The 128,133-nt window shown below is 34.7% G+C and overlaps 12 protein-coding genes across 13 annotated transcripts; 7 read left to right on the forward strand and 5 right to left on the reverse strand.

Annotated features, from left to right (window-relative positions):
- Window positions 1-5,309: 5,309 nt before the first annotated feature.
- Window positions 5,310-7,184, reverse strand: LOC131626782 (uncharacterized). Its single transcript, XM_058897621.1, has one exon. The coding sequence runs from the start codon at window positions 7,062-7,064 to the stop codon at window positions 5,433-5,435; it is 1,632 nt and encodes a 543-aa protein (XP_058753604.1). The 5' UTR covers window positions 7,065-7,184; the 3' UTR covers window positions 5,310-5,432.
- A 5,663-nt stretch (window positions 7,185-12,847) lies between these two features.
- Window positions 12,848-15,163, reverse strand: LOC131599698 (DNA-directed RNA polymerases II and V subunit 8A-like). The gene is made up of 5 exons (XM_058871975.1): window positions 15,067-15,163; window positions 14,415-14,512; window positions 13,963-14,096; window positions 13,538-13,635; window positions 12,848-13,103 (listed from the first exon to the last, which is right to left on the reverse strand). Exons 2-5 carry the CDS (start codon window positions 14,485-14,487, stop codon window positions 12,986-12,988), a joined length of 423 nt encoding a protein of 140 aa, XP_058727958.1. The 5' UTR covers window positions 14,488-14,512; window positions 15,067-15,163; the 3' UTR covers window positions 12,848-12,985.
- A 1,616-nt stretch (window positions 15,164-16,779) lies between these two features.
- LOC131626791 (uncharacterized) lies at window positions 16,780-19,302 on the forward strand. Its single transcript, XM_058897626.1, has 3 exons — window positions 16,780-17,005; window positions 18,550-18,783; window positions 18,891-19,302. Exons 1-3 carry the CDS (start codon window positions 16,829-16,831, stop codon window positions 19,110-19,112), a joined length of 633 nt encoding a protein of 210 aa, XP_058753609.1. The 5' UTR covers window positions 16,780-16,828; the 3' UTR covers window positions 19,113-19,302.
- Window positions 19,303-21,325: 2,023 nt separating this feature from the next.
- Window positions 21,326-26,762, forward strand: LOC131599710 (rho GDP-dissociation inhibitor 1-like). The gene is made up of 5 exons (XM_058871984.1): window positions 21,326-21,821; window positions 21,900-21,966; window positions 22,244-22,462; window positions 22,543-22,667; window positions 26,468-26,762. The coding sequence occupies exons 1-5, from the start codon at window positions 21,600-21,602 to the stop codon at window positions 26,537-26,539; spliced, it is 705 nt and encodes a 234-aa protein (XP_058727967.1). The 5' UTR covers window positions 21,326-21,599; the 3' UTR covers window positions 26,540-26,762.
- Window positions 26,763-37,887: 11,125 nt separating this feature from the next.
- LOC131626794 (alkaline ceramidase-like) lies at window positions 37,888-43,624 on the reverse strand. The gene is made up of 3 exons (XM_058897629.1): window positions 43,468-43,624; window positions 42,032-42,342; window positions 37,888-38,501 (listed from the first exon to the last, which is right to left on the reverse strand). Exons 2-3 carry the CDS (start codon window positions 42,283-42,285, stop codon window positions 37,988-37,990), a joined length of 768 nt encoding a protein of 255 aa, XP_058753612.1. The 5' UTR covers window positions 42,286-42,342; window positions 43,468-43,624; the 3' UTR covers window positions 37,888-37,987.
- A 4,607-nt stretch (window positions 43,625-48,231) lies between these two features.
- LOC131645264 (uncharacterized) lies at window positions 48,232-50,410 on the forward strand. Its single transcript, XM_058915937.1, has 10 exons — window positions 48,232-48,369; window positions 48,453-48,720; window positions 48,800-48,890; window positions 48,969-49,096; window positions 49,184-49,274; window positions 49,351-49,507; window positions 49,598-49,656; window positions 49,855-49,975; window positions 50,057-50,227; window positions 50,324-50,410. The coding sequence occupies exons 1-10, from the start codon at window positions 48,232-48,234 to the stop codon at window positions 50,408-50,410; spliced, it is 1,311 nt and encodes a 436-aa protein (XP_058771920.1).
- Window positions 50,411-53,206: 2,796 nt separating this feature from the next.
- LOC131645265 (uncharacterized) lies at window positions 53,207-58,465 on the forward strand. Its single transcript, XM_058915938.1, has 8 exons — window positions 53,207-53,540; window positions 53,792-54,233; window positions 54,319-55,235; window positions 55,325-56,527; window positions 56,675-56,848; window positions 56,948-57,805; window positions 57,877-58,074; window positions 58,281-58,465. Exons 1-8 carry the CDS (start codon window positions 53,207-53,209, stop codon window positions 58,463-58,465), a joined length of 4,311 nt encoding a protein of 1,436 aa, XP_058771921.1.
- A 7,163-nt stretch (window positions 58,466-65,628) lies between these two features.
- LOC131599720 (uncharacterized) lies at window positions 65,629-66,784 on the reverse strand. The gene is made up of 2 exons (XM_058871994.1): window positions 66,365-66,784; window positions 65,629-66,253 (listed from the first exon to the last, which is right to left on the reverse strand). The coding sequence occupies exons 1-2, from the start codon at window positions 66,759-66,761 to the stop codon at window positions 65,790-65,792; spliced, it is 861 nt and encodes a 286-aa protein (XP_058727977.1). The 5' UTR covers window positions 66,762-66,784; the 3' UTR covers window positions 65,629-65,789.
- A 6,630-nt stretch (window positions 66,785-73,414) lies between these two features.
- Window positions 73,415-74,774, forward strand: LOC131599729 (uncharacterized). Its single transcript, XM_058872005.1, has 2 exons — window positions 73,415-73,939; window positions 74,045-74,774. Exons 1-2 carry the CDS (start codon window positions 73,528-73,530, stop codon window positions 74,509-74,511), a joined length of 879 nt encoding a protein of 292 aa, XP_058727988.1. The 5' UTR covers window positions 73,415-73,527; the 3' UTR covers window positions 74,512-74,774.
- An 11,256-nt stretch (window positions 74,775-86,030) lies between these two features.
- LOC131626812 (uncharacterized) lies at window positions 86,031-87,282 on the forward strand. The gene is made up of 2 exons (XM_058897654.1): window positions 86,031-86,576; window positions 86,681-87,282. Exons 1-2 carry the CDS (start codon window positions 86,147-86,149, stop codon window positions 87,139-87,141), a joined length of 891 nt encoding a protein of 296 aa, XP_058753637.1. The 5' UTR covers window positions 86,031-86,146; the 3' UTR covers window positions 87,142-87,282.
- Window positions 87,283-88,064: 782 nt separating this feature from the next.
- Window positions 88,065-92,556, reverse strand: LOC131626798 (uncharacterized). Of its 2 annotated transcripts, none has more exons than XM_058897642.1 (3): window positions 92,213-92,556; window positions 88,939-90,661; window positions 88,065-88,571 (listed from the first exon to the last, which is right to left on the reverse strand). In XM_058897642.1, exon 2 carries the CDS (start codon window positions 90,402-90,404, stop codon window positions 88,983-88,985), a length of 1,422 nt encoding a protein of 473 aa, XP_058753625.1. In that variant the 5' UTR covers window positions 90,405-90,661; window positions 92,213-92,556; the 3' UTR covers window positions 88,065-88,571; window positions 88,939-88,982. The 2 variants fall into 2 exon arrangements, with proteins under 2 accessions (XP_058753625.1, XP_058753619.1); XM_058897636.1 differs by having other exon boundaries at window positions 88,991-90,661; window positions 92,213-92,554.
- A 9,020-nt stretch (window positions 92,557-101,576) lies between these two features.
- LOC131599740 (uncharacterized) lies at window positions 101,577-103,535 on the forward strand. Its single transcript, XM_058872014.1, has 2 exons — window positions 101,577-102,118; window positions 102,221-103,535. The coding sequence occupies exons 1-2, from the start codon at window positions 101,689-101,691 to the stop codon at window positions 102,673-102,675; spliced, it is 885 nt and encodes a 294-aa protein (XP_058727997.1). The 5' UTR covers window positions 101,577-101,688; the 3' UTR covers window positions 102,676-103,535.
- The last annotated feature ends 24,598 nt before the right edge of the window (window positions 103,536-128,133 follow it).

The following is a 128,133-nucleotide window of genomic DNA, read 5'->3' on the forward strand; positions in this document are numbered from 1 at the left end:
GAACCGATTTTATCGAGTATGCTTTTAATTCTTTGAAGTTTTAGATAATTATTTATAGTTTACAATTTTTAGCTTTCATTTATGTTAATTTGTGTTTTTAGTCTTGATTGTGTAGGTTTTGGCCAATTTTGGGATGTTTGGAGCTTGTTTTGAGCTTGACAAGAGAGTGCCTGGCAGAAGTATGCGCGCGTCGCGCGGGCATGTGGGCGCGTCGCGCCCTGGGCAAGAGATTTTGAAGCTTCATCCAGAGATCTGCGCGCGTCACGCGCATGGGCGGTTTATATTTTATTAGTGTAATGGCGCGTAGCGCGCTGGAGGGCGCGACGCGCCCTGGACAGATTTCAGAAAAACTATATAAAGAGGTTTTCAGATATTTTGAGGGTTGTTGGTTGATTTTGAGAGCTTAAGAACACTTGTCTACTGTAGCAAACATAGAGTTGAAGATTGGAAGCCTTGATCGTCGATTAATCGCCTTTGATGCTTGTTGATCTTCATCCTTTCCTTCTTGTGCAAGCTATCATTCTCATGGATAGCTAAATCCCTTTTGTATCAAGATAAGATGTAATCTTCCTAGCCTTTTGTATGTTTTTCTTGTGAATATATGTGTATGAACAAGTGATGATCAATATAGATGGTTTAGTTTGTTTATTAAAGCTTTTCTTTGGTATAAATGTTTGAGACATCAATGTTTGTATCTAGACCTAACTCATCATCTTTCAAACTATAATTTGCAGACATGGATTTAGAGTTTGATGTTTACTAAGTATCGGTTTTAAAACGTTATGTGTATTGTTTAAACGGTGGAGAAATCGTCGGTTAAACAATACGGTAAATCTAGCTATATCGTTGCGGACACGGACGATATAGGTGTCGATACGTAATTATATTGATCGTTAGCAAGTTCATAAGCGTATATTTATAAGGAAACATACAAACTTAGGTCGATGAAATCGAATCTTGATGCATTTTCTTTAACTTAGAACTTTCATTAATTTACTCTTTGCTACTAAAATTGAATGATCTTTTGCAAACCTAAAACTAAAGTAACATTAACTCAAGACAAAATAGGCTATAGAACGGCGGTGATATCGCAATAATCCCTGTGGATACGATATAAACGAAAAGTACACCACAATACTCTTTCAACAAAATCATGGACAGTTCATCTTCTTCTTCAGATTCTGATTCTTCAGGATCTTCTTCTCTAGCCTGAAAAGCGTTAGTGCATTTTTTAATATTAGATTTTAATGCAACAGACTTACCTTTCTTCTGAGGCTCGTTTGCGTCCAGCTCAATTTCATGGCTTCTCAAGGCACTGATAAACTCTTCCAAAGAAACTTCATTCAGATTCTTGGCAATCTTGAATGCTGTTACCATTGGACCCCATCTTCTGGGTAAGCTTCTGATAATCTTCTTTACATGATCAGCCTTGGTGTAGCCTTTGTCGAGAACTCTCAATCCAGCAGTCAGAGTTTGAAATCTTGAAAACATCTTTTCAATGTCTTCATCATCCTCCATCTTGAAGGCTTCATACTTCTGGATTAGTGCGAGAGCTTTGGTCTCCTTGACTTGAGCATTTCCTTCATGAGTCATCTTCAAGGACTCATATATGTCATGGGCCGTTTCCCTGTTAGATATCTTCTCATACTCAGCATGAGAGATAGCATTCAGCAAAACAGTCCTGCATTTGTGATGATTCTTGAAATCTTTCTTTTGATCATCATTCATTTCGCTTCTCGTGAGCCTTACACCAGTAGCTTTAACAGGATGTTTGTAACCATCCAACAGAAGATCCCATAGATCAGCATCTAGACCAAGAAAGTAACTTTCCAGTTTATCTTTCCAGTATTCAAAGTTTTCACCATCAAATACTGGTGGTCTAGTATAACCATTGTTACCATTGTATTGCTCAGCAGAGCCAGATGTAGATGCAGCTGGATTTGTTGGAATTTCACCAGCCATCTTTTACTGAAGCGTTTTTCTCTTCCGGAATCTTTTCTAAACACGGTTAAGTGCTTGCACCTTAGAACCGACGCTCTGATGCCAATTGAAGGATAGAAAAACACTTAGAAAGGGGGGGTTTGAATAAGTGTAGTCTTAAAAACTTGAACGATAAAAATAAATTGCACAGTTATTTTTATCTTGGTTCGTTGTTAACTAAACTACTCCAGTCCACCCCCACGGAGTGATTTACCTCACCTGAGGATTTAATCCACTAATCGCAACAGATTACAATGGTTTTCCACTTAGTCCGTGACTAAGTCTTCCAGAGTATCCTGATCACAACCTGATCACTCCAGGAACAAATGCTTAGACACAAGCTAAGACTTTCTTAGAGTATCCTGACCACCACGTGATCACTCTAATTACAACTGCTTAGACACAAGCTAAGACTTCCTAGAGTATCCTGATCAACACTTGATCACTCTAGTTACTTACAAATTAATGTAATCAATTCTAAGAGTATTACAAATGCTTCTGAAAAGCTATAATCACAACAGTGATATTTCTCTTAACGTTTAAGCTTAATCTCACTAATATATTACAACAGCAATGTAGTGAGCTTTGATGAAGATGAAGTTTCTGAGCTTTGAATTGAACAGCGTTTCAGCAAGTTAATATTCACAGAATTTTGTTCAGAGTTGTTCAAAGTTGTTAACCTTGCTTCTCATCAGAACTTCATATTTATAGGCGTTTGAGAAGATGACCGTTTAGCGCATTTAATGCTTTGCGTGTTCCGTACAGCTTTGCATTTAATGTTTCACGCTTTTGTCAACTACCTCGAGCCTTGTTCACGCTGTGTCTACTGACGTTGCCTTTAATAGCTTCCAACGTTCCTTTTGTCAGTCAGCGTAGCCTGCCACCTGTACTTTCTTCTGATCTGATGTTTGTGAATATAATATTTGAATATCATCAGAGTCAAACAGCTTGGTGCATAGCATCTTCTTGTCTTCTGACCTTGAAGTGCTTCTGAGCGTGATACCATGAGAACTTCAGTGCTTCTGCTTCTGACCTCAAGTTCTTCTGATGCTTTCATAGACCCATGTTCTGATTCTGCCTTGACCATCTTCTGATGTCTTGCCAGACCATGTTCTGATGTTGCATGCTGAACCTTCTGAGACAAAGCTTCTGAGCGCTGATTTGTGCATACTCTTTATATATTTCCTGAAAGGGAAATTGCAATGTATTAGAGTACCACATTATCTCACACAAAATTCATATCCTTGTTATCATCAAAACTAAGAATATTGATCAGAACAAATCTTGTTCTAACAAAAGTTTCCTCTTGAACCCTTCACCACGAGTCATATGGCAAATCCATTTACGTTCATTATTCCAATTCTCTTGGAATATGAGAAATATCCATCCATCCAAACTAGAGTTTGGCTCCAAACCTTATCCCAAACCGATATAATCTATCTTGGTTAAGTCTAGCAAGGTTCCCCACAAGCAGTTTTCTCCACATAACTTTTAGACTTGTTTCCTCTCAATACACCAACTTTCTAAAGTGTTTATGTTAAATATTTGTTTAATGGATTCATAATACATTAGACATTATAATCTAAACACTTTAAACATGTTTGAGATTCTAGAATTAGAAAGATATTTTAAATTTTTAAAAAATACGGAGAAAAAGAATTTCACCTATTTTATTATCACCCCTCCCAATTTGTGGCAGCACTCTCCTTCACATAAAATGTAAAAAGGAAGAGTGTGAATACGTGAGACAAATTTGCGAATTTAGAATAAGTCGCAAGATTGCTCGTTCCAAATTCTGGAGATTTACACATATGGCCTCCGAAATTATACATCTCATTCTCCCAATTTTTCTTATTCCAATTTTATTCCTGAAGAGATACAAAGAATTTTCAAATCAAATTTCCGGTACACCCTATCAAATTTTCAGTACGACCAAAAATTTCCACTTGCTCCTAAATTTCCACTTTATTAGATGGTATGATAATACGCACCGGAAATTTCAAAATTTCCATTATGATAATATGCACTGAAAATTTTAAAATTTCCAATAATATTGATAAATGATAATACCGGAAATTTTGAAATTTTCGGTAGCAAATACAAGAAATTTTGAAATTTCCAGTACAATATACCAAAAAATTTTCAAGAAATACCGTAAATCTTACTAGTTTTTGCCAAATTTCCCATAGGCCTTCGAAATTTCCGATATCGTCAAAGAATTTGAAAAATCCAATTTTTCTCGTAAATTGTGAAAACGTGGTAATGAAAATTAATCGGACAATTTGGTCTTTTCTTAAGTTGGGGGTCTCATGTATAATTTGGAGGTGGCAAAGACAAATTCTCCAAATTCTTATATCTATTCACACCATTTTATCTTATTTTCTCCGGATACACAACAACTCCCTAATACAGATAACCCATTTGCATTTTCAAAATTTTTGGTCTAAAAATTTAATAAATGGATAAACTTTTCCTCTTTGGAATGTTGTTAAACTAACAGAAAAACTTGAATCGTCAAGACAAAGAAAGCCCTTCCCAAATGTGAGGAAGTGACTCAGAACATTTAGTTGTTAGGTTTTAGTTTCTTCAGCAACTACAAAAACAATCAAGTTTTATACCACTAAATAGCATCCGCAATTCCCTTGGCTAATATTTGGGGAAAATATATAATGACTTAACTTTGAAATTGACTCATTCCAAAAACAAAGATTAAGAAGAAACTGACTCATTCTAGTGAAAACGAACTTTTGATCAAGAAGTAAATCATCACACCCTGATATGGTCCTCTACAGTTATAAATGCACAAAGACAATCCTTTTCAGAAACTACTACAAAATAAACATACAAAATGTGTCAACTTTCACCAGGAGGCGGAGTACCGCAGATTCAAATGCCCTATAACATGTCACACCAAAATTTGACAGGTTGATCACCATTGCGCCAGTGGTTTCCAGAGACCCTATGGACTTCCTTGTTAATCATAAAAAAACATGGATCATTCAAATAACACAAACCCAATACAAAGCAATGACCCATCATTTTCAACTTCTCATCCGCCTCAAACATAAAAACATCAGAGCAGGTACAACCTCTGCTGATCACAGACTCATTCAATCACAAGTTCATAACCCTCCACTCATTTCTAAAGAAAAGCAATTCCTCAACAAGTTATTAATATCTTACAAATACATGCCAACCGAGGTCAGGTTTGAAGAAAAAAAAACAGTATGCTCAATACTAGAAAATTCAAGGCCACCGTCATCAGGTCTTTTGGTTAAAACATCAATAATAGTAATAATAAAAAGATAGCAGCAATAATGAACCACACATTAGTCAACAAAACAAACTTGAATCAACCAACCTAATGAAGTTTCAAAATTTCATAACCGTTACAAATAAAAAGTCAATAAAATAAATCATGGAAAAATCACCCCATAACAACATCAGGAAAATCACACAGAAAGAGTTCTCAATTTCCTCAAGCGCTTGACAGATGGTGTACCAACTATTGTCCTCCGGACCTTCTTCAGTTTCGCCTTTTTGGTCTGGGAAGACATCTCCCTGACCGGACCTGGAGGAACACCCTTTTTGAGTGCACTTCCTCTTGGTGTAACAGAGGGAGGAATTCTCAAACTCTGAGGAGGTAAAGGACTGTTTGGCTTCCATACCAAGTTATTTTTCATGGAAAATCTTACCATCTTCGAACTTTTCTCCCCACTCTTAGCTACTGCAGAGTCTTCAGCGTCTCCACCATTCGATTCAAGATCCTTAGATATCTTCCCCGTAGAATTCTTGGTTCTTTTTCTCTTCTTAGATACAGTCTCGGTAGCAGCTCTGGGTGTAACACATAAACTTGTATCACCATCATCCAAACCTGCTTCCGCTGCAACCTTCTCAAACTGTTTTTGGAGATTTGAAATCACAGTCTCCGTCAAAACCAACTCGTCGTCAACTTCTTCATCAACCAAATCCCCACCATTTTCAGTAGCAACATTCTTATCGCCATTCTCAGCAGAATCCTTATCTTTCTTCTTCTTCTTCTTACTCTTCTTTTCCTTCTTCACTTTATCAACAGAATCCTCCTTATCCTTCTTGCATTTCTTCAGCAACTTCCCATTAACAACATCAGCATCAACCTCAACATCAGGAACCAAATCCGACACTTCTTCATCACCCCTTCCAACAGAATCCGGAATCGAAAACTCAAACCCCGAAATACCAGCATCCTTCTCCAGCTTCAAAAACTCGCGATGCAGCTCAAACAAAACCTTCCTATTCCCCTGAACACAATCCGGAGCAGAAGCCAGCTCAAACAACTTCGAACCAAAACCCATCGCCAACGCAATCGTCCCCAAATTCACAACATCAACATTCCCCTCACCACCTTCCTCCCCACTCTTCTTAACCTCCAACAACCTCCTCCCATTCCTCAACAACACATCAAACAAACCACTCTTAATCTTCCCTAACAAAACCTTATCCCCCAATTTCCCCATCACAGTAAAAAACGGCTTAAACATCACTTCCAAAACCTCTTCCTTAATCGGAAGAAACGGCGTAAACTCCTCGAGAAAAACCGAAGCAACATGATAATTAACCCCACTCCCCTGCAACAACTTATCTGTCGAACCAAAAGTAGCATCATCCAAACAATTCACAATAACCTTCACAAATTCCAAATCCCATGAATTCTTATTAATCAGCGAAAAACCCTTGGAAACAAATCTACGAATCAGAAGATAGAATTTATCTAACCTCAACGCATCGATACCGGACCATTCACGACGCATCGTGACGAAGAACGTTTCAAAATACTGAACGGCGAACGAAGGATGGAGTATCAAGAGAAGCGAAGAGAGCCGATCGATGAGCTCGGCTTGAACGAGCGGCTTATCGGAGTGCCAGACGCAGTAGAAGAGACCTTTCCAGAGCTTTCTGGCGTCGTCGTCGGGGAGTGGTTGGGATTGAGATGGGAGCCATGATTTTAGGAGGAGGCGGAGAGATTTTTCGCGGGGGGATTTCTGAGAAATGGCGAGCTGTTTTATGATGGAACGGCCGAGTTCTGATGAAGCGGTGTTCGCCATTGATGCGGCGGAGAAGAGAGAAGAAAGTGAAAAACGTAAACCCTAGAAATAAGGTTGATAGTGTATTAGTAGAGTTAGTTGGGGTGGAAATATAAAAACGGAAAGAGTTCAAGTTGACGTAGCTATATGCGCATATGAATTGTGATATACTACTAGGCAAGTGATTGATTTTTTTTTTTTTCATGAGTATAATGTTATTTTATAAATATAATAATAAATACAAGATCAATTAAATATACTTAATTTTATCTTTCTGAAATTTATCAACCAATCAGCTAAATAGGTTAAATTTTTTTTTTTTTAATTTCAAGTATAATATAATTACATAACAAGAGAAAAAGACCATTGAATTACAAAGAGTAGTTATATCGAATAAAACAAGAAGTATTGACCTGAAGCACAGATAAAAATAGCATTCAAGCATAACAAAGGGATCAAACGAGTAAAATGAAATCCAAACATAACAAAGGGTTAACAACAGTAGTAGATTGGATAATGTTCAGGCCCATAAGATGGCTCAGTTAACCATTAAGGATAGAAACAAAATGTGGGTCCTATTAGGGTTCGGGTTTTTTTTTTTTTTATAAAAAGATCAAACTAGCAAAAAGAAGAGCGGCAAAAGAATTTATCGCCTACAAGGAGGCAAAGATTATTAAGTGGGACCACTAATGACCCCAACGACTTAAAAATCATATACCACACAATCGAAACCACCTTATGAGTAAAAAATAGTAAGAAATCAATTCTACGAATCCCTTACAGACAAGACAAGAAACCTTATGAGGATCAACTATAACCTTATGATTAAACATATTCTCTCTAGTATAGAGATATTATCTAATAGAAGTTGCCAAGAAAAAACCATCACTTTAGAAGTGGGCCTAGTTAATCATATGGTGGGAAGGATTAACTCTGATAGTGCGATGGGGTCAATTTGGATAGTAAGCTCTAATAGGATAAAAAAGATTAAGAACTTCAAAACGTGAAATTCCTAGCATGACGCCACCACCACATATCTTTAACCAAAGAAAGAGTCGTTCATTGAATAACAAAAAGAAGGCCACAACCCATTATATCTCATAAACAAAAATATCTCTTCCATCCGAAATCCCAAATTAAAATATCATCCTCCCATAGACCAAACTCACTCATTAATTGAGCTTGTTGCTCAAAGATATTAAAGAGCCTAGGAAACCTAACTTTGAGAGTTATGGACCTAACCAGCATGCCAGACCAAAAATAAGTGTGGAGGCCGGATCCCATTTTCTCACTAGTGTTATGTGAAAACTAATAGAATGAGTCAAGTTCTTTGTAATCAAGGACAGACATTTCTTTCCACCACATGGAAACATAACAGAAACCAAAAGTGTACCCCCAAGAAGGATGAAACATCAAAAGCATCTAACCAAAAGGATCTCATACCAAAGACCAATGGCACTTGAGATCAACTTCCACCTCCAATTTGGCCAAAAGGGCCAAGTTGACCCCCCAGAGATCTCATGCCCTTAGTCCACCTTTACTTTGAGCTTTCATACTTCAAACCACTTAATTTGATAAAGATTATCTTTATCCTTCACACTACCCTAGACAAATCTTCTTTAGCTGGTTAAACATGGAATTAATTAAAACCACTCGCCCTCCTAGACTAGCATACTTATGCTTCCACGAGAGTAGCTGCTTAGTTAACAGATTAACCAAGGGACCCCACGTGGCCTCAAGGCATGATTTTGCCCCCCACAAGGAAACCATTGTACCTAAAGGGGGGGGGGGACTCAAGCGTACAATGGATAAAATCTCCAACTCTGGCAAAAAATTAATGGGTCCATATTAACCCATATAAGACCGCTCTTTGAAAAATTAACTTGGAGGTCCGAAATAAGCTCAAACCCCTAAGAATAGCCTTGATAAGCTAAATATTCTCAATATAGGACTTGACTAAGATTAAGGTGCCATCTGCATATTGAAGATGAGAGACTTCCATATTCGAGGAGTCCATCTTAAAGCCATAGAAAAGATTCAACTCTACAACCCTGATAGAGAACTGACTAAAACTTTATACAACAAGCAGGAAAAGAAAATGAGAAAGAGGAATACTTGCTTAAAACCCCTATGAATTTTAATATATTGAGTGGATTAACCAATGTCACAAGATTCCTAGAAAACACACAAGCATAGATATCTGATAAGCTTATAATCTAGAAAAATCAAAGTAATCGATCATAAGCTTTTTCAAAATCCATCTTATAAATGAGACAATTTTATTTTCTTTTCTTTGCAAAATCAATTGACTCATTCACAGCCACCACACCGTCCACCAATAACCTTCCTTTGAGGAAACCTGACTGACTAAGGGAAATAAGCATGTCTAATACCTTTCTAAGTTCGGCCGCCAACACCTTAACAACCAACTTGCAAAGAGATTCTACTAGAGAGATTGGCCTTAAATCATTCAAATGAGTCAAGAATTCAACATTAGGGATCAGTGCACAAAGTAAGAAGAAACGTTAAAAGGGATAAATGAAAAGTAATGGAACTGATCAAACATACTCTCCAAATCATCCTTAAGTAGATACAAAAGTATTTTCATGAAGTAAAAATTAAATCGAATAAGACAAAGATTTTTATTCCCATCATATTAAGTCACAACGTATCTAATTCTAGGAGAAGAAAACATGCAGAAAGGGCATCATCATCCTTATTAGAAAACGAGAAGAAAGAAGCTTCATCTAGATGAGGCCTATTAGTAAGAGATTTTATAAAATGATTGTAAATTTAATTAACAACCCCATGACAAACCTCAGACACCCTTTAATCCAATCATCACCAACCTTAAGATTTAAAAAACATTCCTTTGTGTTTGACATAAGCATGAAAAAAAAACTAGTACTAGCATCTCCTTATATAATTAATCCTTGCAAATATATTACTGTTGGCTTAGTTCATGTAAACTCTTTATGGTTTTGATTATTGCAAAGATTTTTTATTTTACTTTTGGTCCTTATTCTTTTATTAGTCTTTGCAAAATTTACTTATGTTGAAATTGATTATTGTAATATGTAGAATATTTGACTTTAGTAACATAATGACTAAAATAAAATAAATAAAAATAAAACATTTGATTATAGTAACATAAAGATTGAAATCAAATAGATAAAATTAGAATTTTTTATTTTAGTGATATAAGGACTAAAGTTGATTTATATTAGAATTGATCATCAAATAGGGAAAATATTTTAGTTTATTGACATAAGGACTAAAACCAAATAAATAAAATTAGAATATTTGATTTTAGTGACACTAAATCAAGGATCTAAAAGCAACCATTCAAGTTTTCATCTTTAAAGAAATTCAAAACTCACGTGTTAGTATGAAAAATAAGATGGAATTAAACATTGGAAGGAGACTTTGGGGTTGTAAAGAATGAGTGGTAAGTTCTAACTTTTTTCCCCTTTTCTTTATGGTCAAAGGTTTGAGATTAAAGGTGATAAAAACATGATGTCATAAAAAAAAGCAAAACCACGTGTTCTAGAGAGAAGTTAGACTCTCTCTCTCTCTCTCTAACTTATCGTGTTTCACCCCTTTCCTTGTTCTAGGGTTTGGGCGGCGAGTTTATTTCGTCTTTATCCAACTTTTTCTGGTTTTGTTCTCCCGATCTTTCTTGGTTTTTTTAGTTTTTCTTGAAGTTTGTTCGCGTGTTCCTTTTCCTAGTATCGACTTGCTTTCATGGAGAAATGGAAATGTATCCCTTTATCAAAGGAGGAGGAGGAGGAGGAGGAGGAGGAGGAAGGGGTTACGGCGGAGGTGGAAGAAGGTAGTGAGGAGGAGGTGTTTCAAAGGACTTTAGCTGGTAAACTCTGGACTGATAATAGTTTCAATACCCGTGCTTTTACAAGTAAGATGATCAACGCTTGGAAGCTGAAGGGGCCAGTGGAAACCCAAGAACTTAGTAAGACTCTATTTTTGTTTCGTTTTTCTTCAAGACGGGATCTAGAGAATGTCCTGAGGAATTGACCTTGGAGCTTCGATAGAAACTTGTTGGTGTTGTCTAGGGTTTCGGGTGAAGAACAGACGTCTGAACTTAACATGCATTTTGGGGTGTTTTGGGTTAGGGTTTATGAACTTCCCCTTATTCTGAGATCTGAGGTGATGGCAAAGAAGCTAGGAGGCATTCTGGGGAAATTCGAGGAGATGGATCTTAAGGAAGGCCATCGCAACGAAAGGTTCTTGAGGATTAAGGCTACAATGGATCTTAAATTTCCTTTGAAGCGGGGGGCAGTGGTGCGTTTTAAGGAGAAGAACTTGAGGGTTCACTTCAAGTACGAACGATCGCCTACCTTCTGTTTTGCTTGTGGAAGATTGGGACACCAACTTAAAGATTGTGATGTGCTAGGAGATCTTAGTGACAAAGATTATGAAGATCTGGAAGAACAAGACTTGTCCTATGGACTGTGGCTTAGAGCGTCCCCTTTGCCCAGAATCCCTGAAGACCAAAAGCGTAAAGATTCTAGTTCTAGCACGTGCAGCAAAAGCTTATTCAATATATCCTCAAGTCATAGTAGGTGTGGAGAGAAAGGAAAGGAGAAGGAGGATGATGTGAAGGTTGAACAAAACCTTAACAGTAAAGGGAACCCTATAGAAAATAAGACTGGCGAGGAGGGACCAAAACAAAATAACACTTTGGCGATTGAACTGATGGCTGAGTCGCCCGGGGCTATTGATATCTCAAACATTGGGAACGGAAATGGCAAGTACCCCAAAGGAGAACCCATCAAAAGGAGGAAATGGACGAGAAGGAAAGTGACCAAGAAGAGCTCTGAACATCCAGTTGTTCATGCAAAAGGGGAGCATGGCAAGCGACAACTTGTTGATGTGATCATAACTAAAGACTACTCTAAGGTTGGTGCAGGGGGTGAGAAGAAGAGGAAGCAGGAAATTGTGGCTGGAGGTAAAGCTACTATGGGACCAGAGGTGGTGTTGGAATCCTAACACCGCCTACAACAGTGATATCAAGTTTTTTTTTCATGGAATCATAAATATCAAGAATGCAACTAAGTTAATCTTATTTTTGAGATAAAATGGAAATATGGTAACTGGTCCTGAGGAGATAGCTAAACACTTTGTTGATAATTTCATTTCCTTATTCAATGGGGTAAAGGAACATCTATATATGGTCTCATAGAGGAAGTAGTTCCTAATTTGGTCAGCAACAATACAAACATCATTCTCTCTTTGACCCCTATTGTTTAGGAGAGTTAGGTCTCAAATCTCTAATCCTTAAAAGATGCACATCTTTTTCATTCTTCTAGAAGTCAAAATATTAATTTAGCTAAGATCATCTAGCACAAATACATTCCTCCCTCTAAATCTCTTTTAGTCTAGAGGATTTTCACAAAAAGATGTCAACTGATAAAAACCTCAAGCTAGATGATGGAGCATTCCTGTCATCTGCAACCTCTGACTTTCTCAAATAGGAGCAAATAGTATTATTCTAATCTTGACTTTGAAGTAAAGCTAAAATATTATTGATTATAATCAAGAGATTGTAATTTATATGACATTCGCTAATAGTATTGTAGAGTGGATTTGTTTCAAAAATAGTGTTTTGACACCAATATGATAAATGGATAACACTCATCCCATCTCCTTTTGTTATTTTAAAAATCTAACTCTTCACCCTGTAAAACAAATTTTGTATAATTAAATCCATCATGTGAAAATATTTGAATTTAAGAAATAGGTATAAACAATTAAAATTAACTTATAAATTTGCGAGCATTTCCATATCTAAAAAATTAATATACTCAAACGCTTCAGAGAACCATTCAAAACGAAAATTTAATCTCCCAAATCATCTTATACAAATTACCAATACTTGTTTGCTAGTGTATTTGTCTTTTCAGCAAGAGGTAACAATCAGCAGTTCAAGTTTCAAGCTTCCTTATTAGTAAAAACAAATTCTGATCAACTGCAAACTTGACACAGTGGGAAGGATCACCTCTCAGCATCAGCTGAAGTCCACCAAATGATGCATATACCTCTCTGGAGAAAAACACAAGAATACAGTGAGATACTAGCCAGACTCATAAAACAAAAATAAGTAGTGGATTCATGAATATTCCTGCAAACCCGATGATTCTTTGAAAAGCACTTCGTTGTGTTGAATACAATCCAAGTATAGTAACAAAGGGTCGATTCATTTATCGCAAAGCAAATAGTAATATAGTCAAACTCGTCTAAATAAGCAGACCGATAAACTCCTACTTCTCTGAGTTTCACTTTGTCATGTGAAGTTGGGTTTATCATGTCACTAGTTAAGGTCGATAACATTACATGGATCAATCAAAGAATTTTCTGATGAACCGTGTATAATGACAACATTACAACATCCTACAATCTTAATTCTCAAGTGATATTTCGGATTAAAATAAAATGGAGTAATACAAATAAATATTACGTGGGAAACATTTACATACACTTCAGGTGGAGAACGTGAAAGTCCATCAGCTGTAATGTCATATAACCTTCCATACATGATGTATTCAAACTTTTCTTGAATTGAAACTGGGCCATCCTGGAGGGGAAACCAATTCAATGAAAAGGCAATATCCATTACTCGTAAGAAAATAAAATCATTTATACTGCTTTAACTTTAACAAATATCTATTGTAGATAACACGAAACAAACATATCCCAACTGAAAAGCTCAATAACATAATATTGTGAATACAATTTGTGTATGAGATCAAAAGAACGGTTTTATTGGATAAGTCCGCAAACGATCAAACAGATAATAAAGCATATATTAGAGTTGGATTATGTCGATAAATAACTGCTTTTTTATATTGGATAAAAATACAATATAGCATGGATCCACAAATGAAATGAGTATTAAATTTACCTTGGTATTTAAAACAAGAGACGGAGACAAAGCCAACAAGAATCTTTCCTTTCTGTTGATAGGATAAATTTCTGTATTTACATCTAGAAGCATGTACATGCCATACTTCTCGCTTCGCGCAACGATCCGGGAAACTACAAAAAGATATTCATGAAACTATAAAGTTTATGCCAACTTAAGCTTGATCAATTCAAGTATCAAAAGAACGTAGACAGTAGAAAAGCACACATACAAATAGAGGGGATTATAAAACTATGTCACTATATGTAGCAAGTAGAAATGAAACGAGTGTAAATACACGGAGATTTAATATAAAAAATGGCATCTGAGGAGTATTATAATTAACTCTATATAACAATTTTGCAAATCTAAAACACCCATAACACAAATGCAATTTGAACCTTTTTTGCTTTATCCTTCAAAAATAAAAACAAAATGAGAGATGCACATACCCTTGTCATACTTTTTACCATCTGGGTCTATATCCTCAACCTTAAAAAAGTCATCAAAGAGAAGCTCACTCATCCTTCAAAGTCAGTTGGGAGCCTCACTAAACACACAGATAAAATAAACATTAGAACTGGAGTTTAGAGAGCATCATATTATTTATACCTAATTGAAAATTAAAAATTATGCACACTAAAATGAAATCACTGCAAAACCCAACCTTCTAGAATCTCAATCAAAACATTTTCATAAATAATGCCTAACATAACATGATTAGAACATACACAAAAAACAGTAAATTTGTTGAGAAACATTTTTCACTCAGGTCAACCATTTTTTTAATAAATAGGCTATCAACTTTGTTGAGACAATTTTTCAAACAGATGGTATGCATAAAAAAGAAGAACAATATTTATAGAATCACTCATAATCACATGCATATCAACAAAGGACATTAGTATTCACATCAGAAAAGCTTGATAAATCGAGCGCAACAACTACTAACAGCAATTTAAATGAAAAAAATGCTTACAAACTCTAAAAGCAGTGAATAACAGTGGAAAAAGCTAAAAAAACAAAAGATGAAGCAAGTTTGAATTAAAATAGGTTAGTGTGGCAGATAGAATAGAGATTAGGGAGAAAGAGAAAGAAAGGCACCGTGCGACGGAGAAGAAGCTGAGGCGCGAGGGAAAGTGAAGGAGCGGGTTTTGTTTTTGGGTTTGTATTAAGAAGCCGGTTTTATTTATGTTTTTGTATTAAATAATTTTATATATTAGTATACAACAAACAAAAATTTACATAGTAAATATTCTAAATGAAATTATTGTTTTTTCTTAAGATAGATAACAATAAAAGTATATTTTGAAATAAAGATAGTCCTTTGTTATAAAAATTATTTCTTTATATTTTTAAAATGAATAATTATCAAGTAAAAAATGAATAATAAAAAAGTTATAAATATATTTTTATAATTTTTTCAAAATTGTTTGAAACATAATATTTCTCTCACAAAAATGAGCAATTACAAGGAGAAGTACAAATTGAGAAGGTTTGGAAGGATTGAAGGATGCAGTAAAGTGGAATTATAAATTAATAAGGAAGTGTATAAAACAATTAAAAAAGAGAACTAAAAATTGGGAGTAGGTGTGAGACTAATTCGTAGAATAAGGAGTTTAATTAATGAAGATTGGGGATTCAATAATCTAATATCTATAATATCTACCGGAAAGGAAGTAAGTATGTAGATGTACTTGCGAGATTAGGAATGAATAGAGGTGAAAATAGGTTAGACTTTAGAAGATTTGAGTATATCTATGATAAATTTTTATCGAGAAAATTTTCGATAAAAATCTCTTAGGAAAAATATCTCAATGATATGTTCTTCTCCACAACAATGGATAAGTCTATCACAAACTTATTCACTCTTATGATCATCTCAAATCATTAATCTCAAAATGTTTTGTTTTGATCACAACGGTTAACATTCGCCTTTATCGTTTTATCTTCACGATCAAAGACTTAAATCATGTGTACTTATACTTTTGCTTTGTACAACTTCTTCAAATAAGAGGAGGCGCAAGTACCATTGGCGCCATAATGTATTGATTTTTCATTTTTTTTTATAAGTCTTCATTCTCATTCATTTTCCACACATTTTATCATTTCATCTTCTCATTTATTTTCTCATGTTTGTTATTCGATTCCCAAATCTCTGATGAAGATTCGATTTTAGAACACTAAGGCCTTGAGCACCTTGGTGGAGAATCCAATAACAAACATGATCATCTATTTTAATAATCATTTAGAAGAAGATAAAATGAGAAGATGTGTGGAAAATAGTGGAAAACGGATACCTATTTATAAGAGAATCCAATGCACTATGGCGCTAGAGTTACTGACGTCTCCTTTTAGCCTCAAATCATAGTGCATGCGCCATAGGGTCTGATGTCAATATATTAATTTGAGTGTAAGCGCCAATAACATTGACACATCCTCTTAGATATAATTTTTTTATTTGAAACATGATTATTTTAGTGAATAATGTGGAATGTTGATTATTTTTGTATTTAAATTGAAAAAATTGGTTATTTAAAAAAACATTCTAGTTTTTTTAAAATAATTAATATCAAATTATTTTTTTATTCTGTTTATACCATATTAATTTTGATTTGAAATATCACTGTTGTGTTAACTTTTAATCCTATTCAAATCTAGGATAAATTTTTTAACTAGATAAACAGAATAAAATGAAATACCTATCAAATAAATTTATTATATTATATTGTCTTATTAAATAACAATAGATATTAAAACTAGTAATAAAAATTTGAAAATATTGTAGGAATAAAGACATTAAAACCATTGAGTTGACATGAATTAGGGGTTATGGTGTATTGAAAAAGGTGAAGGAAAAGAAAGCATGGCAGGACTTGTAAACCTAAGAATAGGAGGAGGTCCGTCGTCAGTCCTAAGCACGTCACGCCGTTCCCAATTCCCCAAACAGTTGGACTCTGTTGACCAAAAATGGAGTCGTTTGCACCACAAACTCAACATCAACGCCAGATTCACTTGCCTCTTCTCAGACAACAAAAGAGAGGTAACTATTTCTTTTCAATTGAAATTCATTCCTTTCGATTTAATAATCGAAATTTGAACTACTTCAGTGTTTTTATCTGTTGCTAATTTTCTAGAATTATCATTTGCCTTATCCGTAGCCAATACCGACATGTTTTAGAGATGATGATAGGCAATTATTTTTTTCGCTTTGCGTTTGAGTATTGGAATATGTAGCATTTCACGATTTGTATACATTAGAATGACATTTCAAATGGATTAGTTTGATTTTTTTTTGAAAAAGTGAACAAAATGGATTAAATTAAGTTAAGTGGTTTATTATTCCCACTAGAAGAGAAGCATTAAATGAAGCACATTGAATGCACACGACCAAACGAGAAAAATTGTATCATACAGCATCAATACGAGAATAAAGTAAGGATAGTAGAGATAAAGATGTTGTGTTGGATGTGTGGTAAAACTAGATAGAATTAGACCCCATTGTTGTTGTTATGGAAATTGTGTCTAGGTCTCTAGGACAGGCGACCTTGGAAAATTTTCTTGCAGGTCGCCACCGGAAGTGGCTATGACTAATCCTTCTCTTCACATGATTTGGACTTGTAATATGTTGAATTTGTGATTTTTGTGTATTTATATTAGATCACATTCATCTCTATTTATAATGGCATATATAGAATGAATAGAGAATAACTACAATAAATGACAATTGATATAATTTGCTAATTTAAATCCTAATCTATGATTCAATTCCTAATACAATATATTTGAATTTAATTATTACGGTTTCTTTATCCAATTTTTTGTCACGCGACTCTTAGATGTGAAGGTAATCCGGTACACATAGAGTACACTAACTTGATAACTCTACCGATGCTAAGTGGTAAGAGTCATAAAGTTTATCTGAGTGTGAAGGGTATGAAAAGTGTGTCCTCTCAATGTGCAACGATTGCGAGCTTATATAAGGTCTCCTAAACTCTGAGTCCTTTATGACCAATTTATTTGTCATTACGATATTATCTGTCTCCCTTTCTAGCTAGGGACAATAAATGGACATCAAGTCCCTTGTTCCTCTGTCTGAGATCGGCCATTTATGACAGTTAATATTTTCATAAAGCTATGTCCTTGTATTGATGTGTACCAGGCTACCAGCTATCAGTTGGATGTACCTGCTTTGGGCCGGTCTAGAGGGAGATCGGAATGTAAAATTCCATAATGCAATGCTGATCATCATTTTCTTTTCCTTCACCAATAATCTTTCAAAACTGCCTTTCTTGACTGAACTTGTCTGGTTTGTTATTTACCTTAGTTTATTCTGTTGGCTTGTTCATGTAGCACAACTTTAGTTTTAATGATAGCTGGCAAAATTGTATTATGTACTTTAGTTTGAGAAAGAGGAAAAGAATTCTCATTATCGGTTTATACTGATCTAATTTTGGCGTCACGATTAGTTGTCCATAGAAACTAGTTTATCACTAAAATCAATTTCATATCTTGTGATGTTGGGCAGTGTATATATTGTCGCTGATACCTGGCAAAACTGAAACTATAATTGATTTTGGATTGCAGGATCAAGCTAGAAAGGCATTAGAAGGTGCACTAAGTGGGAAGAAAGTTGAATTTGAGAAGTGGGACAAAGAAATCAAAAGACGAGAAGAGGTAGGAGGAGGAGGAGGAGGTGGCACCAGCGGTGGTGGAGGAGGTTGGTTTGGGTGGGGGAGATGGTTTGGATGGTCTAATGATGATAATTTTTGGCATGAAGCAAAACAAGCAAGTCTTACTATACTCGGCATCGTTCTTATAGTAAGAAATTTCCTCATACTACTTTCGATTCGTTTGCTAAAAGTCATAACTCATAAGTTCACATTTAATATTAAAAACTATTTTACCTTTTCTCTCTTCATTTGCAGTATCTCCTAGTTGCAAAAGGTGACTTGATCCTCGCCTCCATCATCAATCCATTGCTGTATGGACTTCGTGGAGTGAGAAATGGATTTGGTCTGACAACATCAGGAGTTTTGAAAAATACTTCTAACGGTAATCAGCCTGATTTTGACGGCTCTTTGAAGAAGGAAGATTACAAAAGTGCTTCTGCTAAAGAGAGTGTTGTAAGAAAATGGGGTAGTGATTAATGGTTCACTTGTTTATCACAGGTTAGGCACCATCCTTTTAGAGCAGAATGTTGTTTATATTACCTCTGATTGTGGTTCTACATCACCTTAATTGGCTCCATGCTGTATATTAGTGTGGCGATTTTTGTTGTAAACCGAAATGTTTTTTCTTCCCTTGGCATCTGAATGATTAATTTAGGTTTTCTGGTTATGCTGAGAATGTAGTTCATGTGAAAAGTATCCTTTACAAGCTTGCAATTGGTACGGGAATTTAGTTTCTCTAAACATTTTAATTCAGGTAGTTTGATCCATGTAGCCCGATCTCACTTAATAGTCTGTGATTGAATTATTTGTGCATTTTTTCCGTCTGAAAATGTGTTACACAGTTAACATCTTTAGATAAAATTGAGCTGGCCTGAAAGCTGGAATTTGCTTGTTTTGAATCATAAGAACGATTCTATAGTAATAATTTTAATAGTAATGAACTGTTGAAATTGGTATTTTACACCAAATTAAGAGTAACCATGATCATCTATCTGTAGAACGATTCTATAATAACGACGTGCTTTCCTCCATCCTCATTATATTCCAACTAAAATGATGGACCTGACAATATAATCGAGCTACATTCATGCTATCCAATAATTTATAAAATGATTAATGATAACTAATCCTTCCAAAAAGAATTATTCAACTTTTTTATTTGCTTTCATTAGCTGGCAATTCACTCATTCTTTAATAATTCTTCAGCAAAATGCCAGAATGTAAGATTGTAATCAATCTCCTACAGTAATCATAGATTCTTATCTCTAAATTATTTTTTTAAGAATTATTGATCATCTAAAGAGTTTCCTTGTCTTAATTACATTTCAAGATAAAATATGAATGACAAATATTCAATATGTGTATACAACCTATTTATACAGTTTTTAAGTTTTAAATTGCTTTTTTTTCTTCTCTCTAAATCATTTTTTTCACTTTTCTTTCAAGGATTTTGGTCAGTCTCTCTTTATAAGTCAACCACAACTTTGTAAATAAATTTAATTCTTTTTGTTTATTAGTGCATCTGATCTAATATCTCAGAATTTGGATTAAACATAACTCATCTCTATAAAATCAATTTGTAAAGTGAGTATTGTTTCTACTTATAAACACAACACATGTCATATCTTTAAGGTTATGTTTGGATACAATAAAAAGAACGGAGCAGAATGGAACAGAGCGGGATAGAATGGAGCGGAACGGAGCGGAATGGAATAAATACGTCTTTCCATTGTTTGGGAACTTCACGATGGAATAGAGTAATTTTTTCATTCCGCCCAGATCGGAGGGTACAAAAAATGGTGGAATGGGATGGAATACATTCCATCCTATACCACTCCATTCCATCCGTTTTTAATCAATCCAAACGATGGAACATAAACGTATTCCATTCCATTCCGCTCCATTCAATCCTATTCCATCAATCCAAACATACCCTAAAGATGGCAATTTGGCCGGTAGGGTTTAAACCCGCAAAATGGGTACGAGTACGAGTAATTACCTATTAAAATAAACGGGTATGGGTGTTGGCACGAGTATCTTACTATCCACCTCATCCCATACTCGCATTACATATTTATTATATTATTATATAAAAATGTATGTTTATTAAATTTTAAAAAATATATCGCTATTAAACTATTACACATTTTAATAAAAGTGTTTTTTTTTAACTCAACAATAACATTCATAATTTTTTTAATACTGTTAAAAAACTTAAAATTATATGATATTTTGTAATTAATCGATTTAATTTTACTACTTAAACAGGTACGAGTATTGAGGTACCCATGAGACACGGGTACATGTATAAACATTGATGTTCATGCTGATATGGGCTCGGATACAAAATTTTTTCAAACTGCGGGTATGGAGACGAGTATCATAGTACTTTGCCCAAACCCTATCCATTGTCATTCCTACATATCTAAGCAATGTGAGACTAAATTCACCCCTTTAAAACCAACATAATTAATGAAGGTGTTGGGAGCTGCAATGAGACAAGTCAAACTGCCGCAATTAAGGTGACTAAGGACAAACCGCAATTAAGGTGGAAAGTTCAACAAAATATATTCGACTTCATCATGAGAATTTGAAATCTAATACTTAAGATATAATTTTTGAATGATTATTACAAATTTGTCAATATAAAAAATAAAATAATAATTTTAGAATTAATATTTCTTATTCCTACAAGATGTGTTACAGGAGTGACCTTCACGATGACTAGGTGACATCTCCCCCATATTTGTCGTTCAATATTTCTGTATTACGGATCACCACACGACCATTTCTTTCTGCAACTTTTTCTTTTCCATACATTTCTCTCTAGTCATAATCTCAACACAACCCCTTCATTTGTATATTTTTTTCTTCTATCTATTGGGTTTTGTTTCTTTGTTGCTAACTAACCAGAAGGTGGTGGTTTGCCACCTTTGATGTCTTTGACTATTGGAGTGATCTCCAATGGATTCTGATCGTGACATATCCAGTGATCATGAAGATGGCAATGAAAGAAAGACAAACATTAGTGATCATGAAGATGCAGGCAATGAAAGAAAGACTAACATTAGTAGACACATGAGTGAAAGTTCTATTGCTGCCACCGAAGACGAAGACGATGACGCTGAGAGGAAGATTGATTTGGGTCCTCAGTTCACTTTGAAAGAACAACTTGAAAAGGATAAGGTTCACTTTTCTTTTCAACAACATTCTTTCTTTCAGTTATCACATTTTTGTTAATTCTATTCATTATTGAATCCTCAGGATGATGAGAGCTTGAGGAAATGGAAGGAGCAGCTCCTTGGAAGTATCGACATGAGTTCCGTTGGAGGTACAATTAATTATACTCTTTCTAGCACCGACACCTCTGAACAAATATGTGTCTGGTGCGCGTGACAAACACTACATCGACACCTTTAAACAATGACATGGTGTCTAACACATATCAATGTGTGATACTATATTGTTACATTGTCGATGTGTCATGTTGTGTCTGGTGTCTTTGTCATGCCTTTATAGGTTATACTCTTCAATTGCTTCGGTTTTATGGCTAAAGAATTCTACCTAACTTTTTCATATTTTTTTTGTTATGAATTACTATGTAAAAGAAACTTTGGAGCCAGAAGTGAAGTTTCTCAGTCTGGCGATAAAATCGGAAGGTAGAGAGGATATGATTCTACCTGTACCAGAGACAGGAAATCCAAACGGTTTATGGTTTACATTGAAAGAGGGTTGTCGTTATAGGTTGATGTTCACATTCCAAGTAAACCATAATATTGTTTCTGGTCTTAAATACACCAACACTGTTTGGAAAACTGGCCTCAAAGGTAAGTAAGTACATTTTAGATGATTGATAAGATTAAATTAATAGTAGTAATGTTGTAGTAATTTGTGAGGTTTGTTACAGTTGACAGCACTAAGGAGATGATTGGAACATTCAGCCCTCAAGCGGAACCTTACACGCATGAAATGCCAGAAGATACAACACCATCTGGGTTATTTGCCAGAGGGACATATTCTGCTAGAACTAAGGTACTATTTTCATATGTCTAGAACTATTATGTTTGCTTCTTGATTCTTATGTTCTAGTTATCATTATATGAAACGAATATGCTTTCCATTGATGGTATTTTCATATGTTTGAATCAAAGATGAGGAGATGAAAGAACAAATTTGAGATTTACGTTGGAAAATGTTTGCATAATTTCCCTACCATGTGAACTCAAAATTGAGACTAAAGGAAAGGGAAAATAGAGAGCATAGTAGTAAAATCACACCAACAAATTTTAGTGGAAAAACTTTCAATGTTAAAGGAAAAAACCACGGGACTTAGAATACCACATTTCACCTTCAAACAATCTTCTTCTTTGAAAGATCCTTTAGTTAGAACCTAAGTACATCTCTGGGTGAACTAAGATATATGCATCCTTTTGCTTAGCATCAATCTTTTCTATTTCATATTTTGGAATATAAACAAGGCCTTTCACCCAAAGACTCTTAAGTGACCATTAGAGGATTTCTTTTCAGACCAAACTTCTTTTGGTATATCTCCATTTAAAGGCCTTGAAGGATACAAGTCGATTAAATCAACTATAGTCCTTACTTCCCCGTGCCAAAATGACTTATAAAGTTAACTTTCTCTGCAGTAGTTTTGTTCATCCTTTCATCTAAACCATTCATATGAGGAGTCTTGGTAGGTACTTTCTCACGTATAATTTTATAGGTCTTGCAATAATCGTCAAATGGATCCATGTACTCTCCACCATTATTAGTTCTCAAACATTCTGGCTTTCTTCTAGATGCCCATTCAACAGAAGCATAAAACTCTCTAAAAACGTTAAAAACTTGATCTTTCTTCGTCTTTAATGGACACACCCACACCTTTTATTGAGTGATATCCAAGAGGGTAACAAAGTTTTTAACGCCACCAAAGGACCTTTCAGATACTGAGCACACATATGAGTGAACAAGGTCTAGAATGTGCTTTCTTCTTCTTTCACTATCCGATCTTTGAAAAAAAACTATGTTCCTTTCGTGCTAAACAATCTTCATAAGATTAAAGGGTTTTCGTCTGTATGCTTGGAAGATGATCTTTATCAAGAATATCCAAACCTTTCTCACTCACGTGGCCTAGCCATTTGTGTCATAAATCTTTGCTCACGCCTTGTGAAACATTAATCCCTCTATTGTTTATCGTTCCTTGAATAATATACAAGGTATATGGCTTTTCCCCATGAGCAATAGTTATGTTTCCTTTAATGAGCTTCCATTTGCCACCTTCAAATTGATTTATCTTGCCAAAGTCATTTAACTTTCTTACTAAGATAAGGTATACACATGTTTGGAACATGTCTTACTTCCTTCAAAACAAGCTTATTGCCATTTTCTATAATGAAGCTCACTTCACTAGTGCCAACAATCTTACTTTTGACATAGCTTTCCATCTTCATAGTATCAAAATATCCATTCTGATACAACAAGAAAAATCCTTCATGAGATGTACGATGGAAGAATGCTTCTGAGTCAATTTTCCAAATGTAGTAATTAGATGCAACATTTAAATGATTGTCTTCTCCGATAAGAAATACATTTTCGTCATTTGAGGTCACTAAAACAATGGTTTTGTCTTCCTTCTTTTTCAAAAATATTGGCTTAAAACTGATTGTTCAAGTCTTTTTCACTTCCTCTTCCCTCTTGATTTACCAATCAATCAGTAACATAATTTATGTTAATCTTTCTATCTAGAGTAAAATTGTTGATAGTTACAATTGGAGTGCCCCAATTCTCAGACAATAAACTAAAGAGAAAAAGTCTTTGCAACTTGTCATCTATCTTCATTTTAGTTTTCCTCACCTGATTTATGCCTTTTGAAGGTATTTAGATGTTTGTCTAACAAGGTGAGATTTACTTACGGGCGTTTTGTTCATTACTCATGCACATTAGTATTATTTGATACATGCTCGAACAAGCTTCAATCAATGTATTTTCAAATAACATCATCTGCTTTGTGATTCTATGTCTACTAGATTTTGTCGGTATTCCCATTGGGTTTATCCTTTTGCGTGATTGGCTCATGTAATTCCAATATGTTTAATGGTCATCCATTCGATCGAACACATATCCATCATTTGTGATAGAACTCTCCTTCTTGAATTACACAGGATACTATTTCTATTTTTCAACCAATAGAACTAACGTCGTATACTTAAATAAAAACGAGTTCTTGAATATCGTGCAATAGGTATGTTCTCAGGAAAGAGATGTGAGTCAATAGACTTGCTTAAAGGCCAAATATTTCCTTAACTAAAACTTTCCTAGACATGCACAAAAATACTAACGCGCTTTACTTCTAGCAACAATAATGTTTCTTTTCTCACATGAAAGATCAAACGTTAATGCAACCAAAAAGTATACTAAGCAATATTTTCTTGTGAATACAACACCTCAGTATTGGAGAGATCTAACAGCTTTCATACCACTTGATGACAATTCTAACAAGTGTACTAGTCTCGTCGAAGTAATAAATTAAATTCATCTCTACAGGATTACAAATTTTAACAAGGTAACGATAGTGCGAATGTAAATAACAAAGGCGAGTTTTCAAGGTTGATTTGGTTCGAGAATAAAATAAGAAAATAGTTGGAATACAAGTCAATAGTTAAAGGCGATTAGATCTTTGTTTCGATTCCCCTACTTATACATGTTGATGAACTGTGCATTAACTGAATTTCTAATATATTAAAGTCTTACAGAGAATTAACAAGACCACTGCACCCAATTCCTTGGTGTGCAACTCATTTATATACACAATAAGACTCTAATTCCTTAGGCCAATTCAGAGTTAAATTAGGTGTTCTACGTTTGTTAATTCAAAAGCCACAACTTATAATTACTTGTTCCTAATTAATTACTAAGTTGAATAATTGTCCTATATCAGATCGGTAGACTTACAGTCAATAATCCACGCTCATCTGATATCAATTCATGCATTCGTCAATACATAAAAAGCATTAAAATCAATGACAATTAAATAATAACAATAACACAAAAGAATTCAATTAACATCAAACAGCCATATAATCCAATAAGGTACAAGCTTGTTTGTCTCAAAAAGACCTAATTTAATGAATCTAGCTACTCATAGTGCATGTAACAATTACCATGAGTTTATATGAAGAAAACATGAAATACAATGAAGATGAATGTTTTCAATGGCTTTCAAAACCCTCAAAATCCTTGTTGTAGAACTCCAAGTCGTCATTTTCTCTATCAAATTTGAAACTCCTCAAAAAGTAGCCAAAATACCTATTTATAGCAATTACCGCGTGTCAGTTTTGCGCAGTATCGCGCCCGTGTTGTAACTCATCGCTCATGTGATGCTACTTTGTCGCGCTCACGATAGGAGCATCGCGTGCGCGTGAAATCCAGAGGCAAATGCTTCTATTTCCTTCTTTTTTCTTCAATATTTTCACTAAGTCCACATTTCTTCCTCTTGATATATTTTTGCTCATTTCTTCATACTTTGACATGATTTTTGTTCATTATTCCACCGATTTCATTCAATATTGCTCATAAATATTACATAATGAAAGTACTCAATTCAACTAAAAACAAAATAAAACTAATTACCTACATTCAAATTAAATACTAGTTAAGTTGACTTCATCAATAAGTTTCATTTAGTTTTCTTGAATTTTTAAATTTTGTCATTTTTAATATTCAAAGTGACATTTATCATACTTTATCAAAGTACTTTTAAATATTCATTGGTTTAGAATTGGATTATATATGCATTTGTTGACTTTCCGTTTTGTTTGTGGATGAATTTTCAGTTTGTTGACGATGACAAAAAGTCTTACTTGGATATCAACTACACTTTTGATATTAGGAAGGATTGGCTTTAGTTTGTGGATGGATTTTGCTAAATTGCTTTTCAGTTGTTTATTTATTTCTAATTATGTATGAGACCAGAAATCTTAACAATCATCACAGAGTTTAGGAAGAAATCAAATTGATATTGATTTGGCATATAATTGTCAATAAAATTGAATTTGACTCTGTGCTCTAAGTTACTTCTCAGTCTTGCTCATTGTAATTATTCTAGTAATAATAAGTAGTTTTTCTTAATTTTGCTTTATGTCACTAAGCTTTTATGTTTTGAGTTTGTTCTATTTTATTGTTTTTTTAAAGGCGAAATTAATATATATATATATATATATATATATATATATATATATATATATATATATATATATTTAAGGATAAACTCTACAAAAAGGCATAAGCAGTGCCAATAAAAAGAACACAAAACAATCGAGAGATAAATGTAGGAGAAAATACAACAACAACAACAAAACCGAAGCTAATGAGCAGCCACTCAAAAAGAAAGTTTCAAAAAAAGCACCCGCTCATCATAGCACGACCCATCAGGAAACCCGACTAGAGCTTAGACAACCAAATCCATCAAATGAGACTAGGGAACCTATAGCAAAAACCAAAGCTACATCACACCTCTTGGAGAAGATATGAATTCTTGATGCGCTATCAGTTTAGACACCGGCCATATATGGCTCTAAAGCCCATCAGAGAAGGATTTTGAGTTCAACGAAGATCTTAGAAATTGTATTAGCATATTCGTGAGGGCCCACAAAGGGCGACACGGGAGGCAAATAATCTAACACCTCAACGCCTTCTTGATCGTCCGTTGCCTAGCTCGATCACCCATTTACTAGATGTGGTGCCCTTCCCATAAATGCCTCGACCACTTTTTGGACAACTCGCTTGAGGCGTCAAAATGTGGAAAGTGGCGTGTCCTAGTCCACAACGGTACAAAGGAGTCAGAGAAGTTAACCATGCACTCCTGGATAGTGGGGGATTAAGTTAACTACCCCAATCCCCTACTCCTAGAAACAGTTGTTACTTCTTGGGGGTCTGAAATCCAGGTTCAGGAACTCCTATAAATACCCCAACCCTAAGGGTGAGAGAGGATCCCGAGATGATAACACACATATACCACAAATACAAAGCTTCTCACTCTATATGTGAGCTAGCTCTAAACTCTACAGCAAACACTAAAAATCTCTGATAATCCTTAATCACGATGGGTTGTTATACATTGTACTTTTAGCAAGCATAATTCGTGCCTACCGTGAGGCCCGATAAAATTGACCTGGGCCACAATTATCGTTATCTACCATTTGCTTTCACCATTTTCCCGCAAGGATATTTAAGTAAAGCTCGAAGACCATCTTCAACACCATCGTTATGGGTTACGTAGATGGAGAATCTAATTCCTCCCAAAAAGTATGTCATACAAGTTTTGACAATGAACATCATATCCTCTAACATCACCGAATTACTGGAGAAATAACGATAATTTGTAATCACCTTCTGAAATAAAGACGCCACTGGAGTTCTCCCCCACAACAATGATCCCATGCTCATCACGGTGCAATGTGGTGACTGGGATGTAAAACAAGTGTTAATTTACCCTGGAAGCTCAACTGACATTTTATTCTGGAGTGTCTTCCAAAAGCTTGAGCTTGACGTGAACATCATGAGAGCGTTCCAAAGTTCTCTGGTTGGTCTCTCAAGCAAATAGATACAAGTAAAGGGTCACATAACACTTGAAACAGTGTAACAGTGTATGGCTTAAAATTTAGCGCAAAAACAATTTAGGTGAATTATTTTGTTGTGGACGCTTTGTCTCCCTAAAATGCCATAATAGGGAAGCCCACCCTCAACTTATTAGGGATGGTCCTGTCCACCCATTATTTACTCATAAAATACTCATTACCTGAGGGGAGAGTCAAATTATTTTGAGGCGATCAGGAGGTCACCCAAGAATGTTATCAAATCATCTTGGAAATGAGAATGGAACATGTCGCCCAAGACGTTACTCCAATCTAGAAGCACGAGATTCAGATGTGGCAACCTGGGACCCAAGATTGGGGACTAAAAATGAAAGGCTCGCTCCAACATAAGACCCGAAAGAAGTGCAGATTGGGCCCTAAGACAACCAAGTCACCAAGCTAGGCACTTTTTTTATTTGAATCTGAGGAGGAAGGGCTAGTCGCCCTGCTCAGAAGGAACATCGATTTGTTCTCTTAGGCACTCGAATATGCTATCCATAAATACTAGAGTGGTAAGCCATCGCTTCGTCATTGACCCGTCGTAAAACCCATATTTTAGAGGAAACACAAGGTTGGAGAGGAGAAAAGAGAAACCAAAGATGAAGAAGTACAGAAGCTCACAAGCATTGGTTTCATAATGGAGATCAAATACCCATCTTGGGTGGCAAACATAGTGTTGGTAAGCAAGTCATCGAACAAATGGTGTATGTGTGCCGACTTCATTGACCTTAACACCACATGCCTCAAATATTAGTATCTCTTACCCAACTGATCGGTAAAATAGCAAGTGTACTATTTTGCCTCTGTAGTAATAACGGAGAAATTCCCCGAATGTCGATCTCAAGGACTGCGTAGTAATATCGAGTTCAAATTGTAGTTCAATTAAACAAAAATTAATGTTGGGGTTTTGTTTGCAAATTGTCACTAAACAATAATTAAAATAAGCAGAAAAGTAAATTGGCTTTTTGACAAATATGAGTATTATGCTAGGGTTAAGTGTGTGACTGTCCCTATAATAACCTTGGATTTTAGATCTCCTCAACAAGTTCATACTATTCAATTACCAGCCCTTTAGGATATTTTCCCCTAATTCCTTAGCGGGAAAATCTTTGAACATTCAACCTAAATCCTAATTCCTTAGAGATTTATTATGAAATCAAGCAATTGTTTTATCAAGAGTTAACCGGTAACTATAGGGTATCCCTATTCCTAGGTGATATCTACTATAATCTAATCGTACAAAAACCTTAACAACCGCGGTCCAGCAAATCGTTAACCGTAAATCAATCCTTGTTTGTCCGACAAAGAAAGCATAAAAACATTGTACAATCAAATTGAAAAATAAAACATGCAATTGAGGAAATTGGGAATTCAATGTCATTACATGACCCAATCAGGGACACCCCCTGGCATTAGGGTTTAGTTACTCATATTGTTCAAAGAAAACAAAATATAAAATAGAGACATTACAAGAATTAAGATGAAAGCTGATCTTCAATCGCTTTCGTTCATGAAAACTTTCTTCTCTCCCAAACCCTCGTGTTCTCCAATCTTCAATCGTGTATTCTTCTCCGGCCAAAAAGTCCCATTTTTCCTTCGTAAAAATTCTTCCTTATAGTGAAAATCCATTGGTCTTTGTCTGAACTGCTCAAAATGCCCCTTTGGGTCAACACTTAATAAAAAATCACAAAAATCAGCAAAATCAGCGTTTTAGCCAACACTGCCCGTGTCAGGCAACACGGGTGGCCGTGTTGGCCCTCTGAACTTAAATTTTCGAAATCACTCCCAGCACTGCTGACACGGGTGCCCGTGTTAGGTAACACGGGCCATGTCAGCCCTTAACTTCAGAATTTGGCTTTGAGTTCTTCAGCAAAGTTGTAGCCCTTTTCGTTAGCGAAATTTTGCCACCGGAACCGCGTCATTCCGAGTTACGAAGCTCTAGTTATGATCAAAATACTACATGCCTGTCACGATGCAAAAACATGCTGAAAATTTCCATATCTCACATTTGCTAACACGGACTGTGTCAGCCCTCTGACTTTCATCTCTGTTGCATTTTCTTGGCCACGCTTTATTCTAACACGGCCAGTTTCAGGTGACACAGGTGGTCGTGTCAGACCTCATATAGCTTGATTTTCCACTTCCTTCGAAACTCCCCTTTTTGTACTTTTTCGCATTGATTTGTCTCGATTTATTCCTTTGAGCCTGCAAACAGTAAAATACATAACCAAAGCATAAAATGTAGAAGAATAAAGTAAAACACTTGACAATATAAAGCAAAGACGACTAAAATCAACGGTAAATAAACGTGTAAAAAACCACTGATCACCAACATAGATCGTTTGATTGACAAATCTTCAAGATATAATATGTCGAGCGTCACAAACAAATATTTCAGCAACAACGAGATCAAGATAGATCTCATTGGCGCACCCAAGATGACATTCATGTCTAATCATGAAAACTATTATTACAACCTCATGCTTTTTTAGCAAAAGAATGCAGGCTCCACTTATCAGACACTCACGGACATAGTGCTCTCAAAATAGATAGAGCACAACCTGGATGTCTGCATTGATGACATGATAGTGAAGACCTCAGGGTGGGAGAGTCGCACGGAAGATTTAGGGTTATCTTAGGGCCATTCAGGGATTACAACATGCACATAAATCCTTGCCAAATACTCATTTAGCATGCGGGCATGCAATTTTTTTGGGTTATGCTAACCTAGAGATATAGAGGTGAACTCGGACAAGTTCCCGACTATTATTGATATTGATGATTCCTTGCAATGTTAAAGAAAATTCAAAGTACCCTTTACCCAAAGGAGTTAAACCCCATATTCCTATAGATTTCCATATTGTGGCTAGCTTGGTTCTAAGACTAACTACAGTCAGGGGAAAGTAACTTTAGTCTAGATAATCCTCCCATGGAGATTGTGCTTGAAAGTTTCTACTCCCTTTTAGTATTCATCCTCGGGTATCACAATCACAATCATATCTCCCTTGACGCAAGGTACATACATTGCATCAACAAAGGATTTTAGTTGTTTTAGATTATTCTCTTTAGAAGATGATGGATTGAGAAAAGGTTTAATGATTGGTTATGGATTGTCATCCAAGAAAGAATTTAATTTTGCCTCTTAATTTTTTTATATCGTAGAGTTCATTTCTCTTAATTGCATTTTGTATTCTTTTAATAATAAAATGAGTAATAAATTATTTTAAAAGATGGTTCCATTCATGACTTTAAATTGCAGACCACATCATGTGATACGACGGAATATTGCGATTGCGGCGGTGTTTGCATCTGCATCATCGCTATGTGATCATAACTTACACTAAAAATCGCATCATAACGACACAACAGCCGCATCATACCTCATCAATCGGCAATAAATTATGTATTTCTTGCAAAAGATACTTCGTCCACCTTCCTTTCTATTTATATCATAGATTTAAAGTATGTTTTAAAAGATTTTTTTTTGAAGTGATAACTAATTGTTAATACGATATATATGAAAAATTAAAAAGAAAATAGAAAATATGTAAATTATAAAATAAATAATTAAGTATACTAGTAAGATTTTATTAAAAATAAATTCATGTTGCAATGACTTCGACCTGCGTCGCGTCGTAACAAGTAGCCACAATTGCAATGGCTACAACCACATCCGTAGTTGGAACCGCAATTAAAAACGATAGGTCCATCACTACATACTACAATTAGGTTGGTAAATTATATTGCTCCAACATAAAATAAAATCAAAACATAAATATAATCAAAGACATAACAAACCAATATTCATGCAAGACAAGACAAGACATGTTCATCATTGATGATCAATTTGAAACTTTGGAAGAAACAAAGACATGAGGAAGAACATCCACTGCTAGTTTCAAAACAGGTTCATCTGTGCTTTCAAATGAATACAATTCTCTCCAGTTAGGTGATGAAAACGAGTCTTCTTCACTATCATAATAAGCTTTCAACAACCCTTCTCTTCTTTCTCCTTCTTCCTCTTCTTCTTCATAATAAGACTCTTCTGGTTCGTAATATATAACAGTATGAGGAAGTTTAAACCTCACTCTATTAATCTTCCGTGAACAATCTGAGGCTAACCCTTCATCAACTTCTTCAAGACGGTTCTTAGTTTTTTCCACTAAGCTTAAACATAAACTGTCTTTAGGTAATTGATCACCGCGAAACCGAGTCGAACAAGGGTGCACTTTTTTCTTGGACTGCTTCATTTCTTGAGAATCTAATACCCAATCTTCTACAAACCCTAATTCCTTACTAATCTTCTTCACTTTCTTCATTTTGAAAGTTCTGTTTTGTTTAGGTTTGATACAATCCTTGAAGGATAACCCTGATAAAGTACAAAGCTTAGCACCCATAATTATGATTATTATGATAATTATTACAAGAATTAATGTTAAGTCATGCATGCGTGAAAGTAAGTTAGCATAATGAGTTTAATGAACTCATTATTCAGTATATAACTTTAGGGTTTGTATCTATCTATATATATATATATATAAATAAAATGGGATGATGATGATGATTATGATTATGAGACGGAGATGCCTAAAGCAATGATTAAAACATGGTTAATATCGTTTAAAAATGTTTGTATTTTTCTAAGTACTTGTATAATTATGGTTATTGACAAAATACTTGTTTTTTTGATAGTTTTTTTTTGCTTTGTTTTCTTTATGGTTTAAAGTTTTATATTTTGGAGATTTGGTGTTTGGAGTTTTCATGTGAAGACAGTAGAAACGTTAGTTACAATTATGGCATAGTTTCTACTTAGGTTCATATCATCCTATATCCTAGGTTGGATGGAATCTTATTTTTGACAAATATTTGATGGTAATAATGATGGTGGCAACTGGCAAGTCAATAAGTAATATACTACTAGTAATTACTAACAAGAAAAAGTAGTTGATTCAAGTCTTTTCTAATGTGTTTTTGTTTGTAAAAATTGTTTTGTAAAATAATTTTTTAAACTGTTTTTAATAAGATAGAAAAACTTTAATTTCTAGACCAAAAAAAAATGTATTTTAGAATAACTAAATAAAATGATAATATTCATTTCCAAATAGTTTAGGATATGATAAAAGAGATTGTAATTTTTTAAAAAAAAAAAAAACCAAACAATTGGTAATATTAAACAAATAAGTAAATTGTGTCAAAAAGAAAAACAAATAAGTAAATTCACCTATTACAAAGCAGATATAATAGAGAGGTTCAACAAGTTTGAATACAAACAAAATTTAGAAGAACTCATATCCTCTTTATGCGGTGGAATACTCAATGTTAACCGTATGAGTGGTCCAAAATAAAAAGTTTAATAAAAAACCACTTCCAACCAGATAAAAAATCACCTCTGACGTTCTCACCTTCAGCCAGCTTCAAGAGAGGATTTTGATGTTGTTGACTAAATACAATAGGGTTGTTTCTTTGTTGCATAAGATCCACAACTTTTTTTTTTCCGCATAACCCAAATACTCTCGATGACATATGAAAACACTAGTGGTTTCTTTTAGGGAATTTCTTATTCCATCTCATATTTTTTTATCATATTTTTTTATGCGAAATTTCTTAAATGCTTTTTAAAATTGGAAATATATTTTTGATGCGCACTAAAATTTGATAAATTATACATTGGAATTACAATTTAATTTCCAGTTTTGACCTGGAGAAATAATTCTGGTTTTGTGATACACAGAAACTAGAAAAACATTATTGAATAACACAATTATCACAAGCTCAAAGTACAATTCATAACATAAACATAAGAAATATGTACATTAAGAATTTTAACATAAATCAAACATTACAAATCAACGTCGTGGACAATACAACATCATGATAATATCATCGACCGATCTTGAAATAGTCGCATCTAGCTCGATCGAAACTTTCTCCTCAAAACTGGTAAAAGAATTCCACATAGTCCATATATCTGCGCTTTTCTTCAACTCACGGTTGATGAACACAAGCTTCCCATCTTTGCCCATAGATGGCGAGCGGTACTCTATCTTTACAACTTTACGATTGTCGCTATAAGGTACAAGTTCCTGCAATATTTCACGCACATCTTCAATTGGAGTGTACTTCAACATGCCATTCGATGTTCATTTTGATGTTCATTTGTGGTTTTTAGTGTTGTGGTATGAAACAATATGACAAGTGAGGTTATTTATAGTAGTTGGAGGCAAACATGAACCATATAAACCCTACCCCTGTGTCAGAGTTGAAATCGGAATTTCACTTTCGATTTTATATTAATTGGAACCGGAAATTTATTTCCGGCTAGTCCCCTAGGAGTGAAAAACCAGAAACATAACAGAAACAACAACTCATTCAAAAAATCTCATGTATTCAAATATTGTATTTTAGTCAAACTACAAAAATGGATATATTTCTCCAACATAATACATGAACAAAATGACATTTTCAATAAAATGATACCTAACTACTTAAATGAGCCGGAAAAAATTGTCGTCAGCCAAATCCACCGGTGGCACCCCTTTTGACCTCTCTCTATTTTTTTTTCTATTTAAATTTTGTTCAACTTGTTGTATTCTTGCATCCTTTCAATGAATTGGTCCGACCAAGTCTCTGATGGGATTGTGAAATGAGTCGCCACTCTAGTGATGTAAGTAGTATATGGCATCCCGGTTTCAAATACACTTGAACAAAATGCAGCAGATTTGAAACCCACCTAACACATATGATACGATCGTTGGGATTTGGGGTTGTAGCAATGCACAGAGGGAAAAAGGTCTCTAAGAAACCGTATCTTGTAAGATTAATACACCCTCTCATACATCCTTGTTATTAGATGATCCATATCAAAGAAGCGCATCCATTTATCTTCCGGTGCAAATCCATTCACGCAAGGTACAAGAGAGTTATATATATATATATATATATATATATATATATATATATATATATATATATATATATATATATATATATATATACACACACACACACACACACATATATATATATATATATATATATATATATATATCTTTAACTTTCTCTTTACTCCTGAACACACGTGTGTATAAATCTCTATTGCCCCTCAACTTTTTGATCAGGATATGTCGAACAATATGATAATCCTTAAGTCTGTGGTCTCCGTGAATGCAATCTTCCTCAATTTCTCTTTGATGGGGAGTTTGGTGGCGTTATCGGCTTTCAAAAATATTTCTTGTATCGTTTCTCATTCAGTCAAGATAGAAATACTTGATTTATTGACATTCACTTTATCGTCATCTTCAAAATTGAGTCTCTTCCAATGACTAGAGACCTCGTCCATATGTATCGGGAAATCAACTTTCATCTTCTTAGATATGACACAAGCACAATGGAGACCATATATTTTCACAATTGTACAACCACACTTTGAGTTATCGGAATCGACATTAGAATATAATTCAAAGCTGCTCGAGAGATATTACCGACCAACTGAGAATATAGGATGGGGTCTTTGAACCTGTGTTCCAACACCGTGATACTACGACCAAATGTTATTTGTATCTCGTTATGCTGGTTTAGTATCATCTAGTTCACAAAATCTCAACCCGTAATCAAATCATCCTTTCTATTTCTCATCCAATTCTTCAGACAACCATGAGCAGACTCAACTCGATTTGTTGTTGTATTTCCGAGATGCATAACCCCATCGGTCTAGGCACAAAAAATCTTCTCCTTTACCTAATCAAGTATTGTGCTTTCTACATATTTCAATAGATCGGGATATTTCACGCAAACATTCCTGAATTGAAAAATAGCATTAGCGTATAGCTCTTTTGTTTATGCACTTATTATAACATTCCATGCATCCATAATTTTCTCCACAATGATGTCCGCCTTGACCAGCTTTCCATCTTCACATGCAATCTTTTTTGTCCCCACCGCCGGTTTAACCCAACTTCTCACGTTTTTAGTAATATGGTATCTACAAAGTAAGGCGTAAGAAGTAGGAAATACAGTTGCAACCGAATTCATTAATGTTGTATCTCGGTCAGTAACAATGACTTTCGACATATCTTCTTGATCCTTCAATAGTGACCTACAAACCTCTAAACCCCATGCAAATTTGTCCTCTTTTTCACATTCTAGAAATGCAAATTTGTCCCATATATATATATATATATATATATTATGAGAATGGGTAAGTTATATAAGAATGTGAGAATGAATCTGAACTAATAGATTTTAAAATAAATGGTGGAGATTATGTGTCATTATTTTTTTAAAATCTAAACCATTTATTTTAAAATCTAATAGTTCATATTCATTCTCATATAAAAATGTCATTCTCATATATTTCATATATATATATATATATATATATATATATATATATATATATATATATATATATATATATATATATATATATATATATATATATATATATATATATGCCAACTAACAAGTTGACTAATTTAATTAAATTGTCAAGATATTTTTTTAAGTTATATTTCTTCATTGTAAAATATGCATGTGTTAATATTTAATTGCTTTTGTCTTTAATTAGATTAGTTAGTTAATTGTATACTATTATGTATTGAAGTTTGAATATACTAATTACAATAACGCTGACTGAGGTACGGTATTATACGCTGCCGACCTCAAAATGATTTTGTCAACCTCCAAAAGATTAAATAATTATTTTCTGAAAAACTTCTTTAGTTATCATAAAAAATTAGATAGTGTATCTTCAACTAATCACAATATCTTATTTAATTTTATCATATTTAATTATTTTTAAAATAATATAATTGTTTGTTGTTTTCAATATATTTTACACCAAATATAACTTTATCTAATTTTTTGAATTGGATAGATAGAAATAGAATTGGATAAATATTTCAATATAAAATTGCAAGAATTACCTCTATAAATTTTTTCACGTTGACCTTTTTTCCTCAATCTACCAAACCTCAAATCAAGAAAACCACATCAAACCGTGCCGTTCCATCACATATGGGTGACTCGGTTTAAACATCCGCAATAATTGAAATGAATTTGGCACAACACCGCGTCAGAGCGGCCGCTCCAACCGTTTACCCTTACATTTGTAAAGATAACAAGGTTATTTTATTGAATTTTATTGGCATTTGCAAACGTGTTCATTAATATTAACAATATTAGGATCCGCGTCACTAAAATATCGACCATTCTGCTTCGTGCTCCCGTTTCCGTTCCATCTTTAAAACATCGACCCTTCCGCTTCGTGCTCCCATTCCATTCCATTTTTTAAGATGGTCGCGCCGTGCCACGATCCAAGATTGATATCATAGTACCAAATCACACACAACCCTGCATAGAAAATCAAACAATTTGTTCCCATTCCTACAGGTATTAAAAGCTCTTCCTGCTACTCAGCTTAGAGCTTTCACCACTGTCCAAATCAAAAATATGTTTTCCTGTCATGGATGGTTTTGACTTTATAGGCAAAATTATGTTCACTTTTGCCATATTGAGTTAAGGTCCAAGATAAATATGGTACATATCCTACTTCTACAATAAAATATGCAAATATTCATCATCATTTTTAAGCCAATCAAAACCACAAGGTGAAAAAGAAGTAAAGAAAAGAAAGACATCCATTGAATAATTTTTTCAACAACTTATCTATAGCTAGAATGTATCATATGAGAAAGAAGCTTCCTTCTTTTGCCAAATCTGTCACTGGCTTTTTGGTTTCTCAATCTTCACATAAGGTAAAACACCCATTAAATAAACAACTTTTGGAGACCACTCACGCTGTTGAGCACGGCAAAACATCAAGAATGTGTTTGCAAAGTAGGAATTGAAACCCATGAAGAGATGCCACAAAGCATGACCCTGAGGGTTAATAGGCCAGCCCAATATCTCGTTGCAAAAAACACGATCACAAAACCCAAACAAACTTCCTAATATAAGAGAGCCTAGAAATAGCTTAGCTAGCCGCTTGGCTGAGACATCTTGAGTGTGAATGTAATACTTGTACATTCTTGGAGTACAGAGCAGACATAGAACTATATAATGCACTTTGAAGCCGACGCCAAAACGGAGCACTGAATGGGCAATTGCAAAACCAGCACCATACAAAAATAGGAAAATGGGCATTGTACTGCGATAGTGCCAATCTGGAGAGTAGAGGATGTACATGTACAGAAGCACCTCCCATACCATAGGAGTTTCATCCCCTTGTTGTTGCCTAAAAGTTAAAAGCAGTATCTTATTAGCGAATAGTCGTCCAAAATAAAAATAAAAAACTAAATAATCAATGAACAGACTAAACGATTCAAAGTACCCAATTTTATTAGCAAGATAAACCTAGCACTATAGTAGTACTTATTCAACATAAGAAAAGGTAACACTATGATTGCTCTTGGTGATTATATAGGCAAATCAGTGTTTTTTGGTTTTCTGTTCTAAAAGCCTAAGCGGCTAAGCCTCAAATCAGAGTAAAATCTTGGAGCTTTGGCCAAAATCATGGTTTGGGGATTTCAAACACAAAACCAAACACACCGGTAGTCCCTGTAATTGTTATCCATCTAGTTAGTAGTTACATAGTTTACATAGTTTATTCAAGCATATAAGTTATCACCTAACTTAAAAATTCATACCATGTTAATCCTTCTTGTTTACTTCTCACTCTAGTCCCTAATAACAACTTACATGATTGGGTTTTGTAAATTTATGAACCAACTTGAATACTCAAAGACTACGCTGCACTTGAAGAATAACCTCAGGAGTCGGTAAATGACAATGTAAAATAATATAGTATATGTACACTCCTTTGATTTATCACTAAGAGGGGGCTAAAAAAACCAATTTAGATCGCGTTGTAATGATAAGACTCCAAGCAATTGGAGAACCCTCCCTTAAAAGCTAGCTATCAAGAGGGAAGAACCAATAAACTTAAACACTCCGCCAACCATCACATAATACTGGATGTGAGACTTGGACACCACATAATACCCAAGCACTATCATAGCACCGCCAATGAAAGCCAATGTCTCAGTGGCAGTAACCAGGTTAACCCCTCAGTAGACAGCCCTATATTATCTGAGCCAGCGTAAACCAACTCTGATACCAATTGATAAGTATCCAAGCAATTTGGGAATCCTCCCTTAAAAGCTAGCTATTAAGGGGAAGAACCAAGCCGCTTAAATACACCACCAAGCATCTTATACTACCCGCTGAAGGACTTGGACAGCCAATAATACCTCAAATATAAATTTCAAACCCATTATGTATCTGAAATAAATTAAGAAATTATATATTCATCCTTTAAAGCAAGCTTACAATCTTAGCAAAGGCAAATAGCTCAACAGTACCAAACTGGTTCAAAACTCAAACATAATTATAAGTTGGGAGTAGCCACAACTTCATAGTCGGTGTTGGAAATGCAAAACCACATTAAAAAGAATATATTTCTCCAAGCGGAAAAGGTTAAAAGAAAGGTAAAAAAATCATCCACATAAGGAAACATGCAAATATGAGAGAAAAACTAGACTCAAATACAAATTCCACTAATGTCTCAATACCCTACTTTCTCTTTTACCCCACTACAAGTTAAAAGGGATGTTTACAAACAACCAACAATGGACACTTGAAAATATAATATAATAAATGTCCAGTTCTCAGACACTTAACAAACACTTAGAAACTCCAAACTCCATTTTACATATCGCTTTAATCTTTGAACTTTTATACTAATAAAGATAAGTTATAACATTTTATAATGTCGTCATGCTCACCTTTCTTTCTTTTTTTATTTAAGATGGGTTTTATAGTAGTTGGATACAATGTATTATAATCTATTTTATGCCCTGTAAAATTAGGAAATTTACCACATCCTTGTGTCAATGTTGTACCATATATGCATCATTTACCTTATCAATCATTGAAGGTGTGATTTGTATTCTAACGGTTTTAATAAACCGAGGTACATTTCTTCAAAATCGACAATAAATAAAAAGGAGAGACAGAAAGATGTATTAGGTGCTCCTGATATTGGTGTGCTGGAATTTGATCAAGCCACCAACATTGTGATTTGTCTCTCCTGATATTGGTCCATGGCAGAAATAGCAACTTGCAATTCTTTATTTGGAAGGAAAAAAAAACATTTTTTGTTATATTCTAAAAAGAATATATGAAATCTCTAGAGCAGTGTTGTAGATGGTGGTCCATGGTGGAAAGCCAAAATCCCGCCATAACGGCTGCTATGCAGCGCCGTTGTAGCGGATTATGGCGGAAAACCCACAATATCAGCCAATATTTACCATTGCGGCGAGTCCAAAAACCACATGTATATCCGCCATAGCACTGCCAAGACAGATATTTGATAATGCTGCTCTAGAGCTTGCAAGTTGCAACAACTATTACACTTGAACAATCTTCGCAAACTGAATGAACTCCATATGGATGATGACCAATGGCCCGCACCCATCACCCAATACAAACTACTCTACCCATAGCACACATTCATGATACATGTATCATTTGTTTTGCCTCTATTGTATTTTAACCTCTTTTGCATTTTAAATTTCAGAAGCACCCACAATAACAAATTTAAAGAAGGTAAATGGCTAATGCTAATTTTTATATATTCTAAGGATATTGTTTAGTAAATCATAAAAGAAGTAAGATTTTATGCAAACTGTGTTTTATTTGTATAAAAAAGAGATATATTTAAACTTTTTAATGATTAAGCATTTTGTTTTAATTATTAATAATGCTCTTAGGGTACTTATTAACAAGATACGGTAGCAACACACACAACAACAGCAAAAATGATTAAATGATTTGGTAGTTAACATATAAAAATAGATATTTTTATTAATATTGAAAATGAGGAATGATAGAAAATAATTATGATGTAAACAAACATTTTAAAAAGTAAATGGTATAATTAATACTACAGATTTATATATGGTGCCCCCACTATTCAAAATTTAAAGATCCGTCCATACCCACCATCTTCAGGGTTTGAGAGACATTTCCCAACCACCATCTCTATCAAATGATCCATCTCTAAACCTGAACTTCTAAACCAGAACAGACTCGAATCTGCATCTGCACCTCCTCCCCTCCTTTGAAGCAAGAACTTTGGTTCTCTTAAATAATATCGGTCTATTGGTCCCTTCTCTTTCTCTGTTCTCGCTAATTATTTGTTTTTGTTATGTATTCCATTTTTTCTCTCCAATATCATTCCTATTGTTCTTTGCTCCTCTCTCATTTTGTAGAGTTTATGTTTCTCCCCATGTATTTAACTACTTCGTTCTTCAAGCTGTGGAATCAGCATCTTGCAAATGCAAGGTGATGCTGCCTACAACAAAACCACAATGGGTCCAACCACTTCCTGGACTCTTACATCACAATTACATGATCTTTATTGCACCATGTTGCCCACAAAAATGTGATCTTTGTGAGGTTAGAGCAAGCGATTCTAATAGTTCATCAATATGAATATCAACTGAACCCTATGAACATGAAAAGATGTTTGTATGGCCGAATAAATTATTAATGATGATAAAAAACCATTCATACATATGTAGAGTACAGAGATATATATACCTCTTGCAAACACCTTAAGTCTGAACTTTTCAGTTATGAAATAAACATTTTATAAAGTGCCAACCTAAGTCGGTATAATACAAACTAACAGTATATAAATTGCAATCAATCAAAAAAGAAAATGAATATTTCCACAAAAAAAAGATGGAGATTGATACTTACACACGTTGTAGTGTAGCATGGTACAACATGCTCCCAATGGCAAGTGTCATGTTTGATAAATGAAGGATACTGAACCTTTTCTCAAATCGCTGTCTTAGAGCATTTATAAGACCAATCAGAGCCAAAATAATTGTCGGAATATTGGATATTGTATTATAAAGTTCTGCAATGTAAGACGAATGTATATAATTTTCTTCACAACACTCTTTGGTGGATGTAACTGGACCCCAGAAGCTAGACATAGTTTCTGCCATTCTCTACAGCCCGATGATCTTTACTCAGAGCTGCAGAATTCAAAGGAGGGAAAAAGCCTGCATGCCATATCAAAATCCAATCAATTATAAAATATAGAGATTAAACCCGACTAATAAAGCACTACCACAATATTATATCACAGAGATGAACATGCTTCATCACAAAGAAAGCATGATAGAACAGCAACCAAGTCTTATCCCACTAACCGGAGTCATGTTACATGGATCAGTCAACACCATAATATTCTATCAAGCAAATACCATACTTTTGTTCAGCTCATTAATCTTCAGATCTTTCTCTAATAGTTTTTCCAGGTATTTCGCTACCTCTAGGTTTGACTACCCTTCATCTAATTTACTCTCCTTATTACAAAATCCACATATTTTCTCTCTACATGCTCAAACCACCTAATCTAGATTCCATTATTTAGTCTTCTCCGGGTGTTATTCCAACTTTCTTTCTAACGCTAGATTTCTAATCCTATCTCATCTTAGAAGGAAGGCATGATAAATGTATTAAATCAAATGACATGAAAAACAAGTTCCAAAAGTATGCATAGATGCTATAACAATATACAACTCAAAAAAACAGTATAAAAAACCTAGAAGGACACCGACACTGACACACCTTTTCTCACGCTTTATTTGAATCACTATTCACTATTCACAAGTGTCGATGTTGATTTCGGACACCAACACAGACACACTTTTTCTTAGAGGTGCCGGTGCTACAGAGCTATTCACTACCTTATAACAGCAGTAACTACCGGATATCAAAGCAAGAGAGAAATCTCAAAACCCCTCCCTCAACATGGAAACCAAAGAGTTCAAAATATCTAGAGTTTAATTTTTATCAACTTGTTAATATCACAACCTGTATTAGGTTCTAAATTTGCACACGTGACTATAAATATAGATCATAGATTAATTCCAAAAGGGGAAAATCAAAGAAAATACGAAATTTGATGAAAATTCAAATATTTTAAATAAATCCATATGCAAATAAAGCTATGAAACACATTGATTCAAACCTAATGAAGCTTTCCACTATCTCAAGAAAGGAACAAAAAAAATCATCAGAATCAATAAAGCAGAACCTAATCGAGTAATTGGGTGTAGGGTTAGGAAAATTGAGGCACGTGATAGTTAGGTTATGGAGAAATCGAATAAATAGAAAGGAACCTCAACGTGGTGAAGGAAGGCGAAGCATGAGGCAGAGCAGAGCAGAGGCAATGGCCGTGAAGCAAAGGCGGAAATTATTTTGATTTTAATTTAACGGCGGAACTTGTTCCTTCGATACTTGTACTATACACTATGATTCGTTAAATTTATTTATTTATGGTTTATATTTTATTTAAATTTAAAGTCTTTTGTTACCTATCAATATATATCTTCTATGTTGTATATTACTCTCACAATAACTTTAAATAACTTTGTTTTATTTATTAAAAAATTAGGTGACACTTTGGATATCATACCTTCGTTTAATAAAAAATGATATTCCATGTTACTTTATATTATTATTTTATTTTAAAATAAATTAAAATTTTAAATTTACTTACACTAAAATTATGTTTTAGAATAAGATAGATGTTAGAGGATTTTAGAAAGAAAGATTTTGTGCAAAAGAATATTTGATATTTTTTAATTTTAAAAATAATATAATATATTTTTATATAAAATTATAGGAAAATGCTTATTAGTAAGAAAGTGGAAAAACAAGAAATGCAAGAATAGATCTCAACCATCCATTATCACCACAACCCCATGATTTCTATTAAAAAAAAGTTAAATTTAAAATTAATTTAAAATTTACCACTAAAATAGTGACACATACTCATTCTTGCATTTCTGCTTCAAATTGTTTCGTACTAAATAGCACTACTCAAAATTATATTATTTTTAAAAATTTTAAAATATTAATATGTAGACACAACCGTCTTAAATCTTCTTCTCCAAAACTCTTAAACAACTAACTCTCAAACAAATTATAAAAGTATTTTTTGATATTGTCAATTAAAAAAAAAAAGTAAACTGCATATCTATTTTGTTTCTGTCAATTAAAAATATTATTTTCTCTTTATTTATTTTAATATTATTTATTATTTGCTATTGTTTTTATTATTATTATTTACTAAAAGTGTTTTAATAAATGGCACATCCCTACTTTAAATTTTTAATTAGTTTTTAATTTATTCTAAGATGATTTGTTTCAAAACAATTGTTTATTATTTATTGTAAAACATAAATTTATTCAAGTAATTACAATTACAATGTGAGGAGAATTTATGTTTAGAAATTTTGAGTTTTTTAAATGCTCAATGTTTTAAATAGTATGGACGTGAGAAATTTAATTACTAGCTTAAAAGATTCATAAAATAAAATAAAAATAAAAATGTTTAAGGGGAAATATTTGATTGATTGAATGTTGTTTGAAATTTTCGGAGAGTGGTATTTATTAGAGGTGTTCAAACCCAAATCAAGCTAATAGAAAACCACAAACCAAACCAAATCAAATCGAAATCGTAGGTTCGGTTTGTAGTTTGTATTTTGTAAACCGAACCAAACTGAATCAAACTGCATTATGTTACAACCTAACTCACATCCAACCCAAACTTAAATCTATTACACGTTAGCCTTATGATTACGAACAATTTTCTCATCGTTACACATATGATTTTAGTCCCGATCTTCTCAAATCTCTAATAGCATTATCGCGTTTTTTTTGCCACATTCATCTTCCCTCTTTTTCTATAATCTCTACTCTCTTATGTTCTTTCTTTTCCACCTTCTCACTTTTATGCAAATTTTCCTTATTTTAATTTCGTTTTTATCGCACATCCTCTTCTCTAATCTCTCAACTCTTTTGTGTTTTCTTTTTCACCTTCACTAATCTCTCGTCTCTTCTATTTTTTTGTTTTATTCTAGTAATTTTTATATTGTTTTATACTATTATTTTATGTTTATTATTTCACTTTTGTCTAATTTAATTTTTACAAATTAAATAAAAAGTTGTAGTCAAAATATGACGAGTTTTGTTGTTATTTGATAGTGTGTGAATGTCTAAATACAAAGTTGTGTTATCATGTATACGTATGGTTCAATAAAATATTTGTAAACAACTGAATCGAACCAAACCAAACCGCATTAATTTGGTTTGGTTTGGTTCGGATTTTTTTAAAATCCAACCGAACCAAATCAAACCACACGATTTTTTCTCTTGCAGTTCGGATAATTTTTTCGTCAAAACCGCACCCCGAACACCCCCTAATATTTATAGAGAAATTATTCTACTTAGTTAAGTATTGTGACCTATAGAAAATATTGTCTCATTTGGCAATTTAAGCTGGTAGTATGTGATTGTTTCCTCCATTTTGGGATATGTTGTGCAATATATGTTGGTTGTTATCTTTTATTTCTCAGCATGTTTCGTGACTTTGTCCATAGCTGTGCAACTCCCTCAACTTTGGTTCTACCATTTGCGCTTTCTTCTATTAATAGTGATATACACATGTAATGTGGTATAAAGCCTAATTATCATGTCCTATTATGATTTTGACCAAGTCTGGAGTCTTGACGACCACGGTAGACCCTAATTTACTTGAGAAAATTAGTTTGGCTCACGTTCGACTCTCTTTGAACTCGTCTGACTTTGTCTGAGTTGAGGGATCACCCCCTAAAATTATGTGTCTGTCAATTTTGGCTAATTTTTTATTTATGTTTAGGTGTAAGCAAATGCTCTCATGTGTTGCATTATCGATTAACATGGAGACGTGAGATTATTTGACGTAATCAATGATTTATGTGCTTGAATAATTCCATAATTGTTCCATAAAACAAAACAAATAGTCGTTACAAACCTTGTCTCAATTTTTGAATGTCTCCTGCTTTGAACTTTTCAGCTCACATTGTCATCATTAAGGCGATAATTCCATAATTGTTCCATAAAACAAAACAAATAGTCGTTATAACTCATTGTACTTAAAGCATACAAGACATCATATCGAATACACGATATGGAATATATGATAGATCATATTGTATATGCATATGAGATTTTATTCATGTGACCCCTTTCTTTCTTAATCGAAGACAGATTGTGTTTCTGTATACACAAGTCAAGTTGCATAAGTATGAAACCTTTCTTGGAATCATGCATATTAAAGCATCTTAGCACTTTGTCAACATATGTAGTATCACTTAGGCCAAAAAGCTTTTGTGATATATCTCTATAGATCTTAATTCCTAATATATAGGTTGTTTTACTTAGATCTTTCATATAAAAATGACTTTCTATCCAAGGCTTAACTTGGTGCAATATAAGAATGTCATTTTTTCATAAATAATATGTCATCTACCTATAATACCAGGAATACGAATATGCTTTCACTAAACTTCTTGCCAACATAAGGTTCAACTTTGTTTTTACTGAATCTGTATTGTTTTACAATTTCATCAAAATGAAGATTTCAACTTATAGAAGCTTGATTAAATCCATAGATTGATTGTTGTAAAGTGCATACTTTCCTGGTCTCATTAAGGACGTCAAATATTTCAGGTTGTGTCATGTACAAATGAAATTAAAATCAAAATTGATTGTTATAACTTGCATACTTTCTTGGTCTCATTAAGAATTTATTTCAGATTTCAACTTATAAAATCAAAATTGTTTACAAATGAAATTAAAATTATCAAATCAGAATTGTTTAAAAACGAATTTAAAAATAAAAATCAATTTAGTATTTAAAAAATAAAATCAACGTGGCAGTCTAGTCACGGTTTAAAAGTAGCAAAAAACGGTTTGAAAAAATATTAATAGAAGGACTAATATGGTCCGGTTAAATTTTATAAGGGATTAAATCGGGTCTTTTTTTGTGAGGGACCAAAATGGATCTTCACTCTATATAATATTTATTTTCATTCAATAAACATAGAACAACAAGAATTGAGAATAATATTTATTTTCATTCAATAAACATAGAACAACAAGAATTGAGAATAGATTTTACTTTTAACTTTTTTATTTTATTTCTCTATTTATTGTGTACAACAGAACCGGCATTTTGATTAGAGAAGAAAGGAGAAAACATTTTGATTCAAAACGAAATTTTTTATTATGTTTTAAGTAAATCAAAAGCAAAATTTGGTCTGACCTTAAAAATCATCTAAACTCCCATTTTTTTTATCGATTTTGATTGATTTTTCTATTTAAATTCTGATTCTTCTGCATGTCGATTTTCATGTCTAAACAAATTGGCTAGGGTTCTGATTTCAGTCCAATCGATTAAACCGGCTAGTCTAGTTCGATTTTAATTACCATGAAAATTTGTCAACTGAGATCAACTTCAATTTTAGATTTGTCAAATTTTCATTCTTTGATAGGAAGAAATTCCTACCAAGACTATAGAACTAGGGTTTCAACAAATAAAAGATAAAGACATTAAAATTAAGCTAAGAAAATAGAGATAAAAGATAAATTTTGATTTCTTTGATTCATACTCTAAAATGTGTCAAAGACACTACATATATAATGCTCCTAATGGATAAATAACTAAAAGCCCAAAAGCTATTAAAAGCCCAAAAGCTATTAGGAATATCTATCATATAAGAAAAGTCTACCATTTGAGACTTTCTTAAGCTATCCACATCAGCATCTGTTCCATGGTTAATCCACATCAGCTTTGGCGGTTAATACTGAATTTTTGATCCTTCATCTGCATGGTGGGCTGCGGCAGTTATTGCTGTGGGAGTTTCACCCTCCCAGCTTCTCATGCTGTTGCAGTTATGTAAGGTCCATTATTGTGTGCCTATCCACGTTCCAAACTGCACAATTGCAGTAATTACCTGTTTAAATGGCTTGCCTATTTATCAGTGATTTCATTCTTCTCTTTCCATGCTTGCTAACTTCTGCGGTTATCATTCAGTGCAGTGTGAATTTGCATTATCATGTCAAGGCCTGTTGAGAGAATAGCAGAGATCAATGATGGAAAAGAGCTTTGGAAGATTGTTGTTAGGATTCACTACAAATGGAATGTTGTCTCCAACAACAAGGAACATTTTGAAATGATCTTTGTTGACAAATTGGTGATTACCCTGTTTATGTTTCAGTATGTTTATCATTTACCTATGTTTGTATAGTTTGAATCATTTTTTGGTTTCTGCCGCAGGGAGATGATATTCATGCTGTTGTTCCAGCACCGCATGTGTCGGTGTTCACCGAAAAATGCTTATTAGGGCATACTTATACTGTATCTAATTTTAAGGTGGTGCCTTATGTTCTGGCGTTCAGGGCATCGGGACACAAATATATGATAAAGTTTACTGCTGGAACGTCTGTTCTTGATGAAGACAAACATGAGATACCCCCGAAATCGATTTTATTTACAAGTTTTACGGACATCATAACAGGGAGGTTTGACAAACATGTTCTGATTCGTGAGTATGGTTTTTGGTTGTTTTATTATCTCATGTTTTGATGCATTTTAGCCGTGTGAAATTAATAAATTTATTTCAGATGTCGTTGGAATGGTGGATAGTATTGGTTATGCACAGACTGAGTCGGGTGCAAAGAAGCAGCAAATTAGCATGATGTTGCGTGACCACAGGTTTCTTTTTTTTATACATTAGACTCCCTGATATATGAATCATGTTATATATCTTAATGTGTTGTGATCATGGTTTAGCAACAACATGTTGAACTGTACTCTGTGGGAATCATACGCGGATCAGTTCATCAAGTTTAACAAAGTTAGGGTTGCTGCATCACTCCCTACAGTTGTGTTGCTTCAGTATGCCAAAGTGAAGGAAGAAGGTTATTCTATGACTTATTTTTTAAATTAATACTAAAACTACAAAATCTGCGATAAATATATTGACAAGGTATAATTTGAATTTGCAGGAAAGTATCCTCTGTCTGTGACAAACACCTACAATGTGACCCTTTTATGTGTTGATGCTGATTTTTCTGTCATGAAAGACTTTATTGATAGGTATGTTGATAGTGTCATCCATTTTGAGCAATTATTTTTTTCATGTATGAATTTGATAATGATCCATGCTCTGCAGAATGCCTGAGGAGAGCAGGGTAACCCTGTCTGAACAACTCGGAGGGAATTCCCAATATTCCTCCCAAAGTTCTGAAAATCAACAGCTGACTCCTGTGCAAAAATTGTTCTCAAAGGCTGTTGTTTTGCCTATTGCTGAGATTATTCAACTTACGGATGTATGTCTTTCTATTTTCCTATATTATCATAATTATAACCTCATCGTTTAGTGCATCACTTATTTCTGATTTTGGCTGCTATTTGTCCAGGTTACATTTTGTGCTACTGTCGCTACAACAAAATTATTAGTAGCGTCTCCGTTTGGATGGTACTATTGTGCCTGTTATATGTGTCAATCTATAGCGCGTGGGGACAACCCCCCCTTTGAGTGTGAAGCTGGTCATGAAACCATGGCTGAAGTCCTTAGGTTTTAGTTGTTCTCACCTAATATATGTTGTTTCTGTCATGTTTGTGATGTTTCTATGTTGTCTGCTTTTTTAACGGAACGACTTCTTATGATGTTCAGGTATAAGATTGAGATTGAGGTTACTCATGGGGGCAAAAGCTGCAATTTTGTCTTCTGGAACAGAGAATGTGAAATGTTGTTGGGTTTATCTGCATCCCAACTTCGTAACACTATGATTCAGGTTATATTTATATTGTGCAGACGAATTAGAATGTACTTTACGATACTTTGTGTACACTAATATGGCCAGTTGTTTAAATAGGGTGGAATTACTGATCCATTGGACTTTCCGTTAGCACTTGATCAGTTGTTGAAGTTGGAAATGGCTATGAAGGTTAAGTGGCATCCACGCTGGAAGAACTGTTCCGTCGTTATGATTATAAAAAATGATCTTATTATCCAGCAACTTAAGGGAAAATGGGGAACAGATGAGGTCAGCTCTTATAAACTGACATTTGTTTTATAAAAGAGGACTTCATATTATAACAATTTTTTGCCTGATTTTGTTTTTCTTTGGTAAATTCTCAAGGAACCTATTCCAATCCAAACTGTCGTACCTGAGACTCTGGAGGTAGAAATTTTATACTGTGTATGCATTTTTTTACTTTTCCTGTGATTATATTATACTGAAAACTGTGTTTAACAATATATAGATTAAAGAGAGTGTTGATGAGGCTAAAACAGATGCCAATGAAGACTGTGAATTGGTTACAGTAAGTCTCACTGCAACACACTTACCTACTTACATTTATATCAATATTCCTAACTAATAGTCTTCATCGTGGCCTTGCAGGACCTGGAAATTACATCTGAGCACAAGCCTGATGCTGTCACACCTGGTGGTAAGAGGCATCTTCCTGCTGCATCAAGTGAATCCACTGATTTGGACGGATTACATGATGGAGAACTGTCATCAAACAAGCTGAAGAAGATAATTAAAATGGAGAAGATTGATTAGATCTATTTTTATTTCGTGTGTGTTTTGCTTAGGTGTTTGTTATAAAAACTGAATGTTAGTTTCCTTTGCTTTTAATCATGTGTGTGATTTCATTTTCTGTAATAATTAGTGCATGAATACTGGCTATGTGCTTCTGTTATGTTCATTTTGATTTAAGAATTATCTATGGTTTGTGTGTCTTATTATATTCAAATGATTCAAATTCAACTACATATTATATATACTATTATTAATTATTTAGATTCTTTTTGAACATATATCAAACATTCCATTTTAACTATACCTCTTATAACGGGGTGCTGTTTTTTTATTATTTCGACGATATAAACCTTACAATAGAAAGTCTGAAATTGACCGTGATATACTAATGAATATTCTATTGCATGTAGTTGCAATAATGATGTCGCAAAGAACGGTTTGTTTGGATTAGCAAAATCTAAGCTTTCTGTCATTACATTGTAAACTAAAACATTGATTGTGCCTCACAAACAAACACCATAACTTTTAACATTTGACTATGTTAACTATCAATAAATAATTTTATGTCTAATCTTAGTATAATGTTGATACAATATTATGGGACAGATTTCATTTTAACTAACAACATATCAGAGCGGATTAATAGAATATAATAGGAGAACTTAAAAAATTTGTCTCGAAAACGATTATACATTAGATCTTCTAATGGTCACAATATTACTGTGTTCCCATTTTGGATAAAGTGCTTACAAAATAACATGTAGCAGAATATATATAACACAATGTACCAAAATAACATTCCCAACATATAATATAACCATTAAAATTCAGGTATAGTACACGGTTTGCTAATAGCAGCAGTTTCTTCATTGTCTTTCAACCTTCACATAGATATACGGAGAGAATCGCAGCATACTCCACGCTATTGTATCCCCATTACGCAGATTAAGAGATTTGGCGAATTCGTACCATCCCAGGGCCATGTACTTTTCATATGGTTGGGGTATTCCCTTTCTGTTAGCTTTGTGAACCTGACAGGTAACAATGTTCTTCGTCCTCACATCCAGCAGGTTGATTTCATCTTGAAAGCGACGGAGGCATCTTTTGGCGATTTCCTTAGGGAAATGCTGCATACAGGAAATAATGGAACTATTAACAATATATACTATTTACATTTTCAATAACATGATGCTCATATTCAAATATCTCCTTACCATTACATTCTGCTGTGTAGATTTAGCATTTGTAACATGGGTGTTCCAGAAAAAAATTTTGAGCCCCTGTAGAACTGTCTACAGTAATGTCTGTACCCACCTTTGCTTTTTTCACCACTTTACCCTTTTGTTTCTTACCCTCTTTTGATCCACTTGATTCACCAACTTCAGAAACTTTGATTTCATTTGTTTCAATGTCTGTTGATTCCTCTTTTATCTTTATAGGTCCTGCATTGGGATTGCTTTTAACACTTGCGCTATTTTGTGTGACAACATCAACATTCGACACAACACGACCAGGGGTGACATTGCGCTGTTTATTCCTGCGTTTTCTTTCCACCTTAGGATCGTACCCTGTTTCCTTTACCAATTCTTCTATGATTTCCATTGCCTGATCATCGCTGTTCCAACATCAAATATGGATTAAAAACAAACCGCATATGAAGCATTCTTTACTAAGCAATAGTCATATACCGAGCAACGACGGGATATACAATCCAACAATAAAAAACAACAATAGTCATTCATTCGCATTTGATTTCTTGACAAATATCACACATAATACAACATTAAGCTATATTGATACTACACCCATCACTAAATGCTATTAACTGTTATTACCACACTACCATATTTTGTATACCAATATACCCTATTTTGTACGGCAAAGCAAAGGTGAAATAAAATTATCTCCTCATACCTGAAATCATTTTCATCATCAGAGGGAATCCGCACAGAAGGACCACCGTGTGAAGATGCCATTGTCGAAAACCCTAACCGCAGGCAGTTGCAATGCTAAACTTCTATTCAGTGCAATAGGAAACAAGTACTTGGTACATGCAGAAAGTGGGTTAACTGTTCAGTTTCTATTTACTTTTAATATTAGTTTTTACTTAAAGTCTTTTAAAATAGTAACACATCCATCAAATAAAATATTATAAATAACCTGTATAGATTAAATTAAATACATTTAACACACACAACAGTTATAAGGGAGGGATAAGTGGTAATTTAAATCAATAACCATCATTCTATTCATATTCAGTTCCAACTTCATATATATTCAAGTATGAAAGAAAAATTAAAATCAACACTGCATTCATGACATTTGAACCCACCAATTCCCCTTCAATTAGAAACTGTAAACTTTTAGTATTCAAAATCATGAAGTAGCATGCTATACATCTCATATTGTGTGCATAAATCTATACAAATCAATCTTATTTATAGTATTATTATTCATCCTACTTTTGTGTTTGTGATGGTAACAGATGTTGTTAAAAACACTGCTCTTCAAACATCCATTGCAAGAAAGAGGAGAAAGCTTATTCTTAAAGCAAAGAGGGATTATCGAAACCGTCTCAGATCAAGCAACCTCACTCCCCATTTAAATCATAATTTTACATCCTCTGTAACATATGAAACCACTATTGAAACGGCTATGGCTAGAAAGAGAAGGAAGATAATCTTGGATAACAGAAAAAGATTGAGAAATTTGTTCAATACTGAAGTTAGTAGGGTTCAAAATACAAACAACATTGTTAGTCAAAGTCAGAACATGGATCATGCATCTACTTCAAATTATAATATGGCAAGTCAGTCCATGGATCATCCATCTACCTAAAATCATAATAAGTCTGTTGAATCTCATTATCAAGACAATGATGACTCCAACTCTGACAATAATTTAAATTCTTCTAATATTTCCGACTCTGACAAAGATACAAACCCGACACAATTACAGGAGGCCCATCTTCAAGGTATTTCCATATCATACACTGATAACCAAATGATGTACACTTCTTCTGTTAATAGACATATTCAATATTGTGCTTTCTTCTTTCAGAATATTACGATATTGGCGACCAAAGTTATGAATGCGCACACTGCCAAGCATGTATGTGGTACCAAGAAAAAGTGAATAGACACAAAATTACAGCAACTCCTCGCTTTTATCGTTGCTGCCGTGGAGGAAAAATTGTTCTTCCGTTCCTTGAACAACCTCCACAGGTGTTGCAAGATCTGCTATTTAATAAATCATATTCAGATAGTAAAAACTACCAGGCTAACATACGAACATACAACGCAATGTTCTCCTTCACTTCCCCTGGAATGAAGTTCGACACAACATACTCTAAAAGAGGAGGACCCCCTACTTTGAGACTGCAGGGTCAGACCTGTCATCGAATTGGTACACTACTGCCAGAAACAGGGCAACCTCCGCAATATGCTCAATTATACATCTATGACACGGACAATGAAGTTGAACACAGAATAAAATGTTTCAAGTAAGCTTGCTCAGACATAATTACACAATTGTTTTATAAAAATATTTTGTTAAACTATTTATTCATGACTGCGAAAAATAAACAGGGACAACAAAGGCATCGAGCGACCGGTTGTCAATAAGCTCAAGATGATGTTAGATGAGCAGAATGTTCATGCCAAAGCTTTTAGAATGGCAAGAGATGTTTTAAGAACAAATTCTTTCACAGATTTAAAACTCAGGCTTATTTCTGATAGATCCGAAGATGGCCGTGTTTACAACAAACCTACTGTCTCAGAAGTGGCTGCACTCATTGTGGGAGACATTGATTCTGCTGATAAAAGGGACATCTTAATTCAGCGCCACAACGGTGGTTTGCAACGAATAGATGAGTTTCACCCAGCATATTTGGCTTATCAGTATCCTCTTATATTTCCTTATGGGGAAGATGGTTATAGGAAAAATATAATGCACAGATATCGCCATGAAACTGAGGTCACTAGGAGGAACCGTCAAAGCATTAAGGATTGGTTTTCTTACCGGTTACAACAACGTCGCAAAGAGGCAAAAACACTACTTTACTCAAGACGCCTATTTCAACAATTCTTAGTCGATGGCTATGCTATGATGGAATCCGAACGACTGAATTGGTTGAGAGATAATCAATCGAAATTAAGAGTGGGCAAATATAATAATTTGACCGCTCAAACGGATGGCAATACAAGAAATGAACACCAAAAGCGAGGAAAACGAGTTGTTCTACCATCAACATTTGTTGGTAGCAAGAGATATATGGATCAACTATATTTTGACGGTATGGCCATTTCAAGTCAATTGGGATTCCCTGATTTATTTGTTACTTTTACCTGCAACCCAAATTGGCCTGAAATTAAAAGAGCATTGTCAGGCACAGGTCTAAAACCCCATGATAGGCCAGATATCATTTCAAAAGTTTTCAAAATAAAGTTTGATACCCTTATGGATGATATTACAAAACACCATGTCGTTGGAAAAGTGATTGCATGTAAGTTGTTTCATTTAATTATACTACTTTTCAATCATGTGTCTGTGTAGTACCAAAATATTACATCAAACTAACTTTCAATTTAATAGATATGTACACCATTGAATTCCAAAAGCGGGGATTGCCACATGCTCACATCTTGATATTCCTACACCCTCAGAGCAAATACCAAACACCATCTGACATAGACAAGATCATTTCTACTAAAATTCTCGACCCGACTGTTCATCCCAATTTATACAAATTGGTTAAGGCAAATATGATGCATGGACCTTGTGGCCTTGCGCGCGTGACCTCACAATGTATGAAGAATGGACGATGTTCTAAATACTATCCCAAAAAGTTTATTGAACACACTATTGTTGATGCAGAGGGATATCCACTGTATAGGAGAAGATCAAAAACCTTCACTATTGAAAAAAATGGTATCACCTTGGACAACAGACATGTGGTTCCATATAACACCAGATTTCTTATGAAATACCAGGCACATATAAACATGGAATGGTGTAATCAGAGAACTTCCATAAAATATCTTTTCAAATATATCAATAAAGGCTATGACAGAATAACAGCAGCAGTTTCAACAAATAGCAATCAACCTGTAGATGAAATCCAACAATATCTCGACTGCAGGTATGTCTCTCCTAGTGAAGCATGTTGGCGCATTTACTCTTACAATATTCATGGCAGAAAACCAGCCGTGGAACGTATGTTCTATCATTTGGTTGGGGAGAAGCCTATATACTATATAGATTATGCACGCATGGAAAATGTGCTGGAAACTGCAAGTGTGACTGAATCGATGTTTACTGCATGGCTGGTGGCAAATGCTAAATATGAAGAGGCACAAACATTAACTTATGGTCAATTTGTTTCAAAGTTCGTTTATCACAAAAAACAGAGAGAATGGAAACCGCGGAAAAAAGGCTTCACCATTGGACGTCTCATATGGGTTCCGCCAACAACTGGTGAACTGTTTTACCTGCGCATGATGTTGACGGTGGCAAAAGGACCAACAACATATGAGGAAATCAGGACCGTGGATAACATTCAGTATGATACATTCAGAGATGCATGCTTTGCAATGGGATTTCTTGAAGACGACAAAGAATACATAACTGCTATAAAGGAGGCAAGTCATTGGGGGACTGGTCATTTTCTTCGAAAATTGTTTGTTATCATGCTTTTGTCTGGTGCTGTTAATCGCCCTGCACATGTTTGGGAACAAACTTGGCTCCTATTATCTGATGGTGTCTTACATACACAAAGAGCATTGGCTGCAAATCCAGGTTTGTTAGACATAATAAAATAGCAAACAAAACAATTTCTTAATAACAACCTACAGATGACTTACCAACAGTATTATAACTCAATTTCTCATATCAATGCAGAATTGGTCCTCACACAAGAAGAGTTATAAAATTTGACTTTAATAGAAATTGAGAAACTACTTCAAGCAAATAGAAGGACACTAAAGGAATTTAGTCCTATTCCATATCCGGATGCTTATGTTCTTGAACAGTTGGGAAACAGGCTCATATATGATGAGCGTAATTATGATACAGCGTCAATGAACTCAGAATTTGAAAATCTGTTTGCTGCTCTTACAGGTAACTATTGCGTCAATTAAATTCATTTTATTTTACACTTTGAAATTCTATGAATCAATTATTATAACACTATTCTACCATCAATATTATGTTCCTAAGATGAGCAAAGAGGTATTTATGAAAAAATCATCCATGCTGTGGAGTCTCAGAAACCTGCCGTTTTCTTCCTTCATGGTTATGGTGGTACCGGAAAAACATATATGTGGAGAACACTCGCAACAGCTTTAAGATCAAAACACGATATATGTTTAACTGTTGCAACTAGCGGTATAGCATCATTGTTACTTCCAGGAGGTAGAACTGCACATTCAAAGTTCAGGATACCGGTACCAACTATGGACAATTCTACTTGCAAGATTGAATTCAACGATGATGTTGCAGACATGTTACGACATACAAAGCTTATAATATGGGATGAGGCACCAATGGCGCATAAGTATGCAATAGAATCGCTTGACAGAACTTTGAAAGATGTTATGAGTGCAGACAAAAATGCAACTGATGTATTTGGTGGAAAGGTTGTTGTTTTCGGGGGCGATTTCAGACAGATTTTACCTGTCGTCCCCAGAGGCAGTCGTTCTGATATTGTACACTGTGCCATAAATGCATCTTACATATGGCATTCAGTTGAGGTATTAACATTGACAAGAAACATGCGGCTACGAACAGGATCAACACAGACTGACAAAAATGAGATAGCACAGTTTTCAGATTGGCTTTTAAGAATAGGAGAGGGCCGAATATCTGAGCCTAATGACGGCACCGCCGAAATCAACATACCACCTGATATTCTGATAACAGAATTCGATGATCCAATTGTGGCCATTGTCAATACCACATACCCTGATTTCATAAATAATTTCCAATGTGTTGATTACCTTAAAAGTCGAGCGATACTTGCCTCTACACTGGAGATTGTTGATCAGATCAATGACCATATACTTAACTTGATGCCAGGTTAAGCAACAAAAATATATAATTTAATGGATTATATTAATCTATTTTATGCTTTTACTAATTCTGTTCAGTCAACAATGCAGGAGAGATTCGTGACTACTACAGCGCAAATTCAGTTGACAAGTCTGAGATTCATGACCCAACAGTAGTTGATATCCTCACGCCAGAATTTCTAAGTTCCCTCCGAACATCAGGTTTGCCAAACCATCACTTAAAACTAAAGGTTGGGACACCTATAATGCTCATGAGAAATATAGATCAATCTGAAGGTTTGTGTAACGGCACAAGGCTGTGTATAACAAAGATGGCAGCCCATGTACTCGAGGCTTGAATCATGGGTGGTAAAGGTTTGGGAAATTTGGTTTACATACCTCGAATGGACATGTCACCATCCCAATCACCATGGCCATTCAAACTGAATAGGAGACAGTTCCCTATTATAGTTTCCTATTCTATGACAATCAACAAATCCCAGGCCAGTCATTGGATAACGTTGGTTTGTACTTACCAAAAGATGTATTCACACATGGCCAGATTTATGTCACATTGTCAAGAGTAACAACAAAAAAGGGAATCAAAATACTGATACATGATGAAGAAAAGAAATTCAGGGGGAAAACTACAAATGTTTTGTATAAAGAAGTTTTTAACAATGTCTAAGTTTTAAAGATTAATTACACTAAATCTGTAACGGCGGTAATATATATTACTAACGGCATATTAGTATTGCAAGTAACAGCAGTAATATATATTACTAACAGCATATTAGCAATGCAAGTAACAGAAATAATATATTTATAGCATAACATCTAAATACCAAAATCATATATATTAATATAAAGGTGGACCTAAGTCCACCAGAGAGTTACAAAATGTTAAAGAGATAGATACTTATAACAAACTTTTACATCATTTTCAATTTTTCAACATTGTTACAAGTATCTCCTTGCTGACGGGATCCTTAATGCTGAAGCCCATCGAGTCTCCATCAAGCAGACACCTTTCCTTGGTAAATTTGTACCAACCACGCCCTAAGAACATCTGACCCTTTTCGGTATGATGAACTTCACATTCATACCTGACTTCTCTTTCCCAGTCAACCAAATCTACAAACCTTGCTCCATGGAGCCAGCGACTTGCCACAACATGCTCAGGAATTTCCTGCAATATTAATATAAAACAACATTAGATTATTCCATTAACTGATAGGGAAAGACAATAAGCTTAAAACGAGTAATAACTTACAAGAAGACATGACTGAGCCATCTTCCCATTGGCCACATCTTGCTTCCAGATACAATATTGTAACTTAGCAGGCTGCTCTGCATGGCAACTAACATCCTCACCATCCGGTTCATGGCATCTGAAACATAATACAAACAAACAACATGGTCAATAAATAAATGTGTTATCAAACATTCTAAATTCAAGCATAAAAACGTATACTCAACATAAGCTAATTCAAACATACACAGAGTTATCAGAAGTGACAGCTTTCCTCACAGCCATTTGGTTCACCGAGTTTTCTTCGCCTGCATGCAACCATATATAACTTTTAAATTCAAAATGTAACAGAGCAACCTTTCAAATGATATATTTACCTTTACCTCTCATTGCTTGATAAACTCTTCCTTCCATCTTTTCAGAATTTCGCAGCTTACACTATTGGTTGCAGAGTAATGATGACTGCTTCACTTTTTAGTGCTTTCAAACTTCCTACACATTACTTATATAACACTCTAAATGGACTCTTTACATACCTGCAACTATTCCACCGTCCAATAGAATTCAATGCAATTGTTCAATTAGTCTTCTTTGCATTTACATCACTTCAAAACAGTTTTCATTTTATTTATATTCCTCACGAAAAACATTAACTACCCATAACCCAATTGATCTTTCACATCCCAATATAATATAACTCATTACAACTATTTTATAACCATTTAATATTATCGTACTACTCTTTAACATATACTATTAAATTGAATTTTCAACTATTCATAAGTCCATTGTTGTATGTTCACCATTTAGATTTAATAGCCTACCATTTACAGGACCCATACCCCTACTTATACCAACAATAATGAAATTAGGCACCCTATTCTGATCAATTTTGATAGATATCCTGTTCAATACTTATAATAAACAATACTTAATTTAAAAACAGATTGGTAATCAATTTTGCATATAAAACCATGGCAGATTTGGCACATTCCATGAAACTTAAAACCAAAATTGATAATTTTTAATTTAAAACCATACATAGTGCCATAATTGTTAAGCTTTGTTCACATCCGCCATTACAACAAAAAAACTAAACGATAATTCCCATACAAACCAAACTGCCAAAAAACGACCCTATACATCCACCACAAACATTGCCTAACCAACAGCTTTGTCAACGATCACCACTGCGCTCCACTGTTACCGTAATATCTAACACTAGCGGGTAATAAATCACAAAGTGCACTTTATCTCCTTCTTTCAGTTCAGCTGCCCTTACATAGTCAAACCATTCTCCATACAAATATGTTTCATTTTTTTTTGGCCTCTTCTTCACATTGCACTCATATGGGTACCCGTTGTCCACATCATAGAGGGTAATCTCTGACATTCCAGCAAGTCCACATTTGTCTACTATTTCTGCAGAAATATGCTGCACTCATTGACAGACAATATTAGTTACATTACTTCTGTGTATAACACCATTGTGCCAACAACTATAGACTTTGAACACTGCTTACCATAACATTTGAGCAAAACTTCTTTACATCATGAACTTCACGAGTCCAGTACGCTTCTTCCAGCTCCTCCTGTATAGGACTCATTTCTCTGAAATTAACACCACATTTACAGCACAATGCCAACACAACAACATCAGTATACCTATAACTATAATATATTCCCTATCACTTATAAATAAACTTTACCTCTCACTATCAGAAGATATCATTATGTATTCATTCAAATCAGCAGTATCTGATAATCCCACAGAACTTCCTATCCCATCTCCATCAACCCTTCAACACAATAACATACAAACTATTTATTAAACTAAGTTGTAACACATTATGACGGAAACACATTCAATTTTGTGGAGGTTAAATGGAATTCAATGCAAAAAAAAAAAATTAAACTATAAGATTACCCTTTATTTTCGACAACACTGGCAGCCTCTACAGAAACTTTACCAGCATCTTCGACACGATTCAATCTTTCATGTTGTTTCTTCCATTCCTCCATAACATCCTCATTCTCATGTGACCCACTCAGCATCCTCTCAACTGTGAGCTGCTTCCATGGTGTTTGCAACTCCAACCGATCGGGTGAACTGAAATCAAAACACCATTGTGACCTCTAAATGGATGAATATCTTATAATAAACTCTGCAAACAACATAAACAGTAACACATGCACATACCTTCTTGGCTGCGACATTTTGTTCTTCAGACTTATCACCGAACCCTGCGTTTCTTACACCAACAATGCCAAAGACAGACTTAGGAAGACACAGCCTTTGATTGCCAACACGTTGAAGAGTTATGAATCAAACGTTTCTTTAATTTTAAATGCCAACGTTATGTAACAATAACAATAATAGGATTCTTTTGTGGGCCTATTAACATATTAGGTCTAACAATAAAATTAGGTTTTCTGCACCAAGGCTAACCATCTAAGGCCCAATAAACTTTATTGTCCTATTAACTTACATATATTAACCAATTATAAGGCTCAACATGTATTTTTAACCTATTTAAAATATTTTACCTTATTATATGAACTTACACATATATATTCATTTTCCCTATTTTATGAAAGTGCCCTAAAACACAATGCGCAAGACCGACGGATACCCGTGCGAACGCACGGGTAAGACACTAGTTCTAGAAAACATAATAACATCTAATACATCAAAATACTAATAAAACTAATAATAAATTATTCTAGTAAGCTCTCTATCATTACCAACCCCTTCAAAAACAACCTTGTCCTCAAGGTTGTAAAATAATATCAAATTTCAAGCCTAAAATTTCCAGGTGGTTTCATGTAATGGGTGGTGGTTTCATGTAGTGGGTGACCCATTTCGTACTGTTGATAGCAGCTGGTAATATGTTAACGTTGGTAGCAGCTGGCATCAATTTACATGAAGTGTCATGCTTGCATAGAGAGCCAAAAGACAAAACAGTCACATGACAAATTTGCTTTCCACCTATAACTTAGATTTAGGTCAAAGCAATTAAAATTGGTGATTAGCCACTAAATTCATGCTACGGCATATATCGTAGTTAACCCCAAACTAATCTCCAACTAACTCTCTTTGATAGAGATTTGCTACGTATTAGCTACGGTTTTTGTTGTAGCCAATCACAGATTTTCTTGTGGTGTATAGAGTTTGTCTATTATTGTATATTAAGTGCTAAATATAATTAAACATTGTATATTGTTTAAAATGGAATTTTTTTAAAGTAAATATTAAAAATTACTTGTATATTTACCTAAATATAATTACTTTTTTTTTATATAAAGTTGATATTTACAATACTTAAATAAATATTATCTAACCGTAAAAAAACATTGTAACCAATTCAAAGAAAAATTATGGTATAAAGATCTTAAATAAACATTGTCTAATCGTAAAAAAAATGGTGTAACTAATTAAAAAAAAATTGTGGTATAAAGATCAGGCAACAATTGTTAACTTCCTATCTTTAGTTAACTACCAACTTAACCAATATGAAAGCTATAGGATCTCATTAGGTATTGCTTAAGTGTTGCTTATTCACAGTAGTATATTTTTGTACTATAGTTGCATAACATTCTATTTCAAGACTTGAGTGGTTTGACAAGATTTATTTCTATTATTCACACTTTATAGGATCTCATTAGGTATTCTGATCAAGACATAATGATGATAGCTATTTCTTATCTTGACAGAATTCCTTAGTACCTGATAGAGAAACCAAGAAGCAAAAGCATTTGTTTAGCTTAATTAAGACATGGATAAAACATGGATGAATTCAAACCGATTGTCGAAAGAGTACGAGAAAGGGGTATGGGAATTCGTTAAGTTTGCGGTTGTGCACTCCGAAGACCCGATTCGAATGCCGTGTCCTTGCTTGGGTTGTTGTTATGGGGATAAGGTTGGCGGGAATAAGTTGGCATCGCATTTACTACGGTTTGGAATTGATAGAAGTTATACATGTTGGACAATGCATGGTGACAAAAGTAACGGGAATGTTGAGTCGAGGTGTAATACGAAGTATGCTTCAAACGACGATTGCACAGACACATATGATTATGATCGAGTCGAAGAGATTGCAGAAGCGCTTGAAGAAGATCTTGAGGATTGTCCCAAAATGTTCGAGAGGTTGGTAAGCGATGCAGAGAAACCGTTGTATGATGGTTGTACAAAATTCACAAGATTGTCTGTGGTGTTAAAGTTGTACAACTATCATTAAAATTGGTGAAAGTGAAAAATTGGTGAAAGTGAGAGAGTGGGAAGGAAATATAACAATTATCATTAAAATAATAATAATAATCATTAATATTAATAATAATAATAATAATAATAATAATAATAATAATAATAATAATAATAATAGTAATAATGGAAGGAGTAAAAGTAGCGTGACTGAGTTTCTAATTTCCTCCATTTTTCTTTTCTCTTTCTTCTTTCCTTCTCTTGCCTTGACCATTCCACACTTTTAACCACTAAAAAAATCAAACACTCTCTCTACTAATTCATAGCAGCGCAACATTGTTTTCCTTCAGCTGCCTTCGTTTTTGCTTCATTTTTTTTCAACAATACAAAATAAAAAATAAAAGAATGGAAGCAGTCAAAGTGGATTTGATTTCGGTGGTGGATCTGGTGGTTTCGCGGGTGGCCGTTTCAAATCTAGTATTTGCAAAAATGGGTTTGTGAATGATAATGACAGATCCGATAACAAAATTATGTTTGGTGGTTTTGGATCTGGTTGTTTTGCTGGAGTAGTCGGAAGTGACACTTGAGTTGGTGTCGGAGTTGTTGAAGAAGACCTCATAACTGTCGCCGGAGTAGTCACCTGAGTTTTCGCCGGAAGCGATGTAAGAGATACCTTCGGGAAATTCGTCGGAGATGCTACCGGAATGCTCGTCGGAGTAGACACTGGAAATTTCGCCGGAGAAATTATGTGTGAACCAGAATTTTCTTTTTCTTCTGTCTGTTCCTCTACATTTCTCTTGACAGCGTATTTTTCTTTAAATTTTTCTTGTGACTTTTTCAGTGAATCAGAAATATTTTGAATCTGTTCCTTCAACTCCTCTCTATATTTGTTTGAGATCTCATGAGTTTCAATCAAATATTGTTTTAGAGTTTCTATTTGTTGGTGAAATGTTTCTGATTGTGAATTGAAATTTCGAGGTTGTTGTGGGTATGAAATGTATGGGTTAGGTGATGAAGGTGTTGTGTGTGTGACAATGGACTCATAAGGAGAAGAGAAAGTGAAGGGTGGTTGTTGATGTGGAGCAGAAATGATGTGTTGTTGTTGGTATGTAATGAAGGTTGAAAATGGAAGATTTAAGGATGGGTAATAACATGTAGGATATGGGTGTATGGGTGATGGAACGGAAATATGATAAAATTGATGGTTGTAGCAAGAATATGCTATGGAAGAGGTTGAGTGCATAATGAAAGCACCAATTGATAGGAAGAAATTCCTACCAAGACTATAGAACTAGGGTTTCAACAAATAAAAGATAAAGACATTAAAATTAAGCTAAGAAAATAGAGATAAAAGATAAATTTTGATTTCTTTGATTGATACTCTAAAATGTGTCAAAGACACTACATGTATAATGCTCCTAATGGATAAATAACTAAAAGCCCAAAAGCTATTAGGAATATTCTAGAAAACATAATAACATCTAATACATCAAAATACTAATAAAACTAATAATAAATTATTCTAGTAAACTCTCTATCATTCTTCTTAAAATTTGATTTATTTCCAAATCAATACAAAATTATGATAATAATTGTGATTTATTCATACAAATCACACAGGGCCGGTCTTGGGCCAGGGCAACCAGGTCCATGGACCAGGACCTCAAAAAATAGGGGCCTCAAAATTAAAATAATGGGTAAAAAATAAAAAATAATATATAATAAATACCATATTTGTTAAATTAATGGCAACTTAAAGTAGTAGCCCAACGGAAAGAAACTTACGCTAATAATATTATGGTTCCGTGTTCGACCACGGTAGAACAAGTTTTTAATATCATATTTACTTTTATGCACCATGGCACATGAACAAAATGTAGTCGTAAGTTAACAACAATGAACTTCCCCAAAAAAATTTATTAATATAACTAAAAAAATCAAGTAGGAGGGTTTTTAAATAAGAGATAAGAGAATTTAATGCTAACCATTTGATTAATCAAGAGAGGGAAATAAATTATTTATTAAAATATTAATATAATTATTATTTCTCTCTCTTGATTAATCCAATGATTAACATTGAATACTCCTATCTCTTATTTAAAAAATATATATATAAATTATATTTATTTTTTATTTAAAAAATTAAATTCACTTATTTTTAAATTTATATGATAAAATATAAATTATTAAAAAAATATATCATAAAATAAAATTTAAAAATTTAGTATTTGTCCAGGACCTCTAAAAAGTCGGGACCGGCCCTGAAATCACACCGGCTAGACACTCAACAGAAAGAAAAAAAAACATTTAATAGAAATGTTAAAAGAGTTTTATTAAGTAATATGCATCTTAAAATATGCTTCTTTTCATTATGATAAAGACCCAAAATGTGCCAAAATTGATCTTTTAATATGGAACAAAGCTAGTAGTAATTTTCATAGGCAAAATCATCCCATTACACAGCTCACTATGCAAAATGTGCTGAAGCACTTCTGTGCCCTGTGCTAAGGGGAAAAAAAAAATGAAAAATCATTTTTTGTACACTCTTCTTCAATATGACTATAATTTCATCCCAATACCATCTACATTAAATGATGCAGTCAAATAGCCAACTTTGAAAGTAATTTTACCCCCAAAATTGTCCCTGCAATTGTATGCTTCAAATCCAATAGATTTTCTTGCTGCAACTTCATTAGTTGTTCTCTTATAAGAGTTAAACCACTTAGCTTGCATGTAACTATTTCTTCTCCATGGAGGTGTATGCATTCCCATAATCTTCATTGAGTCCTTAATAGCAGTGCACATCAACCTCACTACCTTTTTCAGCTCTTCCACTTTACCAACAAATACATAAGGGAATACATCAAGTAAAGAAGCATATTGATCTATAGGACGAGCTATTTCAAATTCAGCCATCAGAGATATTTCAATGATGTATCGATTTCCACCGTAATTCACATCAATGTATTCATAGTCACCGGATGGAAATTTTCTATCTCTTTCCCACCTTGTTTTGCAAAGACCTGTACACAAAAATATAAAACATCAGAACAAATTCTTATCTGATTTAAATTGAAAGAAATTCATAACAATTACTAATTAATTAAGAAATAGTAAAAGTACTAGTTAGTTACCAGCATCAAAACCTCTCTCCCGCAAACGTGACATGACCTGACGTTTGAATCCCGGCGAAGATTCATCTCCGGCCACAAGCTCAATTGCAACTTCAACCTCTCTTCTAATCTTTTCTTTCACATAATCATCATCAACATCACCAAAAATCTCTTGCAGTATCTCCTTTTTCTCCGAATAATAATAACACTCAAATTCGCCATCATCATTATCGTGAACAACCGAATCTTCTTTCACAGAATTCTTCTCCAGGAACGATTTCACAAGATGTGACAAATCAGTCGAATCTTTAGCCGAGTGCTCGCTTCCACTTCTTTGGCATAGCCTCACACGCGCCACCTCGTCGATCTCAAACGCCGCCGCTAACCTCTGAAACGTCATCGGAATATTACTTCCCATTTCTATGATTATTCTGTTTTGAATTTCCATCCCTCTCTTAATAGAGTAAGAATAATAAAGAAGCGGTTTCGTATTTATGCATAAAATCCAAAAGTTATATTAAAAGAATAAATGAATGTAACCATAATTACGATATATGGATGAATATATACCAAAAAGAGTCTAAATTCAGTTGGACCAAATAAGCACGCACGGTTAAACGTAACAAAATCTTACTAATCCAATTGCCTTAATTAATATATACACGTGTAACTATGGGTCCATATTAGCACAAATGAGAATATACCAACAACAAAAAAGACAAATTCAAAAATATCCATTGCCTCGTCATTTTTCAATGAGAAAATAAAATAATAATTTTTTTTTTATCATTTTAAGCCACCCATCTTGAACGTTGAAAGGTATTAGTTTTTATTAGCTTAAATTCGAGTTAATTTTGACGAATTTATTTATTAAATTAACCAAAATTTATAAAATAATTTTTTAAATAACAAAATTTCTCACTAATTTTTGAAATATGCTCATGTTTCAAACAAAAACTATTGGCAACATAGGTCACATGTCAATCTAATTGAAAACATAGAGCTATTGTGAATTGAAAGGGCGACTGAATATAGGAACACCATTTAAATTGAGGATATTGCATTACAAGTAAATGGAGGCGCCAATTCAATTGGACTAAAAAAAAGTGTTTTCTACCATTTTCTTCATACCTTTGTCATGGTTGTTTAAAGAAATGAGCATGTTTGTTTTTTGAGAATCGAGTCTCCGATGAAGATGCGTTCTTGGAACATCCAGAGTTTCGAGCAACTTAAAATTTTGATTAGATAGATAGACAGGGCCGATCCTGTGCAAGCGCAGCAAGAGCCTTAGCACATGGCCTCTATATTTCTAGGGCCTCTTTCTTAAAGAAAAGCACCGCACTCTAAGAAATGTCTTGTGCAAATGCATTATTTATTTAATGTATCTAAAAAGAGAATATTTTCTGTGACCGAAGAAAATAATATATTATGAAATGTAGGTCCGACTTATGGCAGTTATTAATCAAGCTCTCAACGTGAAAAGATTTATTTATAACTCTAATTACTTTTAATATTTGTTAAATATTCAATGTGGAGCTTCGTACTCAAAATATACTCTAACCCAATTCTATTTTATTCAACTTATTTTCTATTGACACATATGGATATTACATTTGAAGAATGAAAACTTTAACATTTTATTACAAATTTAATATGCTATCCTAAATGTGTGAAAATTATATTACAACACTGAAGATTTATAATTGTGGCAACCAACCAGGGCCTTATAGGAGCAACAACTCCTAAATTTGGGAAGGTTTCATTTTTTTTATATTAATATTAGTAGACATAAAAAATACTATAATAAAAATCTAATAAATTAAATAAACTATGATAGAATCTCAGTACATAAAAAAATGAGATTGATTAAAAGTCAAAATAATTATACTTAAATTTATTTTAAATTAATATACAATTATATTTTGATTTGTTAATTTTAATTATTATAATTGTATTATTTTTAAATTTTAGGTATATTTTTTTTATTAAAACAGGGCCTCTGGATTGGTTGGGCCGGCCCTGCAGATAGATTAACGATGGTGAAAGAATAAAAAATATTGAGATACTTGTTTCGTACATCTCTATTGAGGATGAAAATTATAATATCCAACGAATATGGGTGCATGTTAAAGATCACAATGATGTTAGAGATATGATATTTGCACCAGATGATATTGTTTTGATTGTTGTAATCTCTTAGATATGTTGCGCTGTTAAGTATTTTAATTTGTTGTTTGTGTTGTTGTTTTAGGGATGTTTATGTTTGTTTTTTGTAATCAAAAGTTATTATATATATATATATATATATATATATATATAATTTAAACTAAATAAATATATTATCATGCAGAGCTGCGTTTTAGAGAGTGTCAGGGCTGATGACATATACCACATAATCTTACCATTTTGTCATTCGTACTCATTTCAGTTTTAATACGTGTGTTGTTGGAGCGACCAATTTTCTTCCTTCGCATATTTTTCGTTGTGTCAAAATATGTCCACTTGATATGTAAGTCGACATTCCTCTTTTGTTACTACTGGGAAGATATTGTTGTATACACCGAATTTATTTACGACTTTATATAAGGTGATAGATGCTTGGTAATGTCTTGGAGAACACTTGAACATACCATAATAACATGGGTGCAAGTAGGGGTGGAAATAGGCCAGGCCGATAACAAGGGCCTACATGCTAGCTTATACAGGCTCAAGTCAGGCCACCCATTTTTTTTAAATAGAAAAGGCCTAGGCTTTTTTATAAGCCTATACGGTTAAAAAGGCTAGTCCTCAGACCCTAAACAAAGCCTTTTAAGCCTATCAGGTGGGCCTATTTAAATAATTATGAATAATTTATTATTTATTATTATGTTATGTTTTGTATTTTGAATTAAAATACATTAATAAAACTTGATTATCTTGAAGACCTTGTGAAAATAAGATGAAAACACATGATGAACATTGTTTTCATAAGTTTTCTTAAGCAAATAGTCTCACATAACTTATGCTAATAGGTGAGTTAAAATAAGTCAATGCAAACAAATTTTTAGTCTCTTGCTTTTTTTAGTTAGTTAGTCTATTTGAACATTATTTTAATTGCTTATTTACATATGTCTAAAACAAGTAGGCTTTTAAGTAGGCTAACAGGCTAAACAGAGTTTCGAAAAGGCCAGACTTAGGCCTAAAAATAAGCCTACGACAGGCTACAGGCCAGACTTAGGCTTCAGTTTTTTTTGACAGGCCAGACTCAGACTTGGCGAAGCCTAGCTCGGCCCAGCCTATTTCCACCCATAGGTGCAAGGCATACAAAAGGCTTGAAACTTTATATAGTTGCACCAACCTTGATGTAGTTCGACCCGATAGTATCCCTTTAGCCTCCCCTTGTTGTGGTCCATTGTCTCCTTTACACTAAAAGTGTGTTTATGACGGTCAAAGCATGTAACAATATGTGTGCTAGCTTTGATAGTTTCTTCCTTCATTACTTTCATACAATTTTCACTAAACAATTGCCCCGATTGTAACACTGAACTGCATTTTTCGCCTCTGATTGCAAATAGTGATCCCAACATAAAATAGGTTTCTTTATGAAAAAATTGGAAAATGTATCGATCGAGTTGAAGTAATAATTTAAAGATCGTATCCACAAGAATTTCTATTTAAAAAGGTGTACGTTTGTGCGAAATTAAATGGAACTTCGAGGGGATCGAGTTTGAATGCGAAAAGTAAATATACGAGTTATAAGAATGCAAAAGGTGATTAGGTTTCGTCTTGAATTCCTTGCATTTTAGAACAGATGTTAGTGTATGTGTTTACCCTGGAATTTGGTAAACAACTGTAGTCTCTTGTTAAAGGATACTTTGCGAGATCGATTAGGGAATCTTAGAACAGTGTGCATGAAGTCTTTACAAATATTGTAACAATAGTAAAATTGTGGGTGATTTTGACAATGGTCAAAATTACATTGTGAAAACAAAAGCAAGTGGAAGTAAAGCTTTGACTGGAAAAGTAAAGGTTTTGACCGTAAAAAATGAAAAAATGTAAAGTAAAATTGAAAGTAAGACTTTGCATAATATGGAAATTTGGTGTTCAAACATATATTGCACTCTAGGGACTGATTTAGTTCTTCGCTTGAGTACTCTGAGTTTTTTGTGAGTTTGACAGTAAATTTGGCACCCTTAGTTCTATCACAAAAACTACTATTTATACTAAAATATGAATAGCTGCCATGGACGAGCTTTTCTCCTCTGAGCGCCACGTTATTAGATGCATGCCTTTGTCTAGAAAAACCGCTTCCACGCATCTTTCTAATGTGAACCAGTCTTCCTTTTCCAACGGTTACTCAGCCACGTTCGTGTATTCCAACTGCCTTGGTCGAAACGACCTCTTTGGTCGACATACTTGTAATTGATATTTTGGAAAAATTACTAAGTCCACAACTCTTTCTTCTAGCTAACTTTCGAGAGCTTAGAATCATCGTCTACTTGTCGAATGGTCACCTATAAGCGTCGACCGCATGCACTTTACCCAAAAACTAAGTCCATAGTTTCCTCATTCTCTTCTTATCTTAGCTGGACTTTGAGGCTTGTAAAAAATCCCAGCTAACAGTATGTTACCCTTATGTTGCTTAATTCAATTGCCATGATGGTCTAACTAAGCCAGTATACCCAATCTCTTGGTGTATACCTCACTATCCTAATCTATGATTCCTTACTCTTAGGTAAATACAATAGTTGGAATAGGTGATGTTCGTTCGTTAAACCCTAAGTCACAACCAAAATATTTCCTATCTCTAACTCAATCAATAGGTTGAGCAGTTTATTTAGGTCCGATTCACACATTTATTGTTAGTAATCAACATGAATCTCAATCATTACATAGACATTTGTAAACACACATAAAGCATTAAGAATAAAGATTAACTTAATAGAAACTGAATTAATTAAAAGAGTAACAGTATAAAGACCTAACATATGGTCTCCATAGATCCATAGAAGTTCATCTTAACAAAACCTGATATGAGAGATTTAGCTACCTATGACTAATCAATTCACAACAATAAAGATAAGGTAAAAATACATGAATTACTGGTTAGAAATTAGTTTCTAGTGATAAAAACCTTCGCTCTAGAGCTCTGTAATATTTTCTTGTCGTCTGAATTAGGTCGCCCGCAGAAGATGCTCAACAAGTGTGCATAATTCCCTTAAAAAAAGATGTAAAACATTCCTAGATCATGACATTATCGTGCCATCATGCCTCTGCATCCTTCACAATGAGGCACAATGGTGGTCTTTCCAATTTCTCCTTTTCACCTCATTTCTTCATATTTTCCACTTTCTTCCATTTTATTCCACTTATTGAATAACCTAATAAATTCTCATCAAAATTAATCAAAATGCAATTAAATTTGATGAAATATATAACAAAAATGTTGTACAAATTACGTGCTGACAGAGTGTCTTCACAACCTCAAACTTACATTATTGCTTGTCCTTTAGTAACACAATCATACCTCTGAATTTACAAAACTTCATACTTACCATACCAATGATAGACACCAATACCTGCAAAGTTTTTACTTCCATCACTTGCTTCAGTTTAACACTTTTCAAGGAATGTTCTTCGATTCTCCCTATTGGAACAAAAACTGTTTTTTTAAGGAATGTTCTTCCATCACTTGCGTCATAGGTGCGGATGCCATTCCCAATGGAAGAGAGCTTAAACAGGCCATTCTGTTTTTTTACACGACGAGTTGGTCTGCAAAGTGACCCTTTTGGAATATTATGAACTTTCACTCTGCACATTTTTTCCAAGTTGGGAATAGCATGAAGGTAGGAAGGTAGGTCCACCATAAAATCTCCAAATTCATGAGTTACACCTTTTGCTACCATTGATTCCCATTTTCTTTCACTGATCTCCAAATTCTGGGTGAGCATGCATTTTTCGGAAGTATATTTCTGAAACCCCAAAAATGGGTGTTTTCGGAAATCCATCTCCGAAAACACTCTCATTTGATGTTTTTCGGAAGTGCATTTCCGAATTCTGGGAAAATTTTGAAAAAAAATTACTTCGAAAATACATTTCCGAAGTAAGGATATTTTGGTTTTTCGCTGCGGGTGACCAAGAAGATAAGGGGGTCGATAAAAAAATTCTCAAAATCAATTATATTTGTTTTGAATTAGTCAAATAAAGGAATTGAAAATCTCATGAAATAGGATAAATATTAATGCCATATTAAGATTGAAACTTTAAGTTAATTTTTTTTTTTTTTTAATTTTGAAGCTTAAAGTGAGGGCTTTATTAACTTAAGGGTTGAAACGATCCTGCTATAATTAAAAAAAAAAAATCAACTTTTTTTTAGGTTGAATAAAGTTTTGCTTCCAATCTTTTTTTTGAAAACACTGCAATATAAATAGTATAATTATCGTAGAAAAGATACAAGAAAAAGATGAAAATAAATTTATAAAAAATTATTTAGACACAAAGAAACAACTACACTACATATTATAAATTTTTTAATGTTTTTTTGTTCTTTTCTTTCTCATTGTTTTAAAGAATACATTAATTTTTACATTTATATAATATCCGTTCAAAATTTTCATAATCATAATATTTTTAAATTTATAGTAACATTTTTATCATTAATCTTGTTTTTGTTTGAGTTATATTTTTTATATCAAATTTAAATAATAATTAGTCAAAAAATTTGATATATTTAATTTAAATATTTTAGAATAATAGGTGTGCATTTGGATATTCTCATTTTGTGCCAATGATATTCTCATTTGTATATTCAGTCAAAAAGTGATTATTGTGATTTTGTGTTAATGATAAATTAATTGTTATACACGCCTATATTTAATTAAAGATCAATTCAAAATTAGGATAAGGATAGTACAGTAATTTACGGTTTAACTTGGCGTGTAACTAGTCATTCAATTTCAATAGTGAATTTAGACTGTTTTGAGGATAGGTTCATTTAAAATGTCGTAATAATGACTAGATTCATTCGTGCTTTCAATATATAAATGAGAGACTTTATGCATAAATATGACACCGTTTCTCTGCTATTCTTACTCCATTTTCTTGTCATTTTCCTTCTTTCTAAACACTATTTCATCATTCTGTAGTCACCATCCTTTATTTATTTTATTGATTTGCATGCCATAGAGATTTATATTTATAAAGAGATGGAAATTGAAAACAGAATAATCAATATTCCGATGAGGTTTCAGAGGTTAGCGGCGGCGTTTGAGAGTGACGAGGTGGCGCATGTGAGGTTATGCGAAAGCAGTGGAAGCGAGCACTCGGCGGCGGAAGACTCTACTGATTTGTCAGATCTTGTGAAATCGTTCATGGAGAAGAATTCCGTGAAAGAAGATTCGGTTGTTCATGATAAGGATGATGGCGAATTTGACTGGTATGATTATTCGGAGAAAAAGGAAATACTGGAAGAGATTTTCGGTGATAATGATGATTATGTGAAAGAAAAGATTAGAAGAGAGGTTGAAGTTGCAATTGAGCTCGTTGCCGGAGATAAATCTTCGCCGGAATTCAAACGCCTTGTTATGTCGCATTTGCGGGAGAGAGGTTTTGATGCTGGTAATTACTATTTACTTTTCCTTAATTTATTAGTAACTGTTATGAATTTCTTTATATTTAAATGATAGAAGAATTTGTTTATATATTTTGTATTTTTGTGTACAGGTCTTTGCAAAACAAAGTGGGAAAGAAATAGAAAATTTCCATCTGGTGACTATGAGTTCATTGATGTGAATTACGATGGAAAACGATACATCCTTGAAATATCTCTGAGGGCTGAATTCGAAATAGCTCGTCCAATAGATCAATATGCTTCTTTACTTGATGTATTCCCTTATGTATTTGTTGGGAAAGTGGAAGAGCTGAAGAAGATTGTGAGGTTGATGTGCACTGCTATTAAGGATTCAATGAAGACTATGAAAATGCATACACCTCCATGGAGAAGAAATAGTTACATGCAAGCTAAGTGGTTTAACCCTTACAAGAGAACAACTAATGAGGTTGCAACAAGAAAATCTATTGGCTTTGAAGCATACAATTGCAGACATAATTTTGGGAGTAAAATTGCTTTCAAAGTTGGCAATTTAACTGCAGCATTTAATGTAGATGATGGCATTGGGATGAAATTATAGTCATATTGAAGAAGAAGAGTGTACAAAAAATGAATTTTCATTTTTTTCCCCTTAGCATAGGGCACAGAAGTGCTTCAGCACATTTTGCTAGTGATCTGTGTAATAGGGTAATTTTGCATTTTGAGTTGAGATGAGATGGGTAATGAAAGTTACTAGTACCTCTATTCTCTATAAGAAAAGATTTGGCTCATTTTTGTTTTACTTTTAGAAAACTAAAGCATAGTTCGATATGCATAATATACAAAGAAAATTCCTTTATATAAAAGCACCTATTTCTCTTTTTATTTATTTATTTCTTGATATAAAAGAACCTCTTACTCTTTTTATTTATTTATATTAAGGAAAACAGTTGGTCAATGTAAAATGTTTATTTTAAATGCAATTTTACATTTTAATATCTATCACTTTAACTTTTTGTCTTGAAAATAAAGTAATATTAATAAATAATATTTATAAAATAAATTAATAACACTCTTAATAAATCGCATAATGCCCTTATATTTAGTGATAATTTGTAAAAAAACAAATTGTACTTAGAAATAAAGTACTATCTAGGACAACCAATTGAGCCTGGGAACAAAGATAGGTCAATTGTGAGAAAAAACCTTCATCAAATGATGACATTTTATTCATTGGTAGAACATACTACAAAGCAACCGTACTTCATTCATTATTATTCACACATGTGTCAGATTATAAACCAACAGAGACAGTAGATAGAGACAATACTTGTTTGTATGAAAAGAGAGAAACCATTGTTGCCAAAAAGAGAGAGTGCACTCATGTAGTCATGTTGCATATTTATTTTATGAGCAATGTTATTCTTACACTTATATTTTACACCAATACTTACATCAAATATTGTTCACCATATTTATACGGTGAACAGTGTTTTTTAAAATAAAATAATAATATTTATTTTTATTTTTAAAAAAACGGACGACACTGTTCATGTACGGACGTGCATTAACCAACTTCATTACTGTATTAACCAAGTTTTTACACTGCATTAACCAAGTTTGATGACTGCTAAAAATTATTTTTAATACCTGGATGTTGTATTAACCAACTTTGATGACTACTGTAAAATACTGTTCATGGGTGTAAGAATAGCATTACTCAAATTTGGTTAATGCAGTGTAAAAACTTGGTTAATGAAGTTGGTTAATGCAACATCCAGGTATTAAAAATAATTTTTAGCAGTCACCAAACTTGGATAATGCAGTGTAAAAACTTGGTTAATGCAGTAATGAAGTTGCTTAATGCAACATCCAGGTACTAAAAAATAATTTCTATCAGTCATCAAACTTGGTTAATGTAGTGTAAAAATTTGGTTAATGCAGTAATGAAATTGGTTAATGCACGTCCGTACATGAACAACGTCGTCCATAATTTTAAAAATAAAAAATATTTTTTATAAATATTATTATTTTATTTTAAAAAACACTGTTCACCGTATAAATACGGTGAATAGTGTTTGGTGTAAGTATTGGTGTAAAATATGGGTGTAAGAATAGCATTACTCTTATTTTATTTAAGTTTGCATTCCTTCTGGACCACATAAAATAGTCCGTCTAATCACAATCGTAAAACAAGGTGTTTTTTAAATAACGGTAAACTTTTTCACACTCTGATTTTTTTTAAAAAAAATTGGTATAACTGCTTACCAGACGGATTCAAACTGATTTAGAAATTCTAAAAGAAATTTTGATATTTGATAATAAATTTTTTGTCTCTTAATAAAGAAAATTGTTGGATTGTTAACATTAGTGTTGGAAATTCACCAAAACCTATAATGAATTTCTATCAATCTTGATGAACAAGATTATTAACACCACACGATAACAATGAAAAGAGAAAAGAAATTTAAAGAAGAAAAGATACTAGAATTTCTGCAGAGTAACTCTCTACCCACAAACTGTGAAAAACTTTGTTATTCACTTGCAACTGCAAATTCTGTGAATACAACATTTTGACTTGATTACAAAATAATAAGGGTTACTCCCTATTTATAGATTTATGTTAGCTTGCTCTCTAAGCCAAAACCCAAAACTATAAAAACTCAAAATACATATTTTAGAACTAAATCAAATCAAATCTATTTTAAATCTAAATTAAATCAATCTAGATCTAAAATAAATGTGTGTAACAAACTGTTTCCACACTTCAAAATAAAACAAATCTTTTCGACACTCCTTTGTCTCTGTCGAGCAAACTGCTTCGACACAAGGAATTACTATAAACACACCACCTAATTCATTGTGTCTAAGTTATCTATATTCATCATAGCTCTTAGTCTTCTGAATATTTCGACCTGCACTCGGTAATACGGTGAACTGACTTTTTGTAATCGAAAAATGTCGCGGTTAAGCAAGAGTCGCCACCGACTTTTATTTTATCCAAATTAAATCAGAAAGGCTAAAAGAAACAGGAAAACACCTTTTAAAAAGATTTGAGTTCGGGGGGTAATTATGCAAAGGGAAGGTGTAAGGCACCCTTTGCATCCATGGTTTTCCATGGGCTCTTAATTGCTTTGCTTGCTCGTTTTCAGAAAATGTAGATGAAAGAGGGAAAAAATGGACTTTAGCTCGTAAAATGAGCGTAGCCAGTTTTTTGAAGAATTTTGAGAAAGAATATAGAAAATAGAGCATGGCAAGGCAATTAGGGGCAATTACCTTAAACTCAGATGATAGGTCTCTTTTTAGCCTTTCAGAATGAAAGGGTCAGTCCTTGCCATAAGAGGGCAGGAAGCCTTTCGTTTGGAGGTAGAAGGGTCATCGAATTATCATTCGCTCAAAGACTGACCCATGCCATAGAGAGGCAGGTAGTCTAAGGGGAAGGATCAGAATAGCCTTTCGTAGGCAACCAGAAGATACCTCAGCCTTTTCCGTAGGCAACTTCCGAGGGTCGAGGTCATGTTAGTGTATCGAAGGCAGCATCATTAGGGACCATGACCTTTAATCGAGGCAACATGGCTGAGGTATCCTCGTATTCGAGGGACTGGCTATTCTGCACAAAATACAAGGCAACAAGGCAACAGGCAACAAGGCAACAGGCAACAAGGCAACAGAGGGGTTACCCAAAAGTGTGCGTGTGTGCATCAATCACGTGATCATATTCAAATATATTATCTTGTAAAGTTAGTGATTCTATGTTCAATTCAAAGGTTGCACTCCCTAGGATTACTAACCACGCATTTAAATAATATAACCAAAACAGATATGGGGGAGGGAAATTGTAACCAGCGGATCCCTTAATAGGGTTTGACATAAGTAATAATTAAAAGCCATAAAATAAAATAGGGTTTAGGGTTACCAACGACGTAACTTTGGCATTCGACAAACCCTGAAAAGGAAAAAGAAGAGACAGAAAACAGAGAGTGAGTGCATTATCGGTTCGAAGGCGAACTTTATTAACCATAAAAGTAAAAAGAATAATGAAATTAAAAGTAAAATAGAGAAAGGACACTTAGCTTCGAATTTGATCTGATATGGTTGGCGGGAAGCCTCGGGGTAACCTGAAAATGGCAAAAGCAGAAAAGTGAATGTCGGCAGGATAATTTAAAGGCAAACCCTAATTAATAGGAAACAAAATAGACTTTTAAAATAAAAGAATCGAATACTTAGCTTTGTAGAAGGCGAGGCGCGTAGTCGGAGGTCGCCTGTTGCTAACCCTGAAAAGAATATACAAAAGAATATTTTTAGTGTAGGAATGATCACCGTAAACCCTAATTAGGGCACCAGTTAATCATGGTTAATAGAATAAATAAATTCGAATTAATTAATTATTGGTTTTTCAACCTAATTAATTAAATCGGTGAAAATAAGGTTTTGATTAAATATCTCAATCCTAATATGTATTTTTATTGATTAATGAATATTTGTAATTAACTAAATAATTAAACAACTAAATTAATTTAATCAAATAAATTAAAAAATGTTAATAACTAAATTAAATTGGTTAAGTTAATATTATTAAAATAAAGATTTTATATATAAAAAAAAATTTACAAGAAGTTTATTTTAAAGTACAAAAGAGATTTTATTAAATAGCTTAAATAAATAACAATTAGAAAAATAAAGAATTTAGGAAACTTAGCTTATGTTTCAGTGTGACAAGCTTGGGAAGGACCATGGTATGTCTGCATCTTCAGGGGCGTAGGATCTGATTCCATGAAGATCCTGTGGTTGAGGCTGAGGGTGCATCGTAGGTGTTTCTTGGCAAGCTACGCTGGATCGGTGGTCAACAATTGTTAAAGAAAAATTATGGAACAAAATGTCCCCAGTAGGGGTCGAACCTGCGCCTATAGGGAAAGGAAGAGTGCGTGCCTTCCACTGGACCATTACTTGTTCGCTGTAAGAAAAGCAATCGACGAACATAATATATAAAAAACATTACTAAGATATTTTAAACTGAATACGCGCCGCCCTTGGTCCCTTCTTCTTCATCGTTAATTTTCAAAAACTCAACAACTTTTTAGGCAACGGTTTTTCGAGCGTGGTCGTAGACTCAATTCAGAAACCTGCAAATACTCATCAACAAACACAAAACGATAACCCAGATCGACCCTAATCGAGCCCCTGAACAGGAAAACGCAATCAATTTGGGTTAATTTGGCCTGTATCCATGGTTCCCAATTTCAAGAAACCGAAACCCAAGCCATGGCACACGATGACACCTGCGTTAAAACTCAAATCCAACTATCCAGACATGTTCTAAACATTGATACAAACCATAATATGCAATCAATTGATATTTATAATGCTTATATGATGATAATCGAATTTAAAGAAAATTGGCTAAACCGTGAGTTAATAGGCTTCGATCCAGGGTGCGGCAAGCTTTGATTCTGATTGGGATACGATCAACAAGACTCCAACAACACGGTTGATCCTTCAAAAGCCTTTGAATCGCTTCAAACTTTGACTGATGCTTCACTTGGATGTCACGGTTTTCTGAGTTTTTTACAGAGTTCTCTTGCGGCCAAATCCTCCTCCGTTTCTGTTTCGGTCCTTGTATATATATGCCTTCAATTAGGTTTTAACAGAATTTTCCAAATCTCTATAAATCAAGAGATTGATATTTGATTTGGAATCCATATCAAATCTTTCCAATTGGACCCCATGCTTTTTCACGTTTACAGCCCTTTCAGCATGATCATGTAATCCCCCTTTTCTTATTTAATCTATGATTTTATTTTATTTAGTTTCCATTCAAAAATAAATAAAATCATAAAATAAATGGGGCTTAGCTCATGGACCTCAAGGATTATTCTTTGGGCCTTAATTTGATTAAGCCCAAAATCATGTCCATTAATCCATTTCCTTTGTATTTTATTTATCTTACTTGATTTTTTAATTGAATAAAAATCAAAATAAATATAAATAAGGGTTAAAAATAAATGAATTAATTTAATGGTCTTTTTTAAGATTATGGGTCCATTAGTGAATAATCTCTAAATTCTTTGAATTGACACTTGTGTATTTTTCAAATTTGAGCCGATTTGCCCTTTTGTTGATTTCTGATCTTTCCTTGATGAACCATGATCAATTCTTGATCAAATGGTGAATGATACTTCAATATGAGGATCCTGACAAAAAATCAGGAGTTTTGACTTTACTTTGACAGCAGTTGACCTTTAGGTCCAGATAGTCGACTGTTGACTTTCTGAACAATTGAGTGCCCAATCTTTTGAGATGAGACTTCATACTTGTCATGTAGATGATGTAGGATATGTTGAGCCATATGAGATGCCTTGGAGCCATTGATTCACTTATTTCCCTTTGAATGAGTCAACCCTAGTTTTAGAGCTTTTGTACAGGAGAGTGTGTTTAGGAGCTTTGTGTATTGATTTGAATTTGTACAAGAGAAATAGTATGGGCAAATTTTGGGGTATGACACACTCCCTTCGTCATGATGTCTGCAACCCGATTCTCAGTTCTGCAGTGTTCCAAGTTCATCTTCCCTTTAGCTACCTGCTCTCGAAGATAATGGAACCTCATTTTGATGTGTTTGCTTCGACCATGTGCTATCGGATTCTTCGCCAAGTTGATAGATGACATGGTGTCAATCTTCATGGTAATTGCTCCATGATCTTTACCTGTTATTTCTTCGATCAAGTTCACCATCCATGTTGCTTGACATGCACAAAGAGAGGCAGTTATGTACTCTGCTTCGCTCGATGAAAATACCGTTATTGGTTCCTTTCTCAAATTCCAAGCAACTGGTGCACCACCTAACATAAACACATATCATGTTTTGGATTTTCGATCCTCAACATCACTATATCGACTCGAATCAGTGTATCCTACTAACTTGCATTTATTTCCTTTATCAGATGCAGGAAACAAAATGCCATAGTCAAGAGTTCATTTGAGATACCTTAGTATCCTCTTCGTTTCTTCTAGGTGTGATACATTTGGCTTCTGCATGATTATACTTACCATACCCACATTGTATGCTAAGTCAGGCCTCGTGTGACAAAGGTATCTTAATGACCCAATAAATCTTATGTACTGAGTTGGGTCAACATCATCTTCATCTGCATCTTTCACTATTGTAGTCTTGGTTCTGCAGGTGTCAAAGTTGAGTTACATTCTTCCATCTCAAATCTCTTGAGAATTCCTCCTACATATCTTCTCAGATGCATCATAAAACCTCTACTACTCTTGTAGAATTCGATGCCAAGGAAATATGAAATGTTACCCAAATCACACATTTTGAATTCCTTGCTAAGATCACCTTTGAAGTCTTCGATCTCACTTTTGCAGCTACATGTTATCAATAAATCATCGACATAGAGACATAGTATAAACAATTCACTATTGCTTCTTCTTACATATACTCCATGTTCCGTTGTGCACTTCACAAATTCCTTCTCACGTAGGAAACTATCATCTTCTTATTCCAAGCTCTTGGAGCTTGCTTGAGTCCATACAGGGATTTATGCAGCCTGTACACCTTTCTCTCTTAGCCATGTTTCACAAACCCAACTGGTTGTGCAACATATAGTTCTTCGTTTAAGGGGCCATTCAGGAATGCACATTTCACGTCCATTTGACATATGTGCCAACTATTCATTTCTGTCAGACCAACAACCAACCTGATTGTTTCGATTCTAGCAACAGGTGCAAATAATTCATCAAATTCAATTCCTTCTTTCTGAAGAGATCCTTTCGCCACAAGCCTTGCCTTGTGTCGAGTCACTTAACCTTTGGGATTCATCTTCAGCTTGTATACCCACTTGACATCAATTTCATTCTTGTCTTGAGGAAATTTGACAAGTGACCTTGTCTTCGATGGACTTCACTTCTTCATTCATTGCTTTCACCCACTTCGAATCCTTCAATGCTTCAGCTACATTGACTAGTTTGACTTCTACATAGAAAGTATAATGTACCAGCCCACCTTCATCATCGAGCACATCATCTGATGTAATCGCACAATCTTGCAAACTTGCAGGCATGTGTCTTGTTCTATGAGGTCTGCTTGTACTTGGTTGATCTCTAACCTCCTCTTATCGAACTTCTCTTTCGACTTGAGTTTCTGGTTCTTCGAGTAAGATTCCCACTGAATCTTTCTTGACATTTTCAGTTCAATCCCATTATTTAAGCTCATCTATGATCACGTTTCTGTTGATCACTACTTGCTTGTTCACTAGGTCGAACAACCTGTAACCTCCAGTCGAATGATATCTTATTAGAATCATGTGACTCGACTTGTCATCAAGTTTTCTTCTTAACTGATCTGGCACATGTCTGTGTGCTATAGATTTAAATACCTTCAAATGACTTAAGTTAGGCTTCACACTAGATAACATTCTTCTGGAGTAATTCCTTCTAGCTTCTTCGTCGAACATCTGTTTAAAATGTATGTCACAATTGACCTAGCTTCGCCCCAAAACTCTTTTGGTAAATGCTTGCCTTTTAACATACTTCTCACTATATTCATGATAGTTCGATTCTTCCTTTTTGCAGTTCTATTCTTCGGTGGAGTGTAAGGTGGCACCACCTCATGCACAATCCCTTCTTTTTCACACAATGCATCGAAGTCTTTCGACACATACTCTCCACCACCATTAGTTCTCAAAACTTTGAGCTTTCGGCCACTTTGTCTTTCGACCATAGATTTAAAATTGGCAAATACCTCAATCACTTCACTTTTCTTCTTGATCAGATAAGTCCATAATTTTCTACTGAAATCATATATGAATATGATAAAGTGTCTATTAACTCTCATCGAATCCACCTGGATAAGACCACATACATCAGAGTATATGATTTCGAGAATAGCCTTCGACTAACTTCATGCATCCTTGTTGAATCTATTCTTGTGCTGCTTCGCCTGCACACATTCCTCACATACCTCGTTTGGAATGTCAATTTCTGGAAGTCCTGAAATCATATTCTTTGCTTTCAAGTCTCTAATGTCTTTGAGGTTGAGATTACCTAGTCGATAGTGCCACATTCATTCATCTCTTATATATACAATCGAAAGGCACTTGAGCTCCATCACATCGAGTTCGATCTTCAAGGTTCTATTTTGAGACATAGGAGCCTTCAAGATTTACCTTCCACTTGCGTCGACGACTCTCATGATCTTGTCTTCGATCGACACTTTGTAGTTCTTTTCGACCAATAACCCAATGGTGAGCAAATTGCTCTTCATGCTTGGTATGTACAACACATTGGAGATTACTGACCTCTTGCCATATTTCCTCATAGTCAAAACGTCTCAAATACCTTTAGCTGCTAGAGTATTGTCATTTGCGAATATCACCACGTTCTTCATTGAGGGCTTTATATTGACAAACCAATCTTTCCTTCCAGGTATGTATGATGTGCATCCTGAATCCAAGTACCATTGGTTCTTGATTTTATCTTCATCTCTTGTTGTGACCATCAACAACATTTCTTCTTCTTCTTCTTCATGTTTTGCAAACCTTGCATCAATTTCTTGTTTTTCATGCTTCTCTAGACAATCACTCATATAGTGACCATACTTATGACAATTGAAACACCGTATGTGACTTTTGTCAGGCTTTTGACCACCACCTTTTCCTTTACCTGCACCACCACCTCTTTAGTTACCTTGGTATGAGGGCTTTCTCTGATTCGACCAACTTCCTTCTTACTGATTTCGACAATGGTTGTAGCCACTTCTACCTTTATTTCCATTCCAGCCTCCTTTGCCTTTCTTTTCTTTTGCTGATTGAACCAGCGGTGCCATATCACTCTTCGACTTGCCTGCAGCTCTTTCACCCATTCTTTGTTCATGATATTCAAGCGTCCCTTGAAGCTCTTCTTTTAACAACTTCAACAAATCTTTCAAATCTTCTATGGCTACCACCACGTGGTCGAACTTAGGGGTCAAAGACCTCAAGATCTTTGAAACAATAGCTCTTATTGTTAACGCTTCTCCATATATCTTGATTTTATTCACTAGTTTCATAATCCTAGTAAAGAAATCAGTTATGCTTTCGCTATCTTCCATCTTAAGCAATTCATACGTTCTTTTGTGAGTTTGTCACCTTTTTCACCTTCACTGTGCCTCCAAAAGACTTTTCTAGAATCTCCCAAGCTTCTCTTGCAGATTCGGAATCACTAACATTTTCGAAGTTGTCTGGATTCATACATTGATGAATTATAAAGAGTGTTTTATAACTCTTCTTCTCCGATTCTTCATGTTCTTTCTTTTTTTCTTTTGAAGTGTTTTCTTCAAGCTCTTCTACTCCATCCTTTACAAGATCTCAAATACCTTGACACCTGAATATAACTTTCATCTGTTTGCACCAATTCTCATAGTTATCTACTTTCAGAATTGGTAGACTTGCTGGATAATTTCCATTCCCATAATTCACCACCATCGTGGTTTTCTTCTTCTTCCCTTGATCGATAAACCGAGGCTTTGATACCAGATGTTAGAAATCCACCAAAACCTATGATGAATTTCTATCAATCTTGATGAACAAGATTTTTATCACCACACGATAACAATGAAAAGAGAAAAGAAATTTAAAGAAGAAAAGAGACTAAGGTTTCTACAAAGTAACTCTCTGCCCACAAATTATGGAAAACTTTGTTATTCACTTGCAACTGCAAATTCTCTAAATACAACCTTTTGACTTGATTACAAAATAATAAGGGTTACTCCCTATTTATAGATTTAGGTTAGCTTGCTCCCTAAAGCAAAACCCAAAACTATAAAAGGCCAAAATACCTATTTTAGAACTAAATCAAATCTAATATATTTTAAATATAAATTAAATCAATCTAGATCTAAAACAAATTTGTATGTAACAAATTGTTTTCACACTTTTAAAAAAAACAAATCTTTTCGACACTTCCTTGTCTCTGTCGAGCAAACTGCTTCGACATAAGGAATTACTTTCAACAATTAGTTGTTTGGATGGATATTCAGTATTATTTAATTTGATAAAATATATTGTTAATTTTATTCAGTTGAATCTAAAATGGATTTCGATACGTATCTAAATTTGAAATAAGCTATTAATTTTAAAATGAGCAATAATTATACAAGCACAATTGTATTAAAATACAAAGAGAAAAAAAGATACTGAGATGAAAGATAAACGAATATTTAATATTTAAAAATAAAAATTTTATATTATAAATAAAGATAATTGTTAATTAAAATAAAATATGTATTGTGTTGATAATGACATGTGAAATTAAAAGTTTATTTAATATAATATAAAATATATTTATATATTGATGTAAATTTGAAACGAGTTACTTAATTGTAAAATAAAAAATAATTATATAAACTCAATTGTATTAAATAATAATGCAAAAAGAAAAAAATGACTCATGAGAAGAAGAAAAAATAAAAAAATTTTGATATTTTAAAATAAGAATTTTTTTCTTTTAAATCAACACAACTTCTTAATTAAAATAAAATAGAGATTGTACTGATAATGATCCATAATTATTTTGAGTAACTATTATGTTGATTTCAAATATAAATAATAGTTAGTCAAAACTATTTAATGTATTTATTTTAAATATTTTATCAAATACACTAATCTAGTAACATGAAATAAATTGCAGTCAAAAAGTGGTTTTTTTTTCTTAAACGATATATTTGCTTTGTAATTTTAATAATTTAAGATATAATCTGGTAAAAGAATAAATTATTCTTTGAAATTATTTATCAGTTAGTTACTATGTGAGCCGATGAATTCTTAGGAGTAAACTAATTTACTGAAAAATGACGTCATGATATCAATTTGTGTTTAGTTTTAATTGGTATATTCTCATTTTATGCTAATAATAAATTAATGGTTACACACACGTGTGTAAGATAAATTCAAAATTAGGATAAGGATTAGTAAGAAGTTAGTATACTATATTACCAACATTTAAGAGTTTTACTGCGCGTGCTATTCAATTTGAATATAGGGAAAGTGAATCTAGACTCTTTTGAGGATATGTTCATATGTCATAAGAATGACTACATTCATTCCTGCTTTATGCATAAATATGACACCGTTTCTCTATTCTTTTTACTCCATTTTCTTGTCATTTTCGTTCTTTCTAAACACTATTTCATCATTCTATTCTCATATTCCTACTTTATTAATTTGCATGCCATACAGATTTTTATTTATATAGAGATGGAAATTCAAAACAGAATAATCATAGAAATGGGAAGGAATATTCCGATGAGGTTCCGGAGGTTAGCGGCGGCGTTTGAGAGTGACGAGGTGGCGCGTGTGAGGTTATGCGAAAGCAGCGGGAGCGAGCACTCGGCGGCTGAAGACTCAACTGATTTGTCAGATCTTGTGAAATCCTTCCTGGAGAAGAATTCTGTGAAAGAAGATTCAATTGTTCATGATAATGATGACGGCGAATTTGAGTGGTATGATTATTCGGAGAAAAGGGAAATACTGCAAGAGATTTTTGGTGATGTTGATGATGATTATGTGAAAGAAAAGATTAGAAGAGAGGTTGAAGTTGCAATTGAGCTTGTTGTCGGAGATAAATCTTCGCCGGAATTCAAACGCCATGTCATGTCACGTTTGCGGGAGAGAGGTTTTGATGCTGGTAATTACTATTTACTTTTGTTTAATTTATTAATTGTCATGAATTTTTTTCAATTTAAATGATAGAAGAATTTGTTCTGAAGTTTTTGTATTTTTTGTGTACAGGTCTTTGCAAAACAAGGTGGGAAAGAAATAGAAAATTTCCATCGGGTGACTATGAATACATTGATGTGAACTATGGTGGAAATCGATACATCATTGAAGTATCTCTTAGGGCTGAATTTGAAATAGCTCGTCCTATAGATCAATATGCTTCTTTACTTGATGCATTCCCTTTTGTATTTGTTGGTAAAGTGGAAGAGCTGAAAAAGGTAGTGAGATTGATGTGCACTGCTATTAAGGGCTCAATGAAGACTATGAAAATGCATACACCTCCATGGAGAAGAAATAGTTACATGCAAGCTAAGTGGTTTAACCCTTACAAGAGAACAACTAATGAGGTTGCAACAAGAAAATCTATTGGCTTTGAAGCTTACAATAGCAGACATAATTTTGGGAGTAACAATTTTGGGAGTAAAATTGCTTTCAAAGTTGGCAATTTGACAGCTGCGATGACATTGGAATGAATTTATAATCATATCGAAGAAGAGTGTACAAAAAATGAATTTTTGTTTCCCCTTAGCACAGGGCACAGAAGTGCTTCAGCACATTTTTCCTAGTGAACTGTGTAATTGGGTAATTTTGCATTGAGTTTTTCTACAAGAAAATTTGGCTCAATTTTGTCTTTTTTTTTTGGAAAGTAGTAAGCAGTAAGCATATTTCCACATGCATAAATTACTTAAAGAAAATTCCTTGATATAAAAGCACCTCTTACTCTTTTTTATTTATTTATATTAAGGAAAATAGTTGGTCAATGTAATATATTCATTTTAAATGCAATCTTACATATTAATATAGGGACAATTTTTGTTGTCATTCACATTTCCTTAGATAGTGAGAGGACAACCAATTGAGCCTGGGGCAGAGTGGATTTTGAAGTAGAATGCATGGAACAAAGATAGGCTAATTGTGAGCAAAAACCTTCATCGTCAAATGATGAAATTTTACTCATTGGCAGAATATACAAATCAACATCCAATATTAATACCACATGTGTAAGATTATAAACCATCCAAGGTAGTAGAGAAAAGACATGTTTGTTTGAAAAGAGAGAAACCATTGAGTAAACCATGTAAAGGGAAACATGAGTTTCACTTCCATCATTTGTAATCTTAGCTTATTGCTGAACAAGTACATATCCACCCTTCCAAATTCAATAGCAGACACTTGATTTGTAAGGGGAAATTAAATTAAAGCATATTTGAATTAATCAGAAAACATTGAATACAGCTTTTTCAAAGTAATTAAATGACAGCTTCATAAATATTAATAGAACAGAGATGAATTTATTATTGTTGAATCAATGCATATGCATGATTACAACAGGCGCAGTTTCACTAATATAATGCAAGTGAAGTAACAATTAAAACTGTTAAGGTAGAGATGAGAATTTACTACCTAATGGTGATGTTTATTGATCAACAGATTAGTCATGAACAAACCATTACTTTTTCTGTCGTTAAACAGAGAAAATTCATAACAGAGTAACAAGTTACAACAAGGTGACATGAATTCAAGAGCCTGCTCTCTCCCTGTCCCACTATTTTTTCTAATCCAATAACAGTTTGAAACTTTCCTCCCCTACTTAGTGTGTTTTAAAATGAACAAAGCCGGTTCTTGAACACACTCGAAAGACTGTTTCCTTCTGTAATATAATAAGTTAGTTTTACTATCAATACTCACATCTGGTTCTATGATATCACAAGACTTCCTAAAAGCATGGAGCTGTTTCTTTCAGTCATTTCTCCTACGCAGCATTTTCTTATCTCGTAGCAGCCAGCCTCTTATTGACAATGTCCTTGTGGCATTAGCTAAGCTCATTATTTATTGAGAAATGGTGGCTTGATATATAAATTTTGCAGAAATTACACCATTTGTTGCCCTAGCTGACTCAGTACTGAAAACAACAAAAAGAACACATCAATCAAATAAAGAAGAATAAAAAGTCATCTTATCAATGCAAAATAAAAAGAAATCAGTGATACAGCTCTACATAAGCTTTAAAAGGGATCATCAGTCTATTGTTGCTCATTAAACTAAATTATTTGTGCACAAATTGTAATTGAATTTTCTAATGGGAATATATATATATATATATATATATATATATATATATATATATATATATATATATATATATATATATATATATATATATATATATATATATATATATAACATCATAGTTTGCTATTGAGTTTATAAAAAAAGGACTAAATATGTGTGCACAGCTTGCTACATACTCCTATAATAGTCTCAGCTACCTTGAGACAAATTAGAGAAACTTGAAGGTGGCCATAGTAGACTATTAACTACCCGACAGAAATCCTTTAGAACTTCCAAGCTTCCCACATGATAATAGTCTACTCAATCCCTCTTTTAGAGAAGGAGATATTGTAGGACAAGAAGTCAAAACATCAAGCGACTGAATCACACCTTTGCTTTCAAGAAATCGAAAGGCCGATGAGACACTTTTAACAACGATATCCTTATGTTCCATATCATAGTTGTCCACAAGAAGTAACAAAAACTCCAGAAGAGTGTTGGTCATGTCCACATATTGGTGAATAGAATGTACCATCAACAAAATAGCAGGCTCTATGTTCATGATATTGTCCACCCTTTCATTGAAAAAGAGCCAATCATAAAACAAAGCCAGTTTCACATTGGCTTCAATATAATTCTTCCTCCTACAAGTTGTCAAAAGCCAACCAATAACAGCCCATCTCGGAACCACATCAGACTGAATAATCTCATTCGGAGGATGGTGTGCACAACATATAAATCTAACTATATCAACTATAACAGTCTCTTTATCAGGGTCATTTAAAAATTTCCTAGTAAACCACATCAAATGCCTCTTTTGATGCCCCAGCTTCACATGGGTAAGCAAAAACCGCAATTGAGTTTCCATTTCGGGAGTGATCCTAAGCAAAGCATACCTACTCGAAGTCCTAGTGCAATAAATCTGAGAAACACCACCGAATCCTGATGTATTAAACTTAGATGGATTCAAAATTAGATCCTTCCATATAGACTTAAACTCAGGAACATGAACCAAATCCTGCAACAACCGAACAAAATCCCTCCCAACTTTTAAACATAAGTGAAACTCTTCCTTCACTATTTTCACACACAACTGAATCTCCAACCGCTTCAAAGACTCCAACTTTTCACCACTGAGCCTACAATGATCAGCCAAAACTCGAAGAAACACATACAGAGCACTGCACAAAATGTGGGGCGCTTCTTCCAAGAAGCAATCCCATTTATCCAATAAGAGGGTCACCAACTTCGTACAAAGCCACAAATTGTCGTCGCTGAAATCACCGCCAACGATTTGCCTCAAAAGGGAAACCAAGAGAGCGTCGTAGCCAATCGCCGAGACCCGAACCATTTCATTGGTGACCCAAAGCAACTGGTTTTTCACCGATCTAAGGAGCTTTGGGTAGAGGTGGTGAACACTTTTGAGGAGCAAGTTGAGGAAGGTGGCATAACCGTCGGTGACAAGAGCGTGCAAGTGTTTAATGTGGGTTTTGGCAAAATGGGGTTCGGTGAGAATACCGTGAAGGATTGCACAGTTGAGCTGAGCATATTCATCGGGTTTTGGAATGGTTAAGGCGAAGGGTGGTCTCAAGGAAGGTTCCAGAGATTCGAGGGATTGTTTCAAAGATACTTCAATTTGGTTTTCGGCTTCGTGAGGTGCCGCTAGGGTCAAATTCAAAACCATGATGGAAAGAGGAGCGAATAAAAAACGCAGGTTAAAAGGGACTTTGGCACCTTCTTTGTTGTAGAACTTGGTTCCTCTAAATTAATATGCACACTAGAACCTTCTTCCTCTACATTTATTTCATTGCTCATGACATCATCTGCGTCAAATGCGTCTTCTTCTCCAATTTCACTTGCTCTATCTTTAGCATATACATCTACAATGTTGTCCCAGTTTAGAATGACCTTAAATCAGAATTCATTGGTTTCTTCACGTGACTTCAAAACAAAAGAAAACAACAATAATTAGAATCACCAGATTAATAATCAAAATGTGAGGATGCAAAATATAGATGCAAACAAACCTATCCATATGAGGAGTGTACGTAACACAAATTACAACCTATAGCTATCTGAAAATAACATAGAGATGTTCCATGTTTGCTGAATGTTTCAAAAATTAAAAACCCTACTCTAATTATCAATTCAACTCATACTTGCAGATACAGGGTAGGTAATTTGAGATCGAATAATTCAAGCTCCTCATACATAACAAACAATACTCTAGCAAATGAAAGTTATATAGATTATACAGGAGAACCTATTTGTTTAATCATTGGCAATAACTGCTAGATATTTTGAGAGTATCAATGATACTATCAAACTCGTTGAACATGCCAAACCTATAAAACTTAGGTCGACATGTCAAAACTAGCTAGTATGAAACTCGTTCAACATGCCAAACCTATAAAACTTAGGTCAACATGTCAAAAATTGCTCCTATGAAACGCGTTCAGCAAGTCAAAAATTGCTAATATGAAACTCGTTCAACATGCCAAAACAACAAATCCATCAAGCTTTCCCAATTTTAGAGCAGCATGCATGCATGCATAAATCAAGTAAATCATCAGAAGACAGAAAAGCTACTACAAAAGGTAACACAATACCTAAAAAGTAAACAAGCATCAAGGATAAGTGATCAATTCAAGCAAACTTATAGCCTAGTAATTAATGTCAATAGGACATAACTTTAATAGTAGCATCCTGAGAATGAGCATAGAAAATGACAAGTGCAAATGAACATGTGGAACATCAAAAAATGAAATTCAAAAACTTCAATCCAAGGTCAATAATTTACAATCCATGTAAGTCTAATACATCAGGATATGGTGGTGTTTCACAGATTTATTGCACTAAATCCCTACAATGGTAAAATACCATATATGCTATGTCACATCACTATTACAGATTGAAATAACTGTATTTCTTCATCAGTATCATAATGGTATTATAGTAACAAGCTAATGTTTGTATTCATAGTACAAACACATTTGAGCCACTCATGTAGCTTTTATCGGTATAGTTAAAAGATTTTATCCAATTGGTTATCCTCGTTCCACAATACAAAAGTAGCCACACAATCTATAACTATAACCATTATCGGCTGACTAAGTTAGCCACGCCTTCATGCCTAAGATTAAAAAACAAGCATACATAAAGCAGTACCATGAAACTTTTAGATTTACAGTGTTGGGAAATTGAAGCTTTAGATGATTTTCACCAAACCAAGTCAATCTAACACGATAAATTTTTTTCCATCTTCCTTCAATTTTTGTTCTGCTTCCTTTTCACCAGAATATACTACTTTTCAGTATTGATTATTTAATTTCTAGCTACTACAAAACTCAAAATAGGACTCTCTCTAACAATATTCATGAATGGATCAGAATTATAAACACGGGTTCAAAGGGGTGACTATGCGTAACTCCTTTCTTTTTAGTAGATAAAGCGAGTAAAAAAATAGTAATATAAAAATCAATTGAAACTAACCTTTTCAAGCAAAACGAGATTTACATGCGAAATTATTCAGTGACGGATGGAGCGGCGCAAACTGAGTTGCAGAGGGAGCGCGCGAGAGAGAAGAACCTAATCTCTTGCCTATATAATACATGCTTCACCAACAGCAGCAAAGGGGAGGAAGAAAAACGTATTGTTACTCTGCTGAAATGTACTCAGATACTTCCTCCAAAGCTTCATAAAAATTGATTTCCAGAAAAATTTCATCTCTTTCGGTATTTCGTTCATCTTCGCTTTTGCATCATTGTGGTTCATGTTTTGTGTTTGTTTGCATCAGATGTTTTGAAACTTAGATTTAGTCTTTGATTCTCATGATTGTTGTAGTCATTGTTGATGTATAGGGGTGGAAATAGGCTGGGCCGAGCTAGGCTTTGCCAAGCCTAAGCCTGGCCTGTCGGAAAATCTGAAGCCTAAGCCTGGCCTGTAGCCTGTCGTAGGCTTATTTTTTAGGCCTGAGCCTGGCCTTTCGGAAGGCCTGGTTAGCCTGTTAGCCTATATAAAAGCCTATTTTTTCAGACATATATAAATAAGCAATTGAAATAATGTTTAAATAGACTAACTAACTAAAAGAACTTATGAGAATAATGTTCATAAGGTGTTTTCATCTTATTTTCACAAATTCTTCAACATAACCAAGTTTTATTAATGTATATTAGTTCAAAGTACAAAACATAACATAATTATAATAAAAAAGTATTCATTTTATTTAAATAGGCCGGCCTGATAGGCTTAAAAGGCTTTATTTAGGGCCTGAGGCCTGGCCTTTTTAACTAAATAGGCTTATAAAAAAGCCTAGGCCTTTTCTGTTTAAAAATAATCTGTGGCCTGGCCTGAGCCTATATAGGCTAGCCTGTAGGCCCCTGTTATCGGCCTGGCCTATTTCCACCCCTATTGATGTATTACCATGCTTGACTTGTAAATCATTTGTGCTTGGTCTGATTGAGAGTTTCTAGAGGAGAGAGAGAGAGCGTACTGAATGTAGAAAGGGGGGCGGACCCATCTCTTGAATCTATTCTAGGGTTTTTTGTTGTTGTTAATTAATTTCTTTGGGCCAATCCGTTTTTGCATGCTACCACCCTACCTACTGATCCGCGAACCCCCTCCTTTTGGGCTGAATTCACCAAGCTGGGCCAACACCACCAATTTCGTTTTTAGCTTTACAACTAGCAGATTTCACTTACACTCCCCTGACTGGACTTTAGATGTTTTATTGGGCCTGTCCCACTTTCTAATTGCACCCCATCTTTTGCTTTTATTTTAATCTATATTTCTAGTATCTTTTATTTGTTTTAATTTTAGTTATTAATTCATGTTCATTTTGTTATTAGTTATTAAAAATACAAAAACATGTCATTTAATTAGATTTCCTTTATTTTTTCCTTATTATATTAAAAATACAAAAAACATGCTTTTGATTTAGATTTATATTTTATCTATAAAACCCCAAAAATATTAGATTAGTTCCTTTAATTCCAATATTAGGTAGATATTAAGTTAGAATTCTCATTTTCAATTAGTCTTCTTTTTCTTTTTCAACCTTTAAAATACCTAATGAAGATTAATAAGTGGAGAAAGTGTGAGTATCCTTGCATTGGGATTTAATTCACAACTATCCACATTCCCCTTTAAAAAATACTCAACCATAAAACACACTTAATTTACTTAATAATTTTCAGACTTTAAAAAAGTAGAGAAGGGTGAGTATCCTTGCATTGGGATTTAATTTACCATTATCTACATCAAAAGATACCAACCAATTTAATTTTCTTTTCTTGTTAAGAACATGTTAATTCCTTTCCACGACAATTGTATAAGTCTCCAAAGGTCGAGCAGCAGTGGAATGCGACGTTTAACATCGTTCATTTAAAAAACACAAAAACATATCAAAACTTGTAAGCCGAACTACGGCTGCTCTGATTCCTTAAAGGGATAGGTAGGCATTGGGTCGCGGGGCCTGAACGAGCACATCTTTGTAAATATTTCTTTCTTTTCCCCGTGTTTCTTTTTCTCTTATTTTTTCGTGTGTTTTCCTTTAGCTTTAGATTTTAGACTTTTAGATAACACCCATAGATTTAGACTAATCCCTTTAAGGACGTGAGGAGTGCTAATCCCTTCTCCTTGCGTAACCGACACCCTTACCCTTTTCTCTTGGTCGTAAGACCTTTGTTTGTTTTTCCCTTTAGGTTTTACTCGATGTTTTCCTTTCCCATCTCATGGGATAAATAAACAATCGATGGCGACTTCATTGATTCTTTAATCTAGTTGATTTCGATCCGGTTATCACAGTCGCCTGACCCTTTCTTGGAAATGGGACCCGTGTTTTCCCTGGGGGAGGGGGATCGAGGGCGTTTCTTGGGGACCGTGTCGCGATGGGAGTGAGTTTTGTTACCGGGGGGAGTCTTTGAGCGACGCTTCTGCTCGAGTGCTCCGATCCTATCGTTCTGCTGGTGGATGGGGGCGTTTGTCAGCGCAAGGGCGGCCAGAACGGCGGCCATAGTCTTGTCCTAGGGAGTTGGACCCTTGGAAGAGAAAGGGTTCTCCAGAACCTCTTTGTGGTTGTCTTTGCTGCTGGTATCTCCGGGGTGATGGACAGTATCGTCGCGGAAATCCTTCGGGGAAAGAGACGTCGTGAGGCCGTCCCGAGGGACGGTATTTCTGGGTGGAGGAATGACGACAGAGATGTCGTTCTTATTGATCATTGTAGCGTCCAGAGAAGAGGATTCTTCGTTGTTGCTAGCCATGAATGATGGTTGAACTAGAGCTTTGGTTTCTGAATTCTTCCAGAGGACAAAAATGGATCAAGAAGTGCAAGAAAAGGAAACGGGGGAGCTGAAATTTCCCACAGACGGCGCCACTGATCTTACCGAGCAGATCAGATGGCCAGCAACGGTGATGGCTTGGAATCCGGAGCGGTTGGAAGAGGAAAAAATGGTTGTACCTGCAAGGAACTCCGATGCCAAAGTAAGTGCTTAAACAACAAGGTACAACAAAGTGAGAGGTTTTGGGTAAGAAAAAGATTACCTTGCCCTCTAGGGTTAAAGGGCTATTTATAGGGTCATCCTATACGGAGAAAGCTCCTACTTCCCAGGACCCGTGCGAAGTGTTAGGCTTGAAATATGCGAGCTAGCGGTTACCGAGCACGAGACTTCGGTGTGCTCGGTTAGGTTTTATATTTTCCTGGAGCAGGCCGGGGAATGCAGTAGCGTGCGTGGCCCAGCGTGCCTTGGGTCAAAGAGTGGGTTGGCCCAATTTAGATAATTGGGCCGGTCTAGAACAAATTATTCTCGTATATAAAAATATTTAGATCAATAATAGATTTTTTTTACGTATAGAGACTTCATTTTTGTTTAGGTATCATTTACAAAAATATTTGGATCAATAGTAAATTTCGTATATAAAAATATTTAGATTAATAATAAACTTTTTTCCCTAATATCATTTTTGAATAAAAAATATCTGGGTCATAAATACCATTTTTCGTAAATAATAGATTTTTTTCCGTATACAAATATTATTTTTGTTTAGATATCATTTACAAAAATATTCGGATCAATATTAAATTTTCGTATATTAAAATATCTAGATCAATAATATAATTTTTCCTGTATACCATTTTGGGATAAAAAATATTCGATCATAAATACCATTTCTAGTATATAAAAATATTTAGGTCAATAATAAATTTTTTCCCGTATACAGACTTCATTTTTGTTTAGATATCATTTACAAAAATATTTGGATCAATAGTAAATTTCATATATAAAAATATTTAGATCAATAATAATTTTTTCCCGAATACCATTTTTGAATAAAAAATATTTGGGTCATAAATACCATTTTTCGTAAATAATAAATTTTTTTTCCGTATACAAATATTATTTTTGTTTAGGTATCATTTACAAAAATATTCGGATCAATATTAAATTTTTGTATATTAAAATATTTAGATCAATAATATAATTTTTCCCGTATACCATTTTTGGATAAAAAATATTCGATCATAAATACCATTTCTCGTATATAAAAATATTTAGATCAATAAATTTTTTTTCCGTATACAAACTTCATTTTTGTTTAGGTATCATTTATAAAAATATTTGGATCAATAGTAAATTTCGTATATAAAAATATTTAGATCAATAATAATTTTTTTTCCAAATATCATTTTTGAATAAAAAATATTTGGGCCATAAATACCATTTTTTGTAAATAATAGATTTTTTTTCGTATACAAATATTATTTTTGATATTTGGATTTGTATTTATTATTTAAAATATTTGAAATGTATGTATAGATTTTTTTGAAATTGTTTCATTTTATTATTTATAAAGTAATTTAATTTTGGAAAAAATGAGTATTTCTATTAAAAAAATTAATTTTACTAAATGGATGGTGGCGAGGCGGGGATACCCGAACCCAACCCGAATCCGTTTGGATCGGGTTTGGGTTTTAATTCTCCATCCTCGTTTGGGCTTGAGGCGGGGAACGGAGACTGTTTGGAGATTCGGGTTTAGGTTTGGGGAGGTAATATCTGTCCCCGACCCGCTCCGTTGTCAGCCCTAACCTTATATTTAGTGATAATTTGTACCAAAGCAAATTGTAATTAGAAATAAAGTACTAACTAGGACAACCAATTGAGCCTGGGAACAAAGATAGGTCAATTGTGAGAAAAAACCTTCATCAAATGATGACATTTTATTCATTGGTAGAACATACAGTACCGCAAAGCAACCGTACTTCATCCAATATTAATAACACACTAGTAGAAGACCCGTGCGTCCGCACGGGTAATTTAAATCTTAAGATGAATAATGTATTACAAATACATAAATCGAAGTTTAAAAACACGAATGAGGAATGGTAAGTTAAGATTCATAAAATATAATATAGATGTAATGAAGCTATATATAGTAGCTATTTTAAAAGTGGAAAAGTTGGAAATGCAATAGGCAAAAAATGTCTTCAAAAGAACTTCGTATATTACATCTTAGATTGAAGTGTACTAAAGAAATCTGAAAAAAATAGAAAATAAAGAATTAGAAAAACTAATATTGGCTGAAAGTTTTATTGAGAAATTAAACATTGAGTGATAGATGTATGAAATTGTTCAAAGCAAAAATAATGTTTGGATTATTCAAAGGGTTAAAATGGTAGGCAACAATGTATATTTATTGGGATAAACAAATACGAATATAGTTTGAATGAGAAAATATACCTTTATGATTTCATGGTTAATACTTAGAAGTGTTATTGCTTAAAATAAAAAAGATATTATGGTGATAGTGACACGTGAAAATAGTGAGTTTCTGTGATAAAATTCACATAAAAAGTATTATGGTGATAGTGACCCGTAAAAATAGTGAGTTCCACTGATAAAATTCATAGGAGTTGGTAAACCCTATTCTAATCAACATATAATAAACCCTCCACAATATATTGCAAATTAAATGATATCATATTCATCATCAGGAGAACCAGATATCAATGTGTATTTCGTCCATGTTGGACCATGTAATACTCACTAAGTACTTCACAATCACAAGTACTTCTTCAACAAAGGTTTCAACATCAAAATGTTTAAATCTCCTGCAATAGTCATGATGCAAACCTACAAACCTCCTCATTAACATGTAGTAAAACACAAATCAACTGCCTAATCCTACTGCATAAATGCTAACAGTAACCAAACATCATCAAGAAACATTTCACACCTAAAGTATCACCAGCATCATAATGCAAAACCTGATATGTGCTACTGCATTGCCTTCAAAACCATAAACACCATGCCCTGCAACATCAATGTCAAACATTATGTATCCCAATCCACTAATGCAATTCAAATCATCATGTTCAGACCTATATGTAAATATGAGCATCTTCACCAAGAATTTCCAAGTCATGTTCTACTCTTTGGCATATCTCAGCTACTCTACACTGTAAAGCATATTAGAAAATATAGAAGAGTTAGTTGAGTCACCATGAATAGAAGTTCACAGCCCTTCAAAAGTGGATAATTTTCTTCAGGAATTTCACTCGCATCACTGCAAATTTTGACACAAGAACAACTCATGAGTTTATATAATGCAGAAAGAGTACAACTCATGAGTTTATATAATGCAGAAAGAGTACAACTCACAAGTTTAAATAATGAACATATTTGTTAGAATATAATAATACATGTTCAAAGTTAAACATTGCTAATTTGTTACCGCTTAAGTAGGAGCATCTTCTTAACTTCAAGACTATAAATTGCAATATCTTAAATTCAAAACATTGTTGGTTTGATATCCTAGCCCTTTGAGGAAACGATACAGCTGCAGAGAAGAAAAAAAAAGAGACCGATACATCTTAAAGAATATAATCTATTTGAATTATTGTATTAGTCTAATACCGCACTCCACTCTCACAAAATGCATCTACAAAATTTATAAAACTCAATAAACTTACAAAAGCTAGCAAAACATGTATTTACATAATTATAATAATAACAAAGTTTTAACAAACATTGTGGCTTAACATTCAAGAGAACTTTCTCTGTCTCTCTTCTTCATTGTTTTCACAGCTAAATTTGTATTAAAGAAATATGCATCATAGTCAATTACAAATAAATTAGTAAACTCTAAATTTGTTTGTTCAAAAACCAAAACAAATCACTCCATGAATAGGTGAAGAATTTTTTACCTAAAAATCCATATAATTTATCGGATTAAAAAGCCATTATTGATATAAAGAAAAACCCTAAGTTGATAAAAATAGATAAAATAGAAATATGAGAGAAAGGGAAAATTATAAACCAGGATAAATCGCACGAACTGACCGCTACCCACAACTTTGCCAATGAAATCGCACGAACGACACCACAAACTTCAACACCACACCGAGCAGATCACAGTCATCCTTAACAATGTGAAACAAACAAAACCAACAACATCATTATCAGTGAGATAAAGGAGACGAGCTTACCATTTTTAGTGAACAAATCATTGAGATGCTGAATGAATATGCGGTGGAGATGACAAAGTAGCCGAATAAGGCACCAAGGAGAGTGATGATCCCGCTAGGGTTTGAAGAGAAAAGAAGAGAGGGAGAAAGATGAATGACGAAAAAAGAGGGTGAAAGAGGTAAAAAATAAGGAAAAAGAGAGAGAGAAAGACGGAAGACATGAAAGAGAGAAAGAAAGAGGAAATAAATGAGGAAGAAAGAGAAAGAGGGTAGAAGAGAAATGATAAAGGGAAATACCCACTACTTATGATTATGACGTGTATTAACTAATAATCAATAGGGGAATGAAAAGAGGGTGCCACTTGGAGGAATGGTAAAAGCTGATTGGTGGAAATAAAATTTGATTTAGCAAATTACAATAAAGGGCATTTCTTAGTGTAATAAATATTTTAACTAAGGGTAATTTAGGATGTTTAGTGGCATGTAATATTATTAGTTAGGTAGTTGATGTGTCAGATTATAAACCAATAGATATAGTAGAGACAATACATGTTTGTTTGAATAGAGAGAAACCATTGCTTCCAAAAAGAGAGTGCACTCATGTTGCATATTTATTTAAGTTTGCATTCCTTCTGGACCAGACAAAATAGTCCGTTTAATGACAATGGTATAAAATTGTCGGGAAATTTTAACCTTAAATTTACACTACTCAATTTTTTCCAGATCCTCTACAAATTTGGTAAAGTGCAAGAGGGTTTTAAAATAACTGGTATTTTTTAATTACCAAAATTTTCAAAGTTTTATAGAAAATCAGATACAACAAGGTGTTTTTTTAAAAAACTATAAGCTTTTCACACTCTAATTTTTTATTTAAATTGGTATAACTGCTTACCAGACCGATCCAGGAATTCAAATTCTTTTTTGATATTAGATAATAAAAATTTTGTCTCTTAATAAATTAATAAAGAAAATTGTTAGATTGGTAATATTATTAATGTTGGAAATCCACCAAAACCTATGATGAATTTCTATCAATCTTAATGAACAAGATTGTTATCACAACACGATAACAATGAAAAGAAAAAAGAAATTTAAAAAAGAAAATAGACTAGGGTTTCTGCAGAGTAACTTTCTGCCCACAAACGGTGGAAAACTTTGTTAGTCACTTGCAATTGCAAATTTTGTGAACACAATCTTTTGACTTGATTACAAAATAATTAAGGTTACTGCTTATTTATAAATTTTGTGAACACAATCTTTCAAATCAAAACAACTTCTTGAATAAAATAAAATAGACATTGTGCTGATAATGACCCGTAAGATAAAAAATTATTTGATACGATATAAAATATAAAAGTAACAAAAATTATATAAATTTAATTGTATAAAATAATCAATTAAATATTTTAAAATTAATGGTTTATAATCAATTAAAATAAAATAGATATTGTGTTGATAATTACCCGTGAAATAAAATAAATTGTTAATTTTACTAAAATTAAAAAATAGATTATTAGTATTTTTAGTGATAATAAGTTTATAGAGAAACAAATTAAAATGAAAGTGAGAAATTGTGAGAAAAGGAAATGCGAGAGATATTTGAAATTTTAATCAAGAGAGAATATTGATGGATGTAATATTTGATTAATTAAAATTAGAAAATGAATGTCGCATGTCAATCTTAAAAAAAATTAAATATATAGTAAATTGTTTAAATTGCACACATGACATACTATAATAGAATACAGGAATTTTAGATGAAATTAATTTTTAATAGATAGATGATGAGGTACGTAATTTTATATTTTTTGATTTCAAATATAAATAATAATTAGTCAAAACAATTTAATGTATTGTTTTAAATATTTTATCAAATACACTAATTTTATTAGACTAACTTTTGCAAGTAGTATAGTAGGTTTGCATTTGGATGAAAGTAAAGTATATGAGACATGGAAATGTTAAAGCTAATCTAGTAACATGAAATAAATTGCAGTCAAAAAGTAATTTTTTTTCTTAAAACGATACTTATTTTTGCTTTGTAATTTAAATAATTTAAGACTATGATAGTATATAATTCGGGAAAAAAAAATTAATCTCTAAAATTATTTGAGCCGATGAATTTAAGACTATGATATCAATTTGTGTTTAGTTTTAATTGGTATATTCTCATTTTATGCTAATAATAAATTAATTGTTACACACACGCGTGTAAGATAAACTCAAAATTAGGATAAGGATTAGTAAGAATTTAAGAGTTTTACTGCGCGTGCTATTCAATTTGAATATAGGGAAAGTGAATCTAGACTCTTTTGAGAATATGTTCATATGTCATAAGAATGACTACATTCATTCCTGCTTTATGCATAAATATGACACCGTTTCTCTATTCTTTTTACTCCATTTTCTTGTCATTTTCGTTCTTTCTAAACACTATTTCATCATTCTATTCTCATATTCCTACTTTATTAATTTGCATGCCATACAGATTTTTATTTATAGAGAGATGGAAATTCAAAACAGAATAATCATTGAAATGGGAAGGAATATTCCGATGAGGTTCGAGAGGTTAGCGGCGGCGTTAGAGAGTGACGAGGTGGCGCGTGTGAGGTTATGCGAAAGCAGCGGGAGCGAGCACTCGGCGGCTGAAGACTCAACTGATTTGTCAGATCTTGTTAAATCGTTCATGGAGAAGAATTCTGTGAAGGAAGATTTGGCTGTTCATGATAGCGATGATGGTAAATTTGAGTGGTATGATTATTCGGAGAAAAGGGAAATACTACAAGAGATTTTTGGTGATGTTGATAATGATTATGTGAAAGAAAAGATTAGAAGAGAGGTTGAAGTTGCAATTGAGTTTGTTGCTGGAGATAAATCTTCGCCGGGATTCAAACGCCATGTCATGTCACGTTTGCGGGAGAGAGGTTTTGATGCTGGTAATTACTATTTACTTTTGTTTAATTTATTAATTGTCATGAATTTCTTTCAATTTAAAACATAGAATTTGTTCTGAAGTTTTTGTATTTTTTTGTGTACAGGTGTTTGCAAAACAAGGTGGGAAAGAAATAGAAAATTTCCATCCGGTGACTATGAATACATTGATGTGAACTATGGTGGAAATCGATACATCATTGAAGTATCTCTTATGGCTGAATTTGAAATAGCTCGTCCTACCGATCAATATGCTTCTTTACTTGATGTATTCCCATTTGTATTTGTTGGTAAAGTGGAAGAGCTGAAAAAGGTAGTGAGATTGATGTGCACTGCTATTAAGGGCTCAATGAAGACTATGAAAATGCATACACCTCCATGGAGAAGAAATAGGTACATGCAAGCTAAGTGGTTTAACCCTTACAAGAGAACAACTAATGAGGTTGCAGCAAGAAAATCTAATGGATTTGAAGCATACAAAGCATACAATAGCAGGGGTAATTATGGGAGTAAAATTGCTTTCAAAGTTGGCAATTTGACTGCAGCGATGACATTGGAATGAATTTATAATCATATCGAAGAAGAGTGTACAAAAAATGAAATTTTTTTCCCCTTAGCACAGGGCACAGAAGTGCTTCAGCACATTTTTCCCGGTGAGCTGTGTAATTGGGTAATTTTGCATTGAGTTTTTCTACAAGAAAAAATTTGGCTCATTTTTGTTTTTTTTTGGAAAGTAATAAGCAGTAAGCATATTTCCATATGCATAAATTAGTAAAGGACAATTTTTGTTGTCATTCACATTTCCTTAGATAGTGCTCTCTCGCCAGAGAGGACAACCCTCTCGTTAGAGAGGACAACCAATTGAGCCTGGGGCAGGAGTAGGGCTGGACATCGGCCGGTTTGGGTTGGATTCGGTCCTAATATGTCAAACCGACTGAAACCATGGATGCATTTACTAGGCCCGATTCCGAAATTTTATTCGGTTTGTTTGGGTTCGGTTTAATCAGTTTATCGGTTAAAACAGACCGGTTTGTTCAGTTAATTGATTTTTAATTGTCATAAAAAAATACAACTACAATACCAATAAGTCATTCACACCAAATTTTAAAATATTATAACATACAATTATCATTCACTCCAGAATAGTATAACTTCATTCAATCATTCTTGGTAAGCTAATCACCAACTAACAAGAGACTTAAGTGACGGAACATACTTCTCTCGGATTTGTTGGACAAGTGACTCCAAACACAAGAGGGGTGAATGGTTGGAGTTTGAAAAACGAAGTCCAATTAAAAATTCTTTGATAAATGAAATCGTTCAAAATAATTTTGTAAAACAAACAAAGAATGGGAAGCAAATCAATAAAGAAACATAAATCAAAGTAAATAGAAAAAATATAAAAAAATAAGGGTCGAGAGAATTCCACCAGGATTTATGTATGTTAACCTAATCACCTACCTACTCTTGTCTTCAAGAACTTTTTTTCTTGAGTTTTCACTATATCATATGTGAGCTTTTCACATGTTATGTCCATAAACCTAATTACAACCAAATAAGAGTTTTACATCGTGTTCTGCATCGACCAAAGACCTAAATGACTAAGGCTCAATCTACCTCAAATCCATTCCACTGTACCCAATGTACAAAATCAGTTCACATGCTAAGAGCAAGGTACAATATCTAATCTCCACTTTTCACTACATTCATCTTGAATCTTGAACTCACTTGGGTGTTGGAGTGCTAACCATGCAGGACCACCCCGCGCCACCGTAAAGAAGATCAGAGTCATTGTTTAAGATCGTCAGTTTTCTAACTGCATCTATTTATGGTTCCCAAACGAAACAGTGTCGCCGTCTGTGGCAATCAACTTCCGATTCCTACCATTCCCATAATTTCATATCTAATATTCAATTTACTAGTTTGTGACCTCCTTATATCACCAAATCAAGAAAAAAATTGACTTTTGATTTATATGCTTTATACAAGTTCACGGTCGCCTTCCAATTCTATCATTTGCAACTTCCTCAAATCTCAGAATCGAGTAACGCTCAGGAGAAAAAACAGAATATGTCGCATTTGATTCAATCAATCACTGTTTCTACTTCAATTCTTCAAAATCTAGATCTTCGATTCTCTCGAGAAGTCTGTAAAGTAGCAAAATCTAGATCTTCAAAATCTATCATCGCTCGTACTCCCCATCGCTATCGGGGTACTCACACTGACAACGTAGAAGATTCGACAAGTTCATAGTTAATGACGCTCAGATACAACAAGCTCATAGTTAATATTGGGAGCCGATTAGATACTAGGGACCTCCTGCATCTACCATAGGATTTCCACTAGATGCACTGAGGTCTCCTCAGGTTAGACAAAAGAGCAGAGGTTCGCCGAGCGTACCCAGAGAAGGTACCCGAGACCCTAATATGGGGAGACCGACCGATATCGGCCTTCAATCACCACTCAACTCTGTGCGCGAACCAAAGGTCAAGGAAGAGAGTCTCTCAAGGAACGTCGGCCGCATCCAACCATTATCCTAATCCAAGAAGAACCAACCACTGGGCCGAATTGATTACAAGATGATTATCATCCACTGACTGATCACTTATGGTAGATACCCACTCCAGAGTAACATCGGAGCTAGGATGTCTTAACCCCAATCGGCATGAAGCATTATCTATACTAGGGGTGTTCATTGGTTCGTGTAAATCCGAACCAAACCATAGTGTTTGGGTTAGACATTTTCTCAATTTGGGCAAGAACCGAACCAAACCAATGAAATCCATTGACAATTAGTTCGGACATCGGATTTTCAATTTTCTACCCACAAACCCAACCCAACCCAATCAAAATTAATTATCATGAAAATTACTACCAAGCATTCAACTTCAAGAAGAAAAAAGTGAAATGTCATATATGGACAAGTTATGTTATTTTAATTTGTTATTAGAAAATTGCTAGTGTAATGTGGTAACTGAGCATAGAGCTATGAAACACATTTATTATCATACTAGCCTCAAGTGACTAGTTATAAATTCAAAAGCCTTTATATTAGATATTTTTCTTGTTAGATATTTTTGAATCATTTAGAGATAAATTGCTAGTATAATATTTACAATTGAACAATATTAATACTATATTTTTATATTATTATGAGAAATTAATTTCCGTAAATAAGTTATTTTTTTCAAATATTTTTGCATTTTTATCTACCTAATCAATTAAACCCAAACCAACCCGTTGTTTCTCGGTTCAGTTCGCTTTGGGCTTTATTGCAAAAATTTGTAAATCCAAGCCAAACCAATTCATTTAATATTAATCGGTTTGGGTATCAAATTCTATCAAAACCAAACCAAACTGGCCCACGAACACCCCTACTATATATCACTTTAGTAAATGCAATTCTGGAGTCATGAGGTTTCAACGGTCGTCCTCAAGATACTTCCTCTGAGGAGCCGACCGTCCAACTATACGTCGGCAGGCAGATACAAAGAAGATGCCTTAAATAAGAGAAACACACACCGAAACCCGAGGAAATGACAAATACAAAAGACCTAGGATGACGTTCAACCACAACGAAGTCACAATTGATGGTCTATCTATCTAGTCATCTCATTGTTTCGTTGTAACAAATTCAATATATATATATATATATATATATATATATATATATATATATATATATATATATATATAACACACACACACACACACACTTCATCTTCCTATTTTATATGCTTATTTGCCTCTCTTTCTTTTAGGGTGCACAAAACAAGAGGTAACAAAGATGAAATGCATAATTTCGTATCCAATAGAAATTTAACGCATTTCTACGATTGTGATACAGCTTAAATACATTATTTGCATGAATGTGTATATGATACAGACTTAACGTATTTCTGCAATCCTGATTCAACTTAAACACATTGTTTGCATGAATGTGTATTTGATACAAACTTAATGCATTTCTGGGATTCTTACACGGCTTAAACACATTCCTTGTTTGATTGCATATCTGATATAAACTAAACACATTTTTATAATTCTGATAGGGCTTAAACGCATGCATCACATGACTTCTCATTGATGCATACTACACTCATTTCTTCATAGAGGGTACACCCCATTCTAATCTAGTCAATCCATGGGCGTAGGTGATGAAACCTAGAGATGTCCACCTCGGTTTGAGCCATGCCTCGGGAGAAGGGACAGGGATCTTACCCTTGCCCTGTACAAAGATATGACCATATCACACCAATTTTGATGGTCCCAAGCCTCGCCTAGGGAACAAAGGCAACTCTCTTAACCTGATACACAAATCAATACATTATTATAGCAAACACTAAATAAAAGGAACAAGTATAACAACAAAAAATGGTAGCTAACTTCATTCAATACAATAAGTTACAAATCACAAAATTAGGAGAATTTTAGAGGCACATCTTCCACTTAATTGCAATAAATGCATTGTTTCCTTCATAAAGTAAGCAGTTAGGGTTTTCATATCCAAAATATGTTTTCTACCGTAGCTGATGGACACCGGTGGTTCGACCTAAGCAAACAAATTTTGCAGGGTAAAAGAGCAAGTCCTAGAGTTATAATAATTCGTAAACAATGACAATGATAAAATGAGGACAAGCGCAAAGCTCTAAGGTGAATAACACTTGAATCATCAAGGTAAAAACTATTTCTATAAAATATTGTTACACCCAAGGAAAAATCCTGGGAAGTGTTGCAAAAAATAAAGTAATATAGAGGAAAAAGAAGATCAAGCTGAAGCATTTCAGTTGGAAATAATGGCATCGGAGCAGAACTTGCTCGTCTGTTCTACAACTCTATCACTGACCTTGAGCATAGCTTGTATAGTCTGCAGAATGGAATCAAAGACGCCTACTTTAGATTAGCTACCTCGTGTTGAAGAGTTTTCAAGGTATCTTCATGAGCCCCAATATCCTAAAAAAGGGCTTTTCAATGCTCCTCCACCTGATAAGTTTTCTCCTTAACAGAATCAGAAGCATCTTGAGCTATCAGAGTAGAAGGAGAGTTGTGTATATTTGCCTTCTCTTGCAAAGAGTTGGCAATTCGTGTTTACTTTCATGATGAAGACTTCAGTAGTGAGTATGACTATGAAGACAGAAGTTTGGTGAGATGATCAACATAGCTGTAGATAAAAAGGATTCTTCTAATTCTAATTCGAGAGTATGTTAATCATTATGAGAAACATCATATCAAGGAGGATTTCAAATTATCTTGGCAGACCATGATCAGAGTGCAACTCGGTAGGGTTATGATCAACAAGTGGAAGAAGTGGCAGTTCTTTATGTTGAGTCTTTGGCAACCTTTCTATGGAAGCATCAAGTGTCAAAAGGTTATTTGTTAATTATTTCAGGTGGAGATAAGGTGGTAGACTTGAATCTATTGAAGAAAGAGAAGTGGAGTTAGTTGAATGTACTGAGCTGTTCAACTGTATCTTAATGTTATACAAGATGTTATAACATCTAAATTCTGATGTGAGTATATTTTGTAAAGGAGTTACTTTGTAATAGTGAAGTGTGTCAGCTAGTTAGTTGGGCAGAGGGTGCGCTCTTGAAGATATGAAGATGCGTCTTATATTTTCCATTCATCATTACAAGTTTTCCTGTATGAAGCACAAATTATCTCAGATAGGGGGAGTGTCTTCTTAGTTCAAGATATAATTCTAGAAAACTATCTTGGTCTGTTATACTCTATCATCATAATGAAGGTGGTCCAAGTCAGCAGGAGCTTTTTCAACTTAGTTAGAGGAAGTTTCTTATGAAAAGGTTTATTTAACAAGATGTATCATTACAGTCAGCTTTTCTGGGAATGGTTGAATCTAATCATGTGCGTCTGGTATCCACAAATCTTGAACTCGTCTAGTGGCTGCATGTCAACAAGTGTTGGAAGGCTCTTCACAGTTGCAATATACAGTCTCAAGGTGGTCATGTCATGGAGAGTAACTTTTAAGGGGGAGATGTCCGTTGCTTTGGCAACATTTATGGCCAAACAGGGGGAGAAGAGAGTGTCACCCCAGATCATATTGAACAAGTTGGTTCTGTTCATGTTATGTGATAGTGTAGCTTGTGGAACTTGTTCAGCACGACTGATGTTTTGATGTGCTTTGCATAACTGGTAGTTTGCTAGTTGTTTTTCTACTATGTTTCTCTAATGTGGTGACAGAATGTTTTAGCCAAAAATTTGCCAAAGGGGGAGATTGTAGATGTTTTGATTGGCTGCATTTTGTGGTAAAACATTCATGTGTATTCTGTTGTCTTGACTAAGGTCATGACATGTGGTGTGTAGTGTTAAAGGTTATGCAGGTTTTGGTTGTGTAAGCTAATACATGCTGTGAGTTGGATGTCATGCTCGACGTCATGACATCAGTGTCTGACAGCAGTAGCTGCTACATTTTCTATTCTATTTCTATTATGTTTCCTTATTTATCTCAGTCTTTATTTTGGGAAACTAAAGATTGTGCTTATTGTACATCAGTAATAAAACAAATCATGGGCTGTCTTTTTGGCACCCTGATATGTGAGAAGCAGAGAATTGAAGTGAAGAATACTGTTTGCTGTGATCTATGCAGAACAGGTACAATATCAAGATGTTCTATGGAATGTCACGACATGCTCTGTGACATCAGTATTTGACAGCAGTTACTGTTATATTTAGCTGTCACGCGCCTGCTGAGCTGGAATATAAAGATTCAGTAAGTACTCAAAAGATGCAGAATATTCTTTGGAATATTATGCAATCCTACGTGGCATAGGTTTAGAGATCAAGAGAATCAAGATTAGAATATTGGAGAATTATGCAGTTTCCAATTATGAAGATAAATTAGGAAACTTATGATTGAAGACCTTGTTTTTAGCAGAAAGTTTTCTGTGATTTGTAACAGTAAATAATGCTGTGATTGTAAGCCCAAGTCCAGTTGGGAATAGGTTATAAATAGGAAACTTTGTAACCTAGTTTAGTGAGCTAGCCAAGTATTGACAAGATGTAGTTTTTAGGGTTAGCCGTGTAGGTGAACCTCCCGGTTTGTGGGAAGGTCACTGATTTGTGCCTCGAAGCCTGTAGGTAAGAGGTTTGTTTTATTCACTCAGAAGTTGTAAAGCAATGAGTGGAGTTGTGTGCTTGGAGGAAGCTTTGAAGCAACTCTAAGATATGTTTATTTGTGTGCTTTGAATGTTGGTAATTAAGCCGTCGATGCAGTGGCTGAGGTGTTGACTGCTAGACATCATTGGTATGATTGGGAGTGGAATGGAGATATTCCATATCTAGGGAGAACCTAGGTAGAGGGGTCATTGGGTAGTGATTAAGTGAGGAGGTGTAAACTGGAAGTTTAGCTCTGAATTGATACTACTGATAGTGAACTTCATCCCTGGCTTGGTATGCCCCCAGAGTAGGTTGGTTAGACCGAACTGGGTGAACAATTCTGTGTGTTCGTTACTGTTTGTATGTTGTTCTTTATTTTCTGCACTGGTTTATTAATCTGGTATAAGATGTCGTAACATCCAATATGACATCAGGGAATACTTCCAAAGCTTGCTCTTTTACAGAACCACCTCAGATCTAAATCAGGTTATGATAACTGAGTTATCATTATGCATAAATGGTTCCAGTATTATTATGATAGTTTAGCATATAGGTGTTGAACCAAAATTAAAGATCATCCTATCCTACCATTGCTGCGTTTATAACAGACCAGATGTCACGACATCGTATATGACATCTGGGTTCTGTCATACCAGAATTTCAATTGGTATCAGAGCAGGCATCCTATTCTGTTTCAGGATGAGATCGAGGGATGATACTTTCTGGTGCAATGGTAAAGGAGAAGAAGAGCACTTGATTAAGATGTAAAGTCTGACCGGTTTGATCTCTGTGTTAAAGAAGTGATGAGGAGACGACTGGTTTTTACTAGAGGTTGTATGACATGGAAGTTTGAGCATGTCGCACGCTCGCGAAAATGTGAACAGAGTCGCCACCAATATATTTATCCCAGAAGGGAAAGGAATATCAGAAAACCTATAATAAGGATAAGAGAAGGTCTTGCGACCAGAGATAGGGTACGGGAGTCGGTTACGCGAGGGGAAGGTACTAGCACCCCTCACGCCCATCGTACTCGATGGTATCCACCTATGTTTGTTCTATTCTAAGGGTGTATAAATCTAAAGCTTAATCACTAAGGGAATGCATGCAAATGAAAGAAAAGAAACACGGGGAAAATAAGGTTTTTAAATAGTTGTGCTCGCTTAGGCCCCGCGACCTAATGCCTACGTATCCTTTTCAGGAATCAGAGCGCCGTAGTTCGGCTCTTTAGTTTTTGTTTGTTTTTGTGTTTTTTAGTGGACAGTTACATTCGCACTCCGCTGCTCGACCTCTGGAGTCTTAAGCTGGGAATGGAGCGGAAGTAACGTGTCCGATTAGGAGAAAGAATGCCCTGAAGGCAAGGGAAAGAATGCCTAGGAGGCAAGAGAGAAAAGAGATTGGTTTGTGTCTTTTATGTGTGATTCCATGATGGACGAAAACCTACTACAAGGCATCGCATCACTTCCTCACTTTGATTAGCTCTGAGCCTTTATTAGATATTTTGAAGTGTTTTTGGTTAGGTGTCTTTTAAGGGAAATTAATTTGTGACTTGAATCATGCCATAAAAAAGGAGTTTTTTGAATATTTAGAGAATGCACATCGAGGCCTACGCCACAATCGTTTCCCTAAATGAAATACAGTTTTTGAATAATTAGAGAATGCACATCGAGGCCTACGCCACAATCGTTTCTCTAAATGAAATACAATTTTTGAATATTTAGAGAATGCACATCGAGGCCTACGCCACAATCGTTTCTCTAAATAACGGTTAAGAAATACACCGAGGCCTACGCCTCAATCATTTCTCTTCCGCTGAGTGGGAAAGAACATACATCGGGGCCTACGCCCCAATCATTTCTTTCACACTAAAAAAAGGCATTTAGCATGATTCGCGTCGTCCTTTATTAATGTTTTAAAGTTGAAAAGGAAAAGAAGGAAAACTAGCCTAAAGTGATCAACTAGTCTAATGTTATGATTATAGGTCCTAAATCTTAAAGGAAGCATACAAGTGAAGTTATAATCACAAGCAAAAATCAATATAGACAATGATACAAAATTACACGCAAGCATGAAATAACAAGTCAAAAATATAGAACAAAATGGACTAAAGATACTATTATTTTTATTGATTTTTTATGGAAGAAAATTACCAATTAGATGAACCAAAATTAAATCCTAAAAATGATCTAAACAATAAGGAAATTTTATTGGTTTTATAGTTTTTAGAACTTAAAAATAATAGAAGAAAATTCTAATTCTAACTAGTAAATCTACAATACATGAACCTGGGGTTGCAATAACTAGATTAGGTCTGTGAACAAGTAAGAATGGCGCAGGGCCCATTGAATTAGCCCAGCAGGGTTTTTGTTAGTTGTGTTCAGCAAAAATGATGTCACGGGCCAAGTGGGTGTAAAAATGAACTCGGTGAACATGGCCCAACCCTGATTGTGTCTTGATCCATTTTATTTTCAGAATTAATAAAATAAATTAATAAAAAGAAAAATAAAAGGAAAATAGAATTGGGATTTAGGGTTAAGAACTGTGACCTTCGACCTTCTCTTGAACGAGTTTCGACGGCGGCACCGGAGCGAGATTCTCTCTCCGATCAAAGTCCGGCCACCGCAAACTTTTCCTCGCACGTATCTCATCTCTTTCGGCTTACTCAGCACCTTTCTCGTCTCATCTCCAATGAAACCCTCGGAATTCACCGTGAACAAGAGCAAAGTGACCTCCATTCATCTCCTTCGTTTCTCCTCTTCATTTTGTATTTGCGTTGGTGACGAAGAATCTTGAAGAGTTGGTCGAAGATCGAAGGAGCGTTGAAGATTCGTTGTTGATGGTGGTTTGATGAATGAATCACAGGGAGAGAAACGAGGTTGAATTGTTGTGATGAATAATCCGATGCAGATTGAAGGCGTGATGGATTGAATATTGAGATTGCAAAGTGGATCCGAAGCGGTGGAGCTGTTCTTGAAGATCGTTGAAGGAGAGCAAGGTTGATAACGAAAATTGTTGTAACGAATCCCCTAGATTGTACAGGTTCCTTTTTCTGTTAATCCTTCCTCTCTATTTTCTTCTTCTTCTTGCTGCGATTTTTTTTGATTTTGTCGATTCTTTACTTCTGTGTGCGTGAGTTATTGAGTCGTTGTTGATAAAGATTAGGAATTGATGATGATGAGGATTGATGATATGTGAAGGGATTGAAGAAGATGAATGAGTCGCAGAGGGGAATAGTGATGGTCGAATCAATGGAAGAGCAGAGGGAGGTTCTGTATGGAGTTGAAGGTGTATTGGAGGAGGGTGAAATGAAGTGAAGATCGTGATCAAGTGGAGGCAAAGTGGTTATGAAGAATGGTGAAGCGTTGCAGAGGGAGAATGAATCGGGAGATGGTGAAGATGGAAGTGAATGGTCCAGAGCTGATTCTGAAGAAGAATTCAAGTTATACAGAAGTTGAATCTCAAGGTCAGTCCTTCACTGATTTTTTTTGTTATCAATTTATTGCAATTCTGTTAGGTAGTTATTCTGTTGGTCAGTTAGTTATGAAGTGGTTAGGGAAGTTAGGGAATGGTTTGAAAGTTAGTTAGGTGTTACAAATGTTAGAAGGTTAGGAACTGGTTTGAAAACAGTTAGGAGGTTATGGCGAATTGGTTATTTGATAGTTATCAGGGCCAAAAGTTTGTTACATCTCTATTATAGGTGGTTAGAGCTGTTAGGGGTTTTGTTGGTATGTAACTGTTTTCTGTTATTTTGTTAATTCAGTTGGAGGGTGGTTAAATTCTGTTATCAATCAGTAGGTTAGTTATGAACTGAAATATATATTGATTTGGGTCCTGAATCTTCTGCTGGTATGAATATGGTTTGATGTGTGTGACTTATGTGTATTGTTCCTACAGGGCAGTGGATGTATATAGCAAGGTGTTGTGGATTGGCATATGGAGAGGACCTTTGGAGCGTGGATAATTTCAACGTGAAGGACACAAAACTTAGGACCGATCTCTTTTCCCTTTTTTGAGGTCTTTGATGTGAGATCTTTTTGTAAAGAGGGACTGTTTTGTAAAGATATAGTGGCATGAAGTTAAACCTTTGTAATTTAGTCCTTTGATAAAAATGATTGTAGCTATCCCTCTTTGTAATTTTACTTCTGACTTTGAATGAAATTGTAATGTACTTCACAAATGGCCTCTTTTTTTCTTTTCAAATCATTCAAAATTGAAATTCTGATGGTGGATGAATTTGAATCTTAAAGCTTGTGTATCAAAACCATATAAATGAATCTTCCATATTTCAGCAAGCTTGATATAATTTTTGACACGTCATGAGCTTAAGAACTTAAATCTAATCACTTAACCTTGATCAAAAATTTGAATTTATGAAGTCACATAATCCACTTCAAATTCAAATCAAATTGCATTCTTGATGAACCCCTATCTTCAGTCTCCAGTTCATGTTAGCTTGCATTACAAACATCGAATTATAAACAAATGAGAGAACAAATGGTTGCCTTGATCATAATGATTATATCATACCACTTCTTGTACCATGACTTTAATTAATGAATTGACGACCTCAAGTGTCATGAATAAGGAACCTCAACTGTCTTTCCCTTGATGAGGTCTGATAGAGGAAGCCCTTGTAACTGAGGGGTAAAGAAGCCCATGATGAATGACCATATAAAGATCCTAGCTTCTCAGATCCTTGATCCCATGCAAAGTATTGATTGATGAATGTATGAGTGTTAATGACCTAAAATGTAAGTGCAGCTGAAATGAAGAACATAAACCAGTTAGAGGTAAAATTAGATGGGCAAATTTTAGGGTGCAACAGCTGCCCCTATTTAATCGTCTTAAACTTGAAGGAGAGATTGGCGTTAGCCTTTCGAGCAATCAAGGTAGAAGAAGATTAAATACCAAGTGAACCTGAAAATTTGCTTGATGAGAGATAGGATCCACTGGGGAAAAGACGGTGTCAACTCTACTGAGGAAGAATGTATCAATTCTGGATTGAACAAATTAACTCTGGGTTAGAAATGAAATGGAATTCAACTCTGGGTTGAAGAAGGATAGCGGGTCAACTCTGGGTCGAAGAATAAAGGGGAAGTCAACTCTGGGTTGGACAAGATGTAAACATCAACTCTGGGTTGAGAATAGAAAGGGAAATCAGTATTAATAGGACAAGATATAGGCATCAACTCTGGGTTGAGAAAGAAGGAAAGAAAATCAACTCTGGGTTGAAAACAAGAGATAGACATCAACTCTGGGTTGAGAGAAAGTAATTCAACTCTGGGTTAGAAATGAAATAGAACTCAACTTTGGGCTGAAGAAGAAAAGTGGGTCGACTCTGGGTCGAAGAATGAAGGGAAGTCAACTCTGGGTTGGATAAGGGATTGGATAATAACTATGGGTTGAAAGAGGAAAGATGAACAATTAGAAATAACCGTCAACTCTGGGTTGAGTGGGAAAGACAAGAGATAACCGTCAACTCTGGGTTGAAAAAAAGGGAACCGTCAACTCTGGGTTGAGTGGGAAAGAAAACAAGATAACCGTCAACTCTGGGTTGAGTGGGAAAGAGAATCAATTCTGGATTGAATAAAAAAATGATTGTCAACTCTGGGTTGAAAAAGTAAAGGATCAACTCTGGGTTGAAAAAGGATAACCGTCAACTCTGGGTTGAGTGGGAAAAGAGAAGTCAATTCTGGATTGAACAAAGGATGACCGTCAACTCTGGGTCGAGTGGGAAATGACAAAAGGTAACCGTCAACTCTGGGTTTAGTGGGACACAAAATAAGGGATGACCGTCAACTCTGGGTTGAGTGGGAAACAAAAAGTCAATTCTGGATTGAATAAAGGATAACCGTCAACTCTGAGTTGAGTGGGAAAATACAAGGAGACAACCGTCAACTCTGGGCTGAGTGGGAAAAGATACAAGGTGACCGTCAACTCTGGGTTGAGTGGGAATAGGATAATCAATTCTGGATTGAATAGAGGATGACCGTCAACTCTGGGTTGAGTGGGAAAGAAATAAGATAACCGTCAACTCTGGGTTGAGTGGGAAAAGACAAAAGATAACCGTCAACTCTGGGTTGAGTGGGAAAAAGGATAAAGGATAACTGTCAACTCTGGGTTGAGTGGGAAGGAAGAATAAAAGATAACCGTCAACTCTGGGTTGAGTGGGGAGAAGGATAAAGGATAACCGTCAACTCTGGGTTGAGTGGGAAAATACAAGGGATCAACTCTGGGTTGTATAAAAGATAAGCGCCAACTCTGGGTTGAGCGGGAAAAGAAAAGAGATAACCGTCAACTCTGGGTTGAGTGGGAAAAAGATAATTAACTCGGGGTTAACAGATAGAGGGAAAGTCAACTCTGGGTTGAACTCAAAAACATCAACTCTGGGTTGAAGAAAGATGAACATGATTGACGTTAGGAGATGACACCACAATGGTAACTCTGAGTGATCCAGTGGACTATCAATGGAATGCTTGTAGGGACCTCATCTGATGAGTAACTTGGCTTATGCTTCATATGCAAATGTTTGATTTATTTGTGCACTTCTGGAGATGCAATGCTATGAATTCTATATGCAATGTACTGATTGATTGATCAGGGCTTCTGCTTCGATGTGGAATAGATTAGGTGGAGTTCTGAACTCTGCTTGATTCAAGATGGGGTGGATGGCCCTGCTTTGTTGATGATTGGATCATGCGGGAGAAATGATAATGAGAATGCAATGATATGCATGATAATTGTATGATTATGAATGGGATGATTGTCTCCAAGATACCAGGAGTGGATGGAGAATGCCTTTGTGGAAGGTTGTTGCTCGAAGGATAGAACTTGTGAAGGTGAGGTGTTTAGTTTGACTCCTCGACACTGGTCTTGATATCTGACACTTGCTTGGGGATGGAAAAATGAATTATCACTAGCTTGCCCCAGCTTGTATGATCTCTGGAGATAAAGCTTTGATAATGCTTGAATCATGGAGATTTGTAATGGTCTGCCCCAGCGTTGATTATGGAACGAATGCCCCAGATTGAAAGGAACTCTTTCACCAAATGGATTCTTCAGGTATTTGCTCAGTGGATGACCAACCTTTGCCTTTGTAAGATTACTCGATGGAATTTCAATGTTGAACTTTCCTTGGTATCAAATACTTAATTTCATATTAGAGACAATTCTGTTTTGAAAGAGATAATGAGAATGCAATGCACATGTTAATCTCAAAGAAAAGTTTTTATTTGTCAAAATGTTGTATTGATACTAACACAAATGACACAGCAACATTAAGAGTCAGTTTGACATGATTTTTACAGTTTGTATGCTTTCGGAACGAACCTTGCTTCAATTAGGACTTTTGAGGGTTGTAACGTGGCCGGGTTCACGGTTTGAGAAACAAAGGATAAAGGCTCAAGTTCTACTTAACCCACCCCTCTTCGTGATGTCCTCCAGTCCTACATTCAGTTAGTTTGACACGAGTGTTCATCTTTCAGGAAGGATTGTGATGGATGAGGATCCTTTGTAGCTTTGATGGAGGTGGCAGTCACCTTTTGGCGCTTTTGTTGATGGTCATAACAACTTGCCCCTTGGAGGAATTTCCTTCTTTTGCTTTGCCTTTTGCTTTCCCTAACTTTTGCCTGGACAAAAAGTTTCTTTTGATATTGGTGTTCGTTGTCCAGCGGGATATGCCCTAATTTTTGCCTAAGTCGTTTGCTTCAAAGCTTTTCCTTTCTTTTTGACTTAGCGGGCTATTGTTTCTTTCTTTTTTCTTTTCATTCTTTTCGTCTCGTTCGGGAACAAGTTGTATGACATTTATGATTGACTTGATGAAAAGGTTGTGACTGCCTTCTTCTTCGTGAATGGGAGACATCCATTGTGGATTGTATTCTTCCTTTTTTGTTGCGAGAGATGAGATGTAATTGATCCTCTGATGGAATACCTGAAAGTTGAGCGCTCGGTCGCACTAACTGAAGGCTACCCTGCCCCTGGTAAAGATTGAGGGTTTTGCATTTTTTGAAAAGAAACTACTACTCCATAGGCTCAAAGGGGTTTACGAAGGTTTCACTCCCTTATAACTCCGGTGTTTAGGAATTGAAACAATGCCTGTACATCCTCAGCAGGATCTTGTTCCAAAAGCATACAATTAGTGATTCATGTGTTTTTTGATTTTTCATCATTCTCCTTTTTTAGTTGCTTAAGACAAATGGGTGAAGTATCAATGAACATAATGACAAAGATGAAATGATTTGAGAAAAACATGTATATTACATCTTTATTTATTCAAACAGAGTGAGTTTCTTACAATGAGAAGTACTTGATAACAACGAAAATAGTACAATTGAGAATACTAGAGAAATCTATACAATGGCAAGCTTGGCCTTATTATGATGCAAATGAAATATTCTCTAACAAACATAAAGTCTTTAGGATCCTTTGGTGGAAGGTGCCCCTTCAGGAGGCATGGAGTTTTCTGATAGCAGCTTGATCTTATTTGTAATTCCCCATGATTCTTCTTCTGTGAGCTCTTGTCAGATATTGGTGTGGAGGAATCGTCTTGACTGATCTGATGGAGAGGAAGAGTGGTAAGAGTCTTGATAACCATGGATGCATATGCATGAATGCAAAAATGTTAATGATGATGCAAATGCAGCAGGAATCAGGATCAAGGATCAAGGCCTCTTGGATAACAGCTTCTCATGATCAATAAGATATGGTCGAATCCTCCAGATTCAGAGGTTCGACGTTGCTTTCTGGATAAATAGCTTGTGCATAAGTCAAGGATGGTCGAATCCTCCAGATTCAGAGGTTCGACGTTGATTCTGATAGATAACCTTTGCATAAGTCACATAAGGTCAAACCTCCAGATTCAGAGGTTCGACGTTGATTATGATAGATAGTCTGAATGGTTTAGGGTAGGATGGAGGCATGTTTTCCTGCAAAACAAAATTTCCCAACCCCTCTCACAGGTGTGATCTAGTATAAGGTAGGTCAAAAAGCCAACAGAGGATTGAAAGTAGGCGCTATCATACGATATTGCCTCGTTCAGCCAAGCTCTGTCCGTGGATACATGATCGGATCAATCAGACATACGTCTTCTGTCCGTCATGGCCACTCTATTCCTAGTTCCTAAGGTATCACTCTGGCCTGGGTATTGGGCCTTTTACCTCATAGAAATCCCACCCAACCTGCAAACATAGAAAATATGTGGCCCCCACGGGGACCCATAATATAGTCCAGGATGCGAGAAAATAAACATGATATGCAAGCAATAAATAGTCATGATATGCGAGGCATAAAGAAGTAAAGCCATAAAGCAATAAATCAATAAATGAACACCCAAAGAAAGCAAACACAAGCTAGGATCGACTAAGCTAGGAATGGACCAGCAATAGGTCTAGCAACTTCCCCAGCAGAGTCGCCAGCTGTCGCACGCTCGCGAAAATGTGAACAGAGTCGCCACCAATATATTTATCCCAGAAGGGAAAGGAATATCAGAAAACCTATAATAAGGATAAGAGAAGGTCTTGCGACCAGAGATAGGGTACGGGAGTCGGTTACGCGAGGGGAAGGTACTAGCACCCCTCACGCCCATCGTACTCGATGGTATCCACCTATGTTTGTTCTATTCTAAGGGTGTATAAATCTAAAGCTTAATCACTAAGGGAATGCATGCAAATGAAAGAAAAGAAACACGGGGAAAATAAGGTTTTTAAATAGTTGTGCTCGCTTAGGCCCCGCGACCTAATGCCTACGTATCCTTTTCAGGAATCAGAGCGCCGTAGTTCGGCTCTTTAGTTTTTGTTTGTTTTTGTGTTTTTTAGTGGACAGTTACATTCGCACTCCGCTGCTCGACCTCTGGAGTCTTAAGCTGGGAATGGAGCGGAAGTAACGTGTCCGATTAGGAGAAAGAATGCCCTGAAGGCAAGGGAAAGAATGCCTAGGAGGCAAGAGAGAAAAGAGATTGGTTTGTGTCTTTTATGTGTGATTCCATGATGGACGAAAACCTACTACAAGGCATCGCATCACTTCCTCACTTTGATTAGCTCTGAGCCTTTATTAGATATTTTGAAGTGTTTTTGGTTAGGTGTCTTTTAAGGGAAATTAATTTGTGACTTGAATCATGCCATAAAAAAGGAGTTTTTTGAATATTTAGAGAATGCACATCGAGGCCTACGCCACAATCGTTTCCCTAAATGAAATACAGTTTTTGAATAATTAGAGAATGCACATCGAGGCCTACGCCACAATCGTTTCTCTAAATGAAATACAATTTTTGAATATTTAGAGAATGCACATCGAGGCCTACGCCACAATCGTTTCTCTAAATAACGGTTAAGAAATACACCGAGGCCTACGCCTCAATCATTTCTCTTCCGCTGAGTGGGAAAGAACATACATCGGGGCCTACGCCCCAATCATTTCTTTCACACTAAAAAAAGGCATTTAGCATGATTCGCGTCGTCCTTTATTAATGTTTTAAAGTTGAAAAGGAAAAGAAGGAAAACTAGCCTAAAGTGATCAACTAGTCTAATGTTATGATTATAGGTCCTAAATCTTAAAGGAAGCATACAAGTGAAGTTATAATCACAAGCAAAAATCAATATAGACAATGATACAAAATTACACGCAAGCATGAAATAACAAGTCAAAAATATAGAACAAAATGGACTAAAGATACTATTATTTTTATTGATTTTTTATGGAAGAAAATTACCAATTAGATGAACCAAAATTAAATCCTAAAAATGATCTAAACAATAAGGAAATTTTATTGGTTTTATAGTTTTTAGAACTTAAAAATAATAGAAGAAAATTCTAATTCTAACTAGTAAATCTACAATACATGAACCTGGGGTTGCAATAACTAGATTAGGTCTGTGAACAAGTAAGAATGGCGCAGGGCCCATTGAATTAGCCCAGCAGGGTTTTTGTTAGTTGTGTTCAGCAAAAATGATGTCACGGGCCAAGTGGGTGTAAAAATGAACTCGGTGAACATGGCCCAACCCTGATTGTGTCTTGATCCATTTTATTTTCAGAATTAATAAAATAAATTAATAAAAAGAAAAATAAAAGGAAAATAGAATTGGGATTTAGGGTTAAGAACTGTGACCTTCGACCTTCTCTTGAACGAGTTTCGACGGCGGCACCGGAGCGAGATTCTCTCTCCGATCAAAGTCCGGCCACCGCAAACTTTTCCTCGCACGTATCTCATCTCTTTCGGCTTACTCAGCACCTTTCTCGTCTCATCTCCAATGAAACCCTCGGAATTCACCGTGAACAAGAGCAAAGTGACCTCCATTCATCTCCTTCGTTTCTCCTCTTCATTTTGTATTTGCGTTGGTGACGAAGAATCTTGAAGAGTTGGTCGAAGATCGAAGGAGCGTTGAAGATTCGTTGTTGATGGTGGTTTGATGAATGAATCACAGGGAGAGAAACGAGGTTGAATTGTTGTGATGAATAATCCGATGCAGATTGAAGGCGTGATGGATTGAATATTGAGATTGCAAAGTGGATCCGAAGCGGTGGAGCTGTTCTTGAAGATCGTTGAAGGAGAGCAAGGTTGATAACGAAAATTGTTGTAACGAATCCCCTAGATTGTACAGGTTCCTTTTTCTGTTAATCCTTCCTCTCTATTTTCTTCTTCTTCTTGCTGCGATTTTTTTTGATTTTGTCGATTCTTTACTTCTGTGTGCGTGAGTTATTGAGTCGTTGTTGATAAAGATTAGGAATTGATGATGATGAGGATTGATGATATGTGAAGGGATTGAAGAAGATGAATGAGTCGCAGAGGGGAATAGTGATGGTCGAATCAATGGAAGAGCAGAGGGAGGTTCTGTATGGAGTTGAAGGTGTATTGGAGGAGGGTGAAATGAAGTGAAGATCGTGATCAAGTGGAGGCAAAGTGGTTATGAAGAATGGTGAAGCGTTGCAGAGGGAGAATGAATCGGGAGATGGTGAAGATGGAAGTGAATGGTCCAGAGCTGATTCTGAAGAAGAATTCAAGTTATACAGAAGTTGAATCTCAAGGTCAGTCCTTCACTGATTTTTTTTGTTATCAATTTATTGCAATTCTGTTAGGTAGTTATTCTGTTGGTCAGTTAGTTATGAAGTGGTTAGGGAAGTTAGGGAATGGTTTGAAAGTTAGTTAGGTGTTACAAATGTTAGAAGGTTAGGAACTGGTTTGAAAACAGTTAGGAGGTTATGGCGAATTGGTTATTTGATAGTTATCAGGGCCAAAAGTTTGTTACATCTCTATTATAGGTGGTTAGAGCTGTTAGGGGTTTTGTTGGTATGTAACTGTTTTCTGTTATTTTGTTAATTCAGTTGGAGGGTGGTTAAATTCTGTTATCAATCAGTAGGTTAGTTATGAACTGAAATATATATTGATTTGGGTCCTGAATCTTCTGCTGGTATGAATATGGTTTGATGTGTGTGACTTATGTGTATTGTTCCTACAGGGCAGTGGATGTATATAGCAAGGTGTTGTGGATTGGCATATGGAGAGGACCTTTGGAGCGTGGATAATTTCAACGTGAAGGACACAAAACTTAGGACCGATCTCTTTTCCCTTTTTTGAGGTCTTTGATGTGAGATCTTTTTGTAAAGAGGGACTGTTTTGTAAAGATATAGTGGCATGAAGTTAAACCTTTGTAATTTAGTCCTTTGATAAAAATGATTGTAGCTATCCCTCTTTGTAATTTTACTTCTGACTTTGAATGAAATTGTAATGTACTTCACAAATGGCCTCTTTTTTTCTTTTCAAATCATTCAAAATTGAAATTCTGATGGTGGATGAATTTGAATCTTAAAGCTTGTGTATCAAAACCATATAAATGAATCTTCCATATTTCAGCAAGCTTGATATAATTTTTGACACGTCATGAGCTTAAGAACTTAAATCTAATCACTTAACCTTGATCAAAAATTTGAATTTATGAAGTCACATAATCCACTTCAAATTCAAATCAAATTGCATTCTTGATGAACCCCTATCTTCAGTCTCCAGTTCATGTTAGCTTGCATTACAAACATCGAATTATAAACAAATGAGAGAACAAATGGTTGCCTTGATCATAATGATTATATCATACCACTTCTTGTACCATGACTTTAATTAATGAATTGACGACCTCAAGTGTCATGAATAAGGAACCTCAACTGTCTTTCCCTTGATGAGGTCTGATAGAGGAAGCCCTTGTAACTGAGGGGTAAAGAAGCCCATGATGAATGACCATATAAAGATCCTAGCTTCTCAGATCCTTGATCCCATGCAAAGTATTGATTGATGAATGTATGAGTGTTAATGACCTAAAATGTAAGTGCAGCTGAAATGAAGAACATAAACCAGTTAGAGGTAAAATTAGATGGGCAAATTTTAGGGTGCAACAGAGCAGATTTAAAGAAAACACATGGTTTTTTTTCTTCTCAGAAGAAGATTTTTCTGCAAATCTGGTATTGAAGATCAAGTTGTCCAGGATTCGTATTCTTTTTAAAGGAAGAAGGTGAAGCTATAGGTGTTAATATCAAATTCTTCATGCGGGAGTGAGGATCTTGATAAATTATCTTTTAAACTTATATGTGGTGACCTAATTAAGAAAATCTTCATGATTATGGCGTCCAATATAATCCTGAGATATCTGAAGATGAACCTTGTGAAAATTTTCTCTAAACTGAAGAATCCTCATCAAGAGAGAAGCTGAAGGTGAAATGTCACCGGTAATGTCATGACATCGTAAGACACTTCACCAATTTATTATATATGATCAGTCAAGACTTGTCAGGTTGAAGGTGCTATGAAGTATCACTGGAGCTATGTTCTATGAAGCTGGGGATGATGAAAGATTAGGGTATTAATCTTATTCTGGTCTATAAAATGCTTGAGCGTATTTCTCATGATCGTTGTGTTCTTCAAGAAGGTTTAAAAGGAGATCCGTGTGGTATGAAAGAAGCCGACGTAGCTGAAAAACCTGCTGAGCAAGGAGGGTTCACATGATTGGTTGAATGGTCCCTTGAAGTTGGAGGATGGACCATTCATGACAGGGTAAGAATGAAACCTACATGTTGTTGTATGCCAAGGGAGCAGCTATGTTAGTAGGTTATTGTTGTTTGGATATTGATTTACTTTCAAACCCAACCTAGTGCACCTGGATTGATATGTTTGTGCAAAGGTTATTGTGTTAGGCCTGAGGTTTGTTGAGGTTAAATTTTAGTTGCTTTCCGCTGCACGGTAGTTTTGTTAACCATGGTTTATATAAGTATAGTCCCCTCAACTGGTGTATGAAGTATGTATAGGTATAACTCATGGATTTAATTGCCTCCGGTAGGAATGTTGTATAATGAGACTTTTATGTTCAATGCATGGATAAGCGGTGTGGAGTTTCCATGATTGTTTGTTTGAGGGGGATATTTGGTTAACCACCCCACGTCTGATTCAGCCTTGTGTTTAGTTGGCTATTGAACGGTGTCACATGGGTTCTGGTTGTTGTGTGACACATTTGTAAGGAAAGATTCATCTCTCTCTCTCTTTTCTAAGGGTGAATCTAACTGGGAAAGGATTTAAGATCAATTGTTATTTGTGCAAAGTACAAGTATTTAATTGATTATCCTTGGAAGTTCAAGATAACTGATGTTCTTAAAGAGGTTGGAACATCTCTTCTTCAAGACCATGTACAGGAAGGATAATGCATTTGTTCTAAGATCTATCTCTTTGGTGGCAGCAGAAGCATATGATCTCTGAAAAAGGTTTCCTGGCAAGAAACATGCTCAGCTTTGGAGTGCACAAGAAGAAGAAGACATCATAATCTTGATGGTGGTTACTTGGATCAGTTTATTTCTGATCTAGGTAAGGAAGTGCATTGGCTAATGCACACTGTGAAGTCAAGAACAAGTGGCAGTATTCTTGACATCATGGAAACAGCTTTGCTCAAGGAAGTGGCATCCTGGGTACAACTAGAGGATTAGTCTCTAACTAGTCCTTCTGATGACTCATGCATCAGAGTGTCTGATGTCGTTGGAAAAGAAGCAGGGATTCATCAAAGTGTGAGCTTGGATGACATAACTGCATAACTGCGGGATGGAGGTTGCTTACTCAAACTTGGTTTCACAACCAGGTCTGTAAGAGCATTGAACTCTGGTTCTGTAAAGGGAGGAAGTCCTTTCAAGTGGCAGAAGAAGGAACTGATGGCATACTGGTATGCAGCTACCAGTTGAAGAACAGATGTTCTGGTGCTAAACTTATGTAGTGTGAGTACATTTGTTTGGAACCTACTCCTGATCTGGAAGAGGAGACATCTGCTTTTTGTGTTGATTGGTCAGAATACAATCAACTGAACCTTCCATCCCAAATGTCAGTTTAGTTCAGGCATAAGCTTATGGGAGTTGGAAGTAGAGCTCAGTGCAAGTGAAAGGATTCATTCAGGTTTTCTTTTCAAGACCTCTATGAAAATTCAAGATGAGCTTATATTTGGTATGTTCTTTTGATCAAAGGAACCAGATGTGTGAATTGTTTTCTTAACCATAGAACAGTTAGTGGTGAAAACTGAATACTGTGTATCGTGCATAGTGAAATATGGTGTGATGATTCAAGGGAGTCAGATTACTGTGTGAAATCTGAGGTATTTTCAGGAGTTATGTCATAAGTGAATCTGTTCCAGAAACCTTGTTGAGGGAATCTCCTCATGGGGTACAGATTGTGGCATCCATTATCTCAAAGTCAGAAGAGAAGTCTGAAGAAAAGCTTATTGAGATATGGCATATATTATCCCTTAATCATGACTGATGTGTAGCTGAGATGATGGTGTTGGTCGTGCTTTATTTGTCTTTCCCCATGTGTCATACAGGAGATGTTGAATGAGAAAACCAAAGAGTCTAAATGAATGATGTCATAACAGATGTTGTAACATCATTGTCAATGCTTTCATGTATGAAGAAGAGATCATTTAGAAGGACCTGGTGTGAGCAGCAAATTCTATCTGAGTGACTAATAGGTGCTTTGACGGGAGACTTAGTACTTATTGGATGTACAGCCTGAATACAGATTCATATACTCTGTCGGGAGCTAAGTATGTGTATGAAGTGTCCATGGTCCGATTTGAACTATGCATCAATTATAGTTCTGTGTTATCTTCAATTAAGCATTAAGAAAGGCAATGGTTGGCTGGTGAGTTGATTCAAGAAGAAGAAACATATAGGAGATGGTGAGTGTCTTGATGGGAGCTGGATATTTACATCAACTATGTGGAAGAAGAAGAAGATGTATGTGATGCTTTGTTTTGTATGTTACATCACAACACTTGAAGACACCAGTAAAGATTAGGTTCAGACCTATCTGTTGAAGACATGTTCAAGAGCTATTTAGAAGTTTCTTCTACTTCAAGGTACATGAAGTGGCAGTCTGGATCTTGTGTAGCAAGCAAACTAAGGATTCCAAATTTGGAAAGTGTGGCAGTTCCAAATGAAGAATGCTTCAGGTTAAGGACAATTATTCAAAACATCCTTATGTTGTAATTCTCAGGGGGAGTATGAAGTATGACAAGACATCAATCAATGTAGGTGATGGTAACATGTTCTGGCAATTCGTGTTTACTTTCATGATGAAGACTTCAGTAGTGAGTATGACTATGAAGACAGAAGTTTGGTGAGATGATCAACATAGCTGTAGATAAAAAGGATTCTTCTAATTCTAATTCGAGAGTATGTTAATCATTATGAGAAACATCATATCAAGGAGGATTTCAAATTATCTTGGCAGACCATGATCAGAGTGCAACTCGGTAGGGTTATGATCAACAAGTGGAAGAAGTGGCAGTTCTTTATGTTGAGTCTTTGGCAACCTTTATATGGAAGCATCAAGTGTCAAAAGGTTATTTGTTAATTATTTCAGGTGGAGATAAGGTGGTAGACTTGAATCTATTGAAGAAAGAGAAGTGGAGTTAGTTGAATGTACTGAGCTGTTCAACTGTATCTTAATGTTATACAAGATGTTATAACATCTAAATTCTGATGTGAGTATATTTTGTAAAGGAGTTACTTTGTAATAGTGAAGTGTGTCAGCTAGTTAGTTGGGCAGAGGGTGCGCTCTTGAAGATATGAAGATGCGTCTTATATTTTCCATTCATCATTACAAGTTTTCCTGTATGAAGCACAAATTATCTCAGATATGGGGAGTGTCTTCTTAGTTCAAGATATAATTCTAGAAAACTATCTTGGTCTGTTATACTCTATCATCATAATGAAGGTGGTCCAAGTCAGCAGGAGCTTTTTCAACTTAGTTAGAGGAAGTTTCTTATGAAAAGGTTTATTTAACAAGATGTATCATTACAGTCAGCTTTTCTGGGAATGGTTGAATCTAATCATGTGCGTCTGGTATCCACAAATCTTGAACTCGTCTAGTGGTTGCATGTCAACAAGTGTTGGAAGGCTCTTCACAGTTGCAATATACAGTCTCAAGGTGGTCATGTCATGGAGAGTAACTTTTAAGGGGGAGATGTCCGTTGCTTTGGCAACATTTATGGCCAAACAGGGGGAGAAGAGAGTGTCACCCCAGATCATATTGAACAAGTTGGTTCTGTTCATGTTATGTGATAGTGTAGCTTGTGGAACTTGTTCAGCACGACTGATGTTTTGATGTGCTTTGCATAACTGGTAGTTTGCTAGTTGTTTTTCTACTATGTTTCTCTAATGTGGTGACATAATGTTTTAGCCAAAAATTTGCCAAAGGGGGAGATTGTAGATGTTTTGATTGGCTGCATTTTGTGGTAAAACATTCATGTGTATTCTGTTGTCTTGACTAAGGTCATGACATGTGGTGTGTAGTGTTAAAGGTTATGCAGGTTTTGGTTGTGTAAGCTAATACATGCTGTGAGTTGGATGTCATGCTCGACGTCATGACATCAGTGTCTGACAGCAGTAGCTGCTACATTTTCTATTCTATTTCTATTATGTTTCCTTATTTATCTCAGTCTTTATTTTGGGAAACTAAAGATTGTGCTGATTGTACATCAGTAATAGAACAAATCATGGGCTGTCTTTTTGGCACCCTGATATGTGAGAAGCAGAGAATTGAAGTGAAGAATACTGTTTGCTGTGATCTATGCAGAACAGGTACAATATCAAGATGTTCTATGGAATGTCACGACATGCTCTGTGACATCAGTATTTGACAGCAGTTACTGTTATATTTAGCTGTCACGCGCCTGCTGAGCTGGAATATAAAGATTCAGTAAGTACTCAAAAGATGCAGAATATTCTTTGGAATATTATGCAATCCTATGTGGCATAGGTTTAGAGATCAAGAGAATCAAGATTAGAATATTGGAGAATTATGCAGTTTCCAATTATGAAGATAAATTAGGAAACTTATGATTGAAGACCTTGTTTTTAGCAGAAAGTTTTCTGTGATTTGTAACAGTAAATAATGCTGTGATTGTAAGCCCAAGTCCAGTTGGGAATAGGTTATAAATAGGAAACTTTGTAACCTAGTTTAGTGAGCTAGCCAAGTATTGACAAGATGTAGTTTTTAGGGTTAGCCGTGTAGGTGAACCTCCCGGTTTGTGGGAAGGTCACTGATTTGTGCCTCGAAGCCTGTAGGTAAGAGGTTTGTTTTATTCACTCAGAAGTTGTAAAGCAATGAGTGGAGTTGTGTGCTTGGAGGAAGCTTTGAAGCAACTCTAAGATATGTTTATTTGTGTGCTTTGAATGTTGGTAATTAAGCCGTCGATGCAGTGGCTGAGGTGTTGACTGCTAGACATCATTGGTATGATTGGGAGTGGAATGGAGATATTCCATATCTAGGGAGAACCTAGGTAGAGGGGTCATTGGGTAGTGATTAAGTGAGGAGGTGTAAACTGGAAGTTTAGCTCTGAATTGATACTACTGATAGTGAACTTCATCCCTGGCTTGGTATGCCCCTAGAGTAGGT

Source organism: Vicia villosa, linkage group LG1 (assembly GCF_029867415.1).
Source record: "Vicia villosa cultivar HV-30 ecotype Madison, WI linkage group LG1, Vvil1.0, whole genome shotgun sequence".
NCBI classification, from domain to species: Eukaryota; Viridiplantae; Streptophyta; class Magnoliopsida; order Fabales; family Fabaceae; genus Vicia; species Vicia villosa.

Coding starts and splice junctions, on each gene's coding strand:
- LOC131626782 (XM_058897621.1), bottom strand. CDS start 7,064: ATGGCGAACACCGCTTCATCAGAACTCGGCCGTTCCATCATAAAACAG.
- LOC131645264 (XM_058915937.1), top strand. CDS start 48,232: ATGTCAAGGCCTGTTGAGAGAATAGCAGAGATCAATGATGGAAAAGAG. Junction 48,721..48,799: donor TGACAAACATGTTCTGATTC/GTGAGTATGGTT, acceptor AATTTATTTCAG/ATGTCGTTGGAATGGTGGAT. Junction 49,275..49,350: donor ATGAAAGACTTTATTGATAG/GTATGTTGATAG, acceptor CATGCTCTGCAG/AATGCCTGAGGAGAGCAGGG.
- LOC131599720 (XM_058871994.1), bottom strand. CDS start 66,761: ATGGGAAGTAATATTCCGATGACGTTTCAGAGGTTAGCGGCGGCGTTT. Junction 66,254..66,364: donor GGAGAGAGGTTTTGATGCTG/GTAACTAACTAG, acceptor TTTTGTGTACAG/GTCTTTGCAAAACAAGGTGG.
- LOC131645265 (XM_058915938.1), top strand. CDS start 53,207: ATGGTAACAGATGTTGTTAAAAACACTGCTCTTCAAACATCCATTGCA. Junction 53,541..53,791: donor TTCAAATTATAATATGGCAA/GTCAGTCCATGG, acceptor TTCTTCTTTCAG/AATATTACGATATTGGCGAC. Junction 56,528..56,674: donor AGCATTGGCTGCAAATCCAG/GTTTGTTAGACA, acceptor TGACTTTAATAG/AAATTGAGAAACTACTTCAA.
- LOC131626798 (XM_058897636.1), bottom strand. CDS start 90,404: ATGGTTTTGAATTTGACCCTAGCGGCACCTCACGAAGCCGAAAACCAA. Junction 88,572..88,990: donor TTCTAAAGGATTTCTGTCGG/GTAGTTAATAGT, acceptor TGTTGTTTTCAG/TACTGAGTCAGCTAGGGCAA.
- LOC131599710 (XM_058871984.1), top strand. CDS start 21,600: ATGGATTCTGATCGTGACATATCCAGTGATCATGAAGATGGCAATGAA. Junction 21,822..21,899: donor AACAACTTGAAAAGGATAAG/GTTCACTTTTCT, acceptor TTGAATCCTCAG/GATGATGAGAGCTTGAGGAA. Junction 21,967..22,243: donor CGACATGAGTTCCGTTGGAG/GTACAATTAATT, acceptor ACTATGTAAAAG/AAACTTTGGAGCCAGAAGTG.
- LOC131599698 (XM_058871975.1), bottom strand. CDS start 14,487: ATGAGTGAGCTTCTCTTTGATGACTTTTTTAAGGTTGAGGATATAGAC. Junction 13,636..13,962: donor CTCTTGTTTTAAATACCAAG/GTAAATTTAATA, acceptor TTTCCCCTCCAG/GATGGCCCAGTTTCAATTCA. Junction 13,104..13,537: donor TCACGTTCTCCACCTGAAGT/GTATGTAAATGT, acceptor GTTTTTCTCCAG/AGAGGTATATGCATCATTTG.
- LOC131626791 (XM_058897626.1), top strand. CDS start 16,829: ATGGCAGGACTTGTAAACCTAAGAATAGGAGGAGGTCCGTCGTCAGTC. Junction 17,006..18,549: donor TCTCAGACAACAAAAGAGAG/GTAACTATTTCT, acceptor TTTGGATTGCAG/GATCAAGCTAGAAAGGCATT. Junction 18,784..18,890: donor TACTCGGCATCGTTCTTATA/GTAAGAAATTTC, acceptor CTTCATTTGCAG/TATCTCCTAGTTGCAAAAGG.
- LOC131626794 (XM_058897629.1), bottom strand. CDS start 42,285: ATGGCAGAAACTATGTCTAGCTTCTGGGGTCCAGTTACATCCACCAAA. Junction 38,502..42,031: donor CATGCTACACTACAACGTGT/GTAAGTATCAAT, acceptor TTTAACTTTTAG/GCAACAACAAGGGGATGAAA.
- LOC131599740 (XM_058872014.1), top strand. CDS start 101,689: ATGGAAATTCAAAACAGAATAATCATTGAAATGGGAAGGAATATTCCG. Junction 102,119..102,220: donor GGAGAGAGGTTTTGATGCTG/GTAATTACTATT, acceptor TTTTGTGTACAG/GTGTTTGCAAAACAAGGTGG.
- LOC131599729 (XM_058872005.1), top strand. CDS start 73,528: ATGGAAATTGAAAACAGAATAATCAATATTCCGATGAGGTTTCAGAGG. Junction 73,940..74,044: donor GGAGAGAGGTTTTGATGCTG/GTAATTACTATT, acceptor TTTTGTGTACAG/GTCTTTGCAAAACAAAGTGG.
- LOC131626812 (XM_058897654.1), top strand. CDS start 86,147: ATGGAAATTCAAAACAGAATAATCATAGAAATGGGAAGGAATATTCCG. Junction 86,577..86,680: donor GGAGAGAGGTTTTGATGCTG/GTAATTACTATT, acceptor TTTTGTGTACAG/GTCTTTGCAAAACAAGGTGG.